This window comes from Acomys russatus, chromosome 13 (genome assembly GCF_903995435.1).
Source record: "Acomys russatus chromosome 13, mAcoRus1.1, whole genome shotgun sequence".
Taxonomy (NCBI): Eukaryota; Metazoa; Chordata; class Mammalia; order Rodentia; family Muridae; genus Acomys; species Acomys russatus.
Window position 1 is genome coordinate 67,742,248 of NC_067149.1, and position 144,179 is coordinate 67,886,426.

Consider the following 144,179-nt stretch of genomic DNA (forward strand, 5'->3'; position numbering starts at 1 on the left):
CTTTGGATTTTCTCAAATGTTCTAGATAAAAGGGGCCAAGTGAGGGGTCAAATAAGCCAGGACTCCCTCTGTGGAGCACAGTCTGAGAAACATCCTGGAATCTATACATTCTTGTTTTTAGTTTATCCATGGTGACCATTTACTGCCAGCCATTTACTCTTGTGAGTCCCCAAAGGCCTCCTTATTCTGTGTACACTTACTACAAGTTATTAGCAATATCAGAGCTGGACATATGGATCCTGAAAGCTGAGCAAGGCTTTGCTGACACACCAGTGATGATGACAGAAAGAATGAAGCCAAGAGGCTTCGTCTAAGGTTGATAACATTTCTTTGAAGAAATGTTAGCATATGGATTCCCTTTCACCTGTGCAAAGCCAGGAAGTGATTACCACAGTGACGGCTCACTGGGTCCTTCTAAAGGAATTAACACTGCGTTAGCGGTCCTTGTCTACCCTGGTTTCATCTGAAGGGTGTTCTCATACAGGGCAGTTGTTGAAGGATGGTCTAAGAACCTCTCAGAGTCACATCCAGCTACTGCAGGAATCTCCACAGAAAGCAAGGCCCAGGAGAAGAGCTTTGCAGGGCTGAGAGTGGAGAACTGTGCTCAGAGCGGAAGCCTTCTGGGGGAGGGGGTGCAGCGGTTGGTTAGAGGGGCAGCCTGGGCTGTAGCTGCTCTGTTTGGGAAGCTCTAGGCAGAGCCAGGGTTAGCGCAACTTCATTTCATAACGCCAACTGATGTGTTGACTGGCCCGCTTTGGGCTGAGAGCTGCGGTCTGGATCTTTCTCTCGGAGACCGGAGGCAGGCTCAGGGCCATCAGGGCCATGTGAGCCCCTGCAGGGACACTGTGTTGTCTGCAGCTATGGTTCTTGGGGTGGGGCACAAGTTCAGGGAGAATGGTTTGTATCCCCTATACACACGTATTCTGTTCTTTTTAAGGTACACAGTAGAAATTGTGATGCAGATAAGCCCCAATAAGTCATCTTCCAGGGCATTTCAATGCGCAGATGGGCGTGCGCACAGGCAAGCCACCAAGAAAAGCCGATTTTGAAACACCCATGTCTTAAGCGATCTGCTGTGAACCCCTGTAAAGATTCATTTTTCCCCTTGCCAAATATAACATTCAGTTACCAAGTAGAATTGTAAAAGTTCACGTTTTTCATGAAAATTCCAGCAATGAATTTTTCCCTCCTCTGCCTTCTCAGTTCACCACTAGGGGGCACTGTTGACAGTGAGATCAACAGAAAGGAAGAAGGGAAAAGCTCAGCCTGTTTCTCTCTCACCTTTCCTCCCTCTCTCTCCCTTTTTTCTTTTTTCTAAATATCTAATTTATTTTCTTTCCATCAGTAAATAAAAACAAATTTAAGAGCTATTGAACTCTCATAGTTTATATGGGCTTATATTTCCACACACTTCAGATTCTTATGGACCTTTTGTACATTTCACTAATAAAAAACAAATTACTGTAAATCGTGGCTGCAGTTTTTCCCAAATGCTTCCTTCTCTCTGTAATGTTACATACTCCCACACATCCTGTTTGGAGTGTTTCCAGCACTTGGAGGCTCATTAGTTTTTTTTTTATTTCTGAAACAGTGAAGCAATTTTATTTTCTGAGTCACACCTTCCTGTCATTTGCTTCTAGAACCCAGAGTGGCAAGGGGCCTTTAGGGTACCTAGTTCAACTATTTACTCCAGCTGGAATCCGTCCCACACACCTCTGTTACTTTACTGCCACCTGCTAAGGCGACTCAGCCACTGCTGCTGTGCTGTGAGAGGGACACTTAGGCTTTTTGTTTTTGTTTTTCTGAAACAGGGTCTCACTATGTAGCTTTGGCTGTCCTGGAATTCACTCCACAGACAGGCTGGCCTTGGACTCACAGCGAGTTGTCTGCTTCTACCCCCCAAGTGCTGGGATTAAAGGTGTGCACCACCACTCCCAGCTAGGTTTTAAGAGCCATGCCCCAGAAGCTGGGAAGTGGCTCAGTTGGTGTCCTGGTTACATTTGCCGACCAAGCTAGCACTACCTGGCACGAAAGAACCTCACTTGAGACAATGTCTCCATCAGACTGGCCTGTACCTATGTCTAGGGGGCCTCTGTGGGTGGTACCACTCTGGGTACATGGTGCAGGATGAGCCGGTCATGGAGAGCAAGCCAGTAAGCAGCACTCCTCGGTGGTCTCAGCTTCGGTTCCCGCCTGTAGGTGCCTGTCTTGAGTTCTGGCTGCAAAGTTAAACAAAGCCTTTCCTCCCCAACTGGATCCTGGCCAGGGCTTCATCACATGAATCAAAACCTAAGAGGGTCCACGGGTGCAGAAGAGGATTTGCTTTGTTAGCACAAGGACCTAAGTCCAAATCTCCAGCACTCATGAAAGCCAGGAACGGCTGCATGTGACTGTGGTCGCAGCATGAGAGCTCATGGGCTCAGCAGCCTAGGAAACACACACACACACACACACACACACACACACACACACACAGAGCGAGAAGAGGAGGAGAGAGAGGAGAGAGGAGAGCGAGAGAGGAGAGGAGCGATGGAGAGGAGAGGAGGACGACGAGGAGAGAGGCGAGACAGACAGAGACAGAGACAGAGAGAGAAGGGGGGGGACCCTGTCTCAAAGCAATAAGGTAGAGAGCAATGGAAGAAGACCATGGATGTCCTACTCTGGCTTCTGAGTGCATACCACACTCACATATACCACATACACATTCTCTGTGCACACACAAACACACACATGCACGCGCACATGTGCAAAAGAACCCACGGGCCAGTCTGATGGAGGTGTGCCTCACAGACAGGTCAGTCTGATGGGGGTGATTCCTCAGTTGAAGCTCCCTTTCCCCAGTATCTCTAGGTTTGTGTTAAGTCGGCAGGTGCAGCTACGCCACTAGGTAGGGATACAGAGGCCATAGGAAACCACAGAATGGGTATCCTCAAGAGTGCCCATCTAGACATAACCCCTCCAGGGCTGTCGTTGTCCCCTTACATGGCCCTGGACTTCTACGTCCCTCAGACCTCATGCCTGCCACACAGCTCCACTCTCTTCCACTGCAAGCAAAATGAGCCTCTTGTATCTTCGGAAGCTCTAGCTTAGCAATTAGGGGCTATAGCAGCTTCCGTGACTCACAATTCTCCTGGGCATCAGTACAATTACTCGGCACCAGTTACTCCTCCTGTCCCCATTGGCATCTTAGTTTTCCAAATGCTGGACCGCCATCTCTGCCAGAATGCTCTCAAATTGCTACTAATGAGTAGTGTGTGCTACCGTAAAAATCAAGCTGCCTACAGAGGGAGGAGGTCCCCCTCAGTCACAGTCATAGGGGAGGGGAGTAAGGGGAAAACGGGAGGAAGGGAGGAATGGGAGGATACAAGGGATGGGATAACAATTGAGATATAATATGAATAAATCAATAAAATATATTTTAAAACAATCAAGCTGCCGTGGCCCGCCAGGACTTACCTGCCGTCCATCTACCAACCAAGATGCCATTAGCCTCCCTACTTACAGTAAGCCATCAATGTTTTTGAAACAATTCTTTAATGTATATGAAAATTTGCCATTTGGTACAGACAGGATTGTTTGCATTTGAAATGGCCATGCTTGTTTGTTTAATCCAATTACAATCCCCGAATATTGGAATTTGATACACACTGGGGTAGGAAGCACGGGAAGTCTTGGTTTCATCATTAGACCATTGTGCTTCCGTAGGAGAAGAAAGTTTGTACAGACAGTACATACTGGGTGCTTCCTGAAGTGCTGACTACCGGTGTGGTGCGAAGGCATGTGCAGCACTAAGTTTGACTGTCTTGGTTCAGGAACCGTGAACAAGAACACAGTCTGTGAAGGCTGGCCAAGGTTGACACCTCCACAACGGTGGCGAAGTGGGAATGTTGCAGGTCCAGAACCTAATTACAGCTTATCTTAGGTGACTCTAGCCTACTAAGTAGCCAAACCATTGCACTCTGTCCCTGCTGTTTGGGACCTCATGTCCTGACTACAGATAAAACACTCCTGGAAAGCGTTCACTTAGCAAACCCCTGATTTTCTGCCAGTGAATTGGCTAAGTGTCATCAGAGCATTTGAGGGCTATAGCTGAGATTTCTGTGCTTCCCTGTGGCCCCTACTTAATGTAGTTGAGAAGTGTCTTCACTTATGATTTTCTTCATCCTGGTACTATAAAAACTTCATGAAACTCCTTTCACATACAAACATGGGATTTGGCGTAACCTAAATCCATGTTTCTGGGCCATGGCCACCCATATTTGGTTCCAGAATAAACCGTCTCTTGTTCTGTTTGAGGTGAGAGAGCTGGGCTTTATGCTGACAGCACCACGGCTATAATAAAGTTTCTCCACAGAACACAGGTGAGTCTTTTCAGAAACACCTCACATCCATGCCATGTTGGATTTCATGTTGATTTCTGCCCGGGTGTCAGAATCCTTTTCTGGTTGCTGAATTTTCTTCAGCCCTCACACTGACTGTGCGGCCCCAATGGAGCCAGGGCCTGCAGGGTGCAGAGGCTTGCCTCAGAGGCCAGCCCTCCTTGGACTGCATTCGTACCCATTGTCTGTGTGTTGCTGTTTTTAGAAATCTTCCTATGACACAGTTAAGGTTGTATGCCTTTAGCCTTATGTGTCTGGGTTCTTCTGAGGCTTCTAAAGCCCTTGTGTATACATTTACACCCAGAGCACAGATCTGGCGGGTAGAACGCCGCCGCTGCCATCGCACAGACAGCATCTCACCCTGATCTGCACATGATCAGTCTCAAGTTTCACTTCCTCTTTTGGACAAACATGGCTGTGATTCATTAAAGCTCCAGGCCTTGCATCAGCCAGCAGGAATGCCAATGAAGGCTACCACATGTTTGTAGAGCAGTGTTTTCATTAGTGCAGCATGGCCACCATGCTCCGTCTGCATTCTCTGTGGTCTGTGGCCATAGCACCCTGATCACACCCGGCCTTATCTCAGTTCTTTTCCAAATCACTGGGCTGAATGAAGAAATAAACCTTACGTTGGAGTCCATGAAGGCCTGACCACACCTAACTCTTAACTTTCTCATTATGGTTTAAGAATTCAGCAGCCCTTCTTTCTTCTGCAAAATCTTCCAAATCCTTAAAGCCTGTGAGAAGTGCTCCACTTTCTCAGCCACTAATTCACAGAGGACCAAGTGTGTTCAGATCCACGAGTTCTATGACCTTTTCTTTCTTCTTTTGAAAAAGGTTTTGTGTGTGTGTGTGTGTGTGTGTGTGTGTGTGTGTGTTTTCAGATGTCTGCAGAGGCCAAGAGAAGGTGTCAGATCCCCTGGGGCTGGAGTTACAGAAGGCTGAGAGCTGCCTGAAGTGGCTGCTGAGCCCAAAGTGGGGGCAGTTGTGAAAGCGCCACCCACAGACTAAAGAGGTGATCACTCACTTTTCTGCGGTTGCTTTAGTGTGAGGCTATCTCTTTAGCCCACATGGGAACGCTCTGGCAGGGAAGACTTCTGGTGGTTTTAATGAGCATTTTTGCCTCTATGGTCTTCAAGACTTTGCACTTTTACTCAGAGAGGCCTCTGGTCTACAGATTTTCTAAGTGTGTATTAGAAGTCTAGTTATTTCTTGGTCCCTGTAATTAAGCCATTTTTTCACAGTACCAACAACAGTTAGCTTTAAGTCTTTCCTCTTTCCCCATTAAGTAGTTAGTCCACTTCAGTTACCCAACTGTCCTGGAAGAACTAACTCTCCCTGTGTAGAGGTAGCCAGGAAGGCACACATGCAGACGTGTGGGAAGGCATTTCTTGGGGGAGCTGGCTCACACTACCACATAGGCTGAACGTCCCACAACAGCTGCCTGCAAGCTGGAGAGCCACTAGAGATGCGTGCAGCATGGCTTAGTCCAAGTGTAAGACCCCAGAACCAGTGATGTCAATGGCTTATCTAGAAGCCCAAGGCTGAAAGCCCCAGCCCAGTGGCCACTGGTGGAAACACTAAATCTAGGGGCAGAAGTTGGGATGCCCAAGGCAACAGAAAAAGTGTCCTACCCCATACCATTGGGCTCATATTGTCTTCAGATGCCTCTTAGGCCAAGACCCATAGCTTAGAATTGGCCTGCCACATCATCCATCCCATCTGTGAACTGCTGGGGCATGTGAAGGGGTCAGTCCTACAAATACAAAGCTGTAGGATATCATGACACAGGGTGACAACAGGACATCCAAGAGGAGACTCAGTGAGGACACAGTATTGACAGAGTAGCAGAGCCAGTGGCCTCCAACCAGACCAATGAGTCACTGCAATGAACATTTGAAAGCAAAGAAGTGCACACAAAAGGGTGCACTGTGGGACATACTACGACACACGACAGATTCCCCCCCCCCCCCCGTTGAAGGAAGGTTGCAAGGGTGAAGTGTGGGTACAAGGGAGGGAGAGATGAGTGGAATTGGGGTGCATGATGTGAAATTCACGAAGAGCCAATGAAAAGTTTAAACATTTTGTTTTCACAAATTCACCTGCTTTTTATCCTCCAGTTTACAGTGAGACCTGTGGCCTGTCATGGACTTTTGTATCCTAACCTTAGGCAGATCCATGTAATCATTTCTGTTCTCCCGAGAGTCACATATACAGGATACTGTCCTCTGTTCTACAGGGGCAGCTGGGTCATGGAGCCACGCCCACCATCATCCTATCTGTAAGCAGATGCCGACCCAGCTGTCCTGACTCCAGAACACAGGGTTCTCTTCTTCCCCAGCTGCCTGTCACTCTGTCGTCCCCAGCTGCGCTGTCACCCTGTCGCGTGTGAAGCTATGGACAGGGGCCCTTCATACTCTCTGTGTGAGGGCACATGTGGACTCCTTCTGTGGGGAGCAATTGACACTCTACACCACTGGCAGTTTGCTTGTTCTGGGCTAACCTTTGGTCTAGGAGGCTGGAGAAGAATGTAGGCTTTGGCATGTGCTACCCTTCCCCTGTGACACAGAGACATAATAAGGCCAAAACAGCAACGCCGTGCACCTCAGACTAAGGCTGACCACCTGGCCAGAGGGGCAAGGATAGACTGGAATGGCTGGCTGCCTTTGTTCCCCATTCCCACACAACCTGCTGGCTAAAGGTGAGATGGGAGCCAGACTTTAGAACCTTACCATCTGTTGCTCACTGAATAAAATACAACTGGTTTTTGCCCAAGTGTCAGGTTGGATAGCTCTGGTTTCAGTATGAGGTGTTTCTGAATTAAAAAAAAAAAAAAAGTTTTGTGTCGGGCACTAGTGGCACATACCTTGGGAGGAGGATCTCTGTGAGTTTCAGGCCGGCCTGGTCTACAAAGTGAGTTCCAGCTGTTCCAGCTGTTACACAGAGAAACCCTGTCTCAAAAAACAAAACAAAGCAAAACAAAACAAAAAATGTTTTGTGATTAAATCAATCTCAGAAATGTTTCAGGCCTCCACTGCACTGTAAGGCTGGCGCTACCAATGAGCACGTCAAAAGTTGTGCAGCCTAGACTTGCTGAGTGCAGTGTTCCTAGGTGCTCTTGCCCTCAGGACTTGCCCTCACTGCAGCAAACACAACCGACTAGTTCAGGGCAGCCAGATTCACACGGGGCACACTTTGCACAGACACAACAGCCCGCGTGACACAGCCCCAGACTCTGCTCTCATGACCTCTGCAGGATCTAAGAGTGGCTCCCGGGGCAGTTCTCAAGAGACTGCAGGTTTTATCAATTACATTGTTTCTTGTGGAAGAGCACACGTTTAGCAGGGGGGTAGACTAAGCCACGGAGACTAAAAGTATAACAAGAATAAACGGCACAGTGAAATATGGTTTTATGTTGAATATATCCCTCTCAAATTGCGAAGTGAACTTCTCTCCCGCACCACACCAGTGACACTTGGTGGCACTCAGAATGCTACCTTGGAGGTACTGTGCATTGAACTGGCAGGGAAGCCCACAGCCTAGAAACTTATCTGTGTGGGAGTCCGAAGTGTGAGCACTTTGTTCCCCAAATCCCTGCTCCGATGACTTTACAAAGATCGTAAATGTTTTAAAACATTCTTTATTAAAAAATACCTATCTTTAGGGAATAAATGTATGTGTATACATATGTGTGTGTATGCATATGTGTGTATGTGGTTTTGAGACGGGGTCTTTTTTATGTAACTCAGGCTACTCTCAAGGTCATTTGTAGTCCAGGCTAGGGTAAACTGAAGTTCCCAGACAAGAGCCACAGGCGATTAAAGATTCTCCAAGGTTAGTTAGTGTCTGCCATCCTGGACAACAGAAATGCTGCCGGTCAGGAGGCTAAGGGTCTCAGGCCATTGTTAGCCATCACAATAGCCATTCATTGCTCACATTCGTGTCAGGCCTAACATCCACCATGTGACCACCAGGTAAGCAAGCCTTTGGAATGTACAGACCGTTAGCTTCCACCAACCCAAAGGCAAACATGTCATCAGGCAGCACCGCCGCCTGCAACAGAGGCTGCCCCCTTTCTAATCACCTGCCTGTGTCCTCTACTTAAGTGCATGTTCGTAGCCCAGCAGATGAACTTGGGGCCACTGGGCCTGTTTTGTTTTCCAAGCCCATCAGTTAAATCTCCTGACTGTGTCTGACTCGACTGCCCTCTGACTGATGTGCTGGGACAGTCACCCTGGCTTGTTGGGGCTGTGGGAAGTGAGGGTTCTACTCTGAAGCTATTATACGCAGAAGACCGAATATGAGGCATTGGTTTATTTGCCAAGAAGGGCAGCAGTGGCCACTTTGAGCTTCTCATCCCTGAAACTATCTCACCAGTTTTATCTCCTGCTCCCATCACATCCTTGGCCTGTTGATGCCTCTCTGTCTGAGGTTATACAAAGCACCCAGAGGAAAGGCGGAGCACTCTGGCAGCACTGCCTCCCTGCACGAGTCCCTTTGACTCTGCCTTGGACCCTTGACAACTCTACATGAACCACTGAGGGGACATCTCTGAGCTATTTCCTTCCCCTTCCACGGGGAATCACTCAGAAAAACCGCTGTCCTATACCCAAGGTCAGCTGGGTTTCTACAAGTCCCAGGTACAGGTCACCCTGAGGGGAGGGAAGTTGCTCATGAGATCGAGGCTGTGGCCTGGACAGCCAGCCAGCTCCTGAGATGGCCCGGTCTCCTCAAGCAGTAAGAACTTCCTAAGGCAGACCACACTTTGACCAGGGCTGCTTAGATCTGAAGACCTCTGCGCAAAGACAAGTTTTCTTCTTTGGACCATCCATCCGTGCCTGGAGTCTTGCAGCTTTTCACAGGGCTCTGGAGTCCCTTGCAGCTTTTCACACTGCTCTGGAGTCCCTTGCAGCTTTTCACATGGCTCTGGAGTCCCTTGCAGCTTTTCACACAGCTCACTTTTCTTCCTGCCTGCCTGTGCGGCCAGTCTTAGCCTATGGGAGCCGATAATGCTATGGCGCTTATTCTAGAGCTCTAGTTATAGGGTGAACAGACTTCTTTACATCTTACCAGGAAAAGTCAGTAGTGTGTCTTTGAAGTGGAAGAACCAATTTATTCCTCTGCTAGTTAAAAAATGGAAAGGTGCTGTGAACCAAAGTTCCCTGCAAGAGCCAGGGATTGATAGCTAAAACCATCTCTAGTTACCTTTAATCTCCTAAAGCCATTAAGCTCCAAACTGCACTGACTTAGTGTCTGAGTTACTTTTCTTTTACTCTGATGAGACACCATGTCTAAGGCAACTTACAACAGAAGTGTTTAATTTGAGGCTTATGGGTACAGATGGCTCAGAGTCCACAATGGTCAAGCAAAGTGTGTGTGTGTGTGTGTGTGTGTGTGTGTGCGCTAGATGTGAAGATCAGAAGATAATTTGTGAGAGTTGGGTCTCTTTCCAGGGATTGAATTTAGTCATCAGGCTTGGAGGCTGGGCTTCTTCTGGTGAGTCATCTTCCATTTTTCATATGTTAACGTAGCACACCAGACAGCACATGATTCTATAGTAGTCTGTCTGCTTTGCCAGAGCCACCTGACTGATTTCCCCACAGTTCCGCTTGGTTACTGTGCTGATTTATTACTGGATTTTGTTGCACAACTATAAATGCTCATGCTGTAAATGCAGAGTATACTATCTTTTATTTACTTTGGAAAGAACTGTATTTTTCATTCACACTAAACTTACAAAGCCTGATAACAAATTCTATTTTTAGCTAAAAATGCAATGGTTCAGCTAAGTCATAATGTCAATATTCTTTTAAAAGTTTTTTTTTAATTATATGAGAGAGAGAGAGAGAGAGAGAGAGAGAGAGAGAGAGAGAGAGAGAGAGAGAGACAGACAGACACACGGACAGAGAGAATGTCCACTTGAGCATAGCAGCCAGCAGAGGTCAGCAGAGGGTCACTCCCTTGGAGCTGGAGTTGAAGGCTCTGTGACATGGACATGGCTGCTAGGAACCAAACTCTGGTCCTCCACAAGAGGACACACTCTTAGCTGCTGGGTCACCCATCCAGGCCCAACTGTCACAGTTTATGCTGCTGTTTTTCAACTTAAAAGATAAAGCTGAGTCTACTTCCTGCTCCATCTTGTCCTTCCTTCTTTTCTTCCTGTCCCCAGAGTGAACACTGTCCTGAGCTTGTTTATCTTTTTCTAACCCATCGTTTATGAGTCGAGCCATGTAGCTGCATTTTATATACCTGGAAGTACTTTATGTAGAATACACTTCACTGTCCAGTCACTAAGTGTGATGCTGCTGAAGCCAGTGTCGCGTCCTCAGGGACACTCTGTGTGAACCTGCTCCAGCCACCTCAGCCAGTGTCACGTCCTCAGGGACACTCCGTGCTGTGCTCATCTGGTACCCACTGCAGCAGGGGAAGCAGCTTTTCACATTTATTCAACTTTCCATCCTTATTGTTCCATCTTTATTAAAAAATATAATAAGCCAGCACTCAGGCTTTAGATCTGGGAAAAGCTGAGTCCGAAAGGTCTTCACAGGCCCCACTTTTCTCTGAAATATTTGACAGTGTCATGACCACATACCGGAAACACGGAAAGCCTAATTGTAATTGATCACATGACAGAGGGCACCGTGATGCGGCGTCTTGGGCTCTGCACTCCACTGCACTCTTTATGAGGTCAGAAGAAGAGTTGTCACTGTTCATACCTAATTCCATGTGCTTGTATATTTTTAAAGGGATGTCATTGAAATATGTGTCTTTATAATACTTTCTTGGGTCCACACAAAATGGCAGGGTAATATACGGAATGTCTTAACAGCTTAGGAGTAGTGTTTTTCTTGCATGCACAAGGCCCCGTGTTCAACCACTAAAAACAAAACAAAACAAATCAACCAACCAAACGGAAGCCAGCACAGTGTTTGACTCTCTGCCTCCTCTGGATTTTGTCGTTTAGTTTAGCACTGGTGTCAATTCCATTGCTGCGGACTCTACTGGCAGAGGAGCCATCAGCAGCTCTCCCGTGCTTAAACAAGTGCTCACTGTTCCTCAGATAGCGAGTCGAGTCTCAGGTGCAGAGAGACACAGCTACGCATGCATGCACATGCACACACGCATGCACACACAGTGCACACACACACTCGCTCACGCTCGCACACACTCACACTCGCACACCACCTGTCTGTATTGCAGTTCCAGCGGGGATAGGATAGGCTCATATCATTTGATTAGTTTTACACAATGATGAGTCACCAGGACCAAAACATTTTTCAGCGCACGTGGCTGATGCTCAGATGCTCTGGCGTTAGCTATTGTGAGATGGCATTTTGGAAAACATGAAGAAAACCATCCCATCCTGCTGTCTCTCTGTGGATGGTGATGCCAGCTGCCTGCAGGGATCTTTTCATCCATGCACACACTGTTCACCACGCCTCAAACACCCACACCCAGGGCACCGCCTGTGACAGGCAAACCCTGTTATCATACTTGAAGGTCCATCTAGAAGCATGACTGTGCAGGCCAGTGCTGAGCACCACGGCTTGGTTCCAGCCTGGGTACCGCAGTGTCTGCCCCCAGCCTACCCTCCCCCGCCCTCTGGGATGGATGTGCCAGCTTCTTATGTACTAGCTGGACCTCTCAGTGGGGTTCAGTCCTCTCTTGTTCCTTTGTTCAATGCGTGTGTTTTTGTTTCAGTAGGTGCTCACGTTTACACCCACAATTCACACCTAGTGATTGATACTTGCTAGGCACCAGAATACGTGCATTAGTTCCTTGTTTCCTTTCTCTAGACATCATCCAGGAATTAAAAGATGGTCCTCAACTTTTAATGCAGTCCTCTCAATAAAGATACCACACAATGAGATAATATTATGAGTTAAAGATGTTCATGTGCCTAACTGACACACATGGTAAGCGAGCAAGAGCTCACTGTCAGTATCAACTGCTCACCAAATGATCACATTGGAAGTCAGCAACATTACCCTGGAGGCTGTGACTTCACTTTCACGACCACAGGCTGACTGCAAACTGGGCTGTGGCACTGCCAAGTGTCCCAAGAGGGCACCATATGCCTTACTGCTCGCCCAGGAAAGGATCAAAACTCAAGGGATGGCTTCTAGCCAGGTGTGGTGGCACACACCTCTAATTCTAAGATGCAGGAGGCTGAGGCAGGGGGAGAAGAATTTGAAGCCAGCCTGAGGTAGTGAGTTCCAGTCAGCGTTAACTACTTTTGTGAAATGCTATTTCAAAAAATTCAACTCAAACCAGCACTAAGGCAAATGTGGTTTCATTGAATGTATATCACACACACACACACACAATCACAGTTCAGATAAAGTCCCAAGCATGAACGTATATCACACACACATGCCACAGTTCAGATAAAGTCCCAACATGAATGTGTAACACACACACACACACAATCACAGTTCACATAAAGTCCCAACATGAATGTGTATCACACACACATGATCACAGTCAGAAAACAGTCCCAACATGAATGCGTAACACACACACACACACACACACACACACACACACACACACACACACACACACACGATCAGTTAGTCCAGGAGCCCCCGTGCATGGTGGCTGAGGGAGTTCTGCAGTGAGCGTGTGGAGCAGGAAGCAGAGCCCTAAGAGGCTGGGCGACTTTTCTTGTCGCATAGCTACTTGGTGCTGGATCTCGGCCTGCGCTCAGCTGACACCAGCGCTGCAGGCTTAACACTGCGCAGCACCGCTCCACCTCTCTTCCCTTCAGAAGAGGATCCAAAGGCACCTGTAATAGTGCTTGATAATTTTATAGAGAAAAATAAAAATTGTTCTTTAAAGAAACAGTCTCAGGAATTGCTTGGAAGTGAGGCTGGGACAAGCTGCCACTATGCCTGGGGGTGAGGAGGGGAGTCTAATAGACAACGGAGAAAAGCCAAGCTGAGTGCCGTCACACAGAAAGGGTCCTGTGGGTAAGAATGTACGCCTGTGTAGACACAGCCGTGAATTCCAGCTGCTGCACAGAAGGGGACTGAGCCGAGACAAATCCATTGACTCTCCCCTCTTTGCTTCCCTCCATCGGCTCCAGTAGCAACCCGAGACTCTTTTAGTATGTGAGTAGGAATTCAGTTTAAGACATTTTTTTGCCGAAGGTGCCTTGGCTTGTCAGGCCACATCTGGAACAACTGGGCAAAATGAATTAAGTTCAAAACTGTCTCGCCACACTCACCCTCCTGTCTCAGGCTGTGGTTTCCTTTTAACTGGATGGACTGGAGGAGAGGAGGACAGTGGCGCAGAGACTTCTGGGTAGGCCCAGTGATGGTATGCGCCAGGCCCCTCCATCTCCAGGACTTTCTTCATCCCGCCTGCCCCTTGGTGACCTAATTGTTCAACGAGGAGGCCTGATTCTGCCACCATCCTCTGCCCGTCAGAGCCGAAGACCAAGTCGTGCATACATACTGGGTCCTATATCTCAGAAAGGCTCTGGTTCCCACAGCCATTTCTGGAGTCAGGGGATGTAGGTTTAGGCTAGGACAGCAGAGCTTCCCCAGAGGCTCAGGGAACAGAACCAGGAAGTACAGGGTAGTTAGTGATTTCACTGTGCGCAGTCCTGCCGGCTCTGTCCGCCTTAGAAACGCTTTGTTTGCCAAGCATCCGCTGCCCTGCTGAAACTGAACCAGCCGTCAGCAGCGATTGAGCAGCTTCCTGTACCAACACAGAGGTCTGAGTGTGCCAGGGCCTCTGCAGAGCCTATGCCTTGTAGATCCTTGGTGTACGCAGATGGAAGCGCCCTCTGCACCTCAGCCCCACAGTCTCACAGTCAGGATGAAGGCAGATGCTGAGAGCTTGGCTGGACCAGGCCGCTGATGAACACCAGCATGGGGCATGATGGGTGAGTGACTTTTGCTCTCAGTCACTGTTCTCATTTAGAGTAGAAATCATAAGAGACTCCCCTTTGTTTTTTAAGTGCTCATAATAAAACCCAAAGGGTAATGAAGTGAAGCAAGCACATGATTCTGTAGCCACAGCGGTAGCTCCCACGAATACCTTTGATTCAGTCGTATTTTTTTCTATCTTTGTCTCTTTATTGATGTGTTTGCTGATCTAAGGCCACAATACTATTTTTAGGTAGCCGCCATCATTGTAAAATTTAGTAGACACGAAAGTACGCAGGTAATATGCTCCATGTACTTTTAAAAAAAGGTTTATATTTTGTGTGTTTTGCTTGCATGTATGTCTGTGCACCGTGTACATGCAGTGTCTGCGGAGGCAGAAGAGGGTGTCTACTCCTTTGAAACTGGAGGTACAGATAGTTGTGAGCTGCCATGTGTGTCCTGGGAACTGCACCCAGATCCCTTTGCAAGACCAACAACTGCTCTTAACCACTAAACTACCTTTCCTCTCAATTACTTTTATAAGTTGGACACACTTGTGTGTCTAACACACAGGCAAGACTAGCTGATTCTCTCCTCTACCTTTACCTGGACGATGGGGTTATCTGCCTTAATAATCTGGTATTGGGCTAGGGCGATAGACTAGTTGGTAAGAGCTTGCCTTGCAAGCCTAAGGACTGGAGTTTGAATCCCAGAACCCACATTAAAACCAACAAACAGAATGTAGTGCTTTCTGCCATCCCAACTGTAAAAGAAGTCCACACAGGTCACAGGGAAAGAGAATTCACTTGCTGGCAGAGATCCAGGAATAAGACACGACTAAGAAGCGCATGGGCCAACCTGAGGGAATGTTTAAAGTCACCTTAAGGGTTATGAGGTGGCAGAGAGGAGATGAGTCAGCAAGCAGCGGAGTAGTCATGAGCAGGTCTTAGAGACGGGTGCACGCATGACTGTAGTCACGAGGAAAGCTGTGTGTGTGTGACCCCTGTTCTGTACAGGAACTCCTTGGAAGCCCCTTTGCAGACACACCCAGAGGTGTGTCTCCTCCGTGACTCCAAATCTAGTCTAGTTGACAATGAAGATGGACATCAGAGTTCATACAGCTACTCTCCCGCCCTTTGTTCAAGGACACTGGTTCTTTGTACCCTACCACCCTTGAGTAAAGGATCTTACGGCCAAAAGGCTTGCAAAAATGCTTCCTGTCACATCGACTTTCACCAAGCCACCTCCTCTGCCTGTCATTTATCAGTAGGGAAACACATGGGCATAGGTGCCGAAGCTTAGCTGCTCGCCCGAGGCCCCACGAGCAGTCAGTGCATCTGTGTCCCTGCTGGCCTGCAGCTCCTGGAACAGAGCCTGTGGGTCTCCAGAGGCGCCTGAGATGCTCTCATGGATCTGATTATATTCTTTTGATTACAGGTCCCCTGGGCCTGGATATGGAGGTTCTCAGAGCTCAGTACTCAATTATTAAAAAGCACAGCAAGTGTGCAGAGAGCATTTACAATGGGGGGCCGCGGCTTTAAAAGCCACAGCTGTAACTCACAATTGCTTTTTAACCCCTAAGCTAAAATATGAGCTCCAGTGTGGCAGTCCATTAGGATGATGGATAAAGCCACTCGCTGGTCACATTTAGGATGTGGACTGCTAAAGCCAGCTCCTACACCACTGAGCTTGAGCAGGATTTGTTCAGGGTGGCTGTTGGCTGAGATCAAAGCATATTGAGGTTCATTCCAATGTCTGCCAGAAAAACAAACAAACAAACAAACAAGAAAAGGAGAAACATGACAGAAGAGCCCCTGGGGCTGGACCCCTCCCATGCCCACAAAGAAGACCTCCTAAAGGTGCTGTGGAGACATTAGAGAGGGCAGAAGGCACTGGCAGAAGCCAGGTGGGCTTCAGATAGAATGCAGAAGTACCCAGGAAAAACAAAAGACTACGGTCAGGAGGGTCAGCAAGAGCAGGGCTAGTGAGACAAGGTGGGTGGGGTTTCCAGGGCAGGTGATAAGCCAAAGAGCTGCATCTCGAGCCCTGGGTTTGACTGCAAGAGCCTGCTTCCAAAGGAGGGTGGAAGTCACCTGAGGAAGGCTACCTTGGAGACACACACACACACACACACACACTCACACACACACACACACACACACACCTTCCACATCACACTAACACATGAACAGAAGAACCCATCTTTACACGTCTCTGTAGCTGTGTTTAATGCTGTGAGGCAGGTATGTGTCATGGGAACATGTCATAAGGTCTCTATGATGCCAGACCCTGGGATACGTTCCGGATCTTTTCTGTTACAAAAATATTTGCTTTTGAAATAATGTTAATCCTTATGTTATTTTTTAAAACAATTCAATTATTTTTATTTTTTTCAGGGATTAAATATTATTCTTTTTTCTCATTTTATCATTTTATTCATATTACAACTCGATTGTTAGCCCTTCCCCTGTTTCCTCCCATTCTTCCCTCCCTCCCACTTCCCCCCTTCTCCCCTCCCCTATGTCTGTGATTGAGGGAGACCTCCTCCCCCTATATATGCTCTTAGAATATCGAGTCTCTTCTTGGTAACTTGCAAAAGTTGAATGCTTGGCAGAATGTTGTCTTGGAAGAGCTGTACTTCAGCATGACTGTTTCCTGGGATGTTTCCCCCTCTTCAGCATGACTGTTTCCTGGGGTGTTTCCCCCTCTTTAGCATGACTGTTTCCTGGGATGTTTCCCCCTCTTTAGCATGACTGTTTCCTGGGATGTTTCCCCCTCTTTAGCATGACTGTTTCCTGGGATGTTTCCCCCTCCTTAGCATGACTGTTTCCTGGGATGTTTCCCCCTCTTCAGCATGACTGTTTCCTGGGATGTTTCCCCCTCCTTAGCATGACTGTTTCCTGGGATGTTTCCCCCTCTTTAGCATGACTGTTTCCTGGGGTGTTTCCCTCTCTTTAGCATGACTGTTTCCTGGGATGTTTCCCCCTCTTTAGCATGACCGTTTCCTGGGATGGTACCCCCTCCTTAGCATGACTGTTTCCTGGGATGGTACCCCCTCTTCAGCATTATTGTTTCCTGGGATGGTACCCCCTCTTCAGCATGACTGCTTCCTGGGATGGTACCCCCTCTTCAGCATTATTGTTTCCTGGGATGGTACCCCCTCTTTAGCATGCACATTCTTCCTGATCCTCTTTAGTCTCTTTTATTGTTTGATCAGTGTGAGAAACTTTAAAATGATCAGAGGGGTTTGAGAAAGTATTAAGAAAACCCACAAGTTGGGTGTGGTGGTGCACACCTTTAATCCCAGAACCCGAGAGACAGAGGCAGGTGGATCTCTGTGAGTTCGAGGCCAGCCTGGTCTACAAAGTGAGTTCAGGACAGCTAACTACACAGAGAAACCCTGTCTACAAACAAACAAACAAACAAAAAAATCACACTTATGGATAAGGTTCCTTTGGTTGAGAAAAGACATTTATAGTGCAGAATTCCTCATTTAATTATAGTTTATAATCTAGATGACGCTTCATTCCAGCTTCTGGGGGCTGATGCACAAGGCCTGCCACAAATTTAAGGCCAACTTGGGTGACAAACTGAGATTTAGACTGGCTGAGTTAGCCTGTTCCCTAGATCAATAAACAAAATCCTGCCATGTGGTGGTGGCACATGCCTTTAATGCCAGCACTTGGGAGGCAGAGGCAGGCGGATCGCTGTGAGTTCAAGGCCAGCCTGGTCTACAAAGTGAGTCCAGGACAGCCAAGGCTACACAGAGAAACCCTGTCTCAAAAAACAAACAAAAAAACTTTGAAAAATCCTTAGACGTTATAATATTTGATAACTGCATCTACAGGTTTACCCCAAGCCACCACTGCACTGTGTTCCACTTCTGTTTGCCTTTGTAAGGCTGCCATTGCTGGGTGTCTGTTACTGTGTGCGTGCGGCTCTCTCCCACAGTGCTCACTTCCATGGAAGGCTCAGGGTCAAGCTCTGCTGTACATTACAAAGTGGCGATGTGAAACATACAAGGAAACCACGGCTTAAGCACGACAGGACATGGGTAAGCTGGAGGTGCTACCGATATCTTTTCTGTCAGAGAGCCAGGCTTTTTGCAGAGGGTTTAATATGGTTGAGCAAGCGTGTTTGCTCACTACAGTCGCTCCATGGCCCCTGTCTCCTACAGTGATTCCTAACTGCTGTGCACATGACCGTGGGAGCAGCAGGGTCGTGGAGTTTGTAAGTTGCAAGTCAGGGGCTGAGGCCTGTGCTGAGGGGAGATCTGGTTAGATACCGGCAAAGGGCAGAGGCCTGTGGAGGGTGCGTTACCAGAGACATGCAGACATCCTTCTTTGTGGTGGAGCATGCAGCCTATTTTGACATCAAGGCTTCCACGATCCCTTGGACCTAGAGTTACAGAGAGCCGTCAGCCACCCCAAATGGCTGCTGGACTGAACAAGTCATCTTACGGGACCCCTCCAGCTCTCTCAGATTTCTGTCTGATTCCAGGTGAAGACCGAGCATTGTAGTCTGAGATGCGCGCAGCAAGTCTTTCTTCACCGAATCTACCTGCTTCCCGAGAGCTTCGTACATTACTGTTTAGATCTTCAATGGCTAAAGTTGTTGCTCAACCAAAATTTGATCCATGGGGCTTGCCACTTTAAAGCCACTTCCAGATGGACAGTGGCTGGCTGTGACGGTGCGTGGGTCTGTGCGGAAGGCAGCACAGAGCCAAGACCAGGATAAAATGGAGAAACAATGATTCAACTCCTCATGCCTCGCTTTGAGCGTCAGGTGTGAAATTGCCATCTTCAGTGTGCTCGCGTTTGGCAGTGGTGAGGCGATGTGACCAGCAGGCGGAGTTCACCCGAATGCACAGAAGGGGCAGCAGGCTGATCCTCAGGGCACCAGCTCCGGTTTCCACCAGGCTTAATTTTACATTTCCCAATAATTATATTTTGAGTTAGTGAGATAATTATTCTTAAAGTTCTAACATAGTCAGCCTAGCTGATGAGGGAACAAAGAACTGACTGTGAGAGTTAACCCATTCCAACTGCCCGGCAGGACGCAGGTGTTTGTGTTGCCCCACAGTGCCTCTGATGATTTGGGTTGTCTCTTTCTCTCTCCTTTTCCACAGAGCAGGTTGTAGGCAGATGTCTGCTGACGTCCCCATGTGACTCAAGTATCAAAGGAGTCAGACAAGTTGTTCCTCCCCCTCTTCTTACAGCGAAGAATAAGACATGGTTTTACCCATATTCTCCATTTTACCAAAGCTCCTCTCATCTTCAGAGCCAGACTAGAATGTTCTCTAGAGTCTCAGCTCCCAGGTGGGGAGCTGGGGGACTGTGCTTGTGTCTTCCTCTTCATTTAGAGGTGCAGACTCAGGGACAACTGTTGACGATTACTTAACTATCCTCTGTCAACAGCATTCTGAGGCTCTGAAGCTGTTCCCAGGTGCGGTGGCTGCAGCACACTTGGCACCTGTTCCCTGTCACCCACCTCCCTTGGCACAGCCCCACTACGGTGTTTCAAGCAACAACTGTGTCTTTGTAAAATGACTATCACACAACTCACTGGCCCTTTTCTTCTATGTCTCAGATGTCTGACTGCCATTTCTTTAAGACTTACATGCTGTTAAAAATGAAGAAAAAGAAATAGAGAAGAACATGGCCATCAGGAATGTCAGAGTGTGTGTGTCAGGGTGTGTGTGTGTGTGTGTGTGTGTGTGTCAGGGTATGTGTGCATGTCAGGGTGTGTGTGTGTGTCAGGGTATGTGTGCGTGTCAGGGTGTGTGTGTGTCAGGGTATGTGTGCATGTCAGGGTGTGTGTGCGTCAGGGTATGTGTGCGTGTCAGGGTGTGTGTGTGTCAGGGTATGTGTGTGTGTCAGGGTATGTGTGTCAGTGTGTGTGTCAGGATGTGTGTCAGTGTGTGTGTGTCAGGGTATGTGTGCGTGTCAGGGTGTGTGTGTCAGTATGTGTGTATCAGGGTATGTGTGTGTGCCAGTGTGTGTGTGTCAGGATGTGTGTGTGTCAGTGTGTGTGTCAGGGTGTGTGTGTGTGTCAGGGTGTATGTCAGGGTATGTGTGCGTGTCAGGGTGTGTTTGTGTCAGGGTGTGTGTGTGTCAGGGTGTGTGTGTGTCAGGGTGTGTGTGTGTCAGGGTATGTGTGCGTGTCAGGGTGTGTGTGTGTCAGGGTGTGTGTGTCAGGGTATGTGTGTGTCAGGGTGTGTGTGTCAGTGTGTATGTGTGTTAGAATGTGTGGTCTTGAAGGACTAACGGGCTATAAGATAGGGTTAGGGGCCAGTAAAGTGAATAAGAATTCTAGATACTTAACTCTTTGGTTAAAACATGTCTTTCCTAACATGCCGGGTCTGAAGACTGGGTATGAGTTACAGACCACAGCCACAGCCTGAGTCCCTAGGCAGCCTTCAAGGTGAGGCCTGTTTGCAGGAATCAAAGTTAGGGCACATAGAGAGCTTACCTCAAACTGTCCAGACAGGTGGGCCCAGAGAGAGAGGAAGAAAGGGAGGGAGAGGGACAGGGGGAAAAAGAGGTGGAGAGGGAGAGAGAGGAGAGAGTGTGAGCGGCTTTTGGATCTTGGATCTGTCTTCTGGAAATTAGAAAAAAAAAAAAATAGGAACTGAAGTTGAGAAGGGGAAATGCAAATCTAAGAAATTATCTGTGCTTTATCCAAGAAGAGTTTTCAGCTAAAAGAACATTTTCTAGGTACTTTGAATATTTATTTTTATGTGTATGTGTAAATGACTGCATGTATATATGTGTGTCAAGGGCATGCCTGGTGCCTGGAGCTGCCAGCAGGAGGTGTTGGACCCCTGGGGACTGGCATCACAGGTGGCTGCGAGCAGTGATGTGGGTGTTGGGAACTGAACATGGTCTTCTACGGGGCAAGTGCTCTGAACCAGAGCTCTCCCAGCCCCGCTTATAGGTACTTTTAAAGTGAAAATGATTATTAGCATTTTTAGACGTTTAGATACTGTTAGATTTGGTGTTTAGTTTTAATTGTCAACCTGACAACCTGGAATGAGCTGGACAGTGAGGAGCTGTCTACACATGGTTAGGCTGTGGCTGTGTCGATGGTCGTGACTGAGAAGGAAGACCCAGCCCACCATGGGCAGCAGCATCCCCTAGACAAACGGGAGAAATGGAGCTGAGCGCAAGGGAGCAAGCAGCATGTGTGAGTCGTGTCTCTCTGTTCCAGAGTGCAATGTGATGTGACGAGTCCCTTTCCCCTCAACAATAAGCTATAACCTGGCACTATAAACAGAAGAAAGCCCCTTTCCCCTACCTTGCTTTTTTTCACCAACAAAAATGAACCTGGAACAGATAAGAGGACCTGACATGAGCAGCAATGTCTCCTGAAGCATCGTTTACAACAAGAAGCGATGGGGCTGAGTGAGCTCACAAGGAAGGTAAATAAATAATGAGCGGTTAGGTCCAATGGCGTCTGAGCTATTCATGACCTCTACACAGCAACATGTTTGAGATAAAATTATGACATGTCACTAAAAACAAAAGGGGCTGAAGTCAGGACCTACGGGATGCAGGCAGTTCACTCCAGCACGTTCTTCCAACTCTGTGATACACTTACAAACTTACTGGCTTAGACTGAGTCAACAGTTTCGAATTTTTTTTTTTTCACACTGACTATGCAAAGACTACTGGTGAAACCCCAAATAAACTAGAATTTATTTTTAAAAATCTGCTTCCATTTAAGTTACAAAACAAAAATAACAACAACAACAACAACAAAACTGGTTCAGAAAATATCCCCTGGGCTCTTTTTCCGCTGTTCCCAATTGGCCCAACATTTGAGAGATTTGGATATGTTTATAGTACGTAATCTATTCTTCTGAAAGCAGCTGTAATTTTTCTATAATCCATTCTTTTTAAAAGAAGGGAAACTCAACTTCCCAACAATTGCTGCTGCGATTCCAACAAGATGGCTCCTGTTATGGGAGAAGGCAAGTAATAAACATTTAAATCATTTTTTAAAAACTTTGAGACAGGGGCTCTGGTAACTAGGCTGGCCTTGAACTGACTGTGAAGCTATGAACAACCTTGAACTTGGCTCTTACCTTTCTCTCACGGGAAGGGATCACAGGCATTTGCCTCCATGCCCCTCTGTGCGGTCCTGGGGATGAGATGTGGGCTTCTTATACCCAGGCTAGCTCAAAGGATAACCTAGCCCCTGTCACTGCACTCCCCAGGGCACTCAGGGAGTTAGTACTTAGCCTACACAAAAGTGAGAAGCTAGCGGACACCGTGGATAGGCCTCTCAACCGTGCTCCTAACGGGGCGCTGCAGGTGGTCTAGCTGGGCTGTGTAGACGGGGCCCATGTCCAGCCCTGGAGATGGAGGCTGCGGCTCTCCTAGCTGAAACTGAAATCAACCTGAGCCTCAAACTTTCACTCAGAGGAAAACAGAGTGCTCCAAGGTTGTGACCCGCAGCTGTTCCTGTGTGGTGTGGGCATGCGCTAACCTTCTCTCTTCACCCTAGCGACACTCCCAGCCCAGGAAGGCAGTCGGAGGGACTGTCCTGGAAGCTCACACTGGGGGATGTCACTGGAAGAGGGTGGACTAGACCCTTGCAAGAATGAAGGGTTAAGCAAGGCGCACAAAGGCAGATTGTGACTGGGGACTCAGAAACTACCCAACACCACAATCCCCGAACACAAGGAAAACCCGAGGTGGAACCTGTTTTGGAGCTGGGAAGCCACAGTGGGCAGGAGGCATAACTAGACACACCTGAAGCCTATGGAGACCCTCATTTTCCGTGTGTTTACCACCGATCTTTGAGGGAAGGGCTGGAGGAAGTGGGAGGGGGAGCCTGTCAAGAGAGTGCTTATCGGCGAGTCACAGGCCTTTCTGGCTGTGAGTTTATGCCCAGTGTGAACACGCAAGTCATCGCCTGTGTAGACAGCTGTAGAGATCAGAGGCCAGGAAAAGTTGACACTAACTGCACATTCTCAGGGTCCCTTCTAGTCTCTCCAAAGCATTGTGGTGGCTCTGTTTCCATAGCAACCATGAAACAGAACAACCCACACAATTTAGCCGGCTTGGAATTCAAGAGTGACATCTAATGACACACCGTGGCATAAAGTGGGACAGATAGTTTTCTGAAAATGCACAAGGAAGTCTACCTGGACAATGCAGAGACGATGTGAGCCGTGTGTCCTGGCAGCTAGACTATCTTTGCTCCACAGCACACACTGGCAGTGCGTGTGTGAGTCTTTAGGCCCAGCAGCCTGTGCTGTGCTGTGGCTTCTCATCTTGCAGATGCCAGACAGGTGTCACTGGAGGTTGGTACCAAACACTCTGACGGCTTTTAAATGGTCAGTGCATCAGTATCAAGCCCACTCATAGCCCCAGACAGGCATCCCCACTGTCCGCTTCTAGAACCTTCTCATTGCCCCCACAGACTAATCCGTTCTCCATCCTCTCCCCTCCGAACTCCTGGAGCGCTGGGCTCTGTCCTCTAGCTCTGTGATGTCTCTGCAGAGACAAGCGACCCCCACACTTTCTGTGTCTGGCTGTCAGTTCCCTCATGTTGATGTGTCTGACTCTCACCTTTTATAGCTCCGTGACATGGTGGTGTATGGTAGCACATGTTCTAAAAATCTATCTGTTGATGGATACCATTTTAAACAATGAAAGTAAATAATAAACATGAGGACTGGAAATGTGCTTCAATCATTACAAAAATGTACAGTTGAGCTATGTAGACAATTTCCTAACAAGGTGGCACTGAACTGTGACTGTCTATGCAACTGTCCAAACACAGCGGAGGGTTAGTGAAGCACATCGCAGGATGTCTGTCTGTGCGGTGCCTGAGACAGGACGCTGGCCTAATGCATGAATGGATTTCTTGATGGATTTGTGATTCAATTACCTTTGGGAGGCAGTGAGATGTAGGTAGGGGTGGGTCTTGGGAGGCAGTGAGATGTAGGGGTGGGTCTTGGGAGGCAGTGAGATGTAGGGGTGGGTCTTGGGAGGCAGTGAGATGTAGGTAGCGGTGGGTCTTGGGGCTGTGTCACCCTGCATGAAGGGCTCTAGCAGCGGAGCATGGCAAACCTGCCATCACCAGGCTCCGCCTTTTCCCCTTCTCCCCCTGGTTCAGCCACAGACTATACATCCCTGAAGCCAGTCACCAAGTTCTGGGTTCCCTTATTTGGCTACTTCCTCCTCCTGAGACTGGCCACCAATGTCCAGCTATCAGAGCATTAAAGTCCAGCGATCAGAAGCCCCCTTTGACTCACCTAATTAACACAGCCAGTCAAAACAAATCAACTCTTCCTAAACACGGGTGTCTCCCTTTCCCTTGACAAACCGCCATTTTTCTGTGGGCCATGTCTGTCTCCTTTCTACCCAGAGGCAGTCCTTTGTCTCTCTGGGGAGACAGTCCCTTCTGCCTCTCCCTTGTTCCTTTCCCCTTCTCTCTAGTCCTCTGCCCCTTGGCCTGTCTTTGTCCCTTCGTCCCGCTGAGGGAAACACATCTGCTTTGTGCTGAGACCATGGTCTGGGTGTGTCCTGTGCTGACTCAGGTCCCTTCACTGGCCACTTCCTGTATGCCCTTTCCTTCTGCTCCCTGACTTTAAGAAGCAAAGTGACTTTTCTCTGACATGCCCTGTGTTCTGTTCAAGAGCACAGGATTGTGGCTGAGCCGTGCTCTTCTCCCCTTAAATTGTATCTGTTTACACAGTTTGGTCAGAGTGACAGAGAAACAATCCATCACACAATGCTGAGCGAGGAGTCACTTCTGTACAGCTTCTGCCTTTGCCAGGGTTTTATTATTCACCCTCTTCTCCCACTATCAGCTCTGTAGCATGTGTACATGTCTAGGTTATAGCTTTAGTGCTGCTATTGGGAGAGGCAGAGCCTCTGGACTCCTAAGACTGTAGCTATTCTACAAGAATCGCTTAGGCTGGGCTTTGAGCATGACAATCGGGTAGGCTGCCGGTTTACCAGATGCCTTCTACAGGTTCTGACCTTTTAGAATGTCTGAGGTGTACCCTAGACCTATAGCAATAGGTGACTCATTTAAGACTGGACAAGAAGCACACTGTGTTCTCCCTCCTGGGACAGGCTAAGGCCCCAGCAAGGGGACTGCCTGGGCACTGGTGTCCTCCATGGAGCTACTCCCTGCTGTTTTTAAACCATGTATTCCTTCACCAGTGTGCTGAGAGCCCAGCTGTGGCCCCTTCACTCTTCCCACAGAGCACTCTGTGATGGAATAGGGCAGAAGTTGGGCAGACAGGATCGGCACGGGCAGCCAGCACCACCAGACAGTGGTGAAATGGCGACTGAAGAACTGTGGGAAATGATGCGTCACTTTGGGGGCTGAAAGGAAACGGTGATTAGTGTAGAGACAGAAGGGTTACATCACAGAGAACAGGCAGAAACACCCCGCCAGGAGGACGCCGGAGCAGCAAGCACCCTGCCAGGACGCGGGAGCAGCACCTTTTGCCTTTTCCACTGCCTTTAATAAGGTCTCACAGCAAGGAATATTGAACATTTTCTTTCTGAGCCGCTGGATCCTGCTGTCTCAGTTATGAAAACTGAGCCCAGGAGAAAGGGTTGTTGTTGAAAGGACCGGAGTTGGCACCGGACACACCAAGTCACACCAAGGTCTCAGCAAAGAGGGACAAAGGTCAGGGAATAAGAGACAAACACAGGAGACAGAGGACGAGGAGGAAAGAGGGAAGGGGACAGGGAGAGGGAGGAGGGGTGTTTGTCCCAGAGGACAAAGCACTGCCTCTGGATTGAGGGGAGCAGAAGCTACAAATGGCAGTTTATAAAGGTGAATGGGGAGCCCTGAGTTAGGGTGAGGTGTTTCATTTTAATTGTGTGTGTTAATTAGGGCAGCCAAAAGGGGGCTTTTGACTGTTGGACTTCAATGCTTTGATAGCTGGACCATTGTGGTCAGCCTCAGGAGGAGGAAGTGGCCAAATAAGGGAATGAAGCCTGTGACCCTTGGTGGCCAGTTTTAGGGCTATAATCTAACTTTTTTTTTTCTTTAGCAAGGGGAATGGGGGAGGGAAAACAAAGCCTCTTGGCGCCACGCTCAGCCCTGCTAGAGGCCTTCAGCTGCCCATGTCTGAAGACAGGTCCTTGCAGGCTGTTAGGACAGCCTACACCCAGTGTGGCCATCAAGAGAAGGGAGGAGGCTCACAGCTCAGTTCACACAGACCACAACTTCATTAGGGGTACCTAATCCAGTGTGCAAGGGTACGTGCCGACACCAGCTGTGGCTGCGTTAGTGGAAAGTGGTCCAAGCTACAAATCCAGAGCAGTGGTGATGCTTGAGGCCAGAGATGCTGATGTGTTAACTAGCGGGCTTGTTCCTCCCAGATCTGTTTAATGCTGTCCTACAATCCCAAGTTTGTCCCAGAGGGTCAGCAAGTTCATGACAGGTGACTAGTCAGACTGGAAAAGTCCCCAGGCCTTCCGGGTGTTCCCAGCTAGTGACAAGTTGTGTTTCTGCAGTATTCGGTGACATGCCCACCCACAAAGCCCTTGTAACCTGCTTAAATGCTACAGCCCCTCCGCTGAGACCTGCTTTAGTTTCTAGCATAACTGTGGTTCCTCTGTTAACACCAGCTCTTAGCACATCAGAAATTACTTTGACCCCAAGTCTCCATTTTGATCAGAAGGTGAAATTAAGTTCAAGTTCCCAGGCCCTGTGTGCCTGAAACCAGGAAGGTTCAACGCTTGCTGCTTAGAATAAAACAACAGATGATAAATGCATGTTCTACTTGGGTTAAAGATAAATGTGTGTTCTTTTAGAGTTAAGGCCGCAACGTCCTGCTATGCTCCTCACTCCCAGAGAGTCGGAAAGCCCCCAAGAGCTCCCCTATCCTGAATCCCAGCCAATCAGCTTAAAAATCATTGTTTAGCCCTGGGTTACACTGTACTCACAACAAAAATCAATCCTTCTTGTGTTTAACTGGTCAAAACGACACGTCATGCTGCCCTCCACCTTGGTCCCTGGTTGTTACCCTGTTCTGGTTTTTCTTATAAAAAGCCTGCCTTAGGAAGCAGGCCAACATCACAGTTCAGCTCCTGAGTTCTTTCTGTGTCCTTGGCCATGACCAGTCTTGGGGTGTGACATTCTAATAACCCATCAGTATCTCACTGAGATTGGTGCTCGCGTGGTTTGTGTGGCAATTCTCATGTTAAAACACCCTCAGTCCGGTCATCAACTTCACAACCCCTAGGTCAGGCCAGGCAGCTCATACTCAATAAAACCAGTTTAAAAAAAAAAAAAAAAAAAAAAAAAAAAAAAAAAAGAGCCAAGTTAACAGTGGGAGTCTGGGAAAGGAGGTTTATTCAATGTGGCTGCGTGGGAAGAGGGACAGAGAGATCCAGCAACACCCCTCCAAGCCTTCTGTGTCCTGAAGTGAGAACAAAGGATACAGTGAGGGCCAGGATACACACATCTAAGCACTCCTGGTCAACCCGTGCTCCCGCCCACCATAGACCCAGCAGTGTCTGGGCTTCAGTCCTGTAAACTGGATTCACCAGCTGCCATGTTAGAACTGGAGGTAAGTCTCCCCTCTGGCTGGTGCCTTTTCCTTCTCCCCCACTGCACACTGCATCTATGCCAGGACCCCCTGACACAGGGGCTGCACACTGCATCTGTGCTAGGACTCCCCGACACAGGGGCTGCACACTGCATCTCTGCCAGGACTCCCCCACACAGGGGCTGCACACTGCATCTGTGCTAGGACTCCCCGACACAGGGGCTGCACACTGCATCTCTGCCAGGACTCCCCCACACAGGGGCTGCACACTGCATCTCTGCCAGGACTCCCCCACACAGGGGCTACACACTGCATCTCTGCCAGGACTCCCCCACACAGGGGCTTCACACTGCATCTCTGCCAGGACTCCCCTACACAGGGGCTTCACACTGCATCTCTGCCAGGACTCCCCGACACAGAGGCTGCACACTGCATCTCTGCCAGGACTCCCCCACACAGGGGCTGCACACTGCATCTCTGCCAGGACTCCCCCACACAGGGGCTGCACACTGCATCTCTGCCAGGACTCCCCCACACAGGGGCTGCACACTGCATCTCTGCCAGGACTCCCCGACACAGGGCTGCACACTGCATCTCTGCCAGGACTCCCCCACACAGGGGCTGCACACTGCATCTCTGCCAGGACTCCCTGACACAGGGGCTGCACACTGCATCTCTGCCAGGACTCCCCCACACAGGGGCTACACACTGCATCTCTGCCAGGACTCCCCCACACAGGGGCTGCACACTGCATCTCTGCCAGGACTCCCCAACACAGGGGCTGCACACTGCATCTCTGCCAGGACTCCCCCACACAGGGCCTGCACACTGCATCTCTGCCAGGACTCCCCCACATAGGGGCTGCACACAGTGTCATGCAGAAACTTCATTAGCCAACACCCCTGGGAAGAAGTAGGATTTGCTTGCATTCTTTTTAATAATCAGCAACCTACTGAACTAGCAGCACTGGAGTGGAGCCTCCATCTTTCAGTGTTTTGCTCAGACTCTGAAGCTGACTTCTTTTGGATGAGAATGCGTCTTCTAGGGGCTGAGGGGATGGCTCCCTGTCCCCCAGTGCATACTGCTTTTGCAAAAGACCAGAGTTCAGTGCCAAGTCTGGTTCCCCAGTACCCACGTCAGTCTGCTCACATTTTGAATTTAAGGTCCAGAGAATCTAACCTGTCTTCTGGCTTCCAAGGACACACGTGCTCTCACATGCACATTTCTAACCCCTGCCTATAATGAAAGATAAAAACAAATCTATAAATTGTTTCTCCTAGTCTTGATTCTAAATGTGCTCTTTTTTATACTTGCAGACAGGTCACAGGGCAGGGCGGTGAGACAGAGATGATTTTAGAGCCCAGGTTTGGGGCAGGCGGTGGGGGAGTCACTGACATCAGGCTGAGACTCCTGCCTATTGGCTGCTGCCCACTGTCTGACTGACTTTAGGAAGTTACACGCTCAGCGCTAACACTGAGGGCCTTCTTGCCTACCTTGTGTCCTCAGGCGAGATCATAGAAGCCTGAAACACTCCCCAACACAGGGCTGGGGTCACCAGGACCACTCACAAATGGGAGTAAGAAACAGAAAGCTTTCGCTTTACCTCTGAGTGGACAGCACCTCCAGAAGCTGTCATTTGCTAACAGATAAAAAGAAGAAATAAACTTCTGCTCCTGGGAAGGCCTCAGGAATATTCTGGAGGTACATTGTCAGTCCCAGAGACACCAGCAGGTGGGGGTGGAGACTCTGAGAAGAGACAGCGAAGGTGACAGAGGCCTTGAACTTTTCAAAACAGGGTAGAATGGAATGAAATGAAAGCTATCAGTCCAGGAACAAGCCTGGAGCCATCATAGGTAAAATAACATCAGAGGAAGACTATCAAAAAACCTAAACATCTACAACACTTTTCTTTTTTTTTAAACCAAACAAATCACCCGCCCCTCTTAGCTCCTGTTTATGACAGAACATACCCAGCAAACAGAGACAACCTGAAAGGTTGGTGCATATGACGAGAGCTGGAGGACCTGAGGGGACACCAGGCTGTGAGGAATAGGCAGGCAGTCAGGTCTCCCTGACGGGCCAGAGGACTCACAGGTTAGGGCCATGGTGCTGTGTTTACAATCTTAAACCAAGAGACGGTCCAGAGCCAGGCAGATAAAGATCACAACAACATGAGAATAAAGGATTGTAGGTGTGAACTGCGGAAAGACATGAGAAAAAGGATTGTAGGTGTGAACTGTGGAAAGACATGGTCATGCCTTGCCCTTGGCTTTTTAGAGGAATCATTTAAAACAACAGAACTGCAGGGCCTAGCTGCTTTTCTGTTGTTGTGATTAGAATCTGTGACCAAGACATGACAAAGCAGATGTTTACTTGAGCTCACAGTTTCAGAGGCGTAGAGTCCACAGCAATCATTGTAGGAGGCATGGCAGCAGGCAGGTATGGCATGGGAGCCGTAGTTGAGACACAACCATGAGGCAGAAAGAGCTAAGTGGGCCTGATGTGAGCTTTGAAACCTCAAAGCTGGTGACGTTAACACCTCCTCCAACAGGGTCACAGCTCTTAATCCTTCCCAAGCAACTCAAGATGCAGACCCTGGAGCCTATGGGGGCTGTTCTCAACCACCACGACGCCTTTGCTGGACTCACCCTCAGAAACACGCATTGATACACCAAAACAAGATGAAGCAACTCTAATAGTGACTGCGTAGGTGATGTCCAGCTGTTAGGTAACCGGATCCCCGAAGACAGCATTCCCTCTCTTCTTCCCAATATTCTTAACAGTGTCCCGGGTGGGCGTGGTGGCACATGTCTTTAGTCCCAGCACTCAGGAGGCAGAAGCAGGCTGCCTCCGTGAGTTCAAGGCTAGCCTGGTCTACAGAAGTGAGTCCAGGATGGCCAGGACTATTTCACAGAGAAACAAACAAACAAACAAACAAAAAAGTCCTAGTACAGAGCCTTGTGGGCTCTTAAGTCAGAGTGGTGTCTGCTATGCAACTAGTGTGTCACTCACATGGAATGGACCATGTTGCTTTACATGTAGAGTTTTGGCTCAATTTCAGTGGCATATTACATATCCATGAACAAAGATAAAATGAAGATCAGGGTGAATTATTTCTTATTCTTAGAAAGCACATCATTTAACAAGACGACAAAGCCTCATAGATTTAAAAGCAACAGAAACGTTTGTGAGAAAATGAGAGAATGCAGATAGGTCGCTAAGCTTTGGGGCACACAACTTTAGGCTCACTCAGGAGACAGAGGCAGGTGGATCCTTGTGAGTTGGAGGCCAGCACATTCTACATAGCAAGTTCCAGGCCAGCCAAAGCTATGTCACGAGACCATGTCTTTAAACAATAAAGAAGGAAGAAAAAAAAAAAAAAAGAAAGAAAGAAAGAACAAGGCATGTCCTGTAGTATTCCAAACACTTTATCACGTCAAGAGACTGAGGCAGCAGGAGGATTAACGCGCGCTTGAGGCTGGCGTTAGCCATAAAGTGAGACCCTCAAACATTATTACAATTATTTGTGGTAACATTTTGGTTTAGAGAAAGCAAGTCTACAATAGTTACTTACTTTCATAGATTGAACTGTTTCCTAGTTTCTTTCGACTTTGATTTCTTTTTCTTGGTCTCTAAAAATAAAAAGGGCAGGATTCAGGTCCATGTCCCAAGTTTCGACTTTTTGCAGAACAAACAATTTTAGAATCAGCTAGCAACACCAGTTTTCTTTAATTTGAAGGGGTCTATGGTTTGAAGGCAGGGTTTAATGGAGGCTAGAAGCAAGTAGCTAAGGAACTACCTGAGGAAAACAGCTCTCATTATAGTGAGGTCCACAGTTTCAGTGAATAATTTAAAAGGAGACACACTCAAAATATGATCAAAACTGAGAAAAGAATAAAACCCTGGAAGGCATGTGTGTGCGCACAAGTTATTTCAGTACTGCAGACCGGCTGAACACGCTGCAGAGCTCTACCCAGCACAGAGCTGTATCCGCCCTCGTTTTGCTGTCAGCAGAGGTTGTACCAAGTTGTTCTATCAGCGCAGCCCAGGCTGGCTTGGCTGGGTAACATTTTGTTTTAAAAGCAGAAGACTGTAGAATGACACGCTGCTTATGAAATTTCTCCAGTGATTTTTTTTTTTTTTTTTTTTTACACTCATACCTCCTACAATGAGAGTGACCAGGGGAGGGGATATGGGCGGCACAGGAAGATGTGTGGACAGAAGAGGACCCTGTGTCTCTTGTCTGCCATCTGGATCAAGGGTGAGGTAACATCTGTGGGGCTCAGTGTCTGCTCTCACAGACTCTCAAGGCTCCTGTATAAATAGCGGCCTTTGCATACAATCCACACCATTCCCCTGTACAGCCATACTTTAAGCTGTACCTGCAGTACTTGTAAAATACTACACACAGTGTTACTACTCTGTGTCAACGTTGTACTGTTTCTTTAAGAAAAAATGATACTGCACACAGTTAGGAATTTATTTCTGAATGTCTTCATCCTGTGGTTGGTCAAATCTGATACTGGTTAGATCTATGGGCGGCCCTGAACCTGGGAGAGATGGTTGTGCTTGTGTGGAACTCAAGGTCAAATTGTATAAACATCATGTTTCCGTATGAGCCAGTGTGTCAATGGAAGAGCGGCAAACTGAATGACACCAAGGTCACATGGCTTGTGTGCCACAGGTGAGAGCATGCACTATGCCTACGAAGTAAAAAACGAGAGCAAAGCATTCTAAGTATAGGCTGGTGTGGTGATCATGCCTTTAGTCTCAGCATAGAGGCAGAGGTGAGACGCCCCAGACACAAGGTTCTCAGCATGGAGACAGAGGTGACACCCCCAGACACAAGGGTCTCAGCACGGAGGCAGAGGTGACACCCCCAGACACAAGGGTTTACACTTGTCTTGGCTACACTGTTAAGTGCACACAGCTTACCTGACTTCCACAGTAAAGTCTCAGAAAAACCAACACCAACCAAACAAAATATTCTAAGACCATAGTGAGCGGCTCTGGAAAGAACAGGAAGAGCCTTCAGTCACGCTGGACAAGTTCTGAGTCACCAAGTTTTTGCCAGTGTATGATTAGAAAGAACCACCCCCAAGTCTCAGTTGTAAGAGGATGGTGGACAGGGATGTTCTCAGCCACGGACTGTTTCCTGAAGCCAATGAATCAGGAATCTATTTGGCACGGCACAGTGTAAACGTCCTGACTATTCATGGGCCTGTATTGCAACTTGGGTTTTACTGTATTTAGTCTAATCTAATCTGATGGGTAGTGTGCGGGCAGTAGTTTAGTCACTGCCATCCATCTTCCAGAACACCCTGTGGGCATGAGACAAGCCCTGCACGTATTTCATGTATGTCCTTGTAGCCTGGCTAGCCCGAGCACAAGGGTTTTGAATCCCATAAGCCTTTATCTCAAGAAACACAAGGAAGTAGGCCTATAGTCCTTTATAGGAACCCTCACCATGAGGTGTTTGAGTCTTGGAGAGTGATGATAATTTCTTTGATAATGGGAGCTAAAATGGTTAGTCCCTTCTTTTTTATTTTATTTTTATTTTTATTTTTTTTATTTTTTTGGTTAGTCCCTTCTTAATTCAACTGGGATGTTCTGAATTCGTGAAGTCGTATTTTTAATTATGTGAGGAAATGGATCATTAATGACATAATTCTCCATAAGTGGGGTCACATTCGCTCCTCGCTAAAGAGAAGTCTACAGCACGTGTGCCGTGTTGAGCTCTCTGAGGTAAAAGGCCCAGTCCTGATGGGGCTATGCTTTTATTAGGGTTACAACAGCAGAGTGCGTATCTGGCTACTCAAGCAGCACCTGTGAGGAGGGGCTCACAGCGCTGCTCTCTTTCCTCTGTCCTTTCCCTTAAAAATAGTTACACACTCAGCCCGCATTCTGGAAATCAGCAGGATGTTGCTACCCTCAAACCCACGGCTGACATCCTTTTGCTTTGATGAGTGTTCTTAGTTTGTTAAGGGCACATGGACGGACACCTGGCACTCTGCAGTGTTTTCTCAAGTCATTTCTGATCCCCTCTGACAGGAATCGGTCTTTCTCTCCCACAGGAGACGCTGGCTCTCCTGTTGTTTAACACTTCCTGTATAAAGATTCATACATCTCTAGTATATTCCCTAGCATACTGTCATGTCTTTTTTTTGTCATGTCTTTTTTACACAGTGTGTGGCTAATGATTATGTACACATCTGTGCTCACCCATGTGTGTGCTGATGGAGGCCAGAGGTTGACATCAGGTAGCTTCTGTACACAGGGGAAAAAGTTGAGACGGCAAGCTTCTCTAACTTGCTGGAGTGTTTTTGTTCAGGAACTGATGCTCAGCAAAGCTCTGCTGACACAGCCAGAGGCAGATGCTCGCAAGTCCAACAGACCCGACACTATGCCACTCTTTTGTGGTACTAGCTTCACGTCCCTTGTTCTGGTGACGGCTATCACAAGGACTGTAGCAACTCGGGACAAAGGCAAAGCCATCTCTGGCTTGTCTTCAGCCTCAGAGCAGACCAGCAGTTTTCCAGAGAGCCTGGATAGACCTGTCAGGTTGCTACAGGTCTCCCTCCCTCCTCTGGAAGCCCGAGCCTGCCTCATAGGTCTACCAGTCATGTTTGGTGCTGACCCCAAGGGCCATAGCACGGGAAATATGTATCCCCAATACTGAGTTTGTCTTAGAGCAGAGACCCACGAGTACTCTGGAGGGTCCCCAAGCTGCTGGTTCAAGGAGCAGCGTTTAAAGTGGAGAAGAGGACTGGGATAGAGCTGAGCCCAGGATGCAAGCCTTTGGCAACACAGAGAGGGGTAAGGAGTCTGGTGAGCTCTCAGAAAGGTGCCCCTGCTATTCTCTGGGATCCTCTTGGTTACAGCACCTATCCTCCATCCCATTTGATTTCTCTGTGGCTTTGGAGAGCAATAGCTGGGCTAATGTCAGCCTCAGCTGTGCTATGCCTTAGCGACAGAAGGGGCTAGAAGGCAGGAGCCGGAAGCAGAGCCTCCAGGGAAGACATCAAAGTGCTTCATAGACAGGTCTGGCCCTTCCCATGGATGCTGTCCCATTGTCCAGGCTTTGCGGTGGGATGTGCATGGTTATCTAAACTAGTGCTCAGCCCGGGGGCGGGGGGGCACATACACATCCCTAAGCTACAGAGACTGTTTTTGGAAGCCATTTTCTCTTGACCCCTCCCCAAGGGCAAGGAGAGGATGAAACAGCCTTGGCTTTTCCACGTGGCTCCCAAAGCTGGTTTCAGAAGTGCCAGGTCTCCCACGTTTTCCAAGGACAGGATGCATCGCCTCGTCTCTCCAGAAGCAAGAGCAAGCAATGTCTGCTCCTCACAGCCCCAGCCAAGCAGTTCCTGGATCCACATGTCAGCTGAGCAGTTCTGCAGCAGGTCCCAGCGACAGGGCCCTAGTGCAGATCCCTGCAGAAAGTTCGCACAAAGCTCCAGAGGTGTCCTGCACCAGAGCTAAAGGAGGCGCTGGCCGTAGGGCCTTTCCCAAACAGGTCCAATGACGCGGTTAGACAACATATCACCAAGAGATAAGATGCGATGGCCGCGAGGGAGAGCCATGTTTGCCGAGAGACGGCTCCATCTGGGGAAACAAGTCCTCAGGCATGGCCCAATGACAAGTCCGTCTTGGCATTCACCACAGTCACGTGACACCCCAGAGACCTCTTTCGTAGCCTCCTCTTGGATACAGCAGAATGCTCTGAGTCTCCAGGTATGCCCCTCCAGGCCAACGGCAGTAAACATGCCCGCACACCACAGGTAGAATATATTATTGCAATATTACATACAAACTGTGTACATGGCCGCCAGGCAGACTTTGTGCCCCTTATTACTGACATTGTAGGGAATGTCTTCCTGTTCAAGGCCCAGTGGCTCTTTGTTGACATCCCCTAGAGGTACTTAAGCAAAATGACCTTGCTAAGAACAATCTTAAGGCTTGGGGCCAGTAAATGGGCATCCTCCTTACTCTCCACCTGTTCCCCACCCCCCCCCCCGTGAAGACTGCTGCACCAAGTGGCAGCCCAGCTTGTTCATCCAGAGTAAGAAGACACACTGCAGCTCCCCAGGCCCTTTGAGGTGAGTGGACTGACTGGCTGTGCTGCCCTTGAAGGGGACGGGCTCCCGGAAGTCCTGGGGGGCCTGGACTCCAGGTTCTGGGGGGGGGCGGGATTTGTGGAGGGCTGAAGCTTCAGCTCCGAGCAACTGGGCCTTGGGACCCGCCCCCTTCCCAGCAGTCCTGTAACAGTCAGGTGAGATGGGTGAGCTGGGTCTCCAGGCTCTGGGGCAGCCAGGGTCGCATCTGTCCCCTGAAGGAGTGCCCCGAAAGCTCCCGTCAAGCGGACATGTGCTGAGGGGCTCAGGTTTCCCTCTGCACGCATGACCTTGAAGCCTTCCACTGTGCTCTCCATGTTGAGGATAAAGGTGTCCTCACTTGAACAGTGCTCCACGATGTCATCATCCATGCTCTCCAGGGCATCCCCTTTGCTCTTCTTGTGGCAGCCCACACTTCTCAGACAGTGCTTCCATCAAGCCCCTCACCACGGGCAATTTCAGCATCAGAACCTCGAACACGTGATCGCTCTCCTTCCTCATGTACAGGAGAACTCGCTTTCCATTTTCTTTTTTAATCTGTTTAGATGGCGTCCGATCAAACTCTTCTTCCACGGGCCTGAACGTCCATTTACCCTGGCCACTGCTGCCTTCTCCTTCCTCATCGGTGCTGTAACTAACACACCTGTCCAGTCCTCTGCAGCTTTGCCAAGTGAACATCTGGTCCGAGGAGTGCAAGTCCGGCATGGTTCTGAAGTACGTGATGTCACTCTTCTGTAAGGGTGTGGCAGCCAACCTCTTCTGTGAGAGGAGTTGTTACTCCGGGCTTGGGAGACCTGCCCCTTCCCTTTCTTCCTGTTCTGTTTTCTCTGTCCCCCTCGGATTTTTCTTTCTGCTCCCTTGTCGCAGAAGACCTTGATCTGGCAGCACGCTCTGTGGGTGCGTTTATTGCTACGGTTATTATAACTGCATGTGCCGCTCTGAAACATCAAAGGAAGTCCTTTCGCGCGTTTCTTGGAGGGGACGTCTGTACACAAGCAGTTCATGCTGATGAAAATCTTTGCCTCTTTGTTCAGCTTCCAGATGAAGGAAACAGCGCTATAGGCGATCCCCTCAGTGTTTCCAGTGGTGTTGAGGCTCTGCTTGTAATCAGCGATGCTGAGGGCCCTCTGCTTGGCAGCGTGCTGCTGGGAGTGCCGGTACGGCCAGGATCTCAGCTGTTGGTCTCGTTCCTGTCTTCACTGAAGACCACTATCACTACACTCCTGACCTTGCTGATGGGGTGCCGGAAGCATTTGTTGTCTCCAGTCTCACTGAGTGTTAAGACACAGACCTGTCCTTTGTTGAGTAGGCCATGGGGCCCTCACCTGCTTCTGACGGAGAGGTTTGGCGGCTCCCAGGGTGAGCTGAAATGTCCCACTTCCTGTCTTGTCATACAAACACTCCTCAGCACCAACAGAAGCACTCTGGAATTTCTCTGAGGCCCCAGCTTTGAAGCTCTCCCTGTACATGCTGCGAGGTGTGCTTCGCTCGCTGGTCATCCTTGAGATGGGAGCTGAGGCTGGCTGTGGAGGGGAGGTCGTGCTGCGTGGGGACAGTGCACTGGGGTGCCATGAACACCGGTGTGAGATCCTCAGCATTCACCATGGCAAAGCCTGACACAGAGATGACCGCTGGGCTCCCGGTGATGGACGCCCTGTCCTCCTCGAGCTTTGAACTCTCCCCGTGGTCTTGACTTAGGCAGAGTTTCACTGCGACAGTCTTCAAGACCTGCACTAGGTTCTTGCCTCTGCTCAAACTGCTCTGGGCTTCAGTGGGTGCCGAGACAGTGTCTTTTATCCTGGTCCTTCTTGGCTGTCACTTGCTTTGTTCACAGACAGAAGTCTCTTGTCTCGAGGAACCTTGTAGTAGTCACAGAGACAGGCTACGGTGGCAACACTGTCCTCATCGCCTTGGTGGCCACAGACAGGGGTCTCCAGGCACAACTTCCAGGCTCTTCTCCTGTTGAAGGGAGGGTCACTGGGCGTGGGCACTAAGGCCACCAGTCTTTTATTATTGTCAGACTCTTGTGACATGTTTGATCTAATGACCCTAGTTCCCTTTTCCTGGAGCCTCAGCCTCTGGTAAAACTGGACTTTCAAGTCTGTGCAGGTGAAGGTGTGTGAGAGCACCCAAGATGGCAGAGCAGGAGCTACAGGTAATTCTGATTTCATTCCCCTCACCACCCTTGCTTGCCGCCCCCACCCCCGCCACCTAGCTGGAAACGTGGGATAGGGGGGCTTTCACATGGGGTCCATGCTGCGAGGTGGCCCAGCGGCCGGGAGTCCTCCCGGATTGTGGCAATGGGCAGCCACAGGTAACTTCCTCCCCAAATTCTTTTCCTTTCTTTCTTTCTTTCTTTTACTCTTTTTAATTTTTTTAAAAAATGCTGAGGTCATAATATAATTGTATCCTCCCCCCTCACGTTTCTCCCTCCACACTCTCCTGTGTACCCCTCCTTGACCCATTATTTCATTAATTTTTGCATTATATATGTGTGTGTGTGTGTGATATTGATATATGCATCATATATATTCTCATGTGGTACAAAAAATCCTATAAAAGTATTTGTGTAGTTATGTACGTATGTATAATTATTTTGACAATAACTTAAAATAAGAAATTTTAAATAGCTCATGGTCCATAAACCAACTTGTAAGAGTCTCTGCCAAAGAAGAATAAAAATCAGAGACACGGAGGAAACATGTGCTTCATGGAAGATGAGCACTCTAACTTCAAGGCAGAGAAAAGCTACTGTTCAGCCAACAAGTGACTCTTGCTACACTTGGGGCTTTCCTGCCAGCCATAGAAATGTGATCACAGACACTCCAAAGTCTTAATTCAATAAATGTAAACTCTATAAAACAAGCAAGCAACAATGAACAGAACACATGCTAACTTGACCACATAAAGGAAATCTATATCAAACCTGCTTTGGAAGCAATTTATGGGCAAACACCTCGGTCCCAAGGCAGACACGCCAGTTCTAATGAGCTCTAATGAGTGAAGGCCCAGCGTCCAGCTCAAGCAATGTCCCCTAGGTGTGATCCTGCTGTATAGACCTTGCGTTGATGAGACTTTAAATGTCTTATTGCTGCACAGGCTCTGGTGTCACTTATTTCCTGACAGTGAACTTTCATTGTGTGACTTCGCAAGCTTCAGAAATGAAGACTATTTTCACCACGGTAACTGATGCTGAAGATGGCAGCAGCTGTGCGGTGCTCAGCTGAAGCACACGTACTGCAGACTGCAGCATGGCTGACGGGCCAGGTGCGTTCAGCCCTACCCAAGGCAAAGCCTGGTCAGTCACCAGGCATGGCACTTCCTCTTCTTGCCTGACAAGAACAGCGTAAGGGAAGAACAGTCGCTTCTGGCATGGCGGCAGCAGTGTGAGGTAGGAAGCAGAGGAGCAGACAGAAAGGCCAGCTTGTCAGAACTTCTAGGTCCACCCAGTGACCTCACTTCCTCTGTGCAGGCTCCGCCTTCCTAAGTTTCCATGACCTTCCAACAGTCGCAGCTGGAGCCCAAATGTTCAGATCCGTGGGCCTATGAGGTACATTCCAGGTTCAAACCACAGTTGGAATAGACCCTTGCTACTGTCACTGTCCTCAGGACAAGTTTTCCCTTTTAAGCGGGGTCCCCCGAGGAGCCTGAGAAGGCCATCCACAACCTTAGGCTAGCACTGTGAGAAGATAGCACCTTCTGCTAAAGGAACATGGGTGGGGGGTTGCAAACCCAGCTGCTAGAGAGTGGCCACACCCTGCATTCCCAGGATTCCTCTGTGCGCGGCAAACCTCAGGCCCACACAGCAGCCCACAATGTCTCTGATGCTGACTTCTACTTCCTGTTTTCATTGAAGAACAGTTTCTGGAGACCCTGGTTCCACCCTTGAGAGGTTCTCAGCAGCCATATCAGGTGGCTCACAATTGCCCCTAACTCCAGTTCCAGGGGATCAGACACCCTCTCCTGGTCTCCATGGGTACCACACACATGGCATACACTTACACAGAGACACAAATACACAGATAAAAAATTCTTAAATCTTAAAAACATTCAAGCACACAGAAAATATCAGTGACTATTGTACCTGTGATGAAAATCTTAACCTCCAAACTGGATGGGGCAGTAAGTGCCCAGGCACCACTGCGGCCTGCTTCCGCTGTCTGTGAGGGCTCTGCCCGAGAGGACGAGGTGGGGAACATGATGTGGGTGGCACAGTCCTAAGACTGAACAGCAGCAGCAGCAACAACAACAACAGAAAATGGGGAGGAATCCAGCTGGGCACCACCACTGCCCTTGCTCTGCTATTTGACCCTCCCCAGTGTGAGTCAACAGCCGAAGGCTCCTGCCACTACTGCCAAGCCGTGCCTGCCTCCACAGCCACTTCCAAACCACCCCCTAAGTCACTTTGGTCAGGCATCTGGTCAGGCCAGTGAGAAGAGCCACAAACACACCTGCACATCTGTCACTTACCACCTAGACTCAGCCTTTTGCCACCTTTACATCATGTCTGTGGGTCCGTTATTCAACTATGAGTGTGCAAACAGTGATTTCAGTATGATTTCCCTAAGAACGACCCAGGCAACCACAGGCAGCTAACACATATGAGAACAAAGCTTAACACGTAAAACTCATGTCCTACATTCAAGTCATCTGTCTCCTGAAGGTTTCACTTGTGTGTGTGTGTGTGTGTGTGTGTGAGTGTGCACTTGAATGTGAGCAGCGTGTGAGCTGCGTGTGAAGGTGTGCATGACTGCTGATGCCCACTGAAGCCAAAACGGGGTTTTGCCTCACCAGGAACTAGGGCTGCGGATGGCTGTGAACTTTCCATGAGGGGACCTGGAACTGAACTAGCTCTCTGGTCCCACATTTGTCTAAAAAATGTCTAAAAAAAGGTCTGTTATCTGTGAACCTTTCCCCTCTTTTTACCCGGAGCCCAATGTCTGAAACTAAATGCAGAGTCTCCTGGATCAGGTGCTACAATGCAACCTAGCGATGGCTTAACCAAGGTGTCTGTATCTCTTTTAACAGCCCCAAAGGCGCAGACACAGGGTGGCTCCAGCCAGGGGCTCTGCCTGCACTGTCTTCACCACAGAGAAGCTTGCAATGCAAGGGACTCAGGGGACGCTGTGCCCAGAGCTTCAGTGTGTCTTGTTCGGAATGCTGGGGCCACGTGGTTCTGCTAGCTGTCACACAGGTAAAGGCAATTATTATGGCTGGATCTCTCTGGACCTTTGGGTCTTGTATCTTAAAGGAAGAATGTTTTACAGCACCGAGTAGCCATCTGTGGCATGGGGGATGCCCGAAATCACTGAGCTACAGGCATTAATATAAGTTCCCAACATATCATAGTGGAATGGTCGGCCTTGACCTATTTGTGAGGCCACTTTTCTTCCATTAAATAAGCTTCACATCAGTAATGGCCACTGAGGTCATTGATGAGTGAGCTGATGGATTCTCTATCCATTCCTGTCAGAGCGCAGTCATCACTGTGCATTACTGCAGTCATATCTTCCTCGCTTTCCTTCTGTGTTGTCAGATTACAAAAGTGTGTGTGTGTGTGTGTTTGTGTGTGCGAGTGCTTGTGTGTGTGCGAGTGAGTGTGTGCTTGTGTGTGCGAGTGCGTGTGTGTGCGAGTGCGTGTGTGTGCGAGTGCGTGTGTGCTTGTGTGTGTGTGCGAGTGCGTGTGTGCTTGTGTGTGTGTGCTTGTGCGTGTGTGTTTGTGTGCGTGTGAGAGTGTGTGTGTGTGTGTGCGTGTGTGTGTGTTTGTGTGTGCGAGTGCTTGTGTGTGTGCGAGTGCGTGTGTGCTTGTGTGTGTGTGCGAGTGTGTGTGTGTGTGCGTGTGTGTGTGTGTGTGCATGCACACGCTCACATGCTGCATGTGTAGGCCTCAGGTGCCAGCCTTTAGACACTGGCAGTGTTTTGAAACCAGAGCTCTCAGAAGCCTGGAGAGTGCCAGGCTGACTGGGCAGCTCCTGCCTGCAGTCTCCAGAGCTGCTCCTGTTTGCACCTCTCCAGAGCTGTAGTTATAAACACTGTCACTATGCGCCAGGCTTTTGAACTCACGTTCTTGTATTTGCAAGAAAAGCACTTTACTGACTGAGCTATCTGCCCAGCCCTTGTCATCACATTAAAAAAATAAATGTAAGTATCAATAGATAGACGGTGCACAAATCTTGACTGTACATCCCAACAGCAGCTAACAAATACGTAGAAACACTCTCGGGCCAGGAAATAGAACCTCTCCTTACACAAGTAGCTCTTCTTTTAGATAACTCTTCCAATTATTGACAACAGGGTTAAGATGTTAAAGTTTCTATTACTGGACTCACCCACTATAGTCTCTGCCTGGAGCCTGTGGCTCGATGAGGTGCTGACAGTGTTCACTGATGCTATTGCAGTGGTTCAGTGCGTGCTGCGCCTTATGTCAACATTTACTCATCTACTTGATGGATGATGAGCTGGGCTCTGTAGTGCTGTTATAAATCAGTCCAGCCACCATATGGTGTGTGTCATAACAACCATGTTTGTAAGCATATATTGTTACTAAGAAAAGAATTATGACATTAAGGGGTAACAGGATGTGAGAATTTTCATTTTTCTTGTCTTTTAACACTTGGGCTTTCTTGCATAACACTGAACGGGCTGGTCAACATCCATCAGCTTCTGAGCATGGAAAGTTCCCAGGAAGGAGGAAACAGGGCTCCTGCGCCCAGCACTTCTCTAGGAGCAGGAAAGGAGGCTCCTCTGCCCAACGCTTCTCTAGGAGCAGGAAAGGAGGCTCCTCTGCCCAGTGCTTCTCTAGGAACAGGAAAGGAGGCTCCTTCGCCCAGAGCTTCTCTAGGAGCAGGGGAAGCTGTACGTACTGCACAGATGAGCACGTGCACAGGGGGACAGTGGAGGACAAAAAGCATTTGACTAGCCCTCTGGAAGCAACCCTTGACCCTGTGTATACACATCACACGAGGATGGCCGCTGTGGTAGATACAGAATGTTTATCTGCATGGCTGCAGAATGAAACAATATGGGAATAGAAAAATATGTCAAAATCGATCAGATCTCCAGGTAACATCAAAGTTAAGTCCTTTATGTTGAAAACTGGGAATAGTTCTCCATCCAGACCCAGCTACACCATTCCTGGGCACATACTTGAATGATGCTCCACCATACAACAAGGGCATTTGCTCAACTTCGTTCATAGCAGCTTTAGTCATAATAGCCAGAATCTGGAAACAACCTAGATCCCCTCAGCCGAAGAATAGATAAAGAAACTGTGGTATATTTACACAACAGAATACTACTGAGCTATTAAAAACAAAGAAATCGTGAAATTTACAGGCAAATGGATGGAACTAGAAAAGCTCATGCTGAGTGAGGTAACCCAGATCCGGAAACACACACATGGTATGTACTCACTTATAAGTGAAAATTAGCCATAAAGTACAGGACAACCATGCTACAATCCACAGACCAGAAGAGGCTAACTAACAAGGAGGACCAGGCAGGGTCACATTTGAATCCCACTGAGAAGGGGAAACAGATTAGACATGGTGGGGTGGATGCAAGGAGGGGACCAGGTTGGGGAGAGGGTAGGGATGAGAGCAGGAGTGATGAGGTTGGGGGAAGAGGGAAAGAGTACTGAGAGAGACAACTGGATTGGTGTCAGGGCCGGGGTGTCTCTGGGAGGAGCTAGAAACCTAAGATAACGGAAACTCCCAGGAATCTATGAGGGCAACCCTAGCTAAGACTTCTCACAGTAGGGGCTACGGAGCCTGAGGCAGCCATCTCCTGTAACTAGGCAAGACTTCCAATGAGGGAGGGACACCAACACAGCCACAAAACCCCAGTCCCACATTTTGTCCTGCCTACAAGATATGCAGGGATAAAGACAGAGCAGAAATGGAGGGAATGGCCAACCACTGCCTGGTCCAGCTTGAGACCCATGCCATGAGAGGGAGGCCACCCCAGCACTGTTAACGATACTCTGCTATTCTTGCAGACAGGAGTCTCGCATAACTGTCACCATGGAGGCTTCACCCAGCAACTGATAGAAACAGATGTAGAGACCCACAGACAGACATCTGGAGGAGCCTAGGGGACTCCTGTAGAAGTGGGGGAGGGGGAAGGGTTGAAGGAGCCAGAGGGCTCAAGGACACCACAAGAAAACCTACAGCATCAACTAACCTGGGCCCAGAGGGGCTCATGGAGACTGAACCGCCAACCAGAGAGCATGCGTGGGACTGACCGAGGCCCTCTGCACACGTGTAACAGCTGTGCAGCTTGGTCTTCATATCGGAGTCCTAACAGCAGGGGCAGGGCCACCTCTGACCACACTGCCTGTCTTCGGATCCTTTCCCTACCTGGGCCACCTTGTCTGTCAATAGGAGAAGATGCAACTTGCTATGCCAAGCCTGGCTGGTACCCATGGAGGAGAAGGGGCTGAGGGGTGGGTGGGTGAAGTGAGAGGGAGGTACTGGGAGGAGATGAGGTGGGGAAGCTACAATTAGAATGTAAAGTAAATAAATACACTAATCAATTAAAAATATGTTAACTCAGCCAGGTACACACCCATAATCCCAGAACTCAGAGGCTGAGGCAGGAACCTCAAGTGTTCAAAGCCATTCTGAGACAGCTAGGAGGCCCTATCTCAACGACAAAAACAAAACGAAACAACCCCTGTTGCTGTTAATTTAGAAGTATGGCCTAATGAGTGCTTACTATTAGGCTAATTATTATTACAGGGGGATTTTCTAACCCACTATCAACCAATGAAAACACAGATACTTGTATTTAATTAAAACAAGACTTTACCTGGGGCAAGACAGAGATTAATCCTAAGCCATCCTCCAATAACTCCCAGTCTCCATCCCATGCCATCTGCTTCTAATAATTTCTATCGAGCTACCTCCCATCCACAATCCCAAATTCTTGCTCATGTTCCTTATCTGGGCCAAATCCTGCATCCACTCTGGCCATGTGCTTCTCCTCCACCTCACCTATGTCAGCAGCTTCCTTCCTCCTTCTCTTCCCTCTCTTCTCCTCCCAAGATCCTCTTCTCCTTCCCAAGATCCTCTTCTCCTCCCAAGATCCTCTTCTCCTTCCCAAGATCCTCTTCTGGTCTCTGGCTGCTTCCCTTCCCAACAACCTCTCTGCCCCCAAAGCCTGGGAACCTTAGCCACGCCCATCCCGCTTGCCCTGCCTGGGGATGATGACTTTTTCTTGGTCAAATAGGAATAAGCTTTTAGTCAAGGTTACAAACATTTGGGGGTATGTGAGTCTGCTCATTTGGGCAGCAACCAGATTGACCCCCAACAACCCTCCCCCCAACATCTATTTTAACAGCAAACAGTCTTGTTTGCTGCAGGGCTCCTGGTTGAATGAGAATAATGACTTGAGGTCATTGTTGGGGTGTGTTCGGGCGTCCAGTGGGTTTGGTTTTTTTTTTAATTACAGCATAAAGTGTAGGATCACTTTTTTTGGTTGTTTTTGTTTTTCCAGATGGGGTCTCTCTGTGTAGCCTTGGCTGTCTTGGAGTCATTTTGTAGACCAGGCTGGCTTTGAATTCACAGAGATCCCAGAGTGCTGAGATTACAGGCACGCACCATCACACCTGGCTAGGACCACTTTTTAAATGCACAATGCATTTTTTTCCTTTTGGCCAACTCTCAAGAATTGCAACAGGACACTGAGGCAGGAGAACTGTATGAGTTCAGAGACAGCCTAGGATACACCGTGAATGTCAGGCTACCCTGGGATATAGAGTGAGGCAGTGTCTCAAAAATAAATACATGCACCCCAGACAAACAGACCACGTGCTGGCCACATGGCTCTTCTGACCGCCTGGCTCACTAAGAGATATTTATGGAACTACGGAAGTTAGTTACCTTGAAACAGCAGCTGCGAATGAACACCCCACAATACTTGTTCTAAGAGCCGTTGTTACAGTTTTGATGAAGGGTCCCCAAAGGCTTCATTATTGAAACCAAGGTGAGGCTTGGAGGGAGGGAGTGGATTAGGACGAATTCAAATCTCAATAGAAGGAAGAAATGGATGGAGGCCGGCGGTCCTCTGTGGCTGCCTCTTCCCCCACACGGCTCCTTTCTGCTTCCTGGTCACCAGGAGGTGCACAGTTTTCCTTTACTATGCCATCATGGTAAAAAGCGGGCAAATCACATGTGCCTACCAACCCCTCTGTGAACCAAAATAAATTATCCTTTTTTGAACTGTTTCTCTCAGGTATTTGTCATAGAGACAAAAAGCTAACGCAGTCTGGCATGTGGATCTGAATAGTTTTAATTCTTAGCACGCAAGCACCCCCTCCCCCAGTAACAAGCGTGCTTTTGGCTTACCTGAGGCTGGCTCCGGCTTGGTTGATTGAGCCTTGGGCTGTGTACTAGGCCTGCTCTCAGAGATGTCTGGGTCACGTGACTCTATCAGAGAACAGTACGGGTGTGGAGAGGCGGAGGGACTGTGGCACCAGGGGCTCTGGTTGGGAAAAACGGTTGGCAGGAGCTCCTTTTCTCTGTAACGAGAGAAAGGCTGACTTGAACGTTAGAGGAATTTTATGCAGTGGCAGTAGTATTGGAGGTGCATTAAAGAGAATGCTTACTTAAAAAACCCCAAAGGGGGCTGGAGAGATGGCTCATTAGTCACCAGCACTGGCCGCTCTTCCAGGGGACCCGGCTCCAGTTTCCAGTACCCACACTGTGGCTTTTAACACCTGTGACTCCAGTTCCCCTCCTCCTGCCTCTGTCAGCACAGCAGGGACGTGATCTGTGCACATTTTCAGCACAACAACCATACACTAAAAAATGAGTCAGATCAACGTCTTAAAAACACAAAGGGTGTGTCCCTTCTAGACCTTGGAGGCTGAGCGTTTATTGTGTCACAAGCATTTACTTATAAGGAAGGAAGTTCTACCATCTCTGGTGTCTGTTAGCTCCACCACCCCAGCCTGCAAAGCCCACGGAGAAATGTCACCTCCCTACCTCTTTACAGTTACCTTGCCTCAAACAGCAAGCAGTGTCAAGAAAAAGTCATGGGGGGGGGGCCAGGAGTCTCATGATTACCCATCGCAGAGCGCTCCCCCACAGCCTATACATATACACTTGCTTACTCTATGGCGCATGCGCTTTGTGCTGGAGGCCCACTCTGTGGCGCATGCGCTCGGTGCTGGAGGCCTACTCTGTGGCGCATGCGCTCGGTGCTGGAGCCGCGGCTAGTGATTGATGAGCCACACATCTGCTCCCCAGTCCTTTGCACATGTTCAACTACTGGCGGGAAAAGGACCCAATACATGAACAAAACGAAGTGTCCTTTACCTCAGAAGAGCAGAGTGGACTTTCTCTCCCTGGCTCTGCAAGCACTCTTTCTTTGTTGCTTCTTGTTTTTCCTTGTTTATGGAAGATGTAGATGTTGTCCACCGAAACATATGGCTTTTCAGTGATGGGATCACCACTGAACATCGCTCAAATTCAATGTCGGTCTCTAACTTCTCCCACGCTTGCTTCCAGTGGATGGGCGTGTACCAGGCAACAGCCTATAGAAATGAAGCACATTCTCAGGGCAGACTGTCACTGGGGCTGTGTGCACTGACTGCTATAGCCTACTGCAATGCTACTGAGCTTTGGGTCCACATTTTTGTTTGAGATAGGCTCCCACACTGCAGCCCACACTGCGGCCCACACACACTGCGGCCCACACACACTGCAGCCCACACTGCGGCCCACACACACTGCGGCCCACACTGCAGCCCACACTGCGGCCCACACACATTGCAGCCCACACACACTGCTGCCCACACTGCAGCGCACACACACTGCAGCCCATACTGCGGCCCACACTTCAGCCCAGGGCGGTCTGCATCTTGCTATGCTGCCCAGGCTATTCTAGAAGTCATGGTGATCCTCCTGCTTCAGCCTCCAGAATGTTATTTTTAAAACAAAATGTATTGTTTTTAAGTTTCCAATATTAATTACAGAATGAGTATGTATTTATATGTAAAACTATAAAAATACATAACACATAGTATATTATATATAACATTGTATTATATATATCATGTCTGTGACAAGAGCAAGTAAAATTCACTTTTGAAAAATCCCACATACAGTGGCATTTAAGGGCCTTTGGTCTATGTGCCATTCATTTCATCTCTAGACTTATTTGCCATATGGGTCTTCTTTGGGTATACACCAACAGGGAGGGGCATCTGGGTCACATGCCAATTCTATTGTGATTTCTTTAGCCAGCCCTTCCCTGAGTTCCCACTGTGCAGAAGGGACCAGCTCCTGGCCAGGACCAGACACCGAGTGAGGGTGAGCTGAGCCTATGATTGCTATGACTCCGACATGGCTGACAGGCAACATCTTACCCTGTTTTGAAAACCCACAGACCCCCGGCATATTGGTGATGACAGAACACCATCTCGTATTTTCAGGGAGCAAACAGTGATGGCTACTTACAGTAGTGCAGGCAGAACAGACACAAATCCCCTCATCTTACTCTGTGGCTGTACTGGCCATCAGCTATTGTCATATCGGGGACAAGGTGGCTCAAAATGTGGCCTAAGTCATACTTGAGGGTTTTCTTTGAGGAGGATCCATGACTCATCTGCCCTGTGCTCTATCACAAACCTGAGTTACTGAGAAGGAGAGAGAGAGAGAGAGAGAGAGAGAGAGAGAGAGAGAGAGAGAGAGAGAGAGAGAGAGAGAGAGAGAGAGAGAGTGTCCCCTTTGCTGGTCTGTAGGGTGCTGTCAGGTAGAGGAGGGACGGCTTTGAGACATCCCCACAAGATGCAGACCATCTTTCGTGGGTAAACTGTGTATCTGGAAAGCAGGTCGTGGTCCTGGTGAAGCCTGGCTACTTCACTCAGTAGGTGGACAAGCCTGAAACCTTTCTTGCAGGGTGAGGCCTAGTTCCGTTGAAGTGAGAATGGAGGGGGAGGGGAAGCCTTCTTTTTGTAAAAGAGCCGTTTGTTTTTATTGGGGGTCTCATAAGGAGACAGACTCTCCTCAACCTTCTTACTAAGGACGTACTTTCTAGCTGAAGAGGCTTACTGCCTTCTCACAGTTGGGCTTTTCCCATGGGGTGTAAGCCGAGGGAGGGACGGGAGGTGTGAGATGAGGCCTGAGGAGGGGGTTGGTCTGCAGCAGATATTTGGAATCTGAAGTGTCACTTGGTCTTGTGCTTTCAACATGGGTCATTTGTGAGGACGCTGAAACTGCTATGTGCTAAGGGGCTGAGCTCGCCAAGGCCACTTGTGGGCTTGTGTCATTCCAAGTCTTTTCCTGTAGGTTCTATGTGCTTCTGCTACCATGATGTCTTCCCGGGTGCAAGGGGACATGCAGCTTTTGGCTTGGTCCTCTGAGACTGTTAACCCCAACAGACCTCCCTGCCTTAGGTTTTCGATCAGTAGCTTTGGCTGCGGCAGTGCCATTCTGGTCTGTTTTCGGCTGCTGTGACAGAAGGGACACGTCTGTTTGCATCACATCTGCTCTCGGGTCCTCAAGGAAGGAAGTCAGGGCAGGGACGGAGGAGGCTACAGAGGACCAGGACCGGGAGCACCGACCTCTCTGCTTCCCCACTTGCGCTCTCTGGTGCCTGCTCAGCCTGCTTTCTCATTCACCCCAAGCTTTCCTGCCTGGTGTCAGCACACGCACAGGGACAGTCACACGATGGACAGGCATACATTACTTTTGGCTCATATTTCATGGGATTTCAGTCCGTTGTGGTGGGGAAGCAGTGACAGAGTGGCTCCAGGGTGACAGGTGATGGGAGAGTTTGGCAGAGTTCTTCATGCTGTGGACAGACCAAGATGCAGAAGGCACAAAAGGAAGGAGCCGCCCACAGGTACCTACTTCGCCCCCAGAGGACACACCTCCCAAAGGCGCAAACACCTTCAAACAGCGCCCCCTACTGGGGGCGGGGAAGGTGCTCTGACATTTCACAGTCCAAACATCAGTCTTAGTCTGGCTTTTGCTGATGTCTCAGGAGACTGACTAAAAATTTCTTGGGTTACATACCTTTATTACAAGTATCATAAAATTCAGGTTAAATGCATGAAGACACGGAAGGCTGGGTAAAGATGTATCTAGTGAGTTCACAGTCCAGTCCCAAAAACAGATGACTGGAGAGATGACTGACTCCATGGGTAAGATGGCTGCTCTTCCCGAGGACTCGGCTCGGCTCCCAGCACCCACATCATGTGGCTCACAGCCCCCTGTAACTTCAACTCAGAAGAATGTGACACTCTCTTCTTTACTTTGTGGGTGTGCACGCAGGTGAGAGCACACCAACACACACCCACACCCTGTGTACACATACCCCACACCGTACACACACACACCCCACACTTTACACACTTAAACCACCCCGCTGCATGCGCGCACACACCCCCCCACTGCACAAACTCACACACACACCCCACTCACACATACAGCCCCCATACTGCACCTCCACTGCATGCATACGCACACTGCACATACACCAGACTGCACACACTAACACCCATAAACCCCACACATACCCCCACACTGCCTATACAAACTCCACAATGCACACATACACACACAGTCCTCACAGTGCACACACTCACATATCCCACACTGCACACAGTCACACGCACACCCCACACTACACACTCTCACATACATCCTACACTGTAACACTTACACACACGTTCTCTCTCACACACATACTGAGCACACCTACGCCCTCACTATACATCTGTTGGTGCTGGTCTGGTGCTATGCATTCTAACGCTAGTTACTGGCCCCCAAGGTCTAGTTGCTGCCCAGAGGAGAGGAGCACGTTTTCACGTCCACCCATCCTTGTTGTGTAAGCCTTGCCTCCCTGTTTGACCTGGGCAGGGCAGAGAGTAGGTGTGGCTAAGGGTTGTGGGCTTTGGACGCAGGAGGGTCTTGGAAGAAAAAAAAAAAGAGGTATAGGAGGAGGAACCAGGAAGAGGAGGTCACTATGGAGAGAAGTGCATGCTGTGTTGGCTTGGGTAGCAAGTATTCTGGGACTATGGATAGATGGAGCCCAGATAGGAATGATTAAAACAGACAGCACGGGATGGGGGCTGGGAGGTAGTTTAGAGGGTTAACTTCCGCCCAGTCCCAGGTAAAAACGAGGCTATTCTAAAACACAACAGGTGTCTGTGTTTTTATTGATTATGATAATAGGTTAGATGATACCACCACAATAATTATAGGCTAATTTTACAATAAACATTAGTTTTATATTTACTACAACACACACCCTGAACTGTACACACTCACACACACCCCCATACACACACGCTCCACACTTCAAACACACATACACACATACAGACAAACCACACTGCACACATTCTCACACACTCACACAATTGAAAATAAAATCTTTAAAAAGGCTCACTCTAGCCTATTCAACAGGCAGCTACTCGGTACAGTTGTGCAATGAAGACCAAAAGGAGGTCAAAGTCTGGTCAACATCTTATGGGGATTAATGGTTCTGTGGCCTAGTAAATTTGTCTATGGATAAGAATTAAAGACAAGAATTTAAGAAAAATCTAAAGAACAGCTTTGAAAAACAAATAGTGTTTGGTTGTCACAAAAACGGATGTGGTTGAACCCTACTAGTGCGCCCTTAGGTATATAATTATGCTAGTGTTCTACCTAGGAAAACACGAAAGTGTCAAGAATTGGAAAGAATTCCAGAAAACTATGTCTAACATGTCTAATTTTATTCTGTATAAAAGAAATCTGTAGAGGAATGTTAATTCAGAACGCGGCTGTTCTGGCAAGAGATCACATCTAAAGATCTTCTATGTCTGTGTGATCTGGCTAGAATACAGACACTTTATCCACAGACAGAGGCAAACAGATCTGAGTTCAAGGCCAGCCTGGTGAAGAGCAAGCATCAGGTAAAGAAAAGCTTAGATCCAGGCGTGGTGGTACACGCCTTTAATCCCAAAGAAGGGAAGTTAGTTTGTAGAAGGAAGCATCCAAGTTTGACAGTGATGTCTAATTGAGTAGCAGAAAAGGTGACAAATCAGAGAAGATTTGACAGAATAGTATCTGCCAACTCTCAGGAGAAGAGAGAGGAAAGGGAAGCTACTTAAAAGGTTGCTTTACAGAGAGAGCAGACAGTTTTTACCAGGACAGAGAGATGGGTTGCAGAAAGAGAACTCAGATGAAGACAGAATTAGCCAGAGAATGAGAAGAGACAGAAGATTAGAGCAGATTGCTGAGGTAGTTTGAGGCCAAGCAGAGCAATTCTCAGTTGAGAGAGAAGCCAGATTGAATAAGTCAGCTGGGAGAAGAGTTTGAGCCAGAACAGCTGAGCTGAACCAGCCAGCTCAGAGCTCACAACATGTAAGGGTGAGTTTATTCAGCAGTAAGTCTCAGAGGCTGAAAACACTCTAGGTATAGGTTAGATTGTATGGAGGCTAGAAGCTTCCAGAGCTATGTCTAGGTTAGAAGACGGAGGCAGTAAGCTTCCAAGCCAACAATTGAGTCAGGAGAATAAGTTTCTTTTACAGATAGTCTTTTTCAAATTAAGAGCATCAAGTCTTTGCATCGCATTCCTTGTGGACACGTCAGCCTAGAGAACAGGCAGGAATCTCAGAAAACATTTTTGGGATGGGTAGCTGGCCAGAGACGGTACACAGTGCCACCCTCATCCCACACTTCCAGACGGCATCAAACCCCACCCCCGACTCTGCGATCTGCAGTAGCCTTCAGAAGCACAGGACACCTTAATCCTGCTGGCCAGCTGGGAGCACACTGCGGCCTTGGTCGGCCTGAGGCACTGTGCTATTCCGGGGTGATTCTACACTGCGCAGAACAGAGCAGAAGAGTAACGCAGTGGGCCGGCTGCTCCAGTAACAGCTGCCAAGAACCTTGACACTCACCTCACCGTGAGGCTTGCACAGGATGGTCGTGCAGTCTGGACTGGATCGGAACCTGTCCTGCTCCTCCCAAACAAAGTCCGTCGGTGGCTGGGGCTTTGCTTCTGATGCTGCCGCCCACACCTATGAGAAAGCAGTTTGTTGTTGGCCAATGCTACTGGGGTTCTACACAGATCCACGGATGGCACAGTGCTACTGTTATTAACCTTTCTGAATAGATAGGGGTTTTGGTGTCATTAAAGACAGAAGGCTCTCCATTTCCCTGAGCTGGATGGGAACTCTTGGACTCACAGGATCATTGTGTGTCAGCCTCCTGAGGGCCTGGGACCATAAAGGCGTCTGTGCTTCTGCGTTGTTTTAAAATATAATATAACACCAAACCACAACTGAGCATGCTTTAAATAACCATCCAGGCCATGGCTTATGGGATGCAAGCAAATGCAGGAAACTGTACACTATAAGCCTATTCAAACATCCAGATTCCAAGGGACACAGATGGGGGACAGACCATACATCCAGGTTCAGGGGGACACAGATGGGGGGATAGACTAGACATCCAGGTTCAGAGGGACACAGATGGGGGGACAGATAGGAATACAGGTTCAGGGGGACAAAGATAGGGGACAGACCAGACATCCAGGTTCAGAGGGACACAGATGGGGGACGGACAGGAATACAGGTTCAGGGGGACACAGATGGGGGACAGACCAGACATCCAGGTTCAGAGGGACACAGATGGGGGACAGATAGGAATACAGGTTCAGGGGGACACAGGGGACAGACCAGACATCCAGGTTCAGAGGGACACAGATGGGGGACAGATAGGAATACAGGTTCAGGGGGATACAGATAGGGGATAGACCAGACATCCAAGTTCAAAGGGACACAGATGGGGGGACAGACAGGAATACAGGTTCAGGGGGACACAGATGGGGGACAGACCAGATATCCAGGTTCAGAGGGACACAGATGGGGGGACAGATGAGAATACAGGTTCAGGGGGGACACAGATAGGGGATAGACCAGACATCCAGGTTCAAAGGGACACAGATGGTGGGGCAGACCTCCAGGTTCCGAGGGACAAAGAGGGTGAGCAGAACCAACTTAGTGCTTGCTCTCTGAGCCAACAATCTCTTTGCTAGTCTTTGAACAAACTGTACTTTTAGCTTTAGGGACTTCAGATTTCCACTTTAATAGCTAGAGGACAAGTGAGAATAAGGCTGCATACTACACTGAAGAAAGCTGTGGAGAGCAAAGTCCAGGTATCCACCCACACCACCACAAACCACAAACCACAGAAGCCACATTTGTTACAAAGAACAAGTTTCCATGAGGCCACGTGTGTCAAGCCACAGGCTGACTGTGGAAAGAGCTGTCCCTATACGAACGCAGCTCTGACACTGCCCCCAGCTTCCAATATCCCCAGCTCACCGTGTCTCCAGCTCACTGTGTCCCCAGCTCACTTTGTCCCCAGCTCACTGTGTCCCCAGCTCACCTTGTCCCCAGCTCACTGTGTCCCCAGCTCACCTTGTCCCCAGCTCACCTTGTCCCCAGCTCACTGTGTCCCCAGCTCACCTTGTCCCCAGCTCACCTTGTCCCCAGCTCACTGTGTCCCCAGCTCACCTTGTCCCCAGCTCACCTTGTGCCCAGCTCACCTTGTCCCCAGCTCACTTTGTGCCCAGCTCCCGGCTCCCAGCATTCGTGATTCACCATACTCTTCTCTCGGTGTTCCTGCTCACAGTGTTCCGCTTAGGGCAGTCCTGGCTGACAGGTTTTCTTAGCTCCTGACAGTCCTGGCTGACACTATTCCCAATGCACTAATACAGCCTCAGTTCATGGTGTTCTCAACTTACACCAGATTCCGAGGTCATGGCCCTGCACACTCACTGCATTTTCAGCTCACGGTTTTACCTGATCATGGTATCCCCAACCCATACTATTCTCAGCCCCTGGTATTCCTACACCGTGATATTTCAAGTTCAGTGCATCTTTAGCACATGGTATTTCCATGCCGAGGCATTCCCAGCTCAAAGGATTCTCAGCAACCTTATTTACTTCCAGCCCATGGCGTCCCAACTCCTGGTCTCAGCGCACGGTGTCTCAGGTTGCCATGTCTCATCGTAATCTCCCCAACTCATCCTGCACACACACCCCTGTGTTCTCTGGTATTCCCAGGTCACAGCATCCCCAGGCTTCCGTGTCCTAGTGCTCCCAATGCTCCCAGTGCACAGTCTTCCTGACGGCGCGTCTAACTCATGCTGCTCTGAGTTTGTGATGGTCCCAGAGCCCACTCACCGTCACCGAGGAATTGGCCTGCATCGTGATGCTGGGGAGGAACCGGTACAGCGACACTGCTTGTCCACCCACGTTTTGTTGGAGAATGTGGTTTCCAATCTCCACTTCTCTGTCACTGGAAGAGTTAACGATCCTCACAAATAAACCCTTGGCATTTATGTCAGCTATTTTAACGTCTCCAAGAGAACTAGAAAATAAGAAACAAAAATAAGGTGGGTTTGGATAGAAATGACTTTGGCACACAGTAAGAAGTCAGCAATGTGCTGTAAGCCCACAATCTCAACACTCAGAACATAGAGGCAGGAGAATCACAAATTCAAGGTCAGTCTAATCCATGTAGCAAGTTCCAAGCCAGCTAAGGCTTCATAGGGGACCAAAGATAGATGATAGATAGATAGATAGATAGATAGATAGACAGACAGACAGACAGACAGACAGAATTCAAATAATGACAAGCTAAGTTATCGACTCTCTTAGGCAATAGTGTGTGTGAATTTTTTTAGTGACTTATTTTTATTTTATGTAAGCCACCATATGGTTGCTGGAAATTGAACTCAGGACCTTTGGAAGAATGGTCAGTGCTCTTAACCTCTGAGTCATCTCTCCAGCCCCCAAGACTTGTGTATTTTGCAACCTAAGGAAAAAATGTCTTGACCTATTGGTTCTGATCATGGAAAATTGTGGGCTTCATGCCTGGACATAGGTGAACGGACCCCCTGCTGATAACAACCTATCAGACCCAAATGTGTTAAAAAGATAGTTCCTTGCAGACCCTAACCCACACAAAAGGTGTCAAAAGATAACTGTTTGAAGAAAAACATATCAAAGGTGCCCTGGAGACAAGCCCTCCCTCCCCAAGTGTCCTGGGATTGTCTCCTGCTGTTCACGTATACTTAGTTTAAAAACCCAGAGGCTGGAAGGTTTGGGGCACACTCCCCACTTCTCCCTCATAGCTGTCTCCCCTTGTCTTTCTTTTATCATTAAGCTTAGTGAATTAAAATCTAGTTCTTTGACTCTTGACTGTTTTAATGTAATCAAGTGCAGTCTGGCCCTTCACAAGCCAGAGGCTCCCTTCCCCCTATGGAAGGGTCACAGATTTCTATTGTCTCAACCCCAGCTAAGCTTGGCTGCCCTGCACTCCCTCCCTGCCCAGAAGGCCTTCTTCACGACCAGTCTCAGGACAGAGCCCCCTTTAGCTAGCCTCCAGAAGGCTGAAGAAAACTCTGTGACCAGATTCTCAGCCCAGCCTCTTAGAGAAAGGAGCCCACAGAAAATGTGATTAAAATTTTCTCTATTCCCTACTCTCAACAGAAGCCACCATGACATCACTCAAACGGAAAGGGCTGGAGAGATGGCTCATTGGCTATGAGCACCTGCTGCTCTTGCAGAGGACTTGGGTTTGGTTTCCAGAACCCACATGACAGCTCACAACTTCCAGTATGTCAAGTTCCAGGGGATCTGATGCCCTCTACTGGCCTCTGAGGCTGCCACATGCACATGGTGCACAGTCATATGTGCAGGCGCTCGCACATATGCCCAGAAAGAAGTAAGTCTTAAAGTACGGGCATAAAAAGTTAAACCATGTAGTTCCTTTCTGATAGAGTGACCATGAGGATGAACAGCCGCTATGAGCTAAAAATAATTCCGAAACTTGACACTATATACATGCAATAGCATTTTTGTTTGTTTCTAGCTTGTGTTGACAATGCAGTATGCTGTGGGACCTGTGCTCATCATCTGCACATCTGAAATCTTCAGAGTGTCACACGCAACACACCTGAAGGTCATGGCCTCACTGTGGAGAGTTAGGGACAGCATCAACATCTCTTGACTGGTTATAATAACGCATATTGCTTACATATCCAGCACTTGACAAAAACACAGTTGCATTGCATTATCTGTTTCCCCACAACTCCTTATCTGTAATGCCAAATTAAAAAAAGTTATGGAAAATTAAAACATAATTTATTCGCATACACATATGTATATGGTGCACATGTGTATGGGTTTACACATTCATGTGTGGGAAGCACATGTGTTTGTGTGTTCACAAGTGTGCAGTAGTGTAGAGGTTGAGGTTCATGTTACCTGCCTTTCTTAGTCACTCTACCCTATTCACTGAGGCAGGAGCTTGCCATTTCAGCTGGTCTGGCTAGCCTTGCCTGGGAGGTCTCCTGTCTTCACCATCTGAGCACTGAGACTGCAGGTGAGCACTAAGGCCCTGCAGCTCTCACATGCTTCAGACCCTGTAGGCACAACTCCCACAAGCCCCCAGTGCTGAGCCCATCCTACCCGCTGTGACCCACACTGCATCCCTTCCTGCAGCTGGCATGAGGTCACTTCCTTCTTCACCGCATGACTTCCATGGTCACAATCTGGAATGACCTTTGCACAATTCTGATCTGACATGGCCACATCCCCCCACTCTGTGACTTCCTTGGAGACTAAGCCACCCTCCCAGCTCGGCAGCAGACCCTGCTTGCTCTCCCTGTCCCAACCCCTTCTTCCTTAGGTCTGAACCGTGGCCACAGAGAGTTCTTTGGGAGAGGATAATGCACATGGCTGTCGACTTCCTCGGGGCACCACAAATGCTGGTGCTGCCTTTGCTGCCCACACCTTGCCAGCTCTCCCATGTGAGATGAACTAATGCTGTCAGCATCACGAGTTCAAAATGGCTCATTATTTCAATTTGTTTCCCCCTTGTTTGGCACTTAGTTTTCCTTTTTGGTGAAACTGCTGGTTTATATTCCTATCATTTTGTTCACTTTTCTATTGTCTGGTTTGCATTTTTATAATTTATTAATAGCACAATGTTTCACATGTATCACAGGAAGAGAGGCTATAATGCATCTCTTTTGGTGCATGTTAAGCTTTGGGTAGAAAATGTCCTGTGTGGGGCTAGAGAGATGGCCCAGTGGTTAAGAGCCTGGGCTGCGTTTCCAGAGGACCTGGGTACAATTCTCAGCACCCACGTGGCAGCTCACGGCTGTCTGTAATTCCAGTTCCAAAAGGATCTGACATCCTCACACAGACATACATGCAAGCAAAAGACTAGTGCACAGAAAATAAAAGTAAATTATTAAAAAATAAAACGAAATGAAATGTCCCATTTATTAGGACGCTTGGTCTCCAGGTGATGGCGCTGTTTGGGCAAGGTGTGGAACCTTTAAGAGGTGGGGGGTCACTGGAGGATGTGGGTCACTACCGGTGGGCCCTGAGGGTTATAGCCGGCACTGCCATCTTAACAGTCTTCTGTTAAGCAGCAAGAGTCCGAATACTGAGAGGCCCAGTCTGCTCTGCTGTGCCCATAACAAGCAACTTCACTTCACACTGCTTTATAGTGTTTTACAACTCTTCTCTCATTTTCCTTCTTCAGGGGTAGCCTAAGTGTGCCCAACTTTCACCCCAGGGGCCTATCAACATGCTAATGAAAAATTAAAAAGCCTTTGCAAGCTACAGTTAAAGTTGTAGGTTTTGAGAGTCTATACTAGGCCGCTCAACTGGGTCCTAATGCAGTGAAGCCTTGAAACTGAGCAGAAGGGATGGACGCTGCTGCTGGCATGTGTTCGGGGACCCAGTGCTAAAGCCAGGGGACCTGAATCTCACTAATAACCCCAAAGAGCTTGGTGCAGGTTCTCACCCAGCTGGGTGGCACTTGGAAGAATCACGCAAAGCAAGCCAGGCTTACGACCTACACAGCTGTAGTGCAGGCCAGCAGGATGGCTCAGCAGACACAGCTGAAGTGCGGGCCAGCAGGATGGCTCAGCAGGTAAAGGCACCTGCTACCAAGCCTGACAAGCTGAGTTAGATGTTGGAATCCACACGGTGGAAGGAGAAAATGAAATTCCACAGATTGTTCTTTAGTTTCTACATGCATGGTTTCCCCTAACACCCCCTCCCCCAACGTATAATAAACTGTACTAAAAGCTGGGGGCTACTTTGTTTAAGTCATGAAGTTAGTGGCAACTTGTTATGACAGCAAAATAAAACTAATACACACAACTTATGAATGTATGATCACCAAGTCAGAACCAAGCCACAAGCTTAGCCCCACTGTCCTTTTTGGAAATTTACTTCAGTGTCCCCTGTCTTTTTCTTTCTTTTCTTTCTTTCTTTCTTTCTGCAAATCAACTGTGAGGCAATGTTTTTGCTGTGTTTTGAAGATGTCTTTAAATTCTGGGCCATTCTCTTTTAGAAGTCTGCAGTATCTAGGTTGTTGGCTTTTTTTATGCTCTACGAGTCAGTAATATTCATGTAGTGTTCGGCTTTGTTGTCTTTAATAGTCTGGGAGAAAATTCTCTGCTCTTGGCGGAATAGTCCATCCACACACTCTTAACCATCCTTCTTCAGCAACTACAATTATAATTAGATTTAAAGTTTTGTTTTTAAGTGTGTGTGTGTGTGTGTGTGTGTGTGTGTGTGTGTGTGTGTGTTGTGTACATACAGGAAATGCTGCTGTGTGTGTGGAAGTCATGGAACAGTTTATGGGTGTCAGTTCTTCCATCTCAGGCACCCCCCACCCCCAGGACCAAACTCAGGCCTTCACACTTGGTGGCAAGCACCCTTCCCTTCTGAGCCAACTTCATCTTCCTGGCACTTGGTTTCTTTTCAGTCTTGTCCTGTTGCTCTATTCCCCTTATTCTCTGTAACTCAGATTGGACACTTTCATCAATAACTTCCTCTCCTACTGTATCCAATACACTGTTAACCCTGTGTGCTGAAATGACAGTCTCTGAACTTGGACAATGTATTGTATTGCTGCTTTTGGTCCTCTTGCCTTTGGTGTACAGATCTAGGCTGACAGTGTTAGCCTGTCACAGCAGCTCAGCTGCTGCCTGTTCCCCCCTCAGACACCTGTACGACCTCATCCCCAAGGCCTGCCTCTGGAGTCCCTTTGTGTTCGGCCTGGACTTCCTGTGCGTGGTGTTGTTCTGATTTAATTTCTGAAATCGTGTATTTGAACTCAGCAGAGAGATCATTTAAGGCTCTGCATAACACTTTGTCAACAGAGAATGCATCCTTCACTCCTGGCAGCCACCTAATTTTTAACATAAACAGGCCCACGCCAGCCTCATTGGATCAGTTTGAAGTAGCTGAACACTAGGCTGGCATAACACAGTCTTACTACACCGCAGGAGGTGCCTTTGGCACTCTTACTGGAAACCTGAGGTTGTTTGTCAGTGTCCCCCCTTGACACCTCCCTAATGCCAGTTTCTACGCCACACTCATGCCTAAGTCCCTCGCTGATCAGCCCCTTATCTGCTAATTCCAAACTGGTAACTGGTGAGTGGCTCTCCAAACCCCAGCTGGCCCCTCTGGTTCTGGCTCCTACAAGAGGCAATATGGGTGCACTCCTCTCTTCACTGTCCCCCGAACAGGTGCCTCTCCTCACACCCACCAGCACGTGGGCATCTGCTTCAAGGAGACACGCATCTGAACTTACACGGCCAATTTTCCCTTCTCTCCTGTGTTAGCATTATGACTCTGACTGAATTGTGGATATATCTTTTTTCTCTTCTTTCAAACTCTAGGATCCTGTGATGTCATTCTCATCTTCCCAGTACTGCTCTCTCTGTTGTATGGTTTTATTTTTTTAAAGTTTTATTTAGTTACTGTATTTATGTCTATATATGGTTGCCTGTGTCAGTTTATGTACATTAAACGCATGCAGGAACCTAAGGGGGGCAGAAGACAGTGGAGCCTGGGTCTGGGGTTACAGGCAGCTGCAAGCTGGGAACTGGTCCTTTACAAGAGCAGTCGGGACTCTTAGCCACTGGGTCATCTCTTCAGCCCATTTTCCTTTAAAGAACACATTTTTGCCTTCCAGGTGCCCCCTTTTCCCTGTTACAAATGGTATCTGATTTTAAAAAAAGATTTATTTACTTATTTATTATGTATACAGTGTCCTGCCGCCATGTACACCTACAGGCCAGAAGAGGGCACCAGATCTCATTATAGATGGTTGTGAGCCACCATGTGGTTGCTGGGAATTGCTCTTAACGTCTGAGCCATCTCTCCAGTCTCTTGGCTTTTATCTTTAAACAGATGAATAGGTCAGCTATTCCTCTGTAGCATAAACGCTCAAATATTTGTACTTGCTTTTTAAAACTCTTTCATGGTCCAGTGAAGTTTTATTATCATGCTAAACTTGGTTTTTCTGCATATATATAAGACACATTTGTCTGGAACAGAATGTTGCATGTGACAGGGTACTTGACTCACCCTCCTAATAAAGACCAAATGCTACAGGAAAATAATTCATACAACTCATGGAAATTCCGAGGCTGTTGACCCGATGCCACAGCCCTCAAGAGTCACCCCTCCTCTTCCCTGCAAGCCTCGGCATCTGTCTTTACTAGGACAGCTGGCTTGAGACTTCTGCTCATAACCTGTGGTGAGCTAAGCATGGACGCCAAGGTGTCAATCTTCCTGTCTGTAGCTTCTGCACACATTTGATTTGTAAGGGCATTGGGAAGACACAAGTGATGCCACCAGAAAAAAAAAAAATCATGTTCCTTTACTTAAGCATGAATGTGTGTAGTGCTGGGTTCTTGCCAGCACTGTACTGTTTTTCTGCTTTCGGGCTTCTGTTTCTCTGTGATTTGCTGTCAACTTTAGGATTTCACTTCCTCTAACCATATGTAACATTCTTAATACAAGTGGCATCCAAGTTTGTAACTGGGGCATGTATGGGGTGGGCGGTACTGTCTGGTGAAGTGGGGAACAGACACCTCCAGGAGGGTGGAAATGCTCAGCCTGAATCAGGGTTCCTGCGGGAACAGAAGGGTTTTGCAGCCTCACTGGCTGTGCAGGAGAACAGACGTCCACACACTAATTGGCTAGAGCCCAGTACAGTCTAGAGTTTTCTCCCACTGGACTCTAGAATAAAGACACTGCTTGGGCGTCACACTATCCAGCCTCAGCTGCCAATTGGACACAGCCTGGTGTCAGCCGGGAGCAGAGCCTTGACAGAGGCCCTGCCTAGGTCAGGCTGGCATATGGGCTTGTCTTGGGAATTTCTTGTTAATTGACATAGGAGGACCCAGCCTGCTGTGTGAGGCAGCCCCCCCCCCCCCCCCCCATTGGGAAGATGGTCCTGGGCTAGCTAGGAAAGTTAGGTAGGCATGAGTGAGCCAGCAAGTGGAGTTCCTCCATGGCTCCCGCCTTCCTGCTCTGACACCCCTCAAGGATGGATTCTGACCTGGGAGTTTCAGGCAGATGGACCCTCCCTTCCCTAACCTGCTTTTGGTCAGAGTGTTTCATCACAGTGAACAGTAAGAGGCTACAATAGCAGTAGATACAGAGGCAGACTGGAAGATTCCCCCTTAGTGTCACTTCCTCACTCCTAAAGTAAAGGACTGCACTTGGCAGGGCCTAGGTACAGGGAGTGTGCTTGCACACGTGACTAGTCAAAGTACTAGCAGCATCCCTACCTCATGTCCTGCTTGCCTACAAATCTTTCCCCTACCTACTGTTGGCAAATATTGAAACGATCTTCAGAGATGGTGGGTGGTGGTGGAAAACAAACAACAATTTTGACTGAAAGCATCCGGTCCGCCCCCTCATTGCTCCTTCTTGCCAGGCAGAACAAGAGGACGGGGGTTTCCCTGGGGCTCACACCGCCGAGAACTGTAAGAAATACATGTTGCTAAAGATACTGGGCCATTGATGCCTGACAAGTGGGAATGCCCAGCAGACTGGAAACCAATGCACTGACTGAGCTTGTAAACTTCCCCAAAGAGAGGGAACCACACAGGACCAGTGGGTTCTCTCCCTAGTGTTAGGATCCAGGGAGGTCAAGGTGACAGGCAGAGTAGCAGAGAGGACAGTGTTCCTACGCAGAGGGAGCTCAAGAGCGTCCAGTCCTCTGTGGACTCAGAGCTTCTTCAGCTCATAGGTGAACAAAACTCCCCAAGGCTGGAGGAAAAGACACTTGAAGGGTGAGCATCACAAAGGCTGCCTGTTCTCACCAGCCCCCTGGAGCACCGCATGCTAACCCCTGGGGCACCCCATGCTAGCTGACTCCTGGAGTACCGCATGCTAACCCCTGGAGCACCTCATGCTAACCCCTGGAACACCCCATGTTAACCCCTGGAGAACCGCATGCTAACCCCTAGAGTACCTCATGCTAACCCCTGGAGCACCACATGCTAACCCCTGGAGCACCACATGCTAACCCCTGGAGGACCACATGCTAACCCCTGGAGCATAACATGCTAACTAACCCCTGGAGTACCACATGCTAACCCCTGGAGCCCAACATGCTAATCAACGCCTGGAGTTGAAAAGCCTGAAAAACAAGGCCAAGCTTGGGGCCATTTGACCCCTGCCCTAGTTCCAAGAACCAGCAAAACAAAACACCACCTGCAGCTTTAGGAAAACACCACCTGCAGCTTTAGGGAAACACCCCGGAAAGCCCCCACACGGCCTGGTCTCTGCCCCCAGTTAACCCGGCCCAAGCCAATCATCCTGCTCACATACCTCAGATACAGCAGCCCAGCCAATCAGTTTAAAGGCCAGCTCCTCCCCCTGGCTTGCGGTTTTAGTCTTTATAAGCAGTCTGTAACAGCTACTGGGGTCCTTTGCCTCCCGACTGCTGAGGGACCCTTACACATCAACAATTGGGACTTCTGGTGTGTCAGTAATAAATTTTACCTATACCACTCAGCTGGTGTGACTTGAGTGGTTTCTCGAGGTGACCCCCTTACCGAATTGGACTTCCAGGGTCCAACATTGTAGAGGGTCCAACAGAGTACCACATGCTAACCCTTGGAGCGCCCCATGCTAACCCCTGGAGCACAACATGCTAACCCCTGGAGCACCACATGCTAACTAACCCCTGGAGCACAACATGCTAACTAACCCCTGGAGAACCGCATGCTAACCCCTGGAGCACCACATGCTAACCCCTGGAGCACAACATGCAGTCCTCAGAAGACTTTGGGCCAAAAGGGGGAATATTTAGTTTAAACAAATAAAACAACATATTAGAGAGTAGTGGCACAAGTTCAAGTAGCCTAATTCATGTGTTGAAAGGGGATTTGAAGACATAATGGTCAATTTTTTTTCAAATTTAAAATGTTAAATCCAGGCTTAATGATAGTAAGTATTAAAAAAAAAAATCTGAAGTTACACCAAAGTACATCCTAGCGTACCAAAGTGGTTGTGGGCTTTGGTGGTGGGCAAGTGACTGCTGTCACAGCATGAGAGCCCAACCCCAGAACCTACACAATGAGCCAGGTACAGTAGTGTACACTTGTAACCCAGCACTGGAGACGCAAAGGCAGGCAGAACCCTGGGGCTTACCGGGCAGTCAGCCCAGCCTTCAGAGCAAACTGAAGACAGAGGGAGAGCCTGTCTATTAGAATTACCTGGGGCTGTAAATAATGGCAGACGCCTCATTTCCCAAGAGGTTCTGACTGCGCAGCAGTCCGGACACGGAGAGCATGCTGGCCCTCCCAGCTGGGTCATCCTACTGGACACAGAACTGGTGCTCCAGGATGCTCTCTCAGACTCTAAATCTGCAAGTCTTACACAAGTTTATCTTCTGAAGCCTGTCTAAATGACAGCTCCTTCACAAAGCTGTGGAAGGTTGGTCTGATGCATTTCGATGCTAATTACTGTTTGCTGTCTCTGTACTCCAAGGGGGGCGGGCTGCTCTGTAACCTTGCCAAGGAACTTCCTGTTTGATCAATAAAGGGCCATCACATCTGGGCAGAGCAAATGGGATGGGGAGGCTAAGGTTCCAGGGCTAGGGAGAGAGAATCTTAGGAAAAAGGAAAAGAGCAGGAAGCAGGCAACCAAGCCGCGAGTTAGAGGAAGGAAGAAGCACGTGGCTGGCGTGGATGGAGGATTTGGCCCAGATGATGAAAATTAGCAAGTACTTGGGATTATGGATGGGAGATAGTTTGATAGAAATTATTAGAAGCAGATGGCATGGGATGGGGTAGGTATCCCAGACCTGCCCCACTATGGGTTGTAGTTTGGGGGATTAATATCTGCCCTGCCCCAGGTTAACTAAGGCTATTTTAAAATATAACAGGTGTCTGTGTCTTGATTAATTGCTAGCAGGTTAGAAAACACTGCTGTAATAATAATAATTATAGGTCTGATAATAAACATTATGAGGTCATACTGACAAATTAACCATAACACAGCATCTTCTGAGATGACTCCAGGCTGGAAGCAAGCTCTCTCCCACTGTCTGGCATTCTATTTATCCTTCCCTGACCTGGAAGTTCTTAAAGTCACACTCAGAAGTGATGCTGGCTCTGTTGGTAAAGTGCTCTTAGGATGCGGCTTCAGTCTGCCTACCTGTGATGTCACTGCCTGCCTGCCGTGGGGGTGTGGCCCTGCCCAGTATATAAAGGGCAGACCTACCTCACCCCTCCCTCTCTTACCTCTTTCCCTTTTCCTCTCTGTCTCTGACTTGGGTACCCCTTCCCCCTTCCCTTCTCCCCCCCAATGCTCACTTAATAAACTTCCCCATATAATATCTGTTGCCCGGCATCTTGGTATCTTATATCTTATTTTTAATTATTAAACTCACCATGCATGCATGAAGACCTGAGTTGTTCCTAGAGCCTATGTGAAAAATCCTGGTGTAGTAGCATGCACTTAGAATTCCACTAGTGGGGAGGGAGAGAGTGGGCTCACTGACAGATCCCTAGCTTACTTGGGAGTGTCCAATCAATGAGAAATCCTGACTCCAAAAATAAGGTGGATGGCTCCCATGGAACAGACCAAAACCTCCATATGCACAGGTGAGAGTGTACCTGAATACACACACACACACACACACACACACACACACACACACACACACACACACACACACACACACACACACACACTACAGAGAAATACCCAAGCCGAGATCATCCAAGATGGCGTCGATTGCACACTATGTCTGATCTGCGGAACAGCAGTGACTGCACAGCCACCAAAGGACCATTCTGAGAGCTCCAAAACACAGTGCTGGTGTTTCCCAGAAAGAAATAAATCCTGTCATGTGGATCATCCATGCCCTCCCACAGTAGGACCATAGGACCACGCTCCGGTGAGCTCCCAGGGACCCCGGCCCACCACCACTTTTCGAGTTGTGGCCCAATGCAGTGCGGGCCAAGGAGATAAGTGTTCAAGGAGGGGGTGGGAATTGAGAGCCCAAGCGAGGACTGCATGGCCCACACCACAGGCCTCACGGACCTCCTTTCACAGGCCGGGGCCATGCTCAGTGCCAAGAGCTGGATCATGCAGAGCTGGATACTAGGGGCAGCATCCAGGCAGGGGCCCATGGCGGATGGAGCACGTGATAGAACCAGAGACTCGGGAGGCACGAATCAACAGAGCCACAAGTTCCCCAGGACAAGGAACTGAGCTGGGCCAACATCAATGGTTTCTGCGAGATACTCAACGAAGACTTTGAGGGGCCTCCACTTGCCACCTGCTTGATATCCCACAAGATCCAGTACCCACAGGAGTAAGAGGCCATCCAGGCCTTGACTGCCAGCAACAATCTGGCAAATGGGGAGCAGGAGAGCTGGCCCTGAGGATATGGGAGCAGGCGAGCCAGCCCTGGGGACATGGGAGCCAGAGAGTTTGCCCTGCCTTGAGGACACAGGAGCTGGAGAGCTGTCCCTGCCCTGATGAGGTGGGAGTGAGTGAGCTGTCCTTGCCCTGAGGACACAGGAGTGGACCCTGATCCAGGGCTCTGAGTGGACCTCACCCCAACATCTACCCCATATATGACCTGCTGGAACACATGAAGGGGCCAGACCTGCAGATTCAAAGATTAAGGATCTCCCTGACACACGGCAACAACGGGATATCCGGCAGCAGTCCCAGTGAGGGTCTGGTAACGATAGTGTAGGCCTCCAACCAGACCCATGACTCATAGCAATGAACATTTGAAAATAAAAATATGTGGACAAAAGGCTATACTGTGTGATACACTACAGCTTCTGTGACAAGACTTTTTGTTTGTTTGTTTTACTGGGGAAAGGAGAGGGAATTTGGTGCATGACATGTAAATCATAGACATTCAATAAAAGTTTTTAAAAAAAGTAGGTCACTGGTGTAAAAATTCATTTTGTTCTTGTCTTTAACTCAGCAGCCTAATAGAAGAAAAAGATTAAATCCACCTGAATGGCTAGCTAGCAATAAAAAGGCCATGTATGCTTGGCCATCTTGACCCCCCACGTGGATTGTGCTGGGTAGTTTCCCCTGGCATCTTTGGAAAATTCATAACCATTGTTTGGTCCCTAGGAACTTCTATCTGTTGTCTCTCACTGCTCAGAGCACGTGTGGGATAGTTCAGGGAATTCCTTAAGGTTGTTAATAATAAATGGGCACAGCAACAGGTCAGAGCCCGGCTCTGTCCCGATCCACGACTGCAACAGAAGATGTTACGGTGTCAGATGGGTACCTGGATGTGAACTGGCCCACTTCTTCGAGAATCACAGACAAGTGTTTGGACACGTCCTCGGCTTGGGATGGGTGTGCAGTGAACCTCTTCGACTTTCCAAACAAAGAAAGGAAATAGTCCTCACCATCCCCCAGCAAAAATGTGTCCGAGTCCAATCTCAGTGGGAGCTGTTTCTTTGGAATCATGAAGCTTGTGCCTTTTAGAGAAAATGGACAAGCAAGTGAGAAGGACAGACAGATAGACACCAAAGGAATCTTAGGTGTCACCTCCACCCCGGCAGCCACAGAACCCCGCAAAGTCAGTGAGAACAGAAGCGTGGGTGGACGCCTCTGTCAGTATTCTGCAAAGGGCTCCTCCTCTGTGGGCATCTTAACTCTCTAGCCATCACTGCCACCCAGGCATCTCAGCCACAGAGATGGCGAACACTGCTTATTCCTGATGCCAGCCTTCATCAGGAGGATCCCTGGACCCATATGCTGGCAGTTTTAGTTCTCAATCAGTTCCAGAGCTCGCTCACAATGGACTCACAAACCACCATGCTGGGCCAGGCAGCTCAGTCTTTCTAGCAGGACCAGCGGAGGGTCCTTAGGAATTCACATGGCGGGTTTCTGTTCTCTACCAATTCTAGGACCCATTAACCACCATAGTAGCTGTAGACTTCCTCCTTACAGAGATGCTGCATTTGGGCACCTGCATTTACATGCATGCCCTGGATTTAAAACCTCAGATCTAGACTCATAGAATCTTGACCACAGCCAACCTACTCTGGGTGTGATACTGACACTGAGAAATAACCGAATGTTATTGGGACCAAATCCCTTGGGCCGGGAGGGAAGGAGCAGGTTGAGACACGTGCTGGGAACGTGCTTGGTACGTACTCTGCTTTGCCAGGCTGGTGTCTCCTCGGGAGCAGCTCAGGATGGTAGATTTAGAAGTCAGTGGTCCCATGGATGAGAAGGTGAAACCACTGTTCTGAGCACTGGCGATCTGGTAGAAGCTGAGAGGCAGGTCTTCGGAAAATGACTTCGACAGTAGTGACAGTGTGGAAGCCAAATCCACTATCTTTGGGAAAAAGTGGACTGAAGACGGCTTCTTGGCTGAAGTCAGATTCCCAAGTTTCTCTTCTCTTCTGTGTGTAAAACCATAACAAACACAGTGTGACAACCAAGGGGACAGGTACTCAGAGTGCTGCTGAATGTGCCACACGCCCACTGGGGAACCCGGCATCCCGGAACTCTGGTTCCAACTGAGTAAATAAACTTGTTAGCCTGGTCTCATTGTATATTTCATTTTTAACTTAAAGATCAAAAGACTCTATTGTTGGTGGTTTTGAAAAGTAAAAATTTATAATAATCAGCATAACACCAGCTGGGACTTCAGTATTTCCTACTTGGCTTTTATGTACATCTCTTTTACTCAAATCAAGACAGGAGCACTTCTCTCTCCACGAGGGGCAGGAGACCTTGGTGCATGCTCACTGGTTGGCCTTGAGTTCCTGCAGCCGCTAAACGATGAACTAACTTTCCAACATTGACACTATCATGTGGATAATAACCTGCCTCCCCTGCCTCTCATGGAGACCAGAAAAGAGGTAAGAATGTCATTTTCAAGCACCACTGTAGTAAGTGATGTTTTTTTAGGCGCATGTTTTTTAAAAAAAAGATTCACAAAGCCTCACACAGCCATCTGAATAAAGTCTCCAAGCTTGTTCCAAGCTAATAGTGTTCTCATGACTGATCCTGGGACAAGGTGTAATGCCCAAAATTAACCTGCAAGTCCAGCCTGACTAGGAACCAGGCAACTTCCTGGAATGCTGGGAATTGTAGTTCTGGGAAATAGCAAAGCACCATGGGGAAGTGGCCTATAAGTTTGTCCTTATAAACCCCTGCAACACTTGGCTTGAGGCCACTCCAGCTAGGAAATTCCAGGGAATGGTCCTGACAAAAGTGCATCCCTTGGTCAGTATTTACCATTTAATAAAGTGCTTTAAAGTTGGCCCGAGGTGGTGGAGTTGTTTTTCCTGGAGAATCTCAGGATTAACAAGGTTTATAATGGACAACTCCATACCAACACCCTTCCAGTGGTCTCAGAGAAACTGGTGTGTGTGTGTGTGTGTGTGTGTGTGTGTGTGTGTGTGTGTGTGTGTGTGTGTGTGTGTAAATTGGAACAAAAGTTAATGTGTCTGAACCCTTTCATTACTCCATAAATCTGGACATATGGCTAGTTCAGCGCCCCCATGCCGGTCATGTCTACAAGATTTACTGTCAATTGGGAACCGACTTCTCTGCTTCCCAAATTACTTCTCTTTTCGCCCATTTCTCAGAGCACTTACACGACAGCTAATCTTGAGTGTAACAGGATTGGTGTACGAGAGGCCTAGGAGGGTCAGTGGAAGGCACACTCCTGCATGTGTCTACCAGAGATGGCCAGGTCAGAGGGCTTGCCCTCATGGTCGGGTTAGCCGGTGATGGAGTCACAGGAAACCACTGAGGTGGGCAAACTTGGGGAAGCGGCCATGACACCATGCCCTCGGGGTACATCTTTTCTGGTTTCCCATCTCTGCTCTGCTTTTGTCTTCCTCAGCCACAGCCTTCCTCCAAGCTTCGTCATCCTTGCCAGGGACTAAAGGTCATGGAGCCTCCAAGGCTGAGAGCCACAGAGCAGCTTTTGTCCTCTAGGACACCCCTGCAGGATGTGTCATGGTGGCACAGTTTGTAAGGGTGTTGTGGTTCCTATGGAACCAGGACCTGGAGCCTCCTCCGTCCCCTTCCCAACGTCCTCACTATTAATTATTGTATGATAATTAATCGATTCTTCACCCTGCACTCCCTCCCTGGAAACCTTGTATCTGGAGAGCTCATAACCAACAACAGGTGTTGCCAAATACACCTCTCAGAAAGTACAACCAAAAATTAAGAAATGTGAAGAGATGGCTTAGGCTTCAAATCTGCACTTCACTCGCCCAGCGCCCCGTAAGCTTGACCAGCCAGGATCAGCGATGCTCCACGTACTCACAGCTGTCTGAGCACTCTCTGGAGTCCGACCATGAGGACAGGGCAGAGTGTCTGCACGTAACGTCTCAGCACAGCCAGGGATGATCACGAGGGAAAACATCTCCCTTGCTTGTCTAGAGGAGCCTGGGAAGGGTTTCAGTCTTCCTTACATCTGGATTTCATTGCACACTGGCTCTGTTTTCTCATTTTGTGCACTCTCAACAAAGTTTTCCTCCAGGAAAACTACACCCCTTCCAAATATATTGAATTCCAGTGGAGAGTCCTGACAGGCCTGGGTGTAGCTCAAGTGGGGAAACTTGGCCCGGGGACACAGGAAGTCTTAGTTCTGTTGTTAAAAATGAATGTCTGATGCTGCGCACATCTTGGGAAGAGACTGAAGTTTTCAGGACTTGACTCCTATGGTGCAGCTGGCAGCGTGCAGCCATCTATGGAAGATAGGCGTCTCCTTACTGCCTTGAGTCCTGGCATTTGCCCAGCTCCATGGTATTCCCCTGTCTCTGGAGTTAAGGGCTACTAAGCCAGGAGTGACCGCAGGAGGTCAGGCCAGTGTTTGGAGAGACTGGGGCAATGTTGCTTTGGAGAGACTGACAGTTACTGTTTCTCACCTCCAAAAGCACTAAACAGCCCAGTGCTCAACAGTGAACACAGGGCGAAGTCCCAAGTAACAATCAGAGTTGAGTGCATTTGTTAGCGAACCAGGAACCCCCCACGCCAACACGATGGCTGACAGGTGGTTTGCAGCGGTGGTAGAAGTGACTGTTTTATATGTCACCCTTGCAAACACTTCCACAGCAGAATTCTAGTAATGTTTTACTGCTCGCCACATACAGTTTGCTGTTGGTGGTTAAGGTTTAGTGTTTGTGTTTTGGGACAATCTCACCATGTAGCTCAGGCTTCCTTCCTCAGCCTCCAGTGTGCTGGAAACCAAGGTGTGAGCCACCACAGCGCCACACCTGCCTCAGGCAAGCATTTAAGCAGATGGCCCTGGCCCATTAAATGGGTACTGTGAAACCCCACTCAGGTTTTATGGAAGAGTTCTGTCTAAGGGAATGCTTATGTTGCTCACGGGCTGGAGCCTTAGAAAACAGAGGTTGGGGAAACAGTTACTGCTGTGATTCAGTATAGTGTGGGAGTTTTGTTTTGTTTTGTTTTGGTTTTTCAAGATAGGGTTTCTCTGTGTAGCCTTGGCTGTCCTGAACTTGCTTTGTAGACCAGGCTGGCCTCGAACTCACAGCGATCGATCTACCTGCTTCTGCCTCCCAAGTGCTGGGATTATCTTTAGGTGGAATTTGTAGTGCCGATGACTCCCTAAGCCTCTGGGGATCAGGGGAAGCACCTCTGTGCTGAGCCGCCTCACCACCCCCACCCAAGTTACGGTTAAAGGTCTCTCTTTATCGCTGACCCTGAAGGCCAGAGCCTGCTCGCCCACTCCTGTCATTCTTACTTCTCTTCCTGCATGTTGCTGTCTTGCTTATTGAGGACGGTGTCACTGGTCAGAGACTCTGACGAGTCCTTCATCCTGGCTGTAGTGATGCGTTCTCTTTCCTAGATAAACAGACAATGGCGTCAGGCAAGGCAGTGACCACAGCTCCTGTTCAAGCGAGACTTTCTTTTTGGAGTGACCTTACCTGCAACTCCAACTATCTTCAACTTAATCAAGTTTAATGATTTCTTCGCTACCCTAGTCCTAGAAAGAAAACTCTCATGAGAAATGTTAAGTGTCGACACAGCCAAAGATCTGGGACAAATGGCAGAGGGGCCACGGAGCGCAGCTCAGTAACCTAGCCTTTATGAGGACAAACTCAGACTGGCCACTGCTGCCTCTTAGGAAACAGGCTGCGTCTCCATGGTTACGGAGCTTCCAGCTCTGAACTGGGACCGCTGCTGTCACACAGTGCTGAAGTTTCTGGGCCTTAAACAATGAGAGCCATATGTCCCTACAGATGCTGAAATGTCTAACATCCCGCTGTGGATTTCCGAGGTCCTAGGTCAGTATATAAGTGCCAGGGAGAATCTATCATGGCTCACGTTCCTACAACTCTTTGTCTCTTCTCCGTCTCCTCTTTTCCTCTCCCCTGACAAAGAGTTTGACTACACAGAATAGAAAACATGTAATTTTAAGGCACAAAGCAGTCTGTTAGTGGGGCTAACCACAGCCGGACAACATCCGGGATCCTGCAGGTACACCGAGAGCACAAGGTAGGAAAGACCCACGTAAGTCATTTCTTCTCTGTGGGGAAGCACACACTTCATGCTCCATGACAGACAGTGGTGTCAGGAAATACAATGACCAGATATGAAGTTATAACACACACACACACACACACACACACACACACACACACACACATGTGCTAGTATATACATATTATAGGATATATTGTGGATGGTGGTGAGGGGATGGGTGAGTTCATTCAAAATTCGTCAACAATCACCCACCACGTAACTGACTAGAGCTACAGCCTGGTACTTCCTGGTTCCCAGATGACGACACACCTTCCAAGTCAGAGTATAACTGTAAAGACCTTAGAAAAGGGCAGGAAGCTAGAAGGCAGTAAACATCCGGTTGCATTTCTCCGTCTTGAAGATGAAGCTGGTGCCCTGTAGACACCACGGCCTGTGATGGAACAATCTCACTGGGAGATTTACGGGGCGTGCCTGAGAACGGATTTATCATTTCCTGGTACCCTCACCTCCTCCCGGTCCTGTGGTTCCTCGGCTGTTACGTGTTCTCATGACGTCATTATGACCTCACTTGTCTTATCAGAAATTCTATTCATATTTTCTTAGTTCTGGGGAAATTTTTATCAGCTGAGAAAAATTCCTGCAAGCTCTAACTGCGTGACCGTTGCTGCACCCAGTCCTTACGCAGTGGGCTTCCCTCGCTCCCTCACCTAAGTTACTGCACACGTGCAACAAAACCAGTTTCCCCTCCGCTGCTGCTGGGGTGACTCCAGGGGTTTGGAAGCAAGGACAAAGTGGGCCACAAAGAGCATTTTGTATCAGAGTACAGACATACAGCTATGATTTGGGTGTGGGCGTAGGGGTGGCTCTTCCTGGACTCACTACAACCTGGTGTAATCATGCTTGGCCAAAAATTTTCCTACAAACTGCTTGACATGCCAGACAGGCATACTTATGGAAGATAAGTGAGTATTACTTGAAAAACCACACATGTTTAGTGCACACCAAAACTCCAGAGGAAGTGGCCATTGGCTAAGAGGGAACTGCGCATGCCCTGCTCTCTATTTTGGAAAAGGGACGATCCACTAGGCTGCAGACACTCCCAACACCAAGAGTCTTACCCCTGCCACAGTCTCTAGTTTAGGAAGGACATGGCCAAGCAAGGACTGGGACAGCGACCCAGGCTGTCACCACAACTCTGCGAGATGGGAGCATCCATTCTCCAAGGGATAACACAGAAGGTGATTAAAGTCAACCTTGTCCAAGACATTGCACTATTGGACGAGGCAAGAGTTAGTCTCATCTGGTTGCTCTGGGGGCCTCACCTGCACTCTGGGGGCCTCACCCCTGTGCTCTGGCGGCCTCACCTCTGTGTTCTGGGGGCCTCACCCCTGTGCTCTGGCGGCCTCACCTCTGTGTTCTGGGGGCCTCACCTCTGTGCTCTGGGGGCCCCACCTCTGTGCTCTGGGGGCCTCACCCCTGTGCTCTGGGGGCCTCACCTCTGTGCTCTGGCGGCCTCACCCCTGTGCTCTGGCGGCCTCACCTCTGTGTTCTGGGGGCCTCACCCCTGTGCTCTGGCGGCCTCACCTCTGTGCTCTGGGGGCCTCACCCCTGCACTCATTCCTGGTTTGACTCCTGTCTGGTATATTCCTGGACCCTTGGTGGTGAGGGGCAAAAAACCTATCTAGTCCTAAACCAGATCTATCTTGCTTTTTTTCTTCTCTGTTCTAAAATCATTCTCATTTTCTTGGCTTTCAGTCATATTTGGACTTATGCCTATGGGAAAAAATTCCAGAACTTTGTATGAGGAATGAAAGCCCTGCACCAGAGGGTATGGAATACAGTGCATGGAAACTGAGCTCGTGTGTAGTAATAGACTTGCGAGGCTGTGGCAGGAGGATCACCATGAGTTTCAGGTCAGTTTGCTCTGCGGAGACCAGGTCTACAAAAAAAAGACCTTGACTTAAAAAACAAAGGCAACTGTTTCACATCTTGTGTTTTTTATCTTAATGAAGCAAAAATTAAAATGTGGCAAAATTCCACTTCTACTATTTAAATATTAGGTAAATATTTACATATCCACAATTTTGGAAGCATCGACAAGAACAAAGATCTGGTTTTGTGGAGAGTGCTCAGCAGGAGGCCTCATTAAATTGCCTTTTTTTTTTTTTTTTTTTTGAGACAGGGTTTCTTTGTGTAGCTCTGGCTGTCCTGGAACTTGCTCTGTAGACAAGGCTGGCCTCTAACTCAATGAAATCCACCTGCCTCTGCCTCCCAAGTGCTGGGATCCAAGGCGGGCGGCACCACCGCCCAGCTAGATTGGCAATATAAGTAAGATGCCTAGTGCGAAAGAGGGCTGTGCGTGTGGGCTTTTCCTTCTATGTCTAGCAGTGGCTGTGCGTGTGGGCTTTTCCTTCTATGTCTAGCAGTGGCTGTGTGTGTGGGCTTTTCCTTCTATGTCTAGCAGTGGCTGTGCGTGTGGGCTTTTCCTTCTATGTCTAGCAGTGGCTGTGCGTGTGGGCAACATAAAGTTGAGGGTTATGACCAAAAGTCATCCTGACACGCCCCACTTCCCCGAGCCTTTGGCATAAAGGTTCATATCTGCATATATACTATGAACTGAACGTACAGGCCTTCCCACTGCCTCACTGTCCCCGTGGAGCTAACTCAAGGTCAAGTCAGACGCCCTTTCACCTCAGATCAGACGGGAGGCTGCCTGAGACTGCCGAAGGAGCCCCGCAGCCATTTGTTGGAGATTTAGAGTTTCAGGTAGTTCACTCAAACCTTGCTCACAGACCCGAGCCTGAACGGAGAAAAAGGTGTCATCAGAAGTCCACACTCGTGGGTTCAGGCATGAATACAGGAATGGGCAGACCCTCGTAAGCCCCAGGGGACAGGCAGGAAGGGCATGCAGCCGGCGCCCAGCCTCCTCTCCCTGTCTCTTCCTGCAGGGATAACCAGTCAGTGGCTGCTACTGACAATTAGTCATTACTGATCACAGCTGCACGTGCCCATGACAGGCACCGTCCCAGGAGACATCGTGGCCGTAATAAAGAAAGCCGTTTTCAGTATTCAGATAAATAAACTACAAGCAGGTTTCGGTTGGTAAAGAGTCAACTTTACCTCATGTGAAACTGAAAGAATGGGAAAAAGGAGGTCACTGAGGAGCTTTGCCTTTCATGAGAGAGAGACACCTCTACCCTTGCTGTCACAGGAAAGAGGTCAGGGCTGGGGCATGGCCTGCCGTGCACACACAAGGGCCTGGGTTTGGATCCCCAGAACCTGCAGAAAACCTCAGCTTCTTGTGTGGCTGCGGTGTTAAGAAAGTAACAGTGGGTTTGATTTAGTCTCTCTTCCTTGCTGAAGAGACTTTTATAAAACCGTGTTTGTTTCTCTTACCTTATTTCTTAACCTAGCTATTGAGACTTTTATAACACAAGGCTTCACTTAAACTGAGTAGTTAAAGTCCGTTCTTAACCCTCTGTGCTATTTCCTCTTACTCCCAGCAAACATCCCAGTGACACTTTGTAACTTTCCTGGGCTCCAGCTCCTTCCTCCTGATCGTCTTAGACCTCTACCCAGGGCTGAATCCTCTACTTCCTCTCCTAACTCCTCCTCTACTGGCTGGCAGGAAGTCCAGCCCTATTCTCTCCCTGATTGGCTATAACCTGCTTTATTGACACATCAGAGGGACAAATGGGGAGCAGAGTTTACATAACAGACAGGAAATCAGAATTTAAACTACACAGTAACCTAATGCCTACATTTCCTTCTACACCGGTGCTGCTCTTGACCCCTGTATCTCTTCTGTAAGCAGCTTTCACCCTCCAATGCTCCAACCACACTGCCCTTCATGGCATGAGCAGCCGCCTCTGGCTTCTAGACACCGTGTCTTGATGCTGTCCATTTGCACTGATAAGCTACACTTTTCTCCATGTTCAGTCCTACCTCAAATACAAACGTACAAAACCAATTCACCACTCACTTCCAGCCTAGCCCTCATGTCACAAAAACAGAACGAGTATTAACTTTTTAGAGGATTAAATAATGCAAACAACGCCTTCAAATGGTGGATCTTGTTTTATTATTGATACTAATACCATTATCACTTGTCTTTTCCATAATGATTTCTGAGTCTCCTAAAAGCTGAGATGACTCACTTCTCTCCCTGCATGTTAAGGGGATGCTCTTTCTTTTCCACCCCGGCCAGTGTCAGCTTCTGTGGTCTATCACAGCCCGTTCTGATGTGCTTCACCTCATCACGGAAGAGCCTAAGCCCCCCAAACCCACCTCCAGCCAGGGGACACCTGGGGATTTGATCCATGCCCAGGGTCGATACACTAAGTCCTTACTGAAGGAAGAACCACCGTCTCCACAGTGGGAATTACAGCTTTATCACAGTCTCATGCACAAATTACATCTTGGTGGAATTACAAATTAATAAATCCTATTACACCTAAAAATGACACGGTGAACCGCTGTCTGGAGAAATACTTGCACTTCTCAGGAGGGACTGGCAGGCTCTGAATGGGCGGGGACATGAGGGAGGCAACATGGTGGCTCAGAAGTAAGGCAGGAAGGCTTGTCTGCAGGGAACTGTTTGAGTTCTAATAGAGAATTTCTTGCACTCCTTTGGCAATATGTTTTATTACTGTGTGTGTGTGTGTGTGTGTGTGTGTGTGTGTGTGTGTGTGTCACACTCATGTATATAACTGGATACGCACACACATGCTTTCCAAAGTGGAGGTCAGGGTCAACCTCAAGGGTCAGTCCTCAGGTACCACCCACACTGTTGTTTAGAACCCAGAGGTCCCCAGGGATCACAGTGTTCCTGTATCTCAGCGCTGGGATCACAAGTGCGTGTGAGCACAGCCAGCGCTTGGGATCACAAGTGCGTGTGAGCACAGCCAGCGCTGGGATCACAAGTGCGTGTGAGCACAGCCAGCGATGGGATCACAAGTGCGTGTGAGCACAGCCAGCGCTGGGATCACAAGGGCGTGCGAGCACAGCCAGCCTCTTCACTTGTGTCCTGGGGCTCAGACTCAGGTCTCCTGCTTGGGTAGGAGCATGTTTTTGTCTCCTGCCTTCTTCACTATGCTGCTTGAAGACCCGTCTGCTCTCGTCTCCCCGAGACGACCTTTCTCACTGGCTGAGCCATCTCCTCAGCTCTACGTGATGCTCCGCTGGTTCATCATCTCCTCAGAAAAAGAGGCCTCCAACAGGGAGCTAACAGAGAACTGTGACATAAGTCCAGACCCCCGACCCTCCTCAAGAGACAACTTGCATTTCTCAGTGATGCTCTCGGAGAGAGCACCCCACTCACCTCCCGACGTTATGCACCCCAGGCCATTGCTCAAACAGACCAGGAATCTAGTCACAGCAGCAGTGGGATGAGAGGCAGCCAGGAAGAGTGGGCTCTCAAATGGCCTCGCTCTGCTGTCAGTGACCTCAAAGAACTGCTAGCACAGACTGCTTTTCTGAGGCATTTAGGCCAGGCCGGCAGTGACGTCATGAGACATGTGGCCATGAGAAGGACTTACCTGCCCACTGCAGCCCATTGCAGAAGGCTGGAGTATAAAGAAAGGTCGTCTCGGGGAGACGAGAGCAGACGGGTCTTCAAGCAGCGTAGTGAAGAAGGCAGGAGACAAAAACATGCTGCTGTGTGTTCAGGCCAGGCCAAGTCGCTAGCATTAAAGCACAGCTAGGGCATACCAGAGCCTGGCTTGTGCCACTGTCCTGTGCCACCCATTCATGATGGGAGCATTTGAGGAGCTAAGATGGTGGATGTGGTGACAGGAGAAGCAACTTCTCTTCCACCCCTGGGGACTCAACCTTCTATCTGCTGAGGCCAAGGATTCTTGCCTTGTTTGCCCACATGCTCAACGGTCCTCCTGTTCCCGTCTCACAAAGGACAGCAGAAAGTGGCTCACTCATACTGCCACACATCGTGCACTAGGGACACGTATGTGCATGCAGCCATGTACACACACACACACACGTGCGTGCACACACTTACACAAGCACACGTACACACGCGCACACACACACACCATCCTGTGATCTAACTACACAGGCCACATTCTCTTAGTCATCTTCAGCGTTTCCATGTGCCCACCTGATGTCTCCATCTGGGTGTTCTCCATGACACAATGTACTCAAACTAAATCCGTTCTCTCTCTTTCCAAACATGCAAGATGCTATCTCCATCTGCTCACTCGTAAACCACACAGGATGGACGAGGCACTCGACTATCTTTCCTGCCTCTGTGAGCTCAGAGTTCTAGACCTAAGTCACTTTCTTCGCATATTAACAAAGCTGACATTCAATCAACTTGTACACTGGCCATACCGGTGTACATAGCCAGGGCTTGTTTTGATAGGCTGGTTCTTGCTTAGTACAATATTAAAATTGTGAATATCATTTCAACTATAGCTACTGTTTCAATTCTATTTCTGCCTACCATAATGCTGTGAAATCAAGGGCATAGACTTTGTGAACAGTGGATCTTCATGGCTATAGAGCTCAGGAAAGTGTCTGCAAATACATGTAGCCCTTATTTGCTAACGTGAACACAATTTAAATCAGCTTTTTAAAAATGTTACTTTCTTAATTGAAATATTTAATGTGAAACTGTCTTGGTCTGTGTCAAAGTCACATTTCCCTTGATGAACAATGCTGGCCATAGATTTGCTAAGTATACGGGCCAAGAGAAGGTGATTAAGTCACATCATGATTTTTCTTTGAATTTGGAGGAGGAAATTCTACACTTACTGAGAGCCCCCAAATGTGTGACTTGAAGAAGATATTTAACCTCTGTCTTAGGGGTCTATTGCTGCAAAGAGAGACTAAGACCTCACAACTCTCATAAAGGACAACATTGAACTGGGGCTGGCTTACAGTTCAGAGTCACTGTCATGGCGGGATACATGGTGGTGTGCAGGCAGGCAGGGTGCTGTAGAAAGATCTGGATGGACAGGCAGAAGGAGGGGACTGGCTTCAGCTTCTGAAACCCCAAAGCCCACCCACACAGCAGCACACTTCCCCCAGCAAGGCCACACCTCCTAATAGTGCCACACCCTAAGGGCCTATAGGAGCCATTTTTATTCAGACCAGCACACGCCACTCCCTGGCCTCCGCAGGCCTGTAGCCATAACGTTATTGCATACAGGCATTCAAACCAAACTTCGGAAGTTCCCACAGTCAGTAACAATCTCAACCTTGTTTAAAAGTCCAAAGCTCAAAGTCTCTTCTGAGACTCACACAGTCTGTTAACTGTAGTCCCTGCAACATAAAATGAAAAAATGGATCACACACTTCCAATGTACAGTGGTGCAGGATATACACTGACATTTCAGAAGGGAGCAGAGTGAGGAGACACTGGACCAAAGCAAGATCAGCTGGGCGAACTCCGAATTCTGCACCTCCATGTGTGATGTCAAAGTGCTCTTCAGATCTCCAATTATTTCAGCTTCGTTGACTGCAGCACACTTCACTCTCTTGTGGGCTGGCTCCATTCCCGGTTAGCACCTCTCCTCAGCTGGTATCCCACGGCCCAGCCATCTCCAACATCTTGGGGTCTCCAGGGCAATCCAGGCTTCACTTTCATGGCTACACAGGATGGTGTCTCTGGGCCTCCATGCAGGAACGCCCTGACACACACACGGCCTCAGCAGGCTTCCTTAGCTATGGAGGGAGATGCCACAATCCCTTCCTTCCATTCTTGACTCTAAAGCTAGAACCACGTGGCTGAGACAGCCATGTTTGCTGCTTGCTGGGGCTGGAACACGCCCCTTGTTCAAACACATCTTCAGTAGCTTTCTGTTCTCGATTACTTCCTTTACTGCCTAAACTTGGCTGTCTGGGAACTCCAACCTCATTTTTAGGGTTGATGTGACTCAGGGCTGTGCATTCATGAACTGTGGTGTAAGGTTCTGAGTTTAAGAGAGCAATGAACAGTCCCCCTTAAATACCAGCTGTTGACCCCTGGGAGCTAGTGAAGCTGATAGTGGCCTTTCCTGTGAGAGAGTATGTAGGAAAGGCAGAGAGAAATCCATGCCCTGCCACTTCTGGAAAACACCAACATGAAGGCACTACATAGGACTCCAGGCCTGCTGGGATGGCCTGCCCTGAGCCGCGGAGACCCCGGTGCCCAGCTGTTGGGATGCACTGACCCTGAGCCACGGAGACCCTGGTGCCCAGCTGTTGGGATGGCCTGCCCTGAGCCGTGGAGACCCCGGTGCCCAGCTGTTGGGATGGCCTGCCCTGAGCCGCGGAGACCCCGGTGCCCAGCTGCTGGGATGCACTGACCCTGAGCCGCGGAGACCCCGGTGCCCAGCTGCTGGGATGCACTGACCCTGAGCCGCGGAGATCCCGGTGCCCAGCTGCTGGGATGCACTGACCCTGAGCCGCGGAGACCCCGGTGCCCAGCTGTTGGGATGCACTGACCCTGAGCCGCGGAGACCCCGGTGCCCAGCTGTTGGGATGCACTGACCCTGAGCCGCGGAGACCCCGGTGCCCAGCTGCTGGGATGCACTGACCCTGAGCCGTGGAGACCCCGGTGCCCAGCTGCTGGGATGCACTGACCCTGAGCCGCAGATGGACACAGGACTCCCTTGGACTTGTCTCCACAATATCTCACTTTAAAACACTGGATCCTTCTTTCAACTGAGGCATCTCTCTTGCTGATAAATAAATGAAAAATAAACACTGGAAGTCATATGTCAAGGTGAGCAACGGCATCACAGCTCTTTCTCTGACTTCATGAACTGGTTAGAGCTAGCAGAGCAGATTCCAGGGTACATGAGAACCCCTAAACTGTAAGAATTACTAAGCAGGGTAAAGGCTCTAAGTTCTAGTTATATCATTCTGATATATAAACAATGTAGCATCAAGGTTAAATTGAAGGATTGTTCAGATAGGGATAAATTGAACTATAAAGAATTAACTTATAGGTTAGAACAAGAATTTAGCTTTAAATTTTTTAATCTACCTTCCACACCCTCTGTGTGAGTCTGTGTGTACCTGGGCATGCTTACCCATAAGGATGCTCTGGAGGTCAAATGTCCGCACTGGATGTCTTCTTCAACCACTTTCTACCTAACTTCTTGAGACAAGGTCTGACTTAGCCTGAACCTTGCCACTTTGGCCAGGCAGGTAGGCAGGCCAGTGAGCTCCAGGGGTCCAGCTGCCTTTGCTTGGCCGTATGTTCTGCCTACCGGAAGGAGCCACAGCACCTGACTCTTATGCTTCCTGTGGGGGCTGGAGATCTGACCACAGGTCCCTGTGTTTCCCCAACAGGCACTATCCCCCGGGGCCACCTCTCCAGCCCAAGTCTCCTTAGCCCCATGTGACTTCTGTTACTTCTTTCCTGTCAGTTCCCACATGAAATGACAAGTGTCTGGCATGGTGGCTCCACAGACAGCAAGTGTGAAGTGTTTCCTTATAAGGGACAGGAAGATTTTATGGTAACCTCACTGGCACCTAACTAGGAAGCCTGTGACACGAGGATTCCAGGCAAGAGCCTGCTGTGGTTCCTCCCCTCCGCTGACGAGTCAGCACTGTCTGCTCCGTGCTCCCTGAAGTCTGTGCAGCCCGCGCTGCTGGTGAGAGTCCACGGACTGTGGTCAACACAATAGACAAGGCTGACTTCCCAGCTCATCACAGTTGAACAATTAGCTCAACTGCAACTCTCACACCTGCCCATCCACAAACTCCATGCAAAGAAAATCTACTGGAAATGAAGCTCTTTCTCAGAAGTCACTAAAGAACCGATAGAATACTTGGGCTCTGTAACAAAGAACATTCCTACTGTCAACTACTAGGAAATAGGTATGAACTAAAAACAAGTATTCCTAGTCCCGCAGGACTTCCTGGGTGTCAGCTCATTCAAGGTGTCTACACTGTTCCTCTGCACTGGGTCTTAGTCCATCTCAGAAAGTGTCACATAAAGCCATCTTTCTGACATTACAAACACAGCAACCCAATGTGATATTTAAACAGCTCTCCATTATCAGTGTGCTACAAGTACAGTTGTATGGAAAACAACTGTAATTTACATAATTATATTCACAGTGTCTGTGAGTATAGAATTTTAGAGTGAGATTCAGTTTAAAACGCTGACTTTTTGAAGATTTATTTTATTCTATGAATTGTGTGTGTATGTGTGTGTGCTTGTGTGAGCATATGCTGTGTACACAGATATGTACACATTGAGTGTATGTGCCAGAGGAGTCCAGAGGCATCAGATCCTCTGGAGCTGGAGTCACAGGCAGTTGTGAACCACCTGAGGTGGATCCTGGGAATCGAACTTGGAACCTCTGTGAGAGCACTAATTACTCTTAACAGCTAGGCAATCTGTCTGGCTCCAAGATGCTAACTTTAAAATGCTCGCTGATATAAAATAATTCTGTCACGTAACAAACTAATTAAATGGTATAGGAACACTTTTTTTTTTTTGAGACAGGGTTTCTTTGTGTAGCCTTGGCTGTCCTAGAACTCACAGAGACTCACCTGCCTCTACCTCCCAAGTGCTGAGATTAAAATAATCCTTTTAAAAACCATTTGTTCTTATAAGGACACATCGTATCTTTTCCTTCTTAGTTTTCTTGCTTTATCACTCAGGTGACAGGCGATGAGTGAGAGGGGACAAGAGGCGCAGTCCAGGCCTTATCCTCCACAGGGCTCCACTTTCCCTCTGAATGAGGAGGCTGATACCAGGGTGTGCCTGAGGAGAGGCAGACTCTGTCTTCTGACTAGTGACTTTGTTCTGAAACCTTCTGAAAGAGTAAGAAGCAGAGAGAGCAGAGAGGTGGAGATGTTTGCTGCTGTAGAGAAAGAGCCGCTGGCACCATATGCTGGCAGCTGAGAAGGTGACAGGGTGTGGCTGTGCTCTGGGTACAGGCTGAGAGGAAGGCTGCGAAATGTGCTGCAGATCAAAGCGAAGTGACAGCTAAAGAAACAAGACAAGATGATTCCAGGGATTAACTTCACGCACGCACGCACGCACACGCATGCACGCACACGCACGCACACACATGCAGAAGCACACACACAGGAACAAGGATGTAGATACAGAGACAACATGCAACATGTTCACAATTTTTCTCAAACTATAAGTAAAGTAATAGCAATGATTTGAGTGAGAGGATAATTGTTTACCCACTGCCTTGCTAAGAAAGACCAGCCTTAACGCCACATAGAGCCTCATGCAACATTCGTCCACATGCCAAGCTTGGATTTTTCATAAGCAAAAGTACGTTATTTTGACTCTGGAGGAGTCTCTTCTAACGCATAGATTCCCTGTCCTTGGGTGTGTTTTGCAAACCTAATCTGGTACTCAACATTTGATAGCAGCTACAGCTGAAGGCTCCGGGTCCCACACCCTGCAAATGCAATGCTTTGCCAAAGAGTACAGACATTTGCACTTGGAAATGTGGTTATCATCTGCCAAGACTGTGGCACTTAAAAACATGTCCAATAGGGCTGGAGACCACTTAGGGGCTCTGAGGAACACGTGACCGTGGCTTCAGGGTTAGCTGGAGACCACTTAGGGGGTCTGAGGAACATGTGACCATGGCTTCAGGGTTAGCCTGCCACCATTATTTATGTTTTTGTTTGGACACCTGGGAAATGTGTTTTCACCATAGCCTGGAATCTAATACTTATTATTCAACAAGGAATATTTTCATTGGCTGAAAAATGAAAATTTTGTGCTAGCTATCAACTTTATAATATTACACCCATATCAGATTCTCAAACATTTTTCTTTTTAAACCAAAAGAAACGCTGGCCAGAGCAGTTCCCAGGGGAAACGATGGTGTCTGCGGAGGGCACTGCCGGCTGTCAGTCCAGCTGCTGAGCTCTGAACAGTCCAGCTGATGACCACTGCTAGCTGGAGAAACCCACGGGAGTGGAGGACCTGACCTGAAACATGCACTGGCCCCCATCCGTTGTGCACTGGGCTCTGCTGTGCGTGTAAGGCGTTCACACACTGGCCCCCACCCGTCGTGCACTGGGCTTTGCTGTGTGTGTAAGGTGTTCACACACTGGCCCCCACCCGTCATGCCCTGGGCTCTACTGTGTGTGTAAGGCGTTCACACACTGGCCCCCACCCGTCGTGCACTGGGCTTTGCTGTGTGTGTAAGGTGTTCACACACTGGCCCCCACCCATCGTGCCCTGGGCTCTGCTGTGTGTGTAAGGCGTTCATACACTGGCCCCCACCAGTTGTGCCCTGGGCTCTGCTGTGTGTGAAGGCGTTCACACACTGGCCCCCACCCATCGTGCCCTGGGCTCTGCTGTGTGTGTAAGGTGTTTACACACTGACCCCCACCCGTCATGCCCTGGGCTCTGCTGTGTGTCTAAGGCGTTCAGACACTAGGCCCCACCAGTCATGCCCTGGGCCCTTCTGTGTGTGTAAGGCATTCACACACTGGCCCCCACCAGTCGTGCCCTGGGCTCTATTGTGTGTGTAAGGCATTCACACACTGGCCCCCACCAGTTGTGCCCTGGACTCTGCTGGCCCTCAGCAGGCTGCCTGCTATTCTAGACTCCTTGGTAGTTTCTAAAACCTGGCAGCACCCTTGGGTCCTGCCTGCTCTGACTAGGAAGCACACTCCAGCCTCAGTCCTACCGTCAGCTGCATTCAGATACAGAAAATGAGTCGCTCCTTCCTCCCACCAAATGAGACTGTTAGCATCAGTGTGAAAGGGAGTTGCAGGGCTCAGCCTGCAATAATAAAGTGCTGTGTTAACTGGCCGAAGCCTACCATCACAGGCAGGTCACTCTGAGGAGGCTGACCACCACAGGCAGGCCACTCTGAGGAGGCTGACCACCACAGGCAGGCCACTCTGAGGAGGCTGACCACCACAGGCAGGCCACACTGAACCAGCGTCCAGCAGACAAGGGACAGCTGTGAAGCAATGAAACCAATCGTGTTTACTTGACCTTGAAGCTTCTGCCTGAGTTATAGTTCTTCCATTGACAAGGTAGGCAGCCTGGTAGGCACAGGGTGATTGTTTCTGGGCTGTTGCTCAGTGCCAGCGAGGGGCCCGCTGAGTGACACATGGAAAGACCAAGTCCCAGAAGCAGCATTGAGCGGCAGGGCCACATGGCTAGCAGAACCATTCTTTCTGTCTGTCTGTAAAGTCTAAGTATTTGTTTGGAAGAAACCCCAGAGAATAAATGGTTTCAAAGTAGATGGTTTAAAGTTCTTAGTTCATTTATTTATTTTATTTATATCTGTGGTGTGTGCACACATGGGTACACGTGCATATATAGAGGGGTGCTATAGGCAGTTCCTGGGGATCTTTTCAAAAAGGCATTCAGTAAGTGCACTTTGGCTTCTCTCTCTTTAGCCTGTTGCCCACTGTGTGAATTTACTGCCCTAGACATTGAGTTGGGACAATATACAGTGACGATGACATAGAAGGAGGCTGAGCCAGTGGCATCATGGAGGAGTCTCAAGGCTCTGATGAACTGATTACTTGGATTTACTTTAAAGTACTGTTATTTTTGGTTACTGTTATTTAAATAGATCCTAACACATAGTGTACATCCCAGAGCTGGAGGGGTGGTTCAGCAGTTAAGAGCACTTTCTGCTTTTGAAAAGGCCTGGGTTCAGTTCCCAGTGACCACACAGCAGCTCACCACCCCCTGTAACCCAGCTCCAGGGGATCTGATGTCCCCTTGTGGCCTTCTGGGCATATACATACTTGTGTACATAGTGACTACTCTCACACATGTAAATAAATAACATAATCTTAAAATATATCTGGGACTCTCCAAGATGGCAGTGCCCAGCTCGTACCATATCTGAGTAGCAGGCGATCAGAAACTTCAGAGCAAGCGAGTGACCCGGCTGCTGACTCCAAATCACCAATGTCTGTGTTTTCTGGACAGCTCCTGGGTCTAAGAGACACACATGGTCCTAGACACCCAGCATTTGGCACCTTCTGCCTATTTGAACACCACTCCTGAGTTCCAGAAAGGCACAGATCCAGCATGCCGGCCCCAGACCCCTCCCACCTCCCTGAGGACAGTTCCTGGATACCAGGGACAGGGTCTCAGCCTCTGATGCGTGGTTCCACTGGTCCCTGGTGGAGACCAAATAGACAACTGGAGCATACAGGGTCCTGATGCAAGATGGCAGCACCCAGCAGTATCTGAGTGCCAGGAGCATAGTGTCTGCAGAGCAAGCAAGCTGCAGCACTGCTGACCATGAAACACCAGCATGCGTTCATGTTTCCCTGGAGAGAGAAGAGGATCCCAGTTGCTAAGCACATGTGGGGATGCCCTCAGACCCCCTGGCTACTCCCGCCTGCCTGAGGACGACTCCGATTCCAGAGACAGGCAGATCCAGCCTATGGTCCATGGCCCTACTAGCTGCCTTGAGGAAACCCGCAAGACCTCACTGGATCATAAGTTTAGAAACCTACACCCAAATTCCCTGCCTATAGGCTCAACTGTGACACAGCCCCAGTCCCACAACCTACTGCTCCCCCCACCCCCACATGCCTGAAAATCCCAGCAGGCTCCAGGAACAACCAGCGAACGCCAGGGACAACCAGATGGCTAAAGGCCAGTGTAAGAACAAAGTCAACAAGACCCAAGGCAACACGACAGCGAGCTCAGGACACCCTAACACAGCGGAGAACAACCCTAAATCTATGCCTATGAAGACGGTAGAGGCCTTTAAATAGAAATGAATAAATCAAAGAAATACAGGAAAATATGATCAAACAAATAGAGGTATTTAAAGAGAAAATGAATAAAACACTTAAAGAAATGCAGGCTAGCTGGGCGTGGTGGTGCACACCTTTCACCCCAGCACTCAGGAGGCAGAGGCAAGTAGATCTCTGTGAGTTGAGATCAGCCTGGTCTACAAAGAGAGTCCAGGACATCCAGGTCTCTGTGTAACAGAGAAACCCTGTCTTGAAAAACAAACAAAAATAGGAAAACACAAGTAAACAGGTAAAGAAAATGAATAAAATGGTTTAAGACCTAAAAATGGAAACAGAATCAATAAAGAAAACACAAACCAAAGAAATTCTGGAGATGGAAAACTTAGGAAGAGAAGAGGAACCGCAGAGGTAAGCATCACCAATAGAACACAAGAGATGGAGGAGAGGGTCTCAGGCATGGATGACGCAACTGAAGAAATTGATACACCCGTCAAAGAAAATATTAAATAAAAAAATCATGACACAAAACACCCAAGAAATCAAAGATACCATGAAAAGATGAAACCTAAGGATAATAGGAATAGAAGAAAGAGAAGATTCCAAGCTGCAAGAACCAGAAAATATTTTCAATAATATCATAAAAGAAAACTTCCTCAACCTAAAGAAAGAGATGCCTATAAACATACAAGAGGCCTACAGAATACCAAATAGATGGAACCAGAAAAGAAAATCTTCCTGCCACATAATAACCAAAACACTAAATGTACAGAAGGAAGAATATTAAAAGCCTCAAGGGAAAAAGACCATCCACCTGGACACCAAGTTAGACAAACAAGCACAAGGACTGCCTAGTGGAGCTGCAAACGTGGATGGACAGTCACCACGCACACACACACGGACACACACACATGCACGACCAGGAGGGCTAAAAGTGAGCCGTGCACATCAGCACAGGCCTGTGCATCAGGGTTCACACACAGTGAGGAAGTTGCAAAGAATGCAAGGATCTGATGAACACAATGTCCCAGGAGACAGCCGAGGGTGCCAACCTGTGGAAAATGGGGCCCGACAAGTGGGTGGCATCAACACATGGCCAGTGTCTGCTTCCACTTCCTGAGCCAAACAGGAACTGTAATAAAACCATTCATTTGATTTAAAGCCACCAATGCATCTTTAGTTAGTTATATATTTCATTCTGTATTTTTTAAAATTTAAAAATAATTTGATGACTAAGAAGGTCGGCCAGTCAGACGCTCTGTCTCAAAAGATAGAACAAAAACTCTGCATATATGTGAAGGATGGTGCCTGAAGAATGACAGCTGAGGTTTCCTCCTGCCACCACGTGCACACACCTGAACTCACATGCGCGTGCACACACATGGAAGGGAGGGAGGGAGGGAGGAAGAAAGAAAGAAGGAGAAAAGACAGAAGCGAAGAGAGAAAACTATTTGCTTGTTGTTTTGATACCCCCAAGATTTGCCAAGTTTCCAGGAGGAATTGGTGAATTTTTACATCCTTAAGGTAGGATTCCCAGGCTACAGATCAGGTGTGTGTGTGTGTGTGTGTGTGTGTGTGTCTGTGTGTGTGTGTGTGTGTGTCTGTGTGTGTGTCTGTGTGTGTAACAGCTGCTTCTCCATTTGCAGACACTGCACAGCCTCCTCTTCCTCTGGCATCTCCTGCTGGAAGGTGTCACACTACAGCTGGGCCTGCAGTGCCCACTTCCTGCATGCCAGAGTGGACAGTAAATCTAAGGGAAGCTCCTATTTCCCATAAAACAACACCGACACCTTTGATACCAAGGCACAGATTCATGAGAAAAGAAAATCAATACTTAATTTTCAGTTTTCTTGTTCACTTTTGCTGAAAACTAGTTCTTTTCTTATGTCCATCAGCTCTTCACACCTCCATTACGTGCTATATGCTGTCAGCTCTTCACACCTCCTTTACATGTTATATACTGTCAGCTCTTCACACCTCCTTTACATGTTATATGCTGTCAGCTCTTTACACCTCCTTTACATGTTATATGCTGTCAGCTCTTCACATCTCCTTTACATGTTATATGCTGTCAGCTCTTCACACCGCCTTTACATGTTATATGCTGTCAGCTCTTCACATCTCCTTTACATGTTATATACTGTCAGCGCTTCACACCTCTTTTACATGTTACATGTCAGCTCTTCACACCTCCTTTACATGTTGTATACTGTCAGCTCTTCACACCTCCTTTACATGTTATATACTGTCAGTGCTTCACACCTCCTTTACATGTTATATGCTGTCAGCTCTTCACACCTCCTTTACATGTTATATGCTGTCAGCTCTTCACAGCTCCTTTACATGTTATATGCTGTCAGCTCTTCACACCTCCTTTACATGTTGTATACTGTCAGCTCTTCACACCTCCTTTACATGTTATATACTGTCAACTCTTCACACCTCCTTTACATGTTGTATACTGTCAGCTCTTCACACCTCCTTTACATGTTGTATACTGTCAGCTCTTCACAGCTCCTTTACATGTTATATACTGTCAGCTCTTCACACCTCCTTTACATGTTATATACTGTCAGCTCTTCATACCTCCTTTACATGTTATATACTGTCAGCTCTTCACACCTCCTTTACATGTTGTATACTGTCAGATCTTCACACCTCCTTTACATGTTACATGTCAGCTCTTCACACCTCCTTTACATGTTATATACTGTCAACTCTTCACACCTCCTTTACATGTTATATACTGTCAGCTCTTCACACCTCCTTTACATGTTATATGTTGTCAGCTCTTCACACCTCCTTTACATGTTGTATACTGTCAGCGCTTCACACCTCCTTTACATGTTATATGCTGTCAGCTCTTCACACCTCCTTTACATGCTATATGCTGTCAGCTCTTCACACCTTCTTTACATGTTATATGCTGTCAGCTCTTCACACCTCCTTTACATGTTATATGCTGTCAGCTCTTCACACCTCCTTTACATGTTATATACTGTCAGCTCTTCACACCTCCTTTACATGTTACATGTCAGCTCTTCACACTTCCTTTACATGTCATATACTGTCAGCTCTTCACAGCTCCTTTATATGTTATATGCTGTCAGCTCTTCACACCTCCTTTACATGTTATATGCTGTCAGCGCTTCACACCTCCTTTACATGTTATATACTGTCAGCTCTTCACACCTCCTTTACATGTTATATACTGTCAGCTCTTCACAGCTCCTTTATATGTTATATGCTGTCAGCTCTTCACACCTCCTTTACATGTTATATGCTGTCAGCTCTTCACACCGCCTTTACATGTTGTATGCTGTCAGCGTTTCACACCTCCTTTACATGTTATATACTGTCAGCTCTTCACACCTCCTTTACATGTTATATACTGTCAGCTCTTCACAGCTCCTTTACATGTTATATGCTGTCAGCTCTTCACACCTCCTTTACATGTTATATGCTGTCAGCTCTTCACACCGCCTTTACATGTTGTATACTGTCAGCTCTTCACACCGCCTTTACATGTTGTATACTATCAGCTCTTCACAGCTCCTTTACATGTTACATACTGTCAGCTCTTTACATGTTTAATAAGTCAGCTCTTCATACCACTTCACATGGTTTAGAATAAAATCTCAGAAAATTTGATTCTTTCTGTTTATTCTTTCTGTTTATTCTGTATGTAGCAATTCCCATTATTTAATAAGTTAAGCTATTAGTATGCTTCCCAAACAATGGCAGGTTAGCCTCTGTCCTCTGAATCCTATGGGACGCCCGAACCCTCAGAGGCGCACAGCTCCTGGCTCACCACTGGGCAGCAGCGGCTCCCTCGGTTGCCTACCTTTCCCTCTCAGGGCAGCATCTATCTAAGGAATAAGGACCCTCCTTCTTGCAGACTCTTCATTCCAGACCATAATGAGTTTGTTAAGTTTCCAGGTGCTGATGTGGTGGGGACACATGGCCTGCCTCTGTACATCCCCACATTCTTAGGAGTGTTACTAGTTTTCATTTTTTTCTTTTGAAAGATTTATTCTCATTCCCTTCCTCCATCGCCCCCCCACCCCTCGGCTTTTCCTAAAAAGTCTTTAACTGCCAATAGTTAAAGGGCTGCTCACTAAGGCTTGGTCACATTGCCTGGTACACCCCAAACACCTGGCTTTTTCTGGGGGCCACAGTCATGGGGTTCAGCTTGGGATCTATGTCTGTTGGCTTACTCACCAAGAGATGAGAGCAGGTAAGAAGAAAGGAGTGTCAGTTGGGGAAATCCCCAAACCTGAGGTTTATTTTCAGTGTGAGGTGTTGTATTTTTTTTTAAAGGCTTTTGAACAACCGTTTTCTAAATTTTGACAGCATACAGTCCATCTTCTCAAGCTGAGATACATCTGGGCTCCTGGCAGCCCTCCCTCTGTCTGACAGAGCTCTGCACCCAGGGAAAGGCTCTGCCTTCCTGTGAAGAGCAGGAAGAAGGGCGTGGTGGGCGAGTGCTGGCAGTCTCCGACTCATCTCAGCAAGAGAGAAGCTTTTCTCACACATCTTGCCAGAGCTCTGCACATTTCTTTTCAGTATTCTCAACTAAACAACCTTTAACTTTTGTGGAGAACTGAGTTAATGTAACCTAATTTCATAGAAACAAAACAGATGTGTAATTCTTTTAATGTTCAAAATTCTATAAGGAACACATGTTGGATATCTTGCAAAGAAATGTTGCAAGTGTGTGTGAAAAATGAAGTTGTCTCTCTTTCAAAATCAGACATTAAAACTCCCTATGAGCCTGGCCAGACACTGTGTGCCTAGTTCTGTGCACTCACAGTCAGTACGGAGGCGGAGGGGTAAAAGAGGGCTTCATTTGCATACTAATGTCTAAGTACTTTCTAAACTAGAGTAATAGATACTATTTATTTATTTATTTATTTATTATTTGCATGCGTGCGCACATGTGTGCAGTGCATACATATGTGGTGTTTAAGGGGAGGCCAGAAGACAACCGCAGGTGCCGGTCTTCAGCACTGCCCACTGCTTTGCTGAGCCAGGAACACCTGGCTGGATGCTGACCCAGTACATTAGGCTGGCCTGCCTGTGGGCCCTAGGGCTCCACCTGTCTCTGCCTTTCCTCCTTGCTGGGATTATAAGAGCATCCCATGATGCCTAGCTCCCTGGGGGAATCTAACTCAGTTTCTCTGTCTTGCAAGGCAGTACTTTACCACATGAAATTTTCCCTGGCCCAGCACGTATATTTAACTCTTTAGAGTCGGGAGGCTGTCCCGGCTAGTTTTATGTCAAGTTGACATAAGCTAAAGTCATATTTTTGGCCATGGTTATTATGGCTTAAATATCATCTTCTTTAACCAGTAATTCATTGCATAATATGATATCCCAGCTCTTCCACCATCCTCGAAGTCATCAACTTCTTAACCCAGTGTTTCTTCATTTTTATCAAGTGAAACTCTCCCATTAGTCACAGTTTTGAGATGACCATCATGTGCAGAGGGACAGCAGGTCACCACCCTGACTCTAGCCATGACCATCGTGTGCACAGGGACAGCAGGTCACCATCCAGACTCTAGCCATGACCTTCATGTGCACAGGGACAGCAGGTCACCATCCTGACTCTAGCCATGACCATCATGTGCACAGGGACAGCAGGTCACCATCCTGACTCTAGTCATGACCGTCGTGTGCACAGAGACAACAGGTCACTACCCTGGACAAGGACCACGTGATTTGAGCTCAGTAGACAATGGAAAAGCACCAATGGGACACAGGCTTCCAGCTGGGCGCAGATCAAGGGCAGAGGGGAGAAAGAGGATTGAAGGCAAGGCCATCACTAAAAGGAGGATGCACAGTGGACAGAAGCAGTGAGAGAACCAATGGACCGAGGGCTCAGGAGGTGGAGAGGCGGACACCACTGACCTCTCACTAGCTGCAGCAGAGGAGGGAGCCTCAGATCTAAGACAGCCTGACACTGCTAGCTTCCAGAAAGGGGCTGGGTGGGTGTGGTCATAAGAGGTTTGAGGTGATAGCCCAGACTCAGGCTACAAGAAACTTGGAAAATTCTTCATTTCAACTGGCACAGCTTAGGGGTAGGGCTCTCAAAGTAGCATCTTTATGGAAAGGGGCATCTCTAGAAAATCTGTGTGCATGGCTGACAGGAGCTGGACAAGAGGGCCATGCAAGGTGGGGGAGGGGGAGGCTCACTTTGTCAGATGCTGAGACATTACACACAGTACACAACTGCTAACGGGTGGTCTTAGGGAGCAGAAGCTGTGCTTGGGTGTTCAACTACTACTAGGTTATGAAGAAAGAGAAAACACAAAGATATTTAAAAGTTTTTCTAATCAAGGTAAGACTAAAAGGATAAAGGGAGATGCTGGATATTCTTTTTTTTTTATTTTAATTTTTTGGTTTTTCAAGACAGGGTTTCTCTGTGTAGCCTTGGCTGTCCTGAATTTGCTTTGTAGATCAGGCTGGCCTATAACTCACAGAAATCCACCTGCCTCTGCCTCCCAAGTGCTGGGATTACAGGTGTGTGCCACCACCACCCGGCTGATGTTGGATATTCTGATGGTTGTTGGAGGGCTTTGGGCTTCATTTTTATTTTTAGACTTGAAAGATTTGAGCAAAGTCTATAAAGATACAGTGAAGCAGGAGGGATCAGGATGAAGGAGAGGAGGGATCGGGATGAAGAAGAGGAGGGATCGAGATGAAGGAGAGGAGGGATCAGAATGAAGGAGAGGAGGGATGGGATGAAGGAGAGGAGGGATCAGGATGAAGGAGAGGAGGGATCAGTATGAAGGAGAGGAGGGATCGGGATGAAGGAGAGGAGGGATCAGTATGAAGGAGAGGAGGGATCGGGATGAAGGAGAGGAGGGATCGGGATGAAGGAGAGGAGGGATCGGGATGAAGGCGAGGAGGCATCGGGATGAAGGAGAGGAGGGATTGGGATGAAGGAGAGGAGGGATCGGGATGAAAGTGTGTGTGTACGTTGAAAGGGTGTGCACCTGTGGAGGTGACAGGACAGCTTAAAGACTTAGTTCTCTCCTTATACCCTGTGGGCACCAGGGCTTGAAGCACTACACGATGAGCCATCTCAAGAGCCTTATAGTTTATAAATTTTACTCGCGGGCTGGATTAGCACCAGCAGATAGTCTACTTTAGAATTCTTATAGGACATTGCCTTAATGAACAAAAGTTCATTACTGAAAACGTCCCAGTATATTATAGAATAAAGAATTCACATGCATATGCACATGTACACGTGCACGCATGCGCATGCATGCGCGCGCGCGCGCGCGCACACACACACACACACACACACACACACACACACACACACACACACCTGTGCACAAAGCCAAAGTTGTGGATCAAGCAGTTTAGTTCTATTTCCCTAGAGCATGGTCTTGGAAGGTAAAGCGTATTCCATTTCCTTAGCGTCAAGGGTGTTTCCTTCGAAAGCTACATGAAAATGCCACCGTCTCGGGCCAGTCTAGGTGTACCAGTTCTTCATGTAATTGATTCCTTCACCACTTCTGCTCCAATCCATCTTCTCTGCGATGCTTTCTTTTCATCATGTGGTAGAACTTAGAGGAAATGTCTACTGGCAACGGTGTTTTCTCCACCGCACAGCAAACTTCCTGGCGGGAGAGACTGCATGAATCAGTTACACCAGGGCAGCCCTGACAAAGCTGGGCCTTCTCAGCCTTCTGTGTGTTCACTGGCGCAGAGCTTCTCTCCCCTGCTCACTACAGAGTCAAGAAAACTGCTGTACCTTCTAATGCAGAGATAGAAAATTAGAATTTTTCCGTGACTGAAAAAGCTTTTTGTTAAAACATGAATAAGCATCTTGAGTCCAAGTTCATCCTTTTCTTAAATTAACCAGCTTTGAGGATCCTGAAAAGGACTCTGAGGTCCCTAAAACACACAGATGCACACACACATGTACATGCACACACACACACACACACACACACACACACACACACACACACACTCGGTCTGCCTGCCCCCCACCCCCCGACTCTGTTAGATGTACTGAGTAACCACTCATAATTGCTAGTCTATATTATGGATTTCATACTGTGGGATTTGGAAAATCTTTGCTCTCTTTCCCCAGAATTCTTTAACGTGACACCCGCCTAGCAAACGATTTACAGCTTACCTCAGGCAAGCCCATGTCTGGGAAACCATTGAAGAGCGAGTCATGCTGAAGGGACTCTCCCATCTTGTGTGTTCCCTCATACATGTGCGGACACACACGGGAGCTTTATAACAGCTCTTCTTGGCTAATGAACGCAACATGAAAGCAGCTGTCAAGACGCAGGAAATGGAAAAGGGAGCCAAGGGCCAGAAGGATAAAAAACGCCCAAAGATGCCTAATCCACAAACTGTGAATGGTGACTCCTCTGGTCAAAGAGGATTTGAATAGGGATTAGCGATCTCGAGATGAGATTACTCTGGAGATGTGGCTGGCTCAGTGACACAATCACATGTTCATACAGGAGGCAGAGGAAGGTTGGCAGAGGCCATGGGACCGAGGAAGGTGTGATGGCTGGCCTCCGGCTGACTCGGTTTGGAATCACGTAGGAGGGCTGGTAAGGCACACTTTGGGGAGAATCTATAAGGATGGTTCCAGGGAGTAACAGTGGAAATACCTGTAAAAGCCATGTTTCCCCAGATGCCTGAGGAGTGAGCAATTGTGAATGAGAACTAAGCCTAGAGAGTTTCCTCCCCTGGTAGGAACTCACCCTGTAAACGCAGGGCCCTCCCCACTTGGGTGTAGTCTGCTTCTTCTACGTTAACAGTCAGAGCTCAGAGTAGAACAAGGATGGGTCGGGGAGCAAAACCAAACAGCAGAGTCCAGTAGCCAAGGAGACTGCTGGGAAAGACGCTCGGCAGGTACAGAACACAGCTATGTGTTGGAAAAGGTTTGCCATCGCAGCACCACAGGCCAGGAGGCTGGACAGCAGTTAATTCTCCAGAGGTCTGAATCCAAGACCCAAGGCACCCGCAGGGTCAGTTTCTCCCAGGCTCCTGTTCTTGGCAGGAAAGTCTGGCTTTCCTGTGCCCTGCTTTCCTCTTCTTACAAGGACATCAGACGTATTGTGATGGCTTCATCTTAAAGTTGATCACCACTGTAAAGACCCTGTCTCTGCAGCAGCCACATTCAGAGGAACAGAGAGTTAAGAGGTGAGACACAGTTTACCCCAGAGTTAGCTGTGGTCCACAGAGGTCTCCCAAGAGGGAAGGTTGAACAAAGAAGGGAACGTACTGGATTGGTAACCCAGCAACGGCTATCTACAGGGTGGGAAGGCAGAAGCTGGGTGCCCAGCCCAGAGCAGGACACACAGCAGCCCCCATACAGCACTGAAGGCCCAGAGGCCCCTGGAGAGGGCTGGCGTTGAGTCTACCTAAAGACTCAGGTGGACGCAGGTGGGAAGACGCACAGTCACTCAGAAACCAAAGGGGCTTGCAGACTCACTGCTGCCTCCTCCCACTGCCCTTTTGCCACCTGTGCCATGTACCCATCCAAAACGTCACTTTACCCCCATCCAGGGTAGGTTGTTCCCCCAGCCACTGCCCCATAACATCCATCCTTTCAGGAAATGACTTCAGGGGACAGGTGCATCCCTCAGTCCAGACCTTTCTATACAATCAAGTTGACAACAGCCAAGACCAGCCATCACGCCAGGCAAAGAGTGATGACACACAATAAGAAAGACCAACTTAGGTCACAGAATAAGCCTTGCTCACCAGATACGGGTATGTGTGCGGAGCAGAAAAAGCGCCTGAGGTCACAGGGACGATGTGCTGGCCACAGCAGTGTGATTCTGTCAAACCCGTGAGCACAGCACCTGGGTGTATGAATAGGATCAGAGCGGAGCTTGGGAGTTAGGCCAGCAGGTACTTTGGGGAGCCCCTGAAAGCACCCCTTCCAATTCTGGACCCCAAGCCAACAAAGGCTGCACAGGCGCTGGACAAGGTCAGAAGAGAACCGCTGGACAAGGTCAGAAGAGAACCTTGTAGAATCACACGCTTTTCTGCCATTAGAAAATGGGGATTCAGCCGGGCATGGTGGCACACGCCTTTAATCCCAGCACTTGGGAGGCAGAGGCAGGTGGATCGCTGTGAGTTCCAGGCCATCCTGGTCTATAAAGCGAGTCCAGGACAGCCCAGGCTACACAGAGAAACCCTGTCTCAAAACAACAACAACAAAAAACCAACCAACCAAACAAAAAACCCCAAACAAAAAGAAAATGGGGATTCTGTGATCTCTCAGCCCAAGGGGGAGGGAGCATCCTCTCTCAAAGCATTCTCTCAGACAAGAGTGATCAGAGATTCTGGAGTCTGCAAATTATACATATAAAAGACTCAGAGTTGCCAAACCCATTTTTAATATTAGTGATTTAGTTAAGAAAACATTTTATGGCAATATGATTTTTTTTAACCACCTCAGTAATCAGTTGTTTCTTTAACAAAATAGAAACTATTTATTTTCTGTCTCTGTCTCTCTGTCTCTCTTTGTCTCTGTCCCTGTCTCTGTCTCTGTCTCTCTGTGTGTGTGTGTGTGGGGGGTGTGTGTGTACCCACTGTACCACAGAGCACACATGGAGCTAAGAAGACAACTTTCAGAGGTCAATCCTCTTCTACCCGGCAGGTCTCTACCCTCAGGCTTTGTGTACTTGCCTTTAGCTGCTGAGCTGCCTCAGCAGCCCCTGCTGTGCAGTGTACCATATATTAGGCACCTCCCTATGCCTAGCACAGCCCCTCTCCTCACGAAATTTACTTTAGTAGTGGAGATAGACAACACAAGCACACATGTGCACTCGCACTCACACGCACACACAGTGTGAAATGGCAACAACAATGTCTCTGCAGTGAGTACACGAATCAGGAAAGGGGAACAGGACTGATGCCGCGCTGTCAGAGCCCTCCGGGACAAAGCTAAACGATGACCTGGAAGATTAATGCCAACAGATAATCTTCATTTGCCCAGACTTGAACTCTGCTTCCTTCCACCAGGAGGAAACTGAGGCCCAAAGACGTTCAGTCCCAGCACAGGGCTGGCTGCGTCCTGCTTCCTCCTGCTGCTATTCATAGTCGCTCCCATAGCTCCATGGAGGCTCTGCTGGGCACAAACTTACCACTTATTCCTTTTTAATTAGCAGTGCAGGGAAACAGATGGATTTAGCAGAACTCCAAGCTCCTACACCTTCACTGCCATTGCCCCTTGGTTCTGAGGTGCTACACAATCTGGGCATTTAGCTAATAGGAGCCAACCTCAAAGGCAAGTGTCCACAGAGCACAGGAGATCTCTTGGAGAGCAGACAGTCCAACTGTGGTAAGGAGGAAGAACCTCAGGGACACGGGTATAGGAGGGGTTATAGATTTTCAAGCCATCCAAATTCTCAGTGAAAACTGAGAAGTAGTGAGTGGTGCATTCGATCAGTAAGAACAGGCCATACTGTGTAAGTTACCATACCCCAGGTGAGTGTGGATGAGACCAGAGGAGACTGTTAGCAAAGGGGGTTTCAGAGTTGGGCAATGTCAAGCAGCACTAGAAAGATGAATCAGAAAAGGATACAGGCCCACACAGTCAGCACACACAATGGCCCACAGCAGACAGTCAACACAGTCAGCACATACAATGGCCCACAGCAGACAGGCAACACAGTCAACATGCGCAATGGCCCATAGCACACAGCACACAGTCAACACAGTGGACATGCACAATGGCCCATACACAGAGCACAGTCAACACAGTGGACATGCACAATGGCCCACACACAGAGCACAGTCAACATAGTGGACATGCACGATGGCCCACACATAGCACACAGACAACACAGTGGCCATGCACAATGACCCACACACAGCACACAGTCAACACAGTGGCCATGCACAATGACCCACACACAGCACACATAGTCAACACAGTGGACATGCACAATGGCCCACACACAGCACACAGACAACACAGTGGCCATGCACAATGACCCACACACAGCACACAGTCAACACAGTGGCCATGCACAATGGCCCACACACAGCACACAGTCAACACAGTGGACATGCACAATGGCCCACACATAGCACACAGACAACACAGTGGCCATGCACAATGGCCCACACACAGCACACAGACAACACAGTGGACATGCACAATGGCCCACACACAGCACACATAGTCAACACAGTGGACATGCACAATGGCCCACACACAGCACACACAGTCAACACAGTGGACATGCACAATGGCCCACACACAGCACACAGACAACACAGTGGCCATGCACAATGACCCACACACAGCACACAGTCAACACAGTGGCCATGCACAATGGCCCACACACAGCACACAGACAACACAGTGGCCATGCACAATGGCCCACACACAGCACACAGACAACACAGTGGACATGCACAATGGCCCACACACAGCACACATAGTCAACACAGTGGACATGCACAATGGCCCACACACAGCACACACAGTCAACACAGTGGACATGCACAATGGCCCACACACAGCACACAGACAACACAGTGGCCATGCACAATGACCCACACACAGCACACAGTCAACACAGTGGCCATGCACAATGGCCCACACACAGCACACAGTCAACACAGTGGACATACCTGATGGCCCACAGCACCCACCGAGGACATGTACGATGGCCAGTGGCACACAGTGCAACATAGTTGACATGCACCATGGCCCCACAGTCATAGGTGTGACAGGTGCACAAGGCAAGTGTGCACACATTTAACCCCTGCCACTCAGAGTCAGCTCTTTCAGACTATTGTTACAATTTAGAAGCTACCCTCAACACTGTCTGCTTGCCCTTCTGGGACTCTGTGTGTGCCAAATGACTGCAGGCATTCACCCAAGTAGGACATTTTGATTGATTTCAACCAAGCCTGCCTATTAAGGCACTGGGGGAGCAGTTAGCTGCTCCAAGTCCCAGGCTGAACCCTTGGAGATCTTGATGGAATGAGCCTTGATTGAAGTGCAGGCAGCAGTGTTCACAGAATCACTCCTGGGTGACCTGCTGCACAGCCGTGGGAGCCTCTGGTGCAGGTTGAGAGAAACCAAACATGCAGACAAGGGGGCTCTGGACTCCCAACACCACAGTGATGGTTATGAAACCACGGCTTCAAGAACTTTTCCCTTCCAGTACACACTGCTCTTTGGGTGGGCAAAGTTTCAAGTCTCCTGAGCCCCATGCTAAGACCTTACGAGGGCCAGCACCAGAGCACCCAGGCCCGGAGGGAAAGGCGATACAGGAATTGAGGAGACCAGGCTTGACGACAAAGCCAACAGCTTGCTCTGTGATAGGTAAAACTATTTGATCACTAAGACCAAGCCAACCACTGCAATGGCGCAACGATTCCCTAAATCACTGGCAATGTCCTACTCTGTGCAGTGTTGTGCAACACTGTCCCCTGGGCAGGCCGTGGCTGTCATCTCTGTGAATTCTCATCAGCTGTCATCACCCACGTGAGAACTACGCAAGAGCAAGATGATCAGTGGTCCCTCGTGGGTGGGAGTGGGGCTTGTGAGGCTCTGCCCCCTCTGAGGATTTAAACATGGCTAACAGTTACTTGGAGAGAGGGACACATTTGCCAGTGATGACGCAAAGGCTCGGAGTTCCCATGCTCTGTAAGTAAGTAAGAAAAGCGTTCCTCCGAGCTAGCTTTGAGTGGAATGGCACCTTGGGTTTCCTGTTGGTGCCCCATCTGGGGTGGAGCAGACATTTGCTAACACACCCCAACCCAGGGCAAGTTCACACAACAGCCAGGAAGCACGAAGGCAAATGACAAGCTTGGGGAAAGCAGTAATTCTGTCTTGATGCAGCCACAGAGACCAAGCACAGTACTCAGCACCCAGTACTCACTCACAAGCAACCGAGAATCATCAGTCAGCTTCAGCATCATGAAATGATTTGTCCCAAATAGAGAAAGAGTTTGTGATTGGCCAACGGTCGGCTCTCCCAACGCATGAACCTTCAGACCTGCTCTACTGTTTGCGTATCCAGTAACATTACTAATTAATTACTAATTATTTTGCAATCAAACACAATACATCAGGGTGATGAGATGTGTGAGAAAGTAGTTGCTATGTGAGGACCTGAGTTCAGATCCCCAGAACGCACATAAAATCTAGCACAGTACAGTAGACCTATAACCCAGGCACCAGGGTGGCTGCGGGGAGGAGGGGTATGGGGAGGGGGCGGGCCTGTGGAACCTGGGTTTGCTGGTCAGTCAGCCTAGTCTAATAGGTTAGCGTTAGGTTTGGTGTGAGACCCTGTCTCAAAACATAAAGTGAAGGGTGTTAGAGGAAAACGCCGACATTGACTTATGGCCTCCATACACTGGTGCGCGCGCCACACACACACACACACACACACACACACTATCTTTCCAACTTAGCCACACTCTGTGTTTCATGAGAGGGATCTATCCTAAGAACCTCTGTTCTTGTGTAAATGTCGAGTGTGCACATACAAACCTACATGACACCGGCCAATTGCTGTAGTCAGGAACTGCACTCTCTCCCCTCCCTTCCTCTCTCTCTTTCCCTCCCTCCCTCCCTCTTTTTCCCCTCTCCCTCTCTCTACATATAAATATGCATGTGTGTGCTCTCTCTCTATGTTTTATATATATTATATATTTACTTTGTATTATATATACACAAGTATGTGCGCGTACATATGAACTCTCACTATATATTAACTGCATTGTGTTATCACTGTAACCATAAGACTTACTAGCACTACACAACAGACAACGACGCCAACTTTACAGATGGAGAGAAGCTCAGTCATCAAGGGTTGAGTACTTGCTTCCAGCCTGACTTCAGAGGCCAGGCTCTGCCGCGCTGCCCATCACTGCCTCCCTCATCTGCTCTCCATCACCCACAGCTCTAAAGGCATGACAGCAAATGCACAGTGTTGGACGACACCTAAGACTCCTTAGCACCCCACAAGCTCCAGACAGCACTTCAGAGGCTCCACTGTGAAGGCACAAGCAGCCACACACAGACCCGTGGAAGCTCCTGAGAGGTTCAAGCAGAGGCCCCGGGTCCAGGTCTGCACATTCACATTCCTGTGTCTGACGGTGCCAGCTCCTCCGGACTCCTGCTCTCAGAGTATCCGTGAGGTTAGCAACCCTGAGCATCTGGTCCCAAATACACCAATGGGAATGAAGGAAGCAGGAGAGGAAAAGGATGAACGCTTAAAGGTGGACACATTGAGAGGGCAGAAATTGCAAGAGAAGTAAAATAAGCAAGTTATTATTTTTGTTTGTGTGTTTGTTTAGTGTCACAGCCTGAGGAAATGTCACTGTCTCCTGTATGGATTGGAAACTGATTAGGAGACTGTAAACCTGGAGGTGTCCCTGTTGTAAGACCCAGCACTGTGGGACACGGTGGAAACATTCAGTCTAACAAAAATACCAAAAAGCTGCACCACATACTCGGTCTGGACTGGACGGGAGTCGATCAGGATCCTTGTCTTTGTTACTTTTCTGCTGTTGTGATAGAAATTAGAAATAACCTTAGGGAAGCAACTTAAGGAAGGGTTTGCTGTGGCTCAGAGCTCATGGCACTGTCTGACATGGCAGGGAGACAGGACAGCGAAAGCCTGAGGTGGCTGATGCCACAGTATCCGTCGTCAGGAAAAAAAGAGCGATGGCTGACTGTGTCCTCCTCACTTCCTCCAGAGTCCCAGCCCAGAAAATGGCATCAGTCTGCAGAGGGAGAGGACCCTGACGCATGACCAGAGCTAACCCACCAGGAGATCCCAGAGCCATGCCTTTCGGGGGTCTAGATTCTGTCCAGTGGACAGCACTGATCACCACACTTTCCCCAGCTGTCCCTATGTCTAACACGCACAGAAAAAACTCTTCAAGAATGGGAGGGACAAAACATCACAGCACCAACGGGGTTCGTCCTAGGTACGGTCACTGCTGCTGTGAGGAAACACCATGACCAAAGCAACTTGGGAGCAAAGGGCTTGTTTTGGCTTACACTTCTAGGTCACAGGGAAAACAGGGCAGGAACTCACACAGGGCAAGAACTTGAGGCAAGAACTGACGCAGAGGGCATGGAGGGTGCTGCTTACTGGCTTGCTTCCCGTGGCTTACTCAGCCTGCTTTCTTACAGAACCCAGGACCACCTGACCAGGGATGGGCCCCTTCACGTCAGTCATTAATTAAGAAAGTGCCCCCTTCCCCTTCTGGCATTGCAGGTGTGGCTGCTGTGTCACATGTGCGTCAGTAGGTGGCAGAGGGGAGAGAGGCTCTGTCTACGCTCAGTGTTCTGACTGTGGAACATTGAATAATTGGTAGCCTGACACCCCCTGAAAAGAGCGAGCCTGAGACAACCACCAGTAAGGCACCAGGGGCCTGGAGGAGCTAGCCTGAGACATCCACCAGTAAGGCACCAGGGGCCTGCAGGAGCTAGCCTGAGACATCCACCAGTAAGGCACCAGGGGCCTGGAGGAGCTAGCCTGAGACATCCACCAGTAAGGCACCAGGAGCCTGGAGGAGCTAGCCTGAGACAACCACCAGACCAGCGCGTGGGGTCCTGGCAGGAAACTACCCTAAAACGACCACCAGACCAGCGCATGGGGCCCAGGCAGGGAGTTAGCCTGAGATGACCACAAGTCCAGCACCACATACACCTTGACCAAGGTAGACCCATGCCCAAGATAAACCCTGCCTGGTGCCATTATGCACCAGAGGCATGCTGGGTACCACCAAGAGGAGCAAGTAAGCAGTGGAGACATGGAAGAGGAAGAGAAACAGCAGGGTTGCACACAACAGAGAGAGGCAGAACTGGAGACTCGAGGGCAGTGAGGAACAGCCTGGTGTGAGTAGCTGGTGATGCCACCTGAGACCATGGTGGGGTCCTGATCTGGGCTGCCACTGGGGCCACAGCTGGGTCTGAGGCCCTACAGCAGCAGGGGTCTGAACCCACCAAAGGCCACAGGGACATCTCTGGTCTGAACTGCCACACGGAGACATGTTGATGGCTGAGAGCTGTGCAGAACTGGGCCCACCCCTCAGCTGGCATCATGGGAGAGCTGGCGCCACCCCTAGCCAGCTGCAGCACCCAGGAGAGTGGGCCCTGCACACTTCAGGAGTTGCAGGTTAGCCTGCCCTGAGGGTATGAGCTTGGGAGAGCTGGACCTACCATTTGTCTCCCACCGAGGGAGAGATGCCCCCTCTCCCTTCGCCCCTGACACCTGCAACAGCGGGTGAAGAGCTGGCCTTGATGGTGGGGGTGCAAGTGAGCCGGCCATGAGGGCATAAGCACAGGAGAGCCGACCCTGCCTCTTGTCTGCTATGTGGTGGTACAGACAGGGAGAGATGCCTTCCTTTGCTCCTTTGTGCCTCACTACCTATGTCAGGCAGGAGAGTTGGCCCTGGGATCATGAGAGTGGGAGAACTGTCCCTCTCTCACCAGCTGAAACACTCAGGGGGCCTGCACCTCTCCCGGGCAACAGAGTAGAACTGGCCCTAGTTGTGAGGGTTGCAGGTGGTCTGGCCTCAAGAGTGAGAAAGTGGGAGAGCTGGCGGGCTGACCAGCTCACATACCTCTCTGGCCCAGATCCAGGGCTTTGAATTGGCCCATTCTAACACCTACTCCATCTGTGAACTGCTGGAGCCTGTGAAGGGGTCAGTCCTACAGATCCAAAGCTGCAGGAGCTCTGTGGAGAGCTGCGAAGTGCCGCACCCTGACATGGCGCCGGTTTCCGCTTTCCGCCTTCCCACTGGCGAGTGCTCTCCAGGATAAACAAGTCCTCATATGGCGAAGGGCTGTGCAGGGGTAACGGACGATCTTGTGACGAGCGGCCTTGCTCTGACTTTGACCTATGAGGAGTTAGCACCTGGCAAAAGCTGATTGGTACTTGGTTGTTACTTAAGCTCTGTCCTTCCCTTCTTCGGGGCCATTCCTGCTTAGCAAAATCCTGAGTAAAGATCTAGAGAAGAAGTTTGGTTGTGGTGGCCCGTACGGGGACGTTAAAGTTCCCGTTGCGCCAGATTTCAGAACTCCGGATCTACAGGGCGATCGATCGGTAAGTGTCCGGGATTGTCGGACCCAAAAGGTTAGGTTCTCAGGTCGAGGCAGATTACAGTCCGCGGTAAAGCGGGGGACGGCTGACGACCCTGTAGTCATGGGGAATTCGTCATCATGTCCAATCAAAGCAGCCTTAAAAGAGCTATTGAAAGCCAAAGGCTTAAAAATGAAAGAGGAAGTCATTGTAACCTTTCTGAGAGAAGTAGATATAATTGCCCCCTGGTTTGCGGTCTCTGGGCACCTGAATGTGAACTGCTGGGATAAATTGGGCAGAGAATTAGATTTCGCCTGGGAGCAGGGGAGCTTAAAAGGAGGAGTCCGCCCCATATGGAGGCTTGTCCGTAGCTGTCTGGAGGACGAGAAGTGCTGTCAGGCAGTTGAGAAATCCTCCGAAGCATTAGAACAGCTACAAGAGAGTAGGTCCGAAGGGGCTTCCAGTGAGAAGGACAAGAAAACACCGGAGGGAGGGCACCTCTACCCCGACCTCCATGGCCTCATGACAGATGGAGAGTCCTCCTCAAAGAGTAGTTCAGAAGAGGAAGAAAAAATGGAGGAAATGGAGAAGGAGCTTGAGAACCTCATGGCCAAGATGGAGGCATTAGCCAAGAGGCAACACAAAGGAGGGGGAAGGAACAAGAAAGCGGAAGTAGCCGCACCCAAGAGCGAGGACTCGCCATCTTGGGGTGTCTCTCTGTCCGCGCCTCCGCCTTATGCGGACACGTCACCGCTACAGCCATCACATTCTTTGTGCCCAGAAGTATGGAAACAGGCTAGTGCTATTTTTCCCATTTTTGTGGATGCCAATAATCAGCGTTACCATGAACCACTAGATTTTAAGGAGCTCAAGAGTCTGGCTGAATCCGTCCAAACTTATGGCCTCCAGGCCTCCTTCACACATGCTCAGCTGGAGCGCCTTGCCAATAAGGCCATGACCCCTGTTGATTGGTTCAGCACGGTAAAAGCCTGCATGTCCATGGGCCAATACTTGGATTTTAAATCTTTTTATCAGGATCTAGCTCAACAGCAAGCTGCACAAAATCAAAGGGCTGGGAATGCAGCTTGGGATATGGATATGCTTATGGGTCAAGGGAGATTTGCTAATGTTCAAACAGGTTATCCTCCAGAGGTTTATGCACAAATTAACACTTTGGCCATTAAGGCCTGGAAGTCCCTGCCCAACCGTGGCGAGGTCCGGGGGAACTTAACAAAAATCATACAAGGCACCTCAGAACCATTTTCTGATTTTGTTGCAAGAATGATGGAGGCTGCGGACAGAATTTTTGGCGATCCAGACACTGCCATGCCTCTGGTAGAGCAGCTTATCTTTGAGCAGTGCACTAAAGAATGTCGTACTGCAATTACCCCTTGGGAAGCTAAAGGATTACAGGCCTGGTTAAAGGCCTGTAGAGAGCTGGGAGGTCCCCTTACTAATGCTGGCCTTGCCGCAGCAGTGATGCAGATGACTAGAGGAAAAGGTAGTACGCCAGGAGCATGCTTTCGGTGCGGAAAGCCTGGCCATTTGAAACGCCAATGTCCAGAGAAAGGTCAGAAAAGGGAGCCCCGTACAGGACCGGGGCTATGTCCTAGGTGCGAAAAGGGGAACCATTGGGCTAATGACTGCAGATCGGTCAAGGACATTAACGGTCAACCCCTAACTCCAGGATCTGGTGACGCCTGGCCAAAAAATGGACAGAGGGGCCCTCGACTCCAGGACCCACAAATGTATGGGGTCATGGAGAACAGCCAGCAAACCCCTATGCCCAATTTCAGGCCTCCAAACAACCCAGGAGAGCCAAGGCGGGGTCTGCAGGATTGGACCTCTGCTGCACCACCCGACTCGTATTAACTCCACAAATGGGGGTGCAGCCAGTGGGCACTGACTTTAGAGGCCCACTACCAGAGAATTCCATGGGCCTTTTAATAGGCCGCTCTTCGTCCACACTCAGAGGTTTGATAGTTCACCCTGGGGTCATTGACAGTGATTATACTGGGGAAGTTAAGATCCTTGTTTCCTCCCCAAGAGGCAGAGTTTCCATCTCTCCGGGCGATCGCATCGCTCAACTAGTTTTGTTACCAAGCCTACATGGTCAGTTTGTTTCCAAGAAAGCTAATAGAGGAGACCAAGGTTTTGGCTCCTCTGGAGGGCAAGCCATGTATTTGTCATTAGACATGGACAAAAGGCCACTGTTAGAGTTAAAGATCAATGGAAAAGGCATACTCGGTCTGTTAGATACAAGCGTCGATCGTAGTTTCAAACTCCCACTGAAAAGGCCGCAGCCTTTCACTCCTTTTATCATGTCAATTCTAAAACCCTACAGATCAAATTTGGCATTACTAGAGAGGCAGCACAGCACATTGTTACCCATTGCCCAAACTGTAGTATTCATCTCCACCCTGTAAGCTTGGGAGTAAATCCAAAAGGCTTACTGCCCTTGAAGATATGGCAAATGGATGTTACCCATATTCCTGAATTTGGAAAGCTGAAGTATGTCCATGTCTCTGTCGACACCTGTTCTGGCATTATTTTTGCTTCGCCCCTATCTGGTGAGAAGGCTCGCAACGTTATCACTCATTGCCTCGAAGCATGGGCCGCTTGGGGAAAACCTCAATTAGTAAAAACTGATAATGGCCCAGGATATACTGCCTCATCCTTCCATTCCTTTTGTTCTCAAATGCAAATCGGCATAAAACATGGCTTACCCTATAACCCTCAAGGCCAGGGTATCATAGAACGTGCTCACCGCACACTCAAGGAATGCCTCTTAAAACAAAAAGGGGGAATTGGGTCTGGTCGCACACCCAAGGACCGAATTTCACTTGCCCTATTTACTTTAAATTTTTAACCCTGGATGCTGATGGCCGTACGACGGCAGAACGTCATGCTAATTGGAACCCTACATCCAGGGGACAGGTGAGATGGAAAAACATTCTCACAGGCGAATGGTCCGGACCTGACCCTGTGCTGGCCTGGGCAAGAGGGTCTGTTTGTGTTTTTCCACAGAATCAAAATTATCCCCTCTGGGTCCCGGAACGGCTGGTGTGATGGTGCAATCCCGCTGATCCTCCTGCTTCTCCTTCTGATGATGAATCCTGCGATGACGGAACCAAGATGGGGGATCCTGTCGGTGTTCCCGAAACCGATGCCAGTGCGTCATGACGCACAAGTTTTCCCCAGATTTTTTAGTACCAATAAGAGTCTAGAACTCCCTTACCTCCCCCGAGATTTGGAGACAGCTATTGCTGATGAGAAGTTGCTTATTCCTCTAATTGGTACCCTCTGCTTTTTCAAGGTTTCTAATATTTCCCTTTCTCCTGGCTGTATCAAAATTTACGATCAGACAGCCGGTTGGTTTGATAGAAAACCCTTTAACTTCAATAGTACTAATGCCACCTGGGTAGGGGGATGGTGGCCTAGTATGGAAGATGATAATGCCACCATTCCACCTCAGCCTCGGTGGGCCCCCTTTTTGCAGAGGCATTGATATAAAAGATAACTTCTTCCCTTGGACAGGGTGCCAAAACCGTAGAGCTGGTTGGGCCGTAAAGTCCTTTTTTACCTTTTCCCCTCACATTTCAGCCATTTACAACGCTACGTGGGCGGGATACAATTTTACCTGGCAGAGTCCTAACCAAGCTCGACCGTTTGATGTCTGGTTACTTTGTGGCATCAATGGAAGTTGCTCTGATCGTTCTCCATTTGTGATGCTTGGAGGGGGCATGGCAGGTAATGCATCTTTCAGTTGGAAGGAGAGATTTTTGAAAAATGTCACCAAAATTGTTGCACACGGCCAAAATATTAGTTTTGCTCCCACACCTGTATGCCTGTGGCCACCTTTTGTTTGGCTTGTGTATAATGGCTCCTCTTACAATTCCTCCTTCTTGTCTTGTTCCAATCAATCCTGCTATTATAGTCAATGTTGGGACGGGGCTCGCTTCCCTTTAGCCGTGGTCACTCGATTGCCGCGATGGATTCCGGTCCCTGTAGAGGCTCCCTCCTCCCTCTCCTTGTATCGCCCCAGGCATGATTTTGGTATTACCTCTGCCGTAATTGCGGCCACTTCCCTGGCGGCAGTCGGAGCCACGGCCGCAGCTGTCTCTTTGACCACCTCAATCCAAACTGCCCAAACGCTGAACAATCTGTCAGCCGCTGTAGCCACGGCTTTGGATACTCAGTCCAGCATTAACAGTAATCTAAGAGGGGGTATCACGATCCTTAATCAGAGAGTGGACCTGATCCAAGAACAGAATGATACCCTGTGGCAATTAGCTCAACCGGGCTGTGAATGGAAGTTTTCTGGGCTATGCATAACTTCTGTGCAATATCATAATTTCACCAAAGCGGCAAAGTTATCTTGACAGTTGTCTAGCTATCTTACAGGAAATTGGTCCCGGACCTTTGATTCGTTGATGACAGCGCTGCGTACTGCTATTGTTACTGTGAACTCCACTCGAGTGGACATTTCCACTGCAGAGGGCCTCGCTTCCTGGATTCAACAGGCCGTGCACCACCTTAAAGAATGGGCTGGCATCGGAGCCCTCGCTATGGCCCTTTTGATTGTCAGCTTTCTCTGCCTTGTGTTCCTCCGACGCTTGGTCATATCCCGTAATAGAGACCATGCCCTTATTGCACAAGCCTTTTATGCCATAGAGGCCAGACAGTCCCCTCAGGCTTGGCTGGCAGCCTTTAAGTCCTGATCAAGAAATCTAAGATAATGAGCTTCCCTCTACCCTTCCCTTGCTTGGCCTTTGCACCCGACTGAGCCTTGTTGCCATTGCACGTCGGAAGGCACGCTTCGCCCAAAACGCTCAATGGCCATTGCACTCCGCAGGGACTCAACCCATTGCACGCGGGATGGCATTGAGTGTTAACCCCATATTGGTCCTCGATCGGATGGGCCATAATATATGATCCAGCCTCGATCGGACCGACTTCCTTTCCCTTTGCTCATTTCTTATAAATTAAAACAGGGGGAGCTGTGGAGAGCTGCGATGTGCCGCGCCCTGACATGGCGCCGGTTTCCGCCTTCCGCCTTCCCGCTGGCGAGTGCTCTCCAGGATAAACAAGTCCTCATATGGCGAAGGGCTGTGCAGGGGTAACGGACGATCTTGTGACGAGCGGCCTTGCTCTGACTTTGACCTATGAGAAGTTAGCACCTGGCAAAAGCTGATTGGTACTTGGTTGTTACTTAAGCTCTGTCCTTCCCTTCTTCGGGGCCATTCCTGCTTAGCAAAATCCTGAGTAAAGATCTAGAGAAGAAGTCTGGTTGTCGGTGTCTTATTTCCGCTGGACGGTGCAGCGCCGACAGAGCTCCATGACACAGGGCGACAACAGGACATCCAAGAGGAGACTCAGTGAGGACCCACTACTGACAGAGTAGCAGAGCCAGCGGCCTTCAACCAGACCAAGGAGTCACTGCAAGGAACATTTGCAAGCAAAAAAGTGCAAACAAAAGGGTGCACTGTGGGGACACCCTGTGATACACGGCAGCTTCCACAATCAGAGTTTTTTCTCTTTTGCGGTGTGGTTGCAAGGGTGGAGGGTGGGTATGAGGGGAAGGAGAGATGAGTGGGATTGCGGTAAATTATTTCAAAGCTGCAAACAACCAATAAAAAGTTGAAAAATATGCCCTACAATCTTTCCTATGGGCCAATCTTATAGAGACAATTCCTCAAATGGAGTTTGCTCTTTTCAGATGACTCTAGCCTGTAACAATTTGATCATAGGGTCCCTGGCTCTACTCAGAACTGACCAGCTCATGACGTAACTAATCTTAGAGCCAGCAGCATCCTTAGGGTTTGCCATCAATCTGCCTACCAAATACCAAGTACTCCAATGCTCCTCAGCAGTCTTTGTTTTCAGAAATTTGTTTATAGAGCCATCAATGCGCCAACAGCCGTGATGTGCACCCTCCTAAACAAATAACGTGAGGACTAAAGCCATGGCCATTGCTCCTTTAAAATAGAAAAGCACCTAGGGGCGCAGAAAGGGCCATAACCTTGAAGATGGAGATTCCAGGCCTGATGCCCCCCCTGATCTGAGAGATGCTGGAGAACCCGAAAATGTTTGAGGATGACTCCTTGAAGCCTGGCCCCCACGCCAAGTGAGGACGAGGCTCCTCGGAGCCAGGGAAAGGGGGGCCAAAGCCCCCAACCTGACCAGGGCCCCTGACCTACCCCACCATGGGGCTGGGCTCCAGGCAGCAGTATAAAACATTTCCCAGACACGCCCAGTGACTGGAGGAGGACCTGCCCTGCCCACTCCCACCCTGTTAATGAGCTCATTGTTTTGCCAAAGTTTTTGGGGTGCCTGTGGTCATCCCTGCCCTGTTCTAACTGGAGGACCTGTCACACCTACCAGAAGAGCCTGAGAAGGCAGGCGGGAGCCTGGGTCTAGACTACAATCTCAGCACTGCCTTTCAGACTCGGGCCACAGGCTCCCGGTGCAGGAGGAAGCCCTGCCTCTCTCCACAGCCCCTTCCTCTGCCAGGTGCTTGGGCCTCTGGGAGCAAACAGGAACACTAGAGACCAAAAGGGAGGGGCCCTCAGGAGGGCTGAGCCCACCCTTGTGCCCTACCCTGGGTGCGTAATGCTGTGTGATATACCTGCCATGCACACCTGCCCTCTGTGCCCATCCTCCTCCTCCTCCTGCCAGGTGTAGAGGCAGGCTGGGCCCTGCATTTCTGGAGTGAGGCCTGAGGGTGAAGGGAGAAACATGAGCCCATCCCGGACCTCTCTGCTGAGGTACAGCACTCATCCTGGGCCCTCCACTTTATAAGCCCCCCTCCCTTCATCCTGACTTGTACCTTGGCCTCTTGCCTCCATCTCAGCCATCAGGCAGGGACCCTCCTACACTACAGAGGGACCAAGGATCCCTATCCTAGTGCCTTCTACCCTTGACCTCTGCCCCGCTCCCCCAGAGCAGCTTGGCCCCAGGGAGGGAAGATGCTGCTTAGCTGACTCCACCCTGACCCAAAGGAAACCTCTATTTATTTATTAGCGTTTGTTTAAACCCTGGAATGACCCCTTCTTCCAGGGGTCTTGGGAGGGGGAGCCCAGGGCCTCCTTTCCCCCTAAGCTCCCAGTTTTTATTTAGCTGCCAAATAAAATTCCTGCAGGCTCCCCCTTTTCTCTGGGGGGTCAGGGTGCTGTCCCCTCCCCTCTGTTTACATCTCCCCTCCTGCCCACCCTGCGCTATATCACATACTGCTGAGTTTTCTGTTTTTGCAAAATAAAGTGATGGAAATTCAAAAATAAATAAATAAATAAGAAAAGCAGTTAACTAGCCCAGCCCAGCGGCAGGGCATTAGATGAGCAGAGCCACCCACATTCCTTTCTGCTGATGCAACAAGGCCTCGGTGTTTGTACACAGAGTACAGAGATCACCAGTGACAGTCACTACCAAACAGTAATTCTCACCAACTACAGACATGTGTTTTATGATTATTTGGGGAGCAGTCTTTAAATCCCACCACCTGGACCATGTGTGGCGTCTTCTATGCCGTTTACAGAGGACCCGTCCTTGTATAAGACACATTCTGCAGGAACAAAGGTCTATACCACACAACCACATTCAGGGCTCAGCAAATGCCAGATACTAACTCCTCTTGCTCTGAGCTGATACAAGGGAAAGTTTTACATGCTACCCAGGTCACCAGAGCTGGGTACAATATGGTTCTCATGAGTTGGGCTCTTTTTCTGTAACTACTGCTTCTACATGACTCAAGTAGCATATTGCTCAACTTCTCAAAGTGAGAAGCATCCATGGGGGAAGCTCTCCCCCCTCCCTCTTTTTCCCCCCTCTCTCCCTCCCCCTCTCCCCTTCTCTTTCCTTCTCTCCCTCTCTCCCTCTTCTCTCCCTCCCTCTCTCTTCCCCTTCTCTTCCTCTCTCTCTCTCCCTCTGTTCCTCCCTCCCTCCCTCCCCCTCTCCCTCTCTGCATCCCTTTTCCCCTCCAGCTTTGAAGAGCTCGAGGTTAAAAGGAACAGTTCCTACTCTAATGACAACTTTCCCCAAAGCTCTGTGTTCTTTTCGTGGTCACTTTATGTCTAAAGACAAATGTCACCAGATTGTCCTTTATGAGGTAGGAGCAGAACAACCGTAAAGCAAGCCTCTGGGGAGGAATGCTCTATCTGAACATGAAGCTATCTGAATATGATTTGGGAAGACACCCTCCCACAGTACACACAGTGCATTCAATTAACTTTTCTCCATTTCTTGAAATCAGAGTTGCCTTACCCCATCCTAAAAGAACATTATTCATAGATTTCCTGTGTGTTATTTACTCCAGAGCAATATGGTAATGACTGCCTTACTGCATATACTCATGACCGTGAGTTAAATGAACTCAGGAAAATCACCTGCTTGTAGTTTAATCCTTTTCTTTACAAAGACAAGGGTATTAAAGATAAAAACTTAATGCAAAGACCAAGTTGGCTATTTTTTTTTTTTTTTTTTTTTTTGGTTTTTCGAGACAGGGTTTCTCTGTGTAGCCTTGGCCATCCTGGACTCACTTTGTAGACCAGGCTGGCCTCGAACTCACAGCGATCCGCCTGCCTCTGCCTCCCAAGTGCTGGGATTAAAGGTGTGCGCCACCACACCCGGCCCAAGTTGTCTATTATAACTTTAAGTTGACCAGATATTCTTGATAAAAGCATGTTTTTATAGTTATCATTTTCACCCACATTTATACCTTAAGAACCACAAATAGCATGAATATCATGTTTAGTTTAATAATTTACCCTACAAATTGCAAAACAGGACTTGGCCTTCGGTATGCTTGTAACCAAGCCAAGCTATGTTCCCATCTTTAAAGACCAGCTCCTCTCATACACAAAACTGCCCCACTGTAGTTAGAAACATCCCACTTACTCACTGGACCTCATATGATGGGGAGAAACTGCAGATGTGACCAGGCGAGCAGCTTGATATGGGAAACTGCTATGGAGATGGAACAGGTGCAGAGTCCATGCACTCAGGAATGCAGGGAGAGGCAGAGAAAGAAAGAGCCAATACTGAAACAGAGCCTGGGCCATGAAGGTTGGGGACAGTAATGACCTCCAGAAGCAGGACGGGGCAGGTTCAGCAGGATCCCTTCTGTTGGCTTTTATACTGGTGTTTTAGTTACTTTTTTCTATGCTGTGCTAAACATTATCAAGGCAACTTATAAAAGAAAGTGTTTAATTTGGCTTATAATTTCAAAGAGTGAGAGTCCGTGATGCCAATGTAAACAGCTGAGAACCCACATGGTGAACTCACTGGAAATGGCACTGGCCTTTCTAAACTGCAAAGCCCATGCCAAGTGACACACCTCCTCCAACAAGGCCACACCCCCCCAATCCTTCCCAAGCAAGTCCATCACCTGCGGACCAGGCACTCACATACAGGAGGCTGTGGTGCCATTCTACTTCAAACTACCGCATATGGTCAGACTGATCAGAATACTGTCTCAAAACCTAGCACAGCGGATTTGCATTATTTTAAGACACCGAGTCTGTAGTAATTTGTAATAAGCTCACCACTGGGGGAGCTGGGCATGGCGGCCCATGCCTGCATTCTCACCACCTGGGAGGTGGGTGGCAGAGGGCTCAGAGCCAAAGGACAGCTTCAGCTACAGGGCACGTTTGAGACCAGCTTGAAGTGCACAAATTTATGTCTTAAAAATCCAAGATACATACATGCATGCATGCATGCATGCATGCATACATACATAATGCATGCATACATACACACACGTACCCATACATTAGGCTGAAGCCTGTCCCAGTGGATGAGGAACGTGGTCAGCTTGCTCCCCAGTAGAAGAGCCACAATTAATGACACTTATGAAATGAGCATCTCAGGATACACAGAAGACAGGAACACATCACCAAGAGCACTGGAGGTTTGCTCCCCTTGACCCCTATCACCTTTCTGTGCTAGAGCTAGCCTCTAGGTAGGCATGGCCAAGTTCCACCTTTTTCCAACCCTCTGCAGGGCAGGGCAGCAGGGTTTCTTTATTTCCCCCAAACCCCCCACCCTCGACAGATCCTTGTAGAAACTGCAGAGCGGTGTGACTGAGATGTCAGTGGCTCCTTCCTTCACCCAGCCCCACACTTGCAGGATGTAACTTTTGAATCAGGAACAGCAGGGCAAAGCAACTGTTCCTTCATCTGTTTCTTTCCAAACTGTTCTAGGATAGAGGTCACATGTCAAGAATAGCAAGCCAAGGAGACCAGGACCACCCCTGTGAGTGGCCTGTGCTTAGGGGTGCTACGCCCCATCCCCATCAGCTCTGGGCATCAGTCATTTTCTTGATGGCGGTTACTCTGGCTGTGGTGGATTCCCAAAGACAGCTTTGCTTTCTCTGATGGCTCAGGATGCTGAGCACTTATCCAAGTATTTACTGGCTGGCTGTCCTTCTTTTGAGAACTATCTATTCATTTTACTAGAGTATTTGTTACCTGGATGATTTATTTTCTTTGTGTTTAATTTTTTTCTGTCCTTTATAAATCCAGGAGAGAAGGAAGAAACAAAGAAGGGAAATCAGGGAGGGGTGAGTAAGAACAAAACACAACAGTGTGTGTGTATGAAAGTGTCATAATGACGCTCACTGCTCTGTGCACCATCTTAAAAAATATTATGAGCCTGGTGTCAAAGAGAAATGTGATGCTGACCCCTCCCTCAGTTCTAGTGCAGCAGCGGCACCAAGGTCCTGGCTCTTGAGTAAAGGAAACTGCTAAGAACAAAGAGCCTGGTGTGTGTGTGTGTGTGTGTGTGTGTGTGTGTGTGTGTGTGTGTGTGTGTGTGTGTGTTTACAGGTTGACACACAATGATTCAGCATCTGCCATGTGCCAACCTCTAGGCACTGGAGACACAGTCATCCTCAGGGTCACGGCCCCTGAGGTGACACAGTGAGTGCAGGCATAGAGGTGTTTGGTAGTTCGGATGGCTGGGAACCAGCACATGGGCAGAGAGGCCAAAGAATTCACTGTGTTTCAATAACATGTCACGTGTTTAGGCCTGTGGAAACAGAAGCAAGGGCAGGAAAGCTGAGGAAATGCAAGCATGCCGACTGCATACACAGGAGCTTCAGTAAAGGCCTCATTAAGATGAGGTGACCGTAGGAAGAGGCCCTGGCCGTGACTGACCATTACAATTCCTTCCATTTGGGCTTTTTGTTTGTTTGGTTTTGGTTTGTTTTGTGCATGCCTTTAGGCCAATCAAGGTCAGCCTGTTCCACAAATCCATCCAGGACAGGCAAGGCTACACACAGAGAAACCCTGTCTCAAAAAACAAAACAAAGCAGTCCTTTCTGTCTTGAATGCCTTTACCTCACTGCCTTCCACGTCTTCTACTGCTTCAAACACATCAAAGTGCTGATAGAGTACAGTTATGTGTCCTAAGGTGTGGCCACACGCTCGGGGACTTATCAATGTGCTAACTGAACAGTGACATGGGACAACGGGCACAAAGTCTCTGAACAGCAGGTCAACATCAGAAGCTATGGCTGAGAGGCTGGATGTGAAACTAGAACAGCCTGCTTCCAACAGGGAGAGGGGCTTCCGGGTTGCGTGTTTACTACTGTGCATCCCAGATGCTCTGCTTCAACTGGGATACAGCCCCCCACTCATGGGGTTGTTATGCACATAAAAATGATAATGTCTGTAAATTGCCTGTAAATAACAGATCGGGAGTCAATATTAGTCACCGCCAGTTAAGGAGCCAATCCCCAGTGCTGCAAGCCGTCTGTGTTGTCGTCTGTGCTGATGGGACACATCATCCAGCACGAAGACTTTTTCCAACCAGGCCTTCCTGGCTGAGGCCAGCGAGGGGCTTCTTGCCTTGCATCTATGAATTTGATGACAGAATCGGAGACCTGGTTGTTGGTTTGCTGACATGTTCACAATAACCAGATGAAGCTATGATTCCAAAAGGCGAGATGGCAAAGGTCAGTGTGCCGTCTGCTGCTCACACCCTATACGGTGTTTGTAAACGAGCTCTGAGGCCATCGACTTTCTTGCCCTTCATGTCCCTCTGTCTCACATGACCCTCTTAGGACACTCTAACCTGTCACCTGCCCCTGAGTTGTCACTTGATTTTTCTGTCTTCCCACATTTGTCTTGTTTAGAGTCTGACCTTCCCTTCCAAGGTCTGCTCCTCTCTTGATGGACAGCTAATACTCAACTAGTTTCAGGATCCCATTTCTTGTGTCTTTCTTTAAGGCCCTGAAGCCAGCAGGGTTGGGGGGTGTTTGGGGTGATGACAGCTATGCATGAGCCTGGCAGCAGCAGTGGTTTTGGTTTTAGGTACACATAGCTGTGACTACAAAAGGAGAAAAAGCCAACTGAAAATATACGAAGCGAAGAACTGAGTACATTTCAGAGACATCACTGTTAACTGTAAAATAACTTCCAAAGTGTCTTCAATACAGTCTCTTGGTTCCCTGAAGAGTCTGCGGTGGGAGGCCCGCTTCTCTGGAAGCTCAGGAGGTCATCTGCAAACGTATTTTGACCCCAGAACTTTCTTTCCAGAGTGTTTGCATTGCAATCTTTCTTATTTTTTTCTTAGTGAATTAGTTCCTTTTATTACACTTTAGTCTTTAAATGTTCTAATTCAAATAGCATGAAAGATTCTCTCTGACCCTCTCTTCCACAGTGCGTTGTGACCTCATATGAGGTTGTGTAACCGTTTGAGGGGGTTGTAGAAAAAGCTGGGTAATAGTAGGAGAGCAAGAACACAGAGTAACCAAAAATTACCTCAAAATAGAACATGTAACAAAGTCTGAAGTATTTCTGATGGTGCTTGCCTGTGTTGTACCACGCACCTGCACTGCAGCTGTGGTTCCCGATGGTGCTTGCCTGTGTTGTACCACGCACCTGCACTGCAGCTGTGGTTCCCGATGGTGCTTGCCTGTGTTGTACCATGCACCTGTACTGCAGCTGTGGTTCCCGATGGTGCTTGCCTGTGTTGTACCATGCACCTGCACTGCAGCTGTGGTTCCCGATGGTGCTTGCCTGTGTTGTACCATGCACCTGCACTGCAGCTCTGGTCTGAGCACACATGTACACTTTATATTATAAATGCTGTCATGCCATGCAATGTAGTGAACACAGCCAGAAATGCCTGGGCTCAGATTGGAGACTGTTGTGAACTACAAACTCTGGTGTTTCTGTTGTGTATATACAGTCTTCTGCTCTGTCAGAAACAACAGTCTGATCATCAGAATGAATCTGATGGTATCTTCCTACCATCACTAAGTCCAGTCTGGACTGTACCATGCTATAACATCTCAGTTGTAAAAAAAAAAAATAGTAAAAAAAAAAAAATTGCTTGAGTTGTTGATTTGAGGTTTATTTACATAATTATTAAATTAATTTGGGTTTGGAATTAGGGCATCACCATGGTGAGTGGCTTTGACCAGTGGCCCTTGATGTAGGCATCTGTGTTCTAAAACAATGTGTATTGCTGTGGGCTAACACTTGACTGCCTGGTGTGTACTTAGGGCTCAGTGATGACAGCTGATGCAAGTCCACATGTGAGATAACCCTTTGATAATTTCAATTTCGGCTGCTTGTCGTACCTAATTTGATCATCATTATCTTAATTTTACAAATGTAGCTGAAGAAGAGCTCTTCTTCAGATTGCCTGCAATTATCTTGCCCCTCTCCTATCGGGGGTGACCTTCCACCCACTGCTCCTCTGTAAGCCTTCTTTAAAGCTATGTGTGTGCTCTGTGGGGGAAGCCCAGGTAATGGCGGAACATCATTTGGAAGCCCAATTACACAGACGTAGATCACATTGTAAATAACAGCTTTCAGCAAAGAACCAGTGCACGCTTCTATCAAGCACAAATTACCCACTCTATTCCCCACAGAGGCTGCCTCACTCCCCCATGGCCTAATATGGCCCAGGTAAAGGCTGAGTTGTCAATACGTATGCTGAGTGTTAGGCAGTTTGGTTTGTTTCATGTTATATATAAGGTGTCCGTGTTAGTCCACGGTCTATGAGCACATGGTAGAAAGCTACATGAAGACATTTTTATACCAGATGCGCGCATCCCACTTCCTTGTCTCCTTTCTCACTTGAAGCATTAACCCAAATAAAATAATGTACAAGAGGTTTAAACTACCTTTTCAAATCTTTCTGGCTAAGTTCATGGCAAACCAGACTGTGAAATCAATTCTATGCAAACTCCAGGGTATTTCCTTTAGGACAAGGTAAGGGACAGACTGAAGTGGGTTTTAAATGGAGGCCCACACTGCCTGCCATGGGGTCTTTCAAGGACTAAATCCAATGGCTCCAATGTCATGTTTGTTTCCTGGCCCTGATATACTGAAGTGCTATAAACTAGGGCCAGAGAGATGGCTGGCTGGTTAAGAACACCAACCGCTCTCCCAGAGGATCTGAGTTCGGCTCCTGGTGCTCACATCAGGCAGATCACCACAGTCTCTAACTCTAGCTCCAGGGCCACTGGACGCCTCTGGCCTCTGAGGGCACCTGCATACAGCCCACAACAGAGGTCATATGTGAAGTGTCGTCCCCTGTGCCCGCTACATGGCTTTTCTGTGTTTGGACTCTCCGTTGCCCTCCACCAGGCTGCACTTCCGAGATCTTTATGGTCCCAACATCTTACACATGCACTTCTCATTCACTGATATTTCCAACAGACGCCAATGGCCACGGTGGCTTAGCCGGACAGGCTTTCCTATACAGAAACACAAGGGCTTCACGCACAGGTCCTATGTGGCAAAGCCAGAACCCGGAACCAGATCTAACCCCAGTGTCTCCCTCCCACAGCTCCTCACTGCTCACGGCCCTCTGAGTTGCTTCTGATTGTCCTTTGATTGCTCTCCCCAGATTCATCTTGACTCAGCACACCCAACCTCCCTCCCAGGGGTCCCCTGCTCTTCTCTCCATGAGCCGCTGATATCCAGCCCCAGCCCTGGGACTCCTTCCCAGAGTCCCCTGGAGCGTCGCTGGCTCTCAAGATGTCTGCAGAGCATTGTCTGGTGTGGGCAAATCTGATTTTCAGCACTCTCCTGGCAGTGACGCTCACAGAAGAAAAATAACAGACTAAAGACAGGCAAGCAGAGAACACTGTTCTTCAAAGACCAACGCCATCAGAGTGTAGCCCTGGGTTTTACTGTATGACAGCTGTATGCCACAATTCATATCAGTAGAAGTGAAAAGTTACAGATGAAGAGCCTAGGTTTTTGTTATAAGTAATCATCAAAAGTAAGAGAAAGACACATCTTGGACAATCTGTTGTGACGAATCTGTGCAGTTGTAATCAGCAGAACTAAGTCTACGTTAGCTTGGCCAGATTGCAGCATTTGGCTATTTATCGACAGAAGGTCAACACTTGTTAAACCTTTTAACGTATCAAACTTATGTCATAAATTTCTTTTCCGTTACCGTAACTAATTAAATCCTTGATTTGTAAAACCCCAAATGAAAAGTAGTATTGATCAACCCATTCATGAAAACGAAACATGACAAGAACAGAATCTATTCAGAAAAGCGTGCTGCAGGGTTGCTATGCGCAGACCGACTGACAGTGGAGCCGGAGAGCTGGCTGAGGGATCTGCAGCACTTGTTGCTCCAGAGGACCTGAGTTCAGTTCCCAGCCCCCATCGGGCGGCTCACGACTGCCTGGCATTCCAGCTTCCAGGCATCCAACACCCTCTTCTGGCCCCATGGGCACCCGTCTACATGTAGTATGCACTGAGACCATATATACGAATACATTGAAAATCAACTAATGTGAGTTTCCCGGGTTATCTGTTTCCTTGTGCGCTGCTCTGTTGTGTCTGAGGTGACATAACTCTCCAATGTTTCATGAATCTCTTCACAAGATGTGTTTGGGCCCCTCATGCCAGGGAGTCAGGCTCTCCCAGGCGGCTTCTCCTTCCTTGGCCACTCGCTGGCTGCAGGAAACAGACCTCAGAGAGCCACTTCATCTGTCTCGGGCTTCTCTTTGCCTGTCTGGCTAACAAAGGAAGTGGTTAAGTTTCTTTGCATCGCTTCACTTTCAGATTCTGTAACTAGAGAAACAGTTTTAGCCACACTGGTCGTCTTCTTATGGATGGTTATTCTTCAGCCAGAAGATGTGTACATATTTTTAATTAGCCAAGAAATCAACTATGTCTTTGGAGGCAAAAGGAAATCCAACCCACAAGGAGTGATAACAGAAAAAGGTGTCAGCCACTGTCTCTCCCCCATAAGGTTTTTGTGTGGTGGCTTTATAAATCTCACACTGAGTTCTTAATTAAATAAGGTCCCTCAGCTTACACCATCATGTTCAGTGTGAGAACAGAAGGCATAGTCAGGGGATGTCCACGGCTGGTCCTACGTAAGTCACTCCGTGCAGACTGCAGGCTGAATCCCTCAACAACCAGCAAGCCACCCTTTGGCCACCTTCTCAGCTTTCAGCAAATGTGTATTTTAGAATATGCTTGCAGCAGACTAGACAGCTTGATTTTAAGACACACATCTTGAAACTGGAAATGACACTTAATTTTGAACTATGAATTTACAAGGCAGTGTGCAAGAGTGAACACACATCCCCCTCCCCCACCGTGTGCTGACTGGGTCAGGTGTCTTAGACAAAGCAGCAGAGGGGTATCATTAGGTCCCACGGAAGCCATGAGGAAGAAGCACTATAGTTATCAAGCCTGCAAGGCATGAGGCTTTTAGAAGGGGTTGGTCAAAGTGACAGGTGTTTCTTGAGAGACTACGAACACTAACTGTTGAAAGTCTCCCCAAACATAGGTTGCTCCCCTGCCTCAGCCTGTTGAGTGCTGGGATGACAGGCATTGTAGCACTTTATTGAGTAATTTATTCACGTATGTGTGTGCATGTGTCTGTGTGTCTGCCACATGTCTGGCTCCCTAAAGCTGAAGCTGCAGGAGACCGTGAGCTGTCTGATATGGGACATGAACTCTGGTCCACAGCAAGGGAAATGCATGGTCTTCACCACAGAGCCATCTCCTGGGCCCAGAAGAACATTTTTATCGAAGATAAAAATATAAGATGATGTATACTCAAATCCTACGGCCTGGATTGCTTCTGCCTTCTTGTTACAGCCACAGCTCTGACATGCTGAACTTCTGAGCCACAGAAGGCCCTCCTGTTACCTGCTGGGGATGAGGACACCTCACTTGCCAGCAATTCCACTCTGCAGGAAAGACAGCATTCCAGACTCTGGGAACTGCTGTCTAGGACCCAGAAGTCTGTGTGAGCCATTAGGTTTAAGGAGATGAGCTGTGACAAGAAAATTGGTGTAAAAACACACTACTGGTTTTATGGTTGTCTTGGAAAAGACCTTTAGAAGTCTAAAGGCTCAAGGTTTTCTGAGTGTGCAGTGTTCATCAAGAGGGGAGGAGGGGCCCAGGGCCCTGCTGACAGGGCAGCTGGATGAGGGTACAGGAGAGCCAGGGCCTTTCAGAAGTAAGCCTTCCCTATGGGAGAAAAAACAAAAAGGAGAAAAGAGAGAAGTTGGGACTGGCTCTACTGAGCGTTTTAGAAGGAGGCCCTTTACACAATCATTGCTGGTTGGTGTTTACGGGCAGCCAGAGACTGCAGTTTCCATTTTAGAGATACGCTTAAACCATTTATTTTATTTTTCTCTAAACACTTTGGCCATGAGTATGTCACTCTGCTAAAAGTTGACGGGCCCCAAGCCCATGCCTCCTTCCTGTATCTCTGCAGAGGGGTTGGTGCACAGAGGCTGAGGGCTGGGGGTGGGGGTGGGGCAGAGAAGGCAGATGTTCAGGCTGAGTGCCTGTCAGCATGCCAGGCTGCAGCTGCAGGGTGCAGAAGGTGGAGACCACTATGCACAGCTGGGCGCTGCTCTCCAGCACAGTTGGTTCATCGCCGCTCACTGAGCTGTAGCTGAACCACACAGGAGGCTGTTGCTTCGTTATGTTTAGGTGTGTCCAGGCCTGGTGGCTCCTCCAGAGGCTGAGCCAGGGCAATGATGAGCTCCAGGCCTCAGACTATGGAAGTGAGTGAGGCTCAGGCCAGTGTAGGAAACCTTGTGGGATGCGATGTCAAAGCCAAACAGAGGCTTCGGGAGGCAGCTGGGGGAGTGGGGGGCGGGACGGAGTGCTTGCCTGGTATATGCGAGGCCCTGGTTCAGTACTACCAAGCAAACAGAGAAACGTATTTGAGTGTATTTACCTTACTCTTCTCCCTCCAAATTTTCCCACTCTTTTTCTTTGTTTTGTTTTTGTTTGTTTTCGTTTTTAAAAATATAACTAATCCAGTCAAATTTTGTGCTGCCAGCTATGGCTCTGGCCTCCCATAGGGGCTGACAGCCCATGTCAACAAGAATTCCTGGAAAAAGGTTGCCCCACAAAGACTGACTGACTGATTAAAACTAAGCGGCCTGCAGAGGTTGGAATGCTGTGGGTCCAGAGCTAATTGCCTCATCTCAGGCTAGTGGGAACAGTGGGAGCAGCCAGAAGAGCGCGCTTTGCTCACCTCTGTGTCAGAACTAATATCCTGTGAGTGACAGATAAAACCTTAGGAACCTATTAGCCTAGCAGACCAGGGCTTCATCCAGCCTGAGCTAAGGTCGCCATCCAGCCTGAGATGAGGTCACCATCCAGCCTGAGATGAGGTCACCATCCAGCCTGAGCTAAGGTCATCAGACAGCCTGAGCTAAGGTCATCATCCAGCCTGAGCTAAGGTCGCCATCCAGCCTGAGCTAAGGTCACCACCCAGCCTGAGCTAAGGTCACCATCCAGCCTGAGCTAAGGTCACCATCCAGCCTGAGCTAAGGTCATCATCCAGCCTGAGATAAGGTCACCATCTAGCCTTAGCTAAGGTCACCATCCAGCCTGAGCTAAGGTCATCAGACAGCCTGAGCTAAGGTCATCAGCCAGCCTCTGTGACTACAGAAAATTTCCCTCATTCTTGCTGTAAGCCCCTCTCTGCTTTATCGACAGATGTAGTTTAAATTTTCCTTGATTTATGATATTTTTTGTTTTGTAAAACTATAAAACTTCATGAAACTGCTTTTATGTTACAACATGGAATTTGGAGTAACCTAAATTTGTACTCTCAGGACATGGTCACTTAAAATGGCTCCAGAATAAACAATCGCTTTTTCCCTTTAAGGCTGTGTTTTTTTCCAAGTTGACACCATCAAACACAATCCAAAACAGTCTGTGCAAATCACGCTTGAGTCAATCCTAGACATGTAAGGGGACTCAAAGCTCCAGGAGGTGACATTCCAGGCTGTGAGGTGCCTGCCCTCCAGGGAGGAAAGGCAGTCTCGTGTGTCACAAGATCCACATGCTTAGGGACTACAGGCAAAGTGCCAAGCTGAGCAAACCTAGTCAACCACACTGACAGCCAAGGTGCGAGTTCCTGTGAGCCACTGTGGCTGAGAACCAAGATCTGGTGACTTAAACAGCAGAGATTCAGCTCCTCATAGTTTTGGACTAGGAGTCCAAGGTCAACATGGCAGGGGTGGTTGAGCAAGGCACCTCCCCTGGCTTGCAAACAGCCAGCAGCAACTTCTCATTGTTTCTTGTATGGTCCCTCTACTGAAAGCACATGTCTGAGGGCTCCTCCACTCCTTGTAAGGCGCTCTAGTCTGGGTTCTGTATGTGTATACACACACACACACACACACACACACACACACACATACACACACAGACACCATACACACACACCACACACACACATAAGCACACACCTCACACGCACACCACTCACACACACATGCACATACCCACACACCATACACACACCACACACACACTACACACACACAATGCACACATACAAGAACACACCACACATACACGCACATACCACACACACATACCACACACACACACCACACACACACACCACATATACCCACACCACACATACACCACACACACACTACAGACACACAATGCACACATACAAGAACACACCACACATACACACACATACCACACACAGATTTACACACCACACACACACACACACCACATAAACACACACCACACATACACACATACACCACACACACTACACACAGACAACACACACACACAGGTGTACTACAGCTAACCAACAACGGCTGCCCATGAACACACAGTTACTCAGTCCCATACGGCCGGTGTCTCAGCTGGTCTTCAGTACACACTGGAACCCTGAAGAGTAAAGGAACGGGCATGCTAGCAAGGCATAGCAAGCAGGAAAAGGGGGAAAGTTTCTTTTTTCCAAGTCCTTCCGGCAGAAGGTGTGGCCAGGACTACAGGCATGCGTCCTCCTGCCTAAAAGACTCTGATTAGATGTGGATCCTCCTGCTTCAAATGATGCAGAAACCCTTTACAGCATTTTTTATTACGACCTCATTTATCTTTAAGACCTTTGTTTAAGGTCCGATTTTCACATACAGCCCTAGGGGTTAAAGTCTCAATATGTCAGTCATTGGCGAGAAGAGCCATAATTCAGTCCACAGAGGTGAAGAAAACCTCAGAAAACCGATGTGCTAAACAGGGGGTGGAGACATAAGCACCGACACACAGCAAGGACTGCAGTGAGGTGAGCTGCGGCTCAGTGAGTGGCCCAGGCCGAGCACGCTTCCCAGCACCGGCCTGCACCCCGCACTGCAGCTCTCACGTGGGCTGTGGCTGCCTCTGGGTAAACTTCAAGGGAAACACATCCGTGACTGCAGAAGGGACTGCAAGGCTGGGTGGAGGCAAATAGCCTCTGCCGGGCTGGTGTGGGTCAGTGGGGACAAAAGCCCACAGGCAAACCCTGACCAAGCCTGGCTCCCCAGAGCACAGCTGGTCCCTGGCTATGAGAAAACTTAGCCCAGGGCCAAGCAGCTGTGGGAGAGGTCAGACAGGTGAGCGGCTGTAGACTGAGGTCACCTTTCATGTGACTATGAGGGCCTGAGGGAACAGAACCAAGGCAGAGAGGCTAACACTGGAGCCCCAGCTCACCAGCTGGGCAGGGTCCCTGCAGAGCAGGCTGAGCGGGTCCATCCTGTGTTTCCACGGCAGCCCATGCTGCAGCTTGCTAAGAACGGGCCAACATGGCTGCCTGCCTGATACCTGTCCAGGAAGTGATGGGAACTAAATAAAGCAGTGCCCTTTACACATCTTTTCCTTAGAAACCCACGCCAAAAGCCTTTTGGTGCAGAAACAACAGGCTTTTGGCTAACCATTTCCTGGCTGCTACTGTGGCTAGCCTGCCCTCCCTGTCCTGGTCCTACTGAGGAGTGGTCAAACATAGCCCAATCCCTGCTAGCCAAGACCGGGAGGGGGAGGGGAGGCTGGCCACAGCACTACACATACCTTACACAGAGCGCCCAAAGAGAGCGCCCTTTACAGGCTCCCATGGGCCCAGGGCATCCGACACAGGCCTCCACTGCCCATCCTGCCCAGCACGACCATCTTATCTCTGTATACACTAACCTTAAAGAGAAGCCCATGCCTGGCCATGGGCAGCTCTGCCTGCACACTGTCTTCCCTTGGACTACTCCAAACTGTCCTGTGGAACCCTGGAAGTGCAGGTGCCCTATGGAAGGCAGTCATTCAACGAACAATAGAGGATCTCACGTTAACTGCCCTGCACACAGCCTCAGTCACTAGCACCTGATCCACGGGGCCCCTTTTTCTGTCCACTATATCCCTCCTCCTGGAGCTGGTTTTTATTTTATTTTTTATACATTTATTTTATTACACATGTATAAAACAAACTACGTACAGCAGGGAGAACCATGTGACAACCATGAGAATAATGAGTTCTACACATGTTACACCATAGTGACTTGGCCGTCTGCATTCGACCTGTTTGAAGTAAGTGTCTTTCCTGTCTTGTTGGGTCTAAATTTCCGAATGAAATTCAACATTTATCCTATCTCAACTCTAACAGCTTAACTTCTTCATCTTGATCTAAAATGAGTTTATCCTCTAACCACCTAAGCTTGGTTGTACAACTAAACTCTCTTGTCTTCAATGCCCCTCAGAGACTTGAGAAGGAATACAACTTAAATTCCTGAGTGAACCAGCAGTGTGGGTTTAGAGCTGGTTTTTAACTAGTCACTTTTGACACCCTAAAGCCCAGAGGCAGGTGGCTAGACATGACTAGGGCTTTACCAAACCAAACACATATTTCCACAACTCCATCACCCTCTTCACTGTCACGCCTGGGCTCTGCTGACTAAAGCCGGGCTGACCTATATGGCAGCCTCGCAGGGACCCTTCCTATTTCTGGAGAGCTCCTCATGGGAGATTGTCTGTTTCTATCACTACGGAGCTCCCAGGGGAGCTGGCATGTGTGTCCTTCTTCCGGATGGGGAGAAGCTGTTGATGTGATGTCATAGCACGTGTCTACGGCTGCAGCCTGCCTCCCCCCTTCAGCACCCACTGGCCGTAAGTGCCTCCATTGCAGGATTTCACATTTGAGGCCAACATGACTTTATCAATCACAGCTAATCAAACAGGTAAGGATGGACAGAAACAATTAAGACAGGATTCAACGTGTCACAGTGACCTGAGCAAATAGCATCTCCAGTAAAGTGCTGAAGACAGACAAGTGTTTTTGGACAGGAAAGCAGGACCATGTTTCTCTGCAGAATAAACAGTGTTTCAGGAAAATAACCTAGCTCTGGCTTGGGCTGTGGAATCCAAGCAAACCAAACAGAGGACAAAGGGAGCCTGCCTCCATGCTAGGCTGGAAGCTAAGAAACAAAACAAGCTGTAAGAGGCAGGGGTGTGTTGAGCCAGGGCAGCGTGAGAGTGTAGGTGTGCTCCACACGGTCCCTGCATCACAGCGAGAGCCCCGAAGATCCTCTTGGCTCTTCAAAAGACTTATCGAAATAACATAGCAAGGAAGGAAAAACAAGTTTCCAAGCTGAGCTTGGTGATTCAAGCCTGCAGCCCCAGCTTTTGGAAGGTAGAGGCAGGCAGGACGACCCGGCCTGCCATGTCATCCTCAGTTACAGAAATCCCCTGAGCACACCTAGCCAGTCTCTAAGGAGATGAGCCCCAATCTGCCAGCACACTGCTGGGGGCTGGGTACACACTGTGCTGTTGGGAGATACTGGCTGAAACCAGGTGTTCCCACACAAGGACTCGGGCTGACCGGGGCAGTGCTGATGGCCAAGGCACGCTGACGTGGAAGAGACCAAAGGAGAAGAGATGGCTGCTTAAAGGACACTTAAAGGACTTGAGCAGTGAGCAATCTGGGCAGGAGGCGGGGTCAGCACGACTAAGGGGCAGGGTCTGTACTGGTTTATTCTCTGTGTGTTTTCTTCAGCTGCTGTTTACTGTTTCATCAGAACAGGTAGTAGCCTCGGCTTTGTCATCTGTTGATCATGATGAGGGCCTGGTGTTCCTGAGACATGAAGTTCCAGCTGGGTATAAATTAATTTTAAAAACAATAAGAAATAAGCCTAATAGCTTGAAAACTAACAAATACTTAAAACTAAATGAAACAAAAAAAAATTGTAGTAAAAATGTAAAACTGTAGAGGAAAGCTAAAGAGCCTGTAGCCCTTAGAAATTAAAACTATAAATCTGTATTTCTCAGGGTTCTATGATTTATTCAACCAGAGCAATTTTTAAAACCTACATCTTGTAACTTTTAAAGCACCTTAGAATCATATGCAAAATAGAAACTTCAGATAAAGCAAGTCGCTGAATTACAATCACAACTGTAACACACACACATACACACACACACACACACACACACACACACACACACACACACACGCATGCACACACGTATATGCCTTCCACCTTTGCAGCTGCTTCAGGCAATACAAAGATACGACATCGATAGCGACTTTCTGTCCAGTGGCATGACGAGGTGACCAAGCTCTTCACAAGGCAGAAGAGCACAGTCTGGGAGGGGCAACACTGCCATATTGGGTGATCCAGGGCGTGTGCAGTTCAGGTTTGGCCGGGAAAGCAGGCCGGTGAGGTCCTTGCCCAGTTCTCTCAATCCCATAGCAGGGCCTCCATTTTGAAGGTTCCTTTGCTGCAGACAAATTCCAGACCTTCAGTCTCCTCTCAGCTGTTAGAAAGCCCTGCCATTTGACGACACACAAGTGGATTATTGCCAAGCCCTCCTGTATGTCTTTCCAGCACTACGCTGAGGCCATGAGCTTCACCAAGGAACTCGGTCTGGGAGGCTGTGAGCCAGAAAACATCACTTTCAGTCAATGTTCTATTGCTATTTTAAACACAAGACAGTGAGCATATAAAGAGGGAAGGTGTATTTTACTGCACAATGTGAAGGTTTGGTCCATGGTCCCGGGGACCCCTTGCTTTGGGCCTATGACCATGACAATATAGTTGGGGTGAGGGGCTTGCAGTACAGCTGGTGTAAAGAGAGGGGGGATGCTGAACCCTATGTGCCCTTCAGGAGCACGTCAGGCGCCCAGGGGACTTCCCACGGGGACTTGTGCAGAGGACCAAGCCTGACGCAGGAGCATCTGGAGGCCTCTGTGGATCCCACCACAGCTCCCTCTCGTCTGTGAGGCAGCTACGCTAGAACATTCAAAATATGTACTTCTGCCTATTATTTTAGAGCAGTAAGTATTCTTGAGAAATTTTAGAGACTGCAAAAGAGGCATGAAATACACTCAAGATTTGATTGGCATAACTACAGGTCTGCAGCTCTTCCAGTTCTGGGCCTGGGAAAGTGACTCCTGTCACTTGTTAATAAGCCTTTCACCTGCCCAAATGAAAGGCTTTTGTTCAGATTATTATTATTATTAGTAGTAGTAGTAGCAGTAGTAGTATTACTGCGGTCTGGAGACTTAGTTTGGTTGGTGGGCTGCTTGCTTATCCTGCACAGAGCCCTGGGTTCAGTGTCCAGCACCATAAAAACTGGGACAAAGGTACAAATCTGTAATCCCAGAATTCAGGAGGTAAAAGCAGAGCGCTCAGGAGTTCAATGTCAACCTCGAGAACACAGTGAATTTGCTGGCCAGCCTGGGTGAAACAGACCCTTTCTGAAGAAGAGGAGAGGGGTAAAGGGGAAGGGGGTGAAGGGGAAGGGTGGGGTGTCGCTCCGGCCCAGCAGGTGCCCTGGGTCCCCTGTCCTGCAGGCTGGTCCAACAGTGCTGTGCCTGAACTGAGAATGGATGAATTTTGGGATCAAAGATTCCCAAGGGTCTGTTTCTCTGTCAGGGGTGCTTAGGCCGCTCTAAGGTGAGGCTGTGAGCCATGTGCAATTGCATTTCTGAAAAGGAAACTTCACTTTAAGGGAAAACAACCTGGGCATGAAGAAGAAGAAGAAGAAGAAGAAGAAGAAGAAGAAGAAGAAGGAGGAGGAGGAGGAGGAGGAGGAGGAGGGGAGGAGGAGGAGGAGGAGGAGGAGGAGGAGGAGGAAGGAGGAGGAGGGGGAGGAGGGGAGGAGGAGGAGGAGGAGGAGGAGGAGAAGAAGAGAGAAGAAGAGAAGAAGAAAGAAGAGAAGAAGAAGAAGAAAGAAGAAGAAGAAGAAGAAGAAGAAGAAGAAGAAGAAGAAGAAGAAGAAGAAGAAAAACTTCCACAAAAATGTGCTTCGACCATTCACCTCTGATAATGTTTAACCATCACCCTTAGCAACAGACTAATCAGTAAACACCTGGAGATTACACATGGCCCATATGGTCTGTTCAACAGTTGCTGGCCACCCACCTCTGGTAACATTTAACTGCACCCCAAGCAACAGCTAAGCAGTAAATACCTAGATATTACCCAGGTGTTCCTTTCAATAGGTTGACTAAAACAATTAAGGTTTGGCCTGCCAGACACAATCAATCAGGTTCTATCACCCAATAATTGTGAAAATGTCAATCAATAAGAGACCCAACAAGCTGAAATTCCCCAAGTCTTGCTGTAACCCCAATAACAACCCTGATCCAATGCATCACTGACAGTTGTGAGCCCCTGCTTGAGCCTAAGTAAAACAACCCTCTTGTGTCTGTATCCAAATTGGCTCCTTGGTGGTCATTTGGGGTCCTCAAGATCTGGGCACAACATTTGGGGGCTTGTCCAGCATCCCCAAGAATCCCCCCAGTACTCCAGGATGGAATACCCCTCAAGTTTGGAGGGGACAGAGTGCCCCAGAGGAGAGTGAGGTTTGCTCCTGTAGAATGGTGTGAGGCCACGTCCTACCCTCAGTTCTGCCTGAGTGGAGGGTTGTGCTGTTTTAGTCTTTGTCTGCTGTGTTTGGCTTTCTGTAGACTGAGATGATGGGACAGATGGCAACAACCCCTTTGACTCTGATGACGGGACATTTTTAAGGAAGTTAGGGAGCATGCTCATAACCTAAGTTTAGAAGTCAAAAAGAGTAGACTCATCTCTGTAGCTCGGAGTGCCTACCTTTGGGGTAGGATGGCCACCCGAGGGACTGGGAGCAGAGTCCAAGAAACTACCTTTTGTCCTCGTACAGGACACCCTGAGAAAAATCTGATTTGTGACCCTCCTACCTGGGTTGAGACCTTTTGGCTTCCACAGAAACAGCAGCCTGAGGCAGTCTTGGCAACCTGTGAAAAGGCTCACAGAGAACATGGTGGGAAAAGACAAAACGAAACTAAGCCAACTGTGCCACCCTACCCAGTGGGGCCGGTGGACTCCACTGTTCTCCCACTAAAGGTGGAGGGGCTGCCTGATGAACACGGCAACCAACCTCTACACTCCTGGCCCTTTGCCACCTGTGATTTTTATAACTGGCATACTCAGCATGCCAAGTTTTCAGATAACCCTAACTAACCTTTAGATTTAACTAACCTTTTATAAACTGTCTTATTTACCCATCAGCCCACTTGGCATGACTGTCAGCAGCTCCTCCAGATCCTGTTTACCACAGAAGAATGAGAGAGAATCCAGAATGAGGCCAGGACAGTGGTTACCGAGACAATGGTCAACCTACTACCAACCTTGACACTATCAACAGCTCTTTTCCTCTGTCCCAGCCTGATTGGGACTTCAACATGGCGCAAAGTAAGGAGAGGCTTAAACGCCAGGCTCTGCTGGGAAGTCTCAAAGCAACTACTTGGAAGCCCATTAATTTGGTCAAGCTAGGAGATGCATATAGCAGGGAGCAGATGAACGCCCTGCAGTCTTCGTAGAGAGGCCCCAGGAGGCTTTCTGTAGATATACTCCTATTGACCCAGAAGCGACCGAGACGAAAGCAGCCGTAATGATACACTTTGTCAATCAGGCGACACCAGACATTAGTAAAAGATAAAGAAAACAGACAGAAGAAAATAGCACCCAGGACTCAGTGGCAGTAGCAGAGAGAGTGTACAATAGCAGGGAAACTGCAGAGGAGATGCAGGAAAAGGCTGACAACTGACACACATGAAACTTGGCTCAGATGCTGTTGGCCATCACTGCACGAGAACGGAAGGAATACGAGCATCAACTGAGAAAGACTGTGGTGGAGGGAAAAGGTAGGGGGAGTGCAGAGGCTGCCTCTGGGTCTCAATGTTCTTACTGCGAAGAGGAAGGTGACTGGGCCACCTTCATCTCAAGTTTAGCGCAGGTCCTGGGGCAGATTGGAAATTATATTGTGTCCTCAGACCCCAGAGTTCAGTACAGGTAGAGACGATGAACAGAACCCAAAGAGAGAGCTTAACTAAATTAACCATAAAGACTCTCTTTTCTATCTTAATTGGCAGTCAAGCCCCTGGTGTTCAGCAGCTATTTCTCCTAGAATAAGTGGGAATCTCAGATGGTCATGGTGGAAGAAAGATGAGCAAGAGAGCAGGGGCAAACCGCAGCCCAGCCAGCCAGCCTTTATTTATAAACCTTGTGCAGTGGGGAGGGGTTTTGAGGGTGAATGTGTCTGATTCCCTAGGGCTAAGGATGCCATGATACTTAATCTACAGTGGTACAGCACCTCATTTTTAGTCAGTAACATGGGTCCTATCACAAGGAGAAGACAGTACTTAATGACCCTATGTGTGAGGGAATGACTTCTAGATATAATTACAGCTCGTTGGCTGGAGGCTGGGATCTGCACAGTATAGGGTGGGGTACTTTCAGGAATTCCCTGTGCTGGCTGATCAAGTTCCTATCAGGAAAGGTTTGGGGCTTGTAATCTTCCTTGAGGGATATGTGATCCTTATAAGATCTGGTGATACCACATCAGGTGGAGTGAGAACCCTGCTAATAAAATGGAGTCCGCTTGCATAGACCAAGCATGGCTATCTGGAGAAGCCAGACTTCAACTTTATCCAACAGAGCTCCACAAGGGAGTAGGGGAGGGGAGGAGAAGAGAGGGAAGGGGGGAGGGGGCAGGAGGGGGAGGGGGCAGGAGGGGGAGGGGGCAGGAGGGGGAGGGGGGAGTAGAGCTGAGCTGAGTCCAGTTGTAAGTCAAACTGTTAGGATTTTCTTTAAGTTTTTTCCCCCCAGTGGACAATTTTATACTTGCATATAACTGTTTTCATTGACTCCATGTCCCATCCACTCCCAACTTTTCTCTTCCAGCTCCATGTGCTCTGTTTTAAAACCCACCAAGTCCACTAGTGCTGCTTGCATATGCACAGGCCATAGGACCAACTGCTGGAGCATAGGGGGGCATCTCAGGGGCTCCTTCCATGAAGAAAACCATTTTCTCTCTCCCAGTGGCTTCAATTGCCAATAGCTCCTCAGCTACAGGTGAGACTTCATGAGCCTCACCCGATGTGTGCTGGAATTCTGGCTGCTGTGTTCCCATGCAGGTCCTGTGCCTTCAGTCCAGCCACTGTGAGTTCATGTGTATAAAAGCCCTGCCATGCCCAGCAAACTGTTTTTGCTGTAGACAATGTACTCTACCCTGGCTTTTCCTCTTTCTTCCCCTCTCGTGCGGTGACCCCTGAGCCCTGGAGTGAGGGGTGATACAGACGTTGTGTGCCGTGACCCCTGAGCCCTGGAGTGAGGGGTGATACAGATGTTGTGTGCCGTGACCCCTGAGCCCTGGAGCGAGGGGTGATACAGACGTTGTGTTTGAGTTCAGTACTCCACAGTCCATGGTCCCCTGTACACTCACCGCTTGTGAATCTGCAGATGAATTCTCATCTAGCTGTAAAAGAAAGGTTCTTCGATAAGGTTGAAAGAAATACTGATCTACAGATGTAAACATGAGAACTTAGAGAGCAATTTAATACCATGTCCATTTAGCAGAATAACAGCAGTAAGCTCTCCCTTAGAGCTTATGAAGATACAAATGAGAAATAGATAATGTCTGTCAAAGAAAATGTTAAATCTAAAACAATTCCTGGCACAAAACAACGTCATTCAGCCTCTGGTCCCTGGCTCTACTCACCTTCCAGAGGAGACTTACAAGGACCCTAGGGATACATGGTCCTAACCTCTGTACCAATGTTGGTCCAGTTACCAGCACTAGGAATGAGTTCTATCTTATCCAGTGACCTTTATTTCCAGTCAGAAAGTAGCTAGTTACCCCCATAATATTCATGCCACTCCTGCCTCAGTAGACACGGCTTCCCAGCCCAGTCATTACTGTAGCACGCAGGACTCACAGATGGTTATCTGTTTACAAAGCCATCATTACCCTGACACTCAACAAAAACTTAAAAATTATAGTCCAATCTCCCTGATGGACAGAGATGCAAAATTCTCAATATATTTACAAACCAATTTCAAGAATACATCCAAAACATCAAGCCACCACAATCACATTGGCTTTATCCCAGAGATATAGGAATCGTTTAATGTATGTAAATTGATATATGCACTCTCCCATCAAAATAGACTCAAGGCCAGAAATCATTTGATCATCTCACTAGATGCCTATCACTGTGCTGCTGACTATAAAACATCAGCTTCTGTGTTTCCCTGATGAACACTGGGACTATTCAACTTCCCTGGCTCTACTCACCTTCCGGAGGAGATCTACAGGGACCCTAGGGATACATGGTCCTAACCTCTGGTCCATGTCTCTAACCACCAGTGCTAGGAGGCCTGCCAGACACCAGGAACATTTAGCCTCCAGTCTTCATGTCTTCCCAAGAAGCCCAGGAGGCACCAGGAACAACCAACCAACACCAGGGTTAAAGGCCAGCATAAGAATATAATCAATAAGAGTCGGAACACTATGGCATCCCCAGAGCCCAGCTAACCTGCTACAACAAGTCCTTGATATGCCAACATGGCTGAAAATTACCCAACATCTATTATTATGAAGATGAAAGGGGCCTTTAAAGAGAAAATGAATAAATCTCTTAAAGAAATACAGGGAATACAATCAAACAGGTGAAGGAAATGAGTAAAACAGTTTAAGACCAGAAGAATGGAAATAGAATCAATAAAGAAAGTGCAAACTGAGAAAACCATGGAGATGGAAACCTTAGGGAAGCACCAACAACAGAATACAAGAGATGGAAGAGAGATTCTCAGGCATGGAAGATACAAGTGAGAAATAGATACGTCTGTCAAAGAAAATGTTAAATCTAAAAAAGTCCCTGGCACAAAACCTCCAATAAATCTGGGACACTATGAAAAGAGGAAACTGAAGAATAATAGGAATAGAAGAAAGAGAAGATTCCCGGCTCTAAGGACTAGAAAAAATTTTCAACAAAATCATAGAAGAAAATTTCACAACCTAAAAAAAGAGATACTTATAAACATACAAAAAGCTTACAGAACACCAAATAGATTGGACCGAAAAAGAATATCCTCCCACTACATAATAATCAAACACTAAATGTATAGAACAAAGAAAGCATATTAAAAGCTGTAAGGGGAAAAGTCCAAATTATATATAAAGGCAGATCTATCAGAATCACACCTGACTTCTCAGCAGAGACTATGAAAGCCAGAAGGGCCTGGGCAGATGTCTCCAGATGCTAAGAGACCACAGATGTCAGCCCAGACTACTATACCCAGCAAAGCTTCCAATCACCATAGATGGAGAAAAAAAAGATAGTCCATGACTGAATTTAAACAGTCTATGCATGAATACCACCCTACAGAAGTTATTAGAAGGAAAACTCCAACCCAAGTAGGTTCATTGAAGCCCCCAAAACCACAGGAAATGAATAACTCTAACTGCAGCAAAACTAAGATAAGTACACAAACACACTACTGCTGTTGTTAGTTTTATAAAACAGTGTTTGTTTCTCTTAGCTTACTTCTTAACCCAGCTATCACACAAATAATTGAGACTCTTTTATAATACAAGGCTTCACAACACAATCTGAGCAGTTTAAGTCTGTTCTTAACCCTCTGTGCTATTTCGACTTAACTCCCAGCAAACATCCCAGTGATACTTACACTGTGTAGCTTTCCTCGGCTCCAGCTCCTTCCTCCTGGTCTTCCTTGGACTTCTACCAGTGTCCGAATCCCCAGCTGAATCCACTACTTCTTCCTCTAACTCCTCCTCTCATGGCTGGCAGGAAGCCCAGCCCTATTCTCTCCCCTGCTCATCGATTGGCCATAAGCAGCTTTAGTAATATAACAGGGGGACAATTGAGGAGCAGAGTTTACACAACATTTAAACAGTAAACTCTCAGAACAAAGCTTTCAACCAGACGTGAGAGGTAAAAAAGTCAGCATTTTAAACTACACAGTAACTGTATACCCTCACACTACTACCATCAACATCAAAAGAACAGGAACTAGAAATCACTGGTCTTCATCTCTCAACATCAATGGACTCAATTTCCCAATAAAGGGACACAGGCTGACATAATGGATGCATAAGCCGGACCCATCATTCTGCTGCATACAAGAAACACATCTCAGCAACAGAGATAGACAATACCTCAGAGTAAAGGGCTGGAAAAGGTTTTCCAAAAAACTGAACCTAAAAGCAAACTGGAGTAGGCAATCTACTATGTAATAAAATAGACTTTCAACCAAAATCAATCAAAGGAGATGGGGAAGAACATTTCATACTCATCAAAGGAAAAATCCACCAACATGACATCTCAATTCTAAACATCGATGCCCCAAATACAAGGGCACTCACATTTGTAAAAGAAACATTACTAAAGCTTAAATTATACACATCAATGCTCACACATAATTAGTGGGAGACTTCAAAACCTCACTCTCACCAATGGACAGGTCATCAAGACAGAAACTAAACAGAGAAATTGTGAAACTAACAGATGTCATGAATCAAATGGACCAAACAGATCTCTACAGAACTTTTCACCCAAACACGAAAGAATATATCTTCTCAGCATCTCACAGAACCCTCTCTAAAATTGACCATGTAGTCAGTCACAAAGAAAGTCTCAACTGATACAAGGAAACTGAAATAATCCCTTGTATTTTATCATATAACCATGGATTAAAGCTGGATTTCAACAACAGAAACAAAAGAATGCCTACACACTAATAGAAACTGAACAATTCTCTACCCAATGACCCTGAGTCAGGGAAGAAACAAAGAAATAATTAAAGACTTCCTAGAAATCAATGAAATGAAGGCACAACACACCAAACTTGTGGGACACAATGAAAGCAGTACTAAAAGGAAAGTTCATAGCATTAACTGTCTTCATATAGAAATTGAAGATACCTCATACTAGCAACTTAACAGACGACTTAAAAACTTTAGGAAAAAAAAACGAAGCAAACACACCCAAGAGGAGTAGATGACAGGAAATAAACTCAGGGCTAAAATCAATAAATTAGAAACAAAGAGAACAATATAGAGAATACCCAAAAGATGCTCCACTGTACCACAAAGACATTTGCTCAATTATGTTCAGAGCAGCTTCATTCATAATAGCCAGAATCTAGAAACAACCCAGATGTCCCTCAACCGAAGAATGGACATAGAAACTGTGGTACATCTACACAGTGGAATCCTACTCAGCTATTAAAAACAAGGAAATCATGAAATTTGCAGTCAAATGGATGGAACTAGAAAAAGCACATCCTGAGTGAGGTAACTCAGATGCAGAAACACACACATGATATGTACTCACTTATGAGTAGATATTAGCCATAAGTACAGGACAACCATATTACAATGCACAGATCAGAAGAAGCTAACTAACAAGGAGGGCCCAAGGGAGGATGCTTGAATGTCACTCAGAAGGGGAACTAGAATAGACAGCGGAAGTAGATGAAGAGAGGGACTGGGTGGGACAGGGTTTGGGGAGAGGAATGAGGGTGTAGATCAGATGTAGGGAGAGTGGGGGCAGGAGGGAGAAGGGAAACTGATGTGGGGCATCTCTGGAACAAGCTGAAGACCTGTGACAGGGTAGGCTCATGGGAGGATATGGGGGTGACTCTAGCTGAGACTCCTAACAACAGGGGACATGGAGACTGAAGTGCCCACCAGGACTTCCAGTGGAAGGAAAGGGGACACCAACTCACCCACAAAACCTTTGACCCAAAACTTACCCTGCCTACAAGATGTGCAGGGATAAAGCTGGAGCAGAGATGGAGGGAATGGCCAACCAGTGCCTGGTCCAGCCAGAGACCCACCCCATGGGAGAGAGCCAACCCCTGACACTAGTAATGATGCTCTGCGATGCTCGTAGACAGGAGTTTAGCACAATTGTCCTCTGAGAGTCTCCACCCAGAAGTGGATTGAAACAGATGCTGAGACCCACAGCCAAACCCTAGGCAGAGTGGAATGTGTAATTGTGGGAGAGTGGTGGCGGGGGTGGGGGGAGAGGATAGAAGGACCCGAGGGGACAAGAACTCCATACCAACAGAGTCAACTAACCTAGGCACATGAAGCACCGACCAAAAGCATGCATGGACTGGACCCAGGACCCCTACACACATGTACCCAAGGGGCAGCTGGGTCTTCATGTGGTTCCCCTAGCAGGTAGAGCGGGGCTGTCTCTGACATGGACTCTGCTGCCTGCCTTTGGATCCCTTTCCCCTAGCTGGGCTGCCTTGTCTGGCCTCAGTGGAGGAGGATATGCTCAGTCCTGATTCAACTTGGTGTGCCAGGGTGGGTTAGTGCTGGGGGCTCTGCTCTTCTGAGAAAGGGAGGGGAAAGGGGGAAGTGGGTGGGACTGGGAGGAGAGGAAGGATGGGGCTGAAGTCAGAATGTAAAGTGAATAAATAAATAAGCATTTAAAAATAGCCATATTTGCAGATAATGTGATTCCAGACATTAAAAGCTTTAAAGATTCCACCAGAAAACTTTCCACAGTAGCTAGAAAAAGCATCAGGACACAAAGTTCACACATAAGTCAGTAGCCTTCCTATGTACCAATGACAGACTGAGAAGTAAATTGGGGAAACTACTTTTTTCAATAGCCTCAAAAAATCTTGGAATAAATCTAAACAATAAAGTGAGGGACATATTCAAAGAAAACTTATGGATCCTAGAGAATCAACTAAAGACAGAAGACAGGCAGGCCTTCCACGCTCCTGGACTGGGATGACTAACTGTGAAAACAGGCCTCATACCAAAAGGAACCTACAGGCTCAGTGTGATCCCTACCAAAACCCCAACCCAATTCTTCACAGAAATTGAAAATCTAATATCAAAACTCTTATGGACTCACAAGAGACTTAGGATATCTAAAATAGTCCTGAACGATTAAAGCATTGGCGAATGCGTCACCACCTCAGAGCTCAAGTTAAACATAGTTAAAAAAAAAAAAAAGCCCAGGGACAGGTGTAAAAACAGGTACGTGGATCAGATAATGAAATTGACACAAAGATGTAAGACACTGCTCTTATGTATGCCTGATTTTTTGACAAAGAAGCCAAAACTATACATGAAGTTGAAAAGACAGTATCTTGAATATTTTAAATTTTCATTATTTCATTTTTCAAATAAACATCTCTATAACTATCTTATGATATTTTACTTTTCATAGCAGCTAGCGCCATCAGCACCACATGTAGGTTTGTCTGGTTTTTGTTTATTTGCTTTGTTTTTTAAGCTTATCATTCACAGGAATGTAGTCATGAGGCAGGTGCCTGACAGTGCTGGATATCCAGCTCTCTCTTGGTAAAGACTTGCTACCTGCTGAGTTTCCCTCCATCAACCCAGCATTTCCCACTTTAGAAACCAAATAGAAGCTAGAACGCACAGGCCAAGGTAAGAGGTGCAACTTCAGCGGATGGTCCCAGGTCAGAGGCAGCAAGGTCTGACTCCATTTACAGATTCCCTAACTAGTTGCACATCCACTCGAGAGCTTAAAAATATAGACTGAAAAAATAATTAAACCAAGGCAGCAATAGCATGTTCTGTTTTCTTGCTTTCAGCGATCAGCCAGGCCAGAAGTTGTTGCCATAGCAACAGTAACAAGCCTGACTTCCTGGGTGAGGAGCCAGTGTTTTCATTAATCTACGGAGAGAATGGCTTCTTCATCTTTTTAAATTTGTACTTCTGTAAAGAAGAAAAAGACCATATTGCTCTAAAACACTTAGTTGATTATGCTCGCTCTGCACTGCTGTGGCAAATGCAGCCAAGGAATGTTTGTGGGGTCTCTGGTCCACGGTGCTTTGTTCCATGTTTCCAGGCCTGGAGCGAGACAGCACTAACTGTGGTGGAAAGCTCATGGCAGGCAGGAAATGAGAGCTGGGAAACAGGAGGGGCCAGGGCAACATATGCCCACAAAAGGGGCGCCTAAGGAACTACTTCCTTCAGTTAGGCCCCATTTCTGGAAGGTTCCAACAATCCACCAGCACCCACCAGCACCGAGGGGCCTAGGCTTCATCATAAGAGCCAGTGGGTGCTGTCTCCTATGCAGACCATGGGGTTACTGTTACTGTTACTGCATTGACACTTGGGTTCCCCCAGAGCCTGGCTTACTTTCAAGAGAGAGCCTTTTCCCAACGAGTCACAGAGACTCTTCCGGACTACGAGCCCTTAAGGAGAGGTGAGATCAGCCTCTGGACAAAGGCGAACCTCAGATTCTGGGTGACAGAGCACAGCCCCAAATGCAATGGCTGAGCCCAATAGTCTGGACTGTTGTCAGAGTCAGTCAGAATCCACAGAGTATGCTAAAGCTGCCTGAGTGTGGTCCTTCCCTCAGCGACATCTGGGGACAAACTGGGTGCTTTAAAGCAAATGCTATTTAAGAAAACTGCTTATGGGGCTGGAGGGCTGGCTCAGTGGTTAAGAGCACTGGCTGCTCTTGCAGAGGCCCCAGGTTCAGTTCCCAGCACCCACAAGGTGGCTCACAGCCATCCGTAACTCCAGCTCCAGGGGATCGAGGCCTCTTCTGGCCTCTGTGGGCACAGGGCATGTCCATGGTGCACAGCGACACATGCAGGCAAAACATAAAAAATTAAAAAAATACTTTATAAAAGGAATAAACTGTAAAGCTACAGGGGAGACGTTCAAAAGGGTGACGAGGCTAGACACAGACTGAGGTAGATTCTGACAGTAAGTGATGTTTCGCCTTTTATGTGTGCATGTATGTACATGAAACTGTATGGCACACACAAAAAATACTAAAATAGATCCATGGGTAAATTTGCACAGCACAGCTCTGTCCTTTTGTCCTTTTCAGACTTTCTCTCCCTTCCCCACTCCATCTTTACTCCTGCCCATTAACCAAGCAGTTCTTTCACACTGGGGGCTAAAGCTGTGGCCCCAAGGCCAAGCACTTGCTTAGCCCCTCCCCCCACCCCCACAGGAAAAGCTTCCTGTGAAATGGTCGCTGTGTCAATAAATGTGACCAGTGCTTACTTTCCTGGAAAGGGAAGTGCCTGGGGAGTCATTATGCCAATAATCTATTAAGTCAAACTAATAAATTATTATCTCTCCTTTAGAAATAATGTGTATTTTTATAGAGAGATGGGAAATAAGCAAAAAGGAAAACTGCCAATAGAGAATGAATCACACCAATTACATTTAGTAGCTTTGTTTGCTCAGTGGTTAGGAGTTTTAAAAACATAAACATAAATGCCACATTGCTTTTTATCCAGCATCTCTTGTTTGGCAAAGACCACAGTTTCCATTCCTGTACTCCAGCACAATAGAACAGCAAGAAACGAAACAGAACACCTTATATTTAATTTAGAATTTATCAGAAACATGTGTAATGCATTCTACAAACCGACTCGGCAATTAGTGAAATCTAATGCAAACACAGCCCAAAGCCCTGCTTCTAAGTATAAGATGGTGCATTTCAGGCCCGTTGCCCTTTTAGGACTCTGCTCCCCTCATCGCTCCACTTGGTCTGGGACTGAGCCTCTGTCAGGCTGATCCCATCCCACCTTTTCCTCTCACAGCACTGCATCCTTCCTTGTGAGCGTTTTGTGACAGAGCCATGCCAGCGCATGTGACACACAGGAGAAAGGAACTATGTGGAGAGAGAGAGAAACAAAAGAACACCCAGGAAGCAGAGGCAGGGGGATCTCTGTGAGTCCGAGGCCAGCCTGGTCTACACAGTAAGTTTCAGGACAGCCAGGCTACACCACCACCTCCTCTTCAGGCATGTGAGTGGATCATACTTCATACCGTTTGGTGATGTGGGGACTTCCTTGCCTGGAGTTACACTTCCCTGCACACTTGCGAGCAGGCATAATATTTGTATCCTGACCAAAATATTCAAGTTCAATTTAGATTCACTCACCAGAGACAGCCACGAATTCCAACAGAGCTCTTGGTTTGAATTTTGACTAACAGAACTACTTTGGGATCAGATTTTATTGTTAGAAAATGTTACAAGGCTAAAATGTCATCACTCTGAGAGACTGGATTTGTTCTGTCTCTGAAAGCCATGGTTTTAGTGTCTGGCCATCAGAGCTAGAAGACCCTCGGGTACCATCAGGAAGTGATGGCTTTAAGAACTTCCCAGACTGGTGCTCTCAGCACCAGATGCTGTCTACTTTGCTGCTTTGTAAATATCATGGAGAGGTTTGTGTTGCTTCACATAGCTTTTCAGAGTTTACCCCTCTAATCACACACACACACACACACACACACACACACACACACACACACACACACACACCCACTGTAACATATCAAGTAAAAACAAAAAAACATGATGTGATCTCTCAGCTCAACCAACCTCCAAGGCTTCTTTCTTACATTTTATGTCTTCCTTTTTCATGGACTCTTAGTAACATATATCGTTCATGGGAAACATGGGCTTTGTTAACATTTTACATGCATGCGAAGTTCTTTGATCATATTCCCTCCCCCACCCCCAAATCCTGCCCTTTTTATAAAACCTCACTTCTAATCTTACACCTTTTCTAGATTCCACATATGGGCAAGTGTATGGTCACGGTCTTGCTGAGTCTGGCTTACTTAACACAGTGACCTCACATTCTGTCCATTTTCCTGACTCAACATGATCTGGTTCTTTATGGCTGAGTGATGCCCAGTTATGTGTCTATATCATTTTATTTATCTACTCATCAGCCGGTGGGAGAATCCTGAGGTGATGGCCGTACTTGGCCACTGTGGAGAGCAGCACAGTGAACACAGGCACACCGGATCTCTGTGGAATGCCCGCCTGATTCTGGCGCATACTGATGGACCACAGCTGGCTCATATCGGAGTTTCAGTTGTAGTGTTTAGAAGCCCCTCGAAATTATTTTTGGTAGTAGCTGTACTAACTCATATCTGTAACCACAGTGTAGAGGTTCCTTTCTTGTATCTCACTAACATTAGTCATTGTCTATTTCTTTTATTATGGCCACTTTGGCTGTGGTAAGACTGAATTTTAGAGCAGTTTTTATTTGCATTTCCCTTTATTCACCATTTCTTCTCCTCCTCCTCCTCCTCCCTCCTTCTTTTAAAGCTTGTCTAGTCAGTCTTCCACTGGTTCATTGGTTACTTGTCTTACAATATTCTTGAAGTCTCTGTATATTCTG

General features: G+C 48.3%; 1 protein-coding gene, 1 non-coding gene and 1 pseudogene across 2 annotated transcripts; 1 reads left to right on the forward strand and 2 right to left on the reverse strand.

Moving 5' to 3' along the window:
* Positions 1 to 17,397: 17,397 nt before the first annotated feature.
* On the reverse strand, positions 17,398 to 72,044 carry Lmntd1 (lamin tail domain containing 1). Its single transcript, XM_051154635.1, has 9 exons — positions 71,971 to 72,044; positions 68,391 to 68,641; positions 67,513 to 67,708; positions 55,089 to 55,275; positions 52,797 to 52,916; positions 47,218 to 47,435; positions 46,246 to 46,418; positions 31,360 to 31,417; positions 17,398 to 17,480 (listed from the first exon to the last, which is right to left on the reverse strand). The coding sequence occupies exons 1-8, from the start codon at positions 72,042 to 72,044 to the stop codon at positions 31,362 to 31,364; spliced, it is 1,275 nt and encodes a 424-aa protein (XP_051010592.1). The 3' UTR covers positions 17,398 to 17,480; positions 31,360 to 31,361.
* Positions 35,839 to 37,932, reverse strand: LOC127196926 (grainyhead-like protein 2 homolog; annotated as a pseudogene).
* A 31,573-nt stretch (positions 72,045 to 103,617) lies between the features above and the next one.
* Positions 103,618 to 103,748, forward strand: LOC127197768 (small nucleolar RNA SNORA17). The gene has a single exon (XR_007831734.1). It is a non-coding gene; the product is annotated as a small nucleolar RNA SNORA17 (small nucleolar RNA).
* Positions 103,749 to 144,179: the final 40,431 nt, after the last annotated feature.

Coding starts and splice junctions, on each gene's coding strand:
- Lmntd1 (XM_051154635.1), bottom strand. CDS start 72,044: ATGAAGGACTCGTCAGAGTCTCTGACCAGTGACACCGTCCTCAATAAG. Junction 52,917..55,088: donor AGGCCAATTCCTCGGTGACG/GTGAGTGGGCTC, acceptor GCTTTCTCATAG/GTGTGGGCGGCAGCATCAGA. Junction 31,418..46,245: donor CAAGCCGGAGCCAGCCTCAG/GTAAGCCAAAAG, acceptor TTTTATTTTTAG/AGACCAAGAAAAAGAAATCA.